Source organism: Eumetopias jubatus, unplaced genomic scaffold (genome assembly GCF_037043125.1).
Source record: "Eumetopias jubatus isolate StellerSeaLion01/CBP00866 unplaced genomic scaffold, mEumJub1_p1.0 scaffold_17, whole genome shotgun sequence".
Lineage (NCBI taxonomy): Eukaryota > Metazoa > Chordata > Mammalia > Carnivora > Otariidae > Eumetopias > Eumetopias jubatus.
Genome location: NW_028274823.1, coordinates 28840609 through 28980175, shown reverse-complemented (window position 1 = coordinate 28980175; position 139567 = coordinate 28840609). Strand labels below are relative to the sequence as shown.

At 48.0% G+C, this 139567-nt stretch overlaps 7 protein-coding genes across 16 annotated transcripts; 5 read left to right on the top strand and 2 right to left on the bottom strand.

The window, feature by feature from the left end:
- Window positions 1-21248: 21248 nt before the first annotated feature.
- On the top strand, window positions 21249-69024 carry SLF2 (SMC5/6 complex localization factor 2). Of its 4 annotated transcripts, XM_028098551.2 has the most exons (21): window positions 21249-21521; window positions 24094-24137; window positions 24632-25365; window positions 26915-26972; window positions 32564-33552; window positions 34533-34603; window positions 37766-37888; window positions 38277-38444; window positions 39443-39545; window positions 43779-43854; window positions 44656-44797; window positions 49917-50019; window positions 50632-50808; window positions 52273-52370; window positions 52927-53014; window positions 54237-54368; window positions 54832-54909; window positions 57891-57977; window positions 60461-60529; window positions 62673-62749; window positions 67459-69024. In XM_028098551.2, exons 1-20 carry the CDS (start codon window positions 21382-21384, stop codon window positions 62706-62708), a joined length of 3516 nt encoding a protein of 1171 aa, XP_027954352.2. In that variant the 5' UTR covers window positions 21249-21381; the 3' UTR covers window positions 62709-62749; window positions 67459-69024. The 4 variants fall into 4 exon arrangements, with proteins under 4 accessions (XP_027954352.2, XP_027954353.2, XP_027954351.2 ...); XM_028098552.2 differs by lacking the exon at window positions 67459-69024 and having other exon boundaries at window positions 32567-33552; window positions 62673-65999; XM_028098550.2 differs by lacking the exon at window positions 67459-69024 and having other exon boundaries at window positions 62673-65999.
- On the top strand, window positions 67768-84090 carry SEMA4G (semaphorin 4G). Its single transcript, XM_088020029.1, has 16 exons — window positions 67768-67838; window positions 73586-74065; window positions 74163-74311; window positions 74544-74606; window positions 77334-77432; window positions 77580-77673; window positions 77825-77938; window positions 78134-78303; window positions 78380-78549; window positions 78849-78993; window positions 79129-79351; window positions 79733-79848; window positions 79984-80147; window positions 80318-80379; window positions 81791-82850; window positions 82985-84090. Exons 2-15 carry the CDS (start codon window positions 73942-73944, stop codon window positions 82618-82620), a joined length of 2523 nt encoding a protein of 840 aa, XP_087876155.1. The 5' UTR covers window positions 67768-67838; window positions 73586-73941; the 3' UTR covers window positions 82621-82850; window positions 82985-84090.
- Window positions 84091-84709: 619 nt separating this feature from the next.
- Window positions 84710-86151, bottom strand: MRPL43 (mitochondrial ribosomal protein L43). Its single transcript, XM_028098556.2, has 3 exons — window positions 85982-86151; window positions 85786-85892; window positions 84710-85650 (listed from the first exon to the last, which is right to left on the bottom strand). The coding sequence occupies exons 1-3, from the start codon at window positions 86110-86112 to the stop codon at window positions 85409-85411; spliced, it is 480 nt and encodes a 159-aa protein (XP_027954357.1). The 5' UTR covers window positions 86113-86151; the 3' UTR covers window positions 84710-85408.
- A 105-nt stretch (window positions 86152-86256) lies between these two features.
- Window positions 86257-91298, top strand: TWNK (twinkle mtDNA helicase). Its single transcript, XM_028098905.2, has 5 exons — window positions 86257-88115; window positions 88303-88543; window positions 88695-88802; window positions 89112-89253; window positions 90119-91298. The coding sequence occupies exons 1-5, from the start codon at window positions 86873-86875 to the stop codon at window positions 90437-90439; spliced, it is 2055 nt and encodes a 684-aa protein (XP_027954706.1). The 5' UTR covers window positions 86257-86872; the 3' UTR covers window positions 90440-91298.
- Window positions 91299-93374: 2076 nt separating this feature from the next.
- On the top strand, window positions 93375-103774 carry LZTS2 (leucine zipper tumor suppressor 2). 6 transcript variants are annotated; one of them, XM_028098854.2, is made up of 6 exons: window positions 93375-93811; window positions 94259-94565; window positions 99214-99663; window positions 100285-100947; window positions 101463-101720; window positions 102433-103774. In XM_028098854.2, exons 3-6 carry the CDS (start codon window positions 99256-99258, stop codon window positions 103114-103116), a joined length of 2013 nt encoding a protein of 670 aa, XP_027954655.1. In that variant the 5' UTR covers window positions 93375-93811; window positions 94259-94565; window positions 99214-99255; the 3' UTR covers window positions 103117-103774. The 6 variants fall into 6 exon arrangements, with proteins under 6 accessions (XP_027954655.1, XP_027954657.1, XP_027954658.1 ...); XM_028098856.2 differs by lacking the exon at window positions 94259-94565 and having other exon boundaries at window positions 100285-100932; XM_028098857.2 differs by lacking the exon at window positions 94259-94565 and having other exon boundaries at window positions 101574-101720.
- Window positions 103775-104553: 779 nt separating this feature from the next.
- PDZD7 (PDZ domain containing 7) lies at window positions 104554-122483 on the bottom strand. Its single transcript, XM_088019882.1, has 17 exons — window positions 122261-122483; window positions 117313-117453; window positions 116806-116980; window positions 116078-116254; window positions 115698-115845; window positions 114454-114514; window positions 113640-114041; window positions 112938-113135; window positions 111456-111515; window positions 111087-111137; window positions 110329-110504; window positions 107108-107199; window positions 106897-106988; window positions 106669-106740; window positions 105589-106200; window positions 105175-105275; window positions 104554-104769 (listed from the first exon to the last, which is right to left on the bottom strand). The coding sequence occupies exons 1-17, from the start codon at window positions 122481-122483 to the stop codon at window positions 104554-104556; spliced, it is 2997 nt and encodes a 998-aa protein (XP_087876008.1).
- Window positions 122484-123498: 1015 nt separating this feature from the next.
- SFXN3 (sideroflexin 3) lies at window positions 123499-131797 on the top strand. Of its 2 annotated transcripts, none has more exons than XM_088019799.1 (11): window positions 123499-123793; window positions 126041-126204; window positions 126872-127046; window positions 127398-127492; window positions 127804-127879; window positions 128026-128111; window positions 128328-128455; window positions 128647-128696; window positions 129540-129589; window positions 130048-130095; window positions 130369-131797. In XM_088019799.1, the coding sequence occupies exons 2-11, from the start codon at window positions 126044-126046 to the stop codon at window positions 130463-130465; spliced, it is 966 nt and encodes a 321-aa protein (XP_087875925.1). In that variant the 5' UTR covers window positions 123499-123793; window positions 126041-126043; the 3' UTR covers window positions 130466-131797. The 2 variants fall into 2 exon arrangements, with proteins under 2 accessions (XP_087875925.1, XP_087875924.1); XM_088019798.1 differs by lacking the exon at window positions 123499-123793 and adding an exon at window positions 124709-124816.
- Window positions 131798-139567: the final 7770 nt, after the last annotated feature.

Sequence of the window (139567 nt, the reverse complement as noted above, 5' to 3'; positions counted from 1 at the left end):
GCTGCTGGCCCACCATGCTAAATTTCCAGGGGCCCTGGAACCCCTTGACTCTCTTGGCCCAAATGTGGGCAAATCTCAGGCGTTCAGACAAGGCTGAGATTGTTCAAAAAGCACTTTGCTAGGAAACTGGGGGGAACGCCAACAAAGTAAATTTCAAAAGCAGAGAAACCGACAGCTTCGAGAGCGCAGATTCCTTCTCCCAGAATGACTCAAGTCTAGTCCCAGGAAAGTCTGTGGCGAGACTAGGTGAATAAAAGGGAGGGAGGAACGGAGGGAGGGAGGGAGGCAAGGAAAGCTCCAGCTTGCTGGACACCCCCACCGCCTTGCTCCTCACTCCTCAATTCTGTAAGGCTCGGATACAAAACAAAGATGCTCACGCTCTAGCCGGAGACAGAGGTTAACCCCATCACCATGCCTGACAGAGCTCTAAGTTGTTTGACATTCTGCCGTCCAGGCCCCTGGCTTGATCCAGCCCCCGGATCAGGGCTAGGCCGTCTACCTGTGTTGCCCTTTGGTGGGGGCTCCTTACCAGGCCTCCCAAGCCCCGGACAAGGAAGGCACTCCTCTGTCACCTTCTTCTTACACAGGCTCTAGGCTGTCCCTTACAGAGAGCTCAGTGAATGCATTCTAGCTTTCCTTAAAGTTAAGATCTCGGTCTCTGGGTCTGGTTAGGTGTTGGGCCTCTTGGGTTGCTCATGGACGGGCACAATGGCGTTGGAGTCAGTACACCAGGAGACTTTGTCCTCTGAGCTTCTAACTGGGCAACTGCCTCAGGTACCCGGTCCTACCCCATTCAGACGCCTGCCCAGCCCAAAGGAACTTCCTGCATTCTGATACTACAGTGGAGTTAAAAAGCACAAATATTTACCCACTGTCAATAAGAATGTTGAAGCCTTTCTCTCAGAAAACCTCCAGAAGAGGTGAGGCGTCTGCCGGATGATGCCTCGAGTTTCTGTCTCCAAATCTTGGCTCAGCAGAGTCCTACCTCCATACGACCCGTCGCTTGGAGGATTATTCCCATCTGGCTGATTCATCAGCACCTCAGTATCCATTCTCCAATTCACCCTCCACCAAATGTGTCACCCCACCACTGCCAGCTAGGCTGGATCTATTGGTCCCACCATGGGCTTCAGGTTCCAACCCTGGTTCTGTCACCTATTAGCTAGATAACCTCAGTTAAGTCATTTAACCTGAACTGCTTTCTTTCTATGAAACGGGGATGAGTGTTTGTAGCGCCCTCTCATGGCTGATGTGAGGATTGATAAAATTACGTCTGAAAAACATCTAGCATTGTGCCTGACATGTAGGAAGAATGTTAAAATAGATCTAAGCGTAGAAACAGATGTATAGATATGCTCCCTTTCATGCGCAAACTGGTGCCCCATATCTATTCTCCAATATCCTTCAGTGATGCCATCTTTTCCAGAAAAGTCGGCCTCCTCAGAGAGATGGTGATGCCTGCAGAGTCTCCTGGATCCATGAGACAGACTGCTCATTATAAATTAATAAATTCACATTTTGGTTTTCGGCATCCATCTTTCAAGCCTGATTAATGTGCTTTTGCTACCAGACAAGGCTCTGTTTCTGGTTGCAGATAAAATGAGTTTTCTGAGCCCATAAGGCTGGGGGTCAAATCTTGGACCAGAGAAAAGTCTCCAAGTTAATGGCTGTCCCCTGAGAAACCTCCCAGGAGACGACCTGCTCACCATCCCCGGAACAACTGGTCACCTCCATATCTGACACCTCTGGCTCTGCTGCCTCTTCCCCCATTTGGAGTCGTTCTGCACTGGGCACAGGGGTTCACATAGGCTAGGTATTTAGGATCCACTTGTTTTGTCAGTGTGTGGGTGGGTGGACGGTTGAGCGGGTCACCGGGAATTTGTGCCTCTTTTGGAGGCAGGGAAGAGGCTGTGGTGGCCTAGCAACAGGGGAATCTGCCTAGCAACAGGGGCGGGAGGCGGGGCTTGCTGGATCGTGTGGAATGGCTGACGGGAAGGAGACCTTTCTGGATCTTGTCAAGCTGGGGTCTCAGGCCAAAAAGAGAGAAAGCAGACCCACAGAGACCAGGAGAGAAGCGTGGGAGGCAGGGCAGGAATAGAGTCAGCGTATTTGGAAGCATCACAAACCTAAACTGGAAAAAGCCTCCTGCCTTTCCCAAAATGTGCTGAAGCAAGGAGCCCTCCCCAACCCCACCCGGAGTGAGCTGATGCCCCGAAGTGGACAAATTTGAAGAGTGTACCACCTTTTCTGCACTCCAGTTTGCAAGGATGCAACAGGATACACTTTCACATGTGCTGTCAAGTCTGGAATTTGCTCAACTCAGAAAGCCACAACCCCCCCCCCCGCACCCCGGGGCCTGGAAAGGATAAAGACCTATATTCACTTAAAATCAATCCACAGGCAGATTTAGCAACTCTCCAACCCAGTCTGTCTAGGGCAAGGAACCATTAAGAACTCAGGGCTGATCTGGCTTGAATCGCTTCCCTCCTTCCCTCCCTTCCACCCATCAGAGGACAAGGCTTGGACATCCCCTCCTGTGAACTTTCAAGACCCTCCCCTGAAGAGAAGAAAAATTGTCATCAGCCTTTGACCTGATTAATAATTAAAACTGCTGAGTCTGAGCTGCCCCTAACAGCGAGGTGCTCCAAAACCCCAGCAAACTTTAACAAATAACCAGCCCGCTCAGGGGAGAGAGGAAGCTTTTTTCACTAGACAAACTGACAATTAGCCGCTATTCAAATCCCCCTCTAGTCTTAGCATATTGGTTCTCCTTTGAAAGTGGCTCGGCATGGGGTAGAATTTTTGGCCTTGAGTTTAGAACTACTGTGCATAAAATCAAAGCAAGGAAGCCAGCAGTTGAGAGAATAGAGGCTATTTGGGGATTAGCGATTTCAGAGTTAGATTTCTAATAACTTGGTGAGTGGTGGGTTAGGAATGTCCTCCAGGAGCATCAGGCAGTCAACACCGTGGGACATGTCCTCACATTGAACTGGAAAGCAGTGAGTCACTACCCTAGAGGGTAGAAATACAAAATGGCATAAAATAACTGCAACTCAGCAGCACCGCATGGTAATCTGCCTTTTGTAACCGCTGCGGGCTGCATCCAGCGCTCGCTGTCTTGGGGTTACATGTGAAACCCCAACTTGGGCTCAAAGTTTTCTCCCCACAGAGCCACAAATACAGGCACCCCCACATTAGGAACCATTTGCGGAGAACAAAGGGAAGAGAGTGGGGGAGGTGGGAGCAGGGAGAAGGAGGGGGCAGGCATTCAAACTGCTCATTTTCCCCTAGGAAGCATAAGGCCCAGCCACTACGGTGGGTGAGCAAAGCAAATTGGTAATGGGTGATCCAGATTGCATCGCAGAGTCTTGCTTGCTTTCCAGGCACTTACTGAACTTTATAACTCTTTTGGGGGTAAGACGCAAAAGCCCAGGGTTTCTTATTGACCAGTGGGGGAGAGGGAGTTTGAGCTGGCTGGTCCAAGTCTGCTGCTTTTCCACAAGACTGTACTGTATTCTGTCAAGAGATTGTTTTTAAAAATATTTTTTTAAAAGAGGGGAGTGAGCCAGAAAATTGTGATGGGAACAGCAGCTGCAGGCCCTTCAAGATTGCAATAGCCCAGCCTAGAAAACGCTGGAAAGCTCAGTCTTTCAGATATGAAGAAGGCAGAAGACAGAGGTGGGCAGATGGCTGCTCATCCTAGGCACCCGGAAGGGGAGGAGGGCTGTTCTGTGAGGACGAATTCCCTTTTGTCCTTTTTTTTGTTTTAATTGAAATATAACTTACAAACAGCAAAGTGGATTATTCATAAATGTATGGCTTGATGGATGTATATATGTATTCATGCAATCACTAGCCAGACCAAATGTGAGGCATGACCACCACCCTGGGACTTTCCCGTGTGTCCCCTCATGGTCACTATGCATCCACCCCCCAAAAGTGGAGACCACTCTACCCTATGTCTAGATAAGTTGGCCAATTTTCAAACTTCACGCAGATGGGATCATAAAGTATGTACTTTTTGGTGTTGATATCTGTGAGATTCATCTACGGTGTTGTGACTATTGTTGGCCCATTCTTTTTCATTGCAGTGTGGTATTTCATTGTATAAATATGCCACAACCTACTTCTCCATTCTATTGTAGGGACAGCTGGGTTCCTTCCAGTTTTTGTCTATGATGCATAAAGCGGCTATGAGTATTTTTGTATGCATCTTTTGATAGATGTGCACTTATTTCTGTTGGGCATATACAGAAGAGTACAATTGCTGGACCATTTACTTATTAAAAACAATAACCTGGAGGCATGTGGCTGGCTCAGTCATTAGAGCATGTGACTCTTGATCTCGGGGTTGTAACTTGGTGCCCCACGTTGGGTATAAAGATTACTTAAAAATAAAATCCAAAAACAAAACAATTACCTGGACTCAAAGAGGACAGAGATCATGTCTGTCTTCTTCTTCATTGCTACATCCCCAGACCTTGTCACAAAGTACATACTCAGTGAATATCTCTGGAAAAAAATATTGATAACAATGATCGATTTTTTCAAAATTAATGTACACATTTGATGCAATTCTAATTAAATAACAAGAAAGTTTTGTTGGGGTGGATTGAGTAAAACAAGTTTAAATTATATAGAAGAATAAATGCTTTACAATGGCAAATACAATGTAAAAAAGAAAAATAAAGGGTGAGGCTTGCCTTAGCAGATATCAGAATGTACTATAGAGACACTATAATTAAATCAATTTGATATTGGCATAGGAATAGATAAATGTATCATTGGAGTAAAATAGAGAGGCCAGAAATAGACCAAGTGTATATATGAGAATTTACTATATGACATAGTTGGTATTTCAATTCTGTGAAAAAGGACAGATTATTTAATAAATGGTGCCAAGGCAACTTCCATCTGGAAGAAAATAAAACTGGACTCCTAGTTTATACCACATACAAATTTAAACTCCATGTAGATTAAAGACAAATGTAAAAAATGAGACGATACAAATCTTGGAAATTTAGGAGTCTACATGTTCAGTATAGGAGTCAGGGGAGGGGGCTTTGTAAAACAAAACTGGAGTCCAGAATCTATACAAGAGAATATGGACATATTTTACCTGGTAACAATAAAAAAAAAACTTGTATGGCAATAGATAAACAAAGTCAATAGACAAACAATAGATTTGGGGGAAAATATTCATAATGTCCAGGACAGACAGATAATTTAGAACAAAAATAAACAGAAAAGCTCCATAAATGGACGAGAGACAAATAACAGAAAAATGGGCAAAAGCTGTTGGAAGGCACCTCACAAAAGAGCAATTTGTAAATGGTCCACATGCATAGGAAAAGAAGCTCAAAATTATTAGTATTCAAAGAGATGCAAATTAAAGTACAATGAGATATTGTTTTCATACCTTTCAAAAGCAAAAATTAAAATGAGGGCAATTTCCATTGCTGGAAGGGATTCGTGGAAAACAGTTCTTACATTGCTGGTAGAATTATAAATTTCTACAACCCTTTAGAATCTGACAACATCTCTTGAAACTGAACATATGTATTCACTTTGACCCATCAATAGAAATGAAAACACTGGCCATTCTCCTCCACACCCCTCCCCCCAGAAAAAAAGCTAGACACAAACTAAAACCCATTAATAAGGCTCAGTGATGGGCTAGTTAAAATAGGGAAAATGCCCTGGTTTTTAGCTTTTGCAGATTCCTAGTATATAACCAGTCCCAGTGCCTAACTTTGAGGCACCAGCCTGGTGTCACTGAACGCCTGGGCTGGGAAGAGATGTGAACAATCCGCTGGGAGCTCCAGCACAGCCGCATGTTAGACTATTAGGCAGCCATTAAGGAGAAGGAGATGATCCTATAGAAGTTTCCTTGGTTGATTTCCAAGAGCGGTTGTGCGGAAGAAAAACAAAAGGCAGAAAAGTGTGTAAGGTGACATCATTATATTTTTGTAAAGCATATTTCAACCAAAAAAACCTCTGTGTGTGTGCATGTGTGTGCGTGTTTGTGTGCATTCTGTTTGTACATGATTATATAAATATGAGAAGGAGCCGAGAGCCAAGGAAAAAAAATAAAAAGGGCACATTTATACATTAGATGTATGTCTATAAAAGTAAATTTTAATTAAAAAAACATAAAGATGGGGCACCTGGGTAGCTCAGATGGTTGGGCATCTGCCTTCGGCTCAGGTCATGATCTCCAAGTCCTGGGATCGAGCCCCACATCAGGCTCCTGGCTCAGCGGGGAGCCTGCTTCTCCCTCTGCATCTCCCCCTGCTTGTGTGCTCTCTCTGTCTCTTTCTCAAATGAATAAATAAAATCTTTAAATAAATAAAAATAAATAAATAAATAAATAAATAAATAAATAAATAAATAAATAAATAAATAAAGAGCCTCTGATACATGCCCAGTTCTGCAGCAGGCTCTCAGGAACACAGGAACATGTGAGACATGGTTTCATTCCAATATCTAGTTGGAAATATAAAAGCAGATTGTCACAGGGCAATTTATTAACTCTTATTAGGCGTGAAATAAGTGCCACAATAGAGGGATAAGTAAAATGAGGGTAGGGGTGAGAAATCCCACAGGGGAGGGCTTTTTCTTTCTTGTTGTTGTTGACGTTCTGTGTTTTTTGTTGTTTTGTTTTTGACTAAGCCCTCCAGGCTCTCCTGGGCCCAGACTGGGTGCCGGGTCCAGGTCTCCTGCCCCGTGTCACTGTGGGTCCCGGGCCAGCCTCCTTTTTAGTCTCCTTCAGCAGGTGCCTTTGCCAGACCCCCAAATCCCCCTTCCCTGCTACCCCTAAAGACAAACACGTTTTATGTTAAAGCTTTGGCTGCTTTACTGCTACTGATGGCTGTTAATCACCATGGAAACAGACCTGGAAAAATATAAACTGGGGAAGCCACACATAGTAAAAATCATACAGGTGTCAGGAGGTTTGGTTTCTGGGCCTGGCTCTTGCCTCCTTTCTAATGTGCTAACAGAAGCGCTCACTGGGCGGCCACACTCCCCTTTTGTGCTCCCACCTCTCTCTCCTGGGGTGGCCAACCGTTCATCAAGCAAGAGCTACTTTGGGTTGCCATCAGCTTTACCTTGGGGAAGGGTCCTTCTACCGCAGAGAGTTCTGCTCTCCCAGGCCTCCCTTTGACTGGGTTTTGCCTCTGTATAACGTACAACAAATAGGCCGGACAGGTCACCTGCGAGTCTCAGAGCCAAGAATTGGCTAAAGCCCAGTAAATCCCCGTTGGTCCCAACAACCTTTGTATTCAGGAAGCTCCAGACTCTGATGAATTCTCCACCCAGCCAGCCAAAGCCCCCATCACCCCTCGACAGCCCCACCTCCCCCTGCCAACTGGCCGCTTTTTGTCCTCCTCCTCGGATCCAGTGGGTTAGCCTTCATCCCAAGACTGTCAGGACGTCCGTGAGCATCCTCCACCTGCGAGAGGCTGGCTTTGGCTCCTGTCCTCTCATTCAAACACAGCTTTATGAACTTACTGTGTTCGGTATCTTTAATTGGTTGCACCCACATTTTTCACTCATCCAGCTTGCCAGAGCATTTATATAAAGTTTTGAATCGTGCAAGAAAATGGCCAGAAGGCCTGTTTATATAGGAAAAAAGAGGTAGGGTTTAATTAGAAGGTCTGAGGTAATATCCAAGGGGTCCATCCAAGCTAGAAAAGAGAAAAACTGTTGGGAATCTTAATAGTCCGATGGAAATCCACCGAGACCAGCTGGACAAGGGAACAGGTAGAGTATGGCCAGAGGTCGGAGGTGGCAGCAGCAGGACTGACAAAGAAATTCTAGCACATTACAGTGAATCAAGGATGAGCCTTCAGGCCGGGCTTGTGGTATTGCAATAGCACGGCCAGACTTAGAACTTCAGCAGCCCTAAGCTTGGAAATGGTTATGGTGTCCCCCATCCCACTTGTGTTTCACTCAAAAAGAAAAATATTAAACAGTAAAACAAGCACGTGGAAGTCAAAGTTTTTGATTTTTCCTCTCATTATTATTTCAGTACTTTAAAAACTATATGTATTCTTTCAAACTTCGTTGGGTTTTTTTTTTTTTTTCTTTTTGCTTTCTCGGGGCGCCTGGGTGGCTCACATGGTTAAGCGTCTGCCTTCAGCTCAGGTCATGATCCCAGGGTGCTGGGATCGAGCCCCACATCGGGCTCCCTGCTCCGCGGGGAGTCTGCGTCTCCCTCTCCCTCTGCCTCTCCCACTGCTCATGCTCTCTCTCTCTCTCTCTCTCTCTCTCTGAATCTCTGTGTCTCAAATGAATAAATAAAATCTTTTTTTTTAAAGATTTTATTTATTTATTTGACAGAGAGAGAGAGATAGAGAGGGAACACAAGCAGGGGGAGTGGGAGAGGGAGAAGCAAGCTTCCCGCTGAGCAGGGAGCCCGATGCGGGGCTCGATCCCAGGACTCTGGGACCATGACCTGAGCCGAAGGCAGACGCCTAATGACTGAGCCACCCAGGCGCCCCGAATAAATAAAATCTTAAAAAAAAAATAAAATAAAATAAATTTTTTTTTGCTTTCTCGGCACCTCCAAGTGTACGCCCAGTTTGCAATTAGGCCATCTAACACTACGTACAATACACATTGTCTTGCAACTTGTTTTGTTTTTCATATGAGCTATATCTTGGGCATCCATCCATGTCAGTATCTAAACAACATTGTGACTGGCAGCTGTAGGCTGCTTTCTAAAGAAAAAACAGGATCCTTCAAATGCTGGTGCCTGTAGCCAAGGGTTAGGATCTTGGAGGAATTTCATGGCTTTAATACATTAGTGTGACAACGACTGACAAAGAAGTTTCCTCCATGTTTAGCTTGAGTTCACAAGCAACTGAACTGCCTTCAAACCTTAACAGAAAGAGATGAGATATAAATAAATAAATTGACCTGTTCTCTTCTTCACAGCTAGTTCAACTTAGGAGCAGCAAACATCCTTATCATAATTAAGGGGAAAGTAAAAATCAGAGAAAACTCATTAATACAGGGTTTCCTTTATGTTATCACTGTTAGAGAATTTAGGATTAGACTATGTCTTCAACTGATATTTAACTATTACTTAAATGTGGTAATTTTGTTACTGATTTCTGATTTTATTACGTTGTGGACAGAGAATGTTCATATGCTATCAGGTTCTTTGGCATCTTCTTAATCCTGCTGTGGCTTAGCACATGGTCATTGTAAGTATTTGGCATGTGCCTGAAATACTGCAATTTTATCCACCATCCTGGGTGAAGGCAGAAATAAGAAAACTAAAGTCCATATTCCTATTTGAAATTAGCATTCAGGGACAGGCTTCCAAATAGTATAAATCCTGAAATTTGCCCGACTGAAATCCTTTCAAAAGCTCTACAAAAAAATTACTTCTTAAAAATTATACACCGCCTTTAAAATTTTCAAACAGAATAAAGATTATAAAGTTGAAAGTAATAATTCCCTGATATCTCCCCTACGTTGAATCCCAGAAGGTGGATGTGGGGCACTGTGAACAGTTTCAAGAACTTCCCCCAGACACTGTCTTTGTAGGTGCAAGAATATGTAAATACATTGCCTACGCCCACCCTGAAAGGGAAATGCCCTACAGAAGTGGGATCTTATGGGGCGCCTGGGTGGCTCAGTTGGTTAAGCATCTGCCTTGGGCTCAGGTCATGATCCCAGGGTGTTGGGATCGAGCCCCACATCGGGCTCCCTGCTCGGTGGGAAGCCTGCTTCTTCCTCTCCCTCTGCTTCTGCTCTCTCTCTCTGTGTCAAACAGATAAAATCTTAAAAAAAAAAGAAGAAGAAGAAGAAGAAGAAGTGGGATTTTACTACCTGCACACTGTTCCACGCTCTGCTTTTTTCACTTAGTGTATGTCAAGTATCTCTTCATATCAGCACGCTTATATCCTCTCCGTTCTTTCTAATGGCTGTATGGTATCCCCTGGTAAAGCCGGGCCATCCTCTGTTGATGGCCACGTGCATTGTTACCAATATTCTGTTACAGACCGTGCTGCTGTGAGCAGCCTCATTCACACGTGAAATTGTTGCTGCTGGGCTCTGTCCTTTCTCAGGACCAACTGCCCCCTCCCACAGTGTACCTCACCAAAGCTCTCCCGTCCTCCCTTGCTGCAGACCCAGGTATTCAATGTGCTTCCCTCTCCTTCGGAGGCTGCCACACCATCGCCCCTGCGGGCTGAGGGGCAGCATTTAGTTCCCTCGCTCCCTGTTTGGCTAGAACTCCTGATGCCCAGCACACTGGCCTGTTTGGATTTTAAGTGTTTTCTTCCATCACTCCAAGAAGCAAACAGAGAAGAACAGTAAGAACAAATGCAGGGTGGTACGAAGCTTACGAAGTGTTTTAGTTAGTAATCCCTGGCTCTGGTTTCTGTCCAGGAAATGCCAAATTTCCAAAATTCGCCAACTCCATTTCTGATCCCCAAATTAGAGAAAGTCACATTGATTCTTTTTTCCATAGAACTCCTTCCTCCCCCCCGCCCCGGAAACTGTCTTCTTATTTCAAGAGAGCACTTTGTGGCTCTGAGGACCCTACACTGGGTTCCCAAATCAACAGGTTTCTGCTCTGTCACTGTGGCCACCCCTGAGCATTTGCTTCAACCATGATTTTTCATTATTATACAACATCTCTAGGTAGGCTGCAACATTCTATGACTAATAAACAGCCTGAAAATGTCAGAACATTGCGTCCTACAGCCAGCTAATTCTGAGTGAGTCACACATAACCTCCTAGCACCTGTAACATAAGGCCAGCAGAATGCATCCTTTCCCAAGCCCTGCAGAGATTGGGTGAGGGGGGCCGCACAGAGAGGGGGGCAGATTTCATGAGAGAATTCAATCCCGAAGTGAGCTTTGGGTACGAGTGCCTCATGGGTCGGTACATCTGTGGACACCTGTTGTTTTGCCATTTGTTCTGCTGAGCTGTAGACACCCAGAATCCCCCAGGCTGATCCCTTGACTTTCACACCTGTCCACATCTGAATTTTTCATTTGTGATCTAAGCCAGCATCACTCTAAGAGCCTCTAGAAAATCAGGAATGGCTTTTCTAGGCTGTGCTCTACAAAACAAAAACAAAGCATATTTTCCTGCTCCCAACTACCCAGGAAAGGTTTGTTTCTGCTCTCATCATAAGAACACAAAGTGAGAATTTTGTGCTTGAAAGAGTTCAGAAAGAGAAACGTTACAGTAAAGACCATCTGAGTCCCTACCATGGGAAACTGCGGATTCTGGGGAAATCTTGGAACAGATGGTTTGGGTTTATCACACGTGGTGACCTCAGACTGAAGCCTGCTTCAAGGGTGAAGAGAAGAGGGAAAATGCGGATTCGGTGAGTGGCCTGGAGAGGACTGGGGTGGAAGTAGCACAGAGGGGCTAGCTAAGGTTTTTAAAATGCAAATGATGTTCCCAGATTCATTTAACATAATGCATTTTTCTAATGCCTACAGTTATTTCTGGTATGGTAGCTAAGTGCCTAGGATGGAGGAGCTGGGGAAGAAGCGGGGGAAGAACAGGCACCATTGACCAAGACTCACTGACCAAACCAGGACTAAGTGAATAGTGGAGATTACTCTTAAAATTTTAGTTGGGGGTGTCCATGTATCACCTAGGCTACAGCACTGCTCCTACACTAAGTATCTCCTCTGGCCCTAGGAATCTCTTTTTGAGGAATGGGCCTATGTCCAACAATCAGAGGAAGCCAGGACTGGGCAGGAGACAAACTGGGGGAACTGACCGAACTGTAGGAGCTAGCCCCCATGGAAGATGTAATACCCCAAAGACAGGGGAATGTGTTTTAACATTCTCAGTCCTAATTCTGTAAAAGGCATTAAGACATACGGTGCAGGTAGACAAGGTATTTGTGCAAATGTACCAAGTGCCTACCATGAATAAATAATGGTTATTAATAATAGGTAAACAAACACAGATCATCAGAAGTAACCTTTATTGGGCACCTATTATATGCTACATACTATTATAAGCACTTTACGTATATTAAATGATTCAATACAAGCCAATTAGAGATAGGTACTATTATCATTATCCCTGCTTTACAAAGGAGGAATCTGAGTCACAGAGAAGTTAAGCAACTTCCCAAATAATAACAGAGCTGAGGTTCAAACCCAGGCCATCTGGGGCTTCAGAGCTCATACTCCTAGCCACTATACTATTCTACCTCTTGTGACAAACAGACAGAACCCTGGCCAAATGAAGCTTTCAACCCATAGGGAAGACAGATACAATAAATCATTTCAATGCAAGGTCATAAATATTATAGTGGGGTCATGGCGTATGTGGGTTGAGAAAGGAGCAGCCAGGTCTCTTTAGGGATGTCAGGTAAAATTTTGCTAGGACGAAAAGATAGCAGTAGAAATGAGGTACTCAAAAGCCCAGAAGTATGAGTGAGGCCGATGTGTTCAAAGAACGGCCAATACCACTGTTCAGAATGGCTAGAAGTAAGATGCTCAGTGGGGGAGCAATGTGATGGCCTCACACAGGTAGAAAGGGATCAAATCGTGGAGTACCTGGTATGGCCTGCCAAAGAATTCAGTTGTTGATTCAGTGCCTTGAAATTTGTTTGCTGAGGATTTGGTTGTTGTTGATGATGATGATTTTGTTTCTCTGTCAATAATGAATTTGGGAGTGGCATACTCAGATTTGCTTGCTAGAAAGATAGCTCAGGCTGCAGTGGGGAGATGAAGAAGGACAAAGGGACCAGTTTGAAAGCTGTTGCAAAAGACTTTGCAGGGGGTAATTAGGACTCGTATTGGGGTACAGCAGGAGGGATAGAAAAGATTTTTGAGTATACAAAATATGTAGTTTTAAATTCTACAAGCCAATAAGAAAAACACAAACAGCTTAGGAATAAGTGAAATATGGAAATGGACAATTAACACAAGAAGAATCCAAATAGGCACCCCCCAAAATGTATGAAGAGATAGTCGACCTAATAATTAAGGTAATGCAAAAGAAAACAATGAGAAGCCATTTTCACCCTCCAAATAGGCAAAAATAAAAAAGGAGCACAGTATCAAAGATTAGAGCAGACATGAGGAAAACAGAACATTGCTAGTAGGGCCATAAATTAATTTGGCCGTTTATGGAAAGCAATTTGGCAGCATACAATAAACTTGATAATGCAAATACCCTATGACCCAGCAATTTCCCTTCTGATTATATAACCCACAGAAATTCTTGCACATGGGCACAAAGAAGCTTGTACAGAAATATTTGTGACAGCGTTGTTTGTAATGGATAAAATGTGGCATATGAACTGCATACATAAATAAGATGTGTAAGTACGCAAATCTTTTCAAAAACATATACAAAATGATCCTATATATTCCTTATGACTACATATAGGTGTATGTAAAAAATAAGGAACCTGAGGCACAGAGAACTTATGTACTTGAAAACCACAATACTGGGGGGAGGGGAATTAAACTGGGGTGTTGGTTAAAAAGGACAGCTACTTCTGTGATGTTTTGTTATAAAAACAAAAAGACCAGAGGGGTTCCTGGGTGGCTCAGTTAGTTAAGCTTAAGCGTCTCATTTCAGCTTAGGTCATGATCTCAGGGTCCTAGGATTGAGCCCCCCCTCCGTGAACCCCCCATCGGGATCCCTGCTCAGCAGGGAGTCTGCTTGTCCCTCTCCTTCTCTCTCTGCCCCTCCCCCTACTCATGCTCTCTCTGTCTCTCTCTCAAATAAATAAATGAAATCTTAAAAAAAAAAAAAAAGACCAGAAAAGAGGAGAGGAGAGTAACTGGGCAAACTGTTAACAGTCTGTGAGTCTGGAGTGGTGAATATGTGTTTGTAATATTCTTCTTTGTATTTGTATCTTTCACATTTCTAAAAACAACCAAATATGTGTTTGTGTGTGCATGTATTTTTAAGAGAAAGAAAGGATACAAATGATATTTAGGGTGCAAAATCACTAAGACTTGATGACTGATGACAGATGGGGGCTGAGGGTGATAGAGAGCAGGGGTTAGTAGGATTCCCAGGCTTCTGGGTGACAGGGGAGGAGAGATGATGTCCCGATTCACTAAGATAAGAAATACAGGAGGCGAGAACATTACATTGGGAGGTTAGGGAGCGGAGATAATGAGTTACGTTTAAGACACGCAGAGTTTGAGAACTCAGCATCAAATGTTTGTCCTACCAAATCCCTCCTCAGGCAACATAAGCAGACGGCCTCCACATTGGCCACAACAAGCAGATAGGCGCAGGGGTGTCAGTATCAAGGTCCCAGGGAGAGATGAGGGAGAAATGGGCAGAGGCTAACAGAAATAGTGGCAGATGTCTGGCAAGTCTTCACTGAAACCAGTTAATATAACAGCATAACTTTTAATCTGAAACTATTGGTCCTTTTATTTTCTTATGTGTAGGTGAGAGAGAGATCTGTTTCTTTGGAAATGTAATATATATAACTGGTAAAATACAAATTTCACAAGTAGGGGAAAAACTCTCTCTAGAGGCAGCCATTGTTAGGAGCTTCTTTACCTGTGATCAAGGTGGCCACTTAAAAGGACCAGTGGCCTCCCATGCGGGGAGGTCAAGGCAGGCTGCAGGCAGGGAGAGCAGCAGGGCCCGGAGTACACGCCTTTATTCGGATCCATGGTAGCATCCTTTGTGGTTCCCAGGTTGAGGGCCCATTGGTCAATTCAAATTAAAAAGAGCTGGATTTTGGTAAGCTCCCCGGGGGGTCTCATTAAGGGGCACACAAGGGGGAGGCGGGGGAGACTGTTGTTCACAGGGACTGTTGGGGGGGGTCTTATCAGGAACTTACGTTTACTTGTTACTCTGCAGGCTGTTATCTAGGCACGTGCGTGGGAGGGCAGATGTCAGTTCAAGGCCCCTGCAGGCTGCTTGGCCGTGCAAACTAGATGCCAAGGTTGGCAGTATTACAGAGTAGTTTGGCAGAACTCTCTACACTTGTGAACAGTATAAACTGGTATGGAATAGTTTCGAAGATATATTAAGAAAAAATTAAGTTGCAGAACAGTGTAATGCTACCGTGTATACATAGGCTATGTTATTGCTTGTATAAATAAAAGGGATGATTTGCACGTATATGCCAAGACTCTCTGGAAGGATGCTGCGCTTTCCAAGTGACTTCCTAAGTGAGGCACGGCGTTCTACTGTATGGATGTGCCATGATTTGTTTTGTCCCCGACTTCTGGGCTGGTTAGTTCCTTTGCAGTCTTATACTACGTCTAATGCTACAACAAATAACTTTATAGATCCATCTTTGGTAACGGAGAGGTATATTTCTAAGAGACGTTAGAAAGGGAATTGCTGAATCAAAGGACATGTGCATTTTATATCGTTGATAGATATCGGCCATTGGTTCTTTGAAATGCCCACAGGTATTGATTATAAGTAAAGTGTGGCAATTTCTTTAAGTAAGAACCCCTGAGTGAGAACCCTGCTAACTCCCTGTAACACTCCTCTGGGTTCCGAAAGCACTATTTCTTCCTCTCTTGGTTCCAAGAGGAAATGCTTTAAGAGAGCATTCTCTCCTAGAACTTCAGAAACAAATATTAGGGCATATATTAAGACATCCAGGGCAGCTCAAAAAGGAGTTGCTGTGCAATGTCATGCCTCACCTCCCCACTGCCGGGTGCTTCTCTCTTTGCTGCTGAGAGAAGAGGAGGAAACACGGGACTTACGTTCCCACGTGGAAACTGCAGCCTAGAGAGGTTGTCTCCATTTAGCGGGGAATATGCCCCCCAGTTCCCCCAGAGCCTCGCCTCTCTACTCACTGAGGCTGAGTTCCACGTGCCATTTACCACCATGCTTGTGCAAACACTGAGCCAGTGCCACCATGTCCTAACTTGTAGGGACGTGGCAAAGATTAAAAGGGTCAGCAATCATAAAGTGCTTGAACAGTGCCTGACCAATAGTGAGGCCCAATAGGAGTTTGCCGCCATCGCCGTACTGACCTGCGAAGTATTTCTCTGATCCCAGCTCTCTATAAAAGTCAGGAAAATGAACCTGATTCACATATTTATTTACCCAGCCCCTGTAGGCGTAAGTATGAGACCCTTCCTTTGTACCTGTTAAAGCCAGAAATCTAGAGTTTTGTGTGAAATCTCTTGATTTTTAAATGTTGTCCTACGTCTTTAAGAATCACTTTGAGAGGGCGCCTGGGTGGCTCAGTCGGTTAAGCGACTGCCTTCAGCTCAGGTCATGATCCTGGAGTCTCGGGATCGAGTCCCGCATCCGGCTCCCCGCTCAGCGAGGAGCCTGCTTCTCCCTCTAACCCTCCCCCCTCTCATGTACTATCTCTCTCTCTCTCATTCTCACTCTCTCAAAATAAATAAATAAATCTTAAGAAAAAAAAAGAATCACTTTGAGAGCTCAGGGAAGCACATTTTCAGGAAGGCTGGCACAGAAGGTTCAGTATTTTGGTGGTGTGGAAGCTTCCAGCTTCAGGATAGTGTTGGTAGGGAATGACTGTAGAGGCAAGTCAGAGCCTGATAAAGTAAGGGTCATGATGTGAGGAATTCTGGGAAGAGCACTGCAGAGGTGAGAGATCAAATGTATTCTCCCTCCCAGACCCTCTCCAGTTCCAGGTGGTGGGTTTTTATGTCAGGGGCAGGTGGAACAGGGGATCTCTGCCTCGTTTGCAACATTCTCCCTTCCCCCATTTCTCACCCACAGTCCCTAGATTACTGAGGACAAGGCTGGACCTAAGAGGGCCATCTCGGCCCTCCTCTCCATCTTGAAGCTATTACAGCGCAGGATGGGGAAAGGCCAGCTCCTCTGGAGAGACGGTCAGCCTCCCTCTACAAGGCTCCCCACTCCTGGAGGGAATGGCTTTAAAGGAACATAAGGGGAGCCTGAGCTGTGTCTCCCGACCCTCCTCACCAGCAGGAGTGACCAAAGGAAGCCCACCTTTTCTCCTCCAAGCAGCTTCTGCTGTTCAGAGCCCCCAGTACACAGAAGGGTGAAGTATGAATACAGATTACAGCAATGACTTTCAAACTTTTCCACCACTGCCCACAGTAGGAGCCACAGACCTACCTTTTATATCACTGCCTCTAAAAGAAAATACATACAACTGAAGTTTTGCAAAATAACACATAACTATAAACTATGTGCAATGCACTGATATTCCCTATTCCATTCCCTCACTCTTTTTTCAGTTATGGTCTGGGACCCCCCTTACATCAATTTTAAAACCCTCTAATGGGTTGCTAACCATGTGTGAAAAACACCTGATTATAGACCGGAGTCCCTAAAACTAGTATTTTCCAAAGACTCTCTTGTATTTCACGTATATGAATAATATCTATGCCTACCACCACTAGTAAACAAGATGACCGTAGGAGAAATGTGGGGAGATATTTTTCTAGTTCTTATTGAGTTCTTTATTAGTTTTTACAGTTTGCTTCCATTTGGAAAGTTATCACTTTCCAAGTGATACTGATTTTTAATTTAGGGAAATGATTTTAAGTTTTCTTCCAAAATAAATGGGTTTAAGAGTGATTTAAGTGAAAATATTGAGTAAATAATAGTACAGGAAATATTCAGGTATGTCAAAAATCACAAATATGTTACTTTTGTAGGAAATATTATCTTGCAACATTCCATAGTGAAATAACCAGAAACGTACTTTCCCTAACATAGGATCTGCTTTCTCAGAGTGTTACTAATTATTCCCAGGGAATTTAGATTATATGACATTACATTATATTACATTTGGCGTGTCCCTAGCAGCCCCTTAAAACCAAGCCAGTGCTTCTTCCAAATGCTTGTTGGGCAGTTTTGAGTTTGGCATCCATTTGCAAAGTGAATCATGTGGCTCTCGAGAAGCAGGAGCTGGCCTGTCCTTCATCAGATCATCACGTGGTCTTTCTTTCTCTGTCAGGCGTTCAAGTTAATTATTTCCTGTTTCTCTGGGTCTGTTCCTTATCCCCCCCACCCCTTCCCAGGTCCCTCTACCTTCCCCTCCACACATACGGGCTTGGCCATTGGCAGGCAGCTCTACAGTAAACCCACCTTGGTCTCTCCACCGGCCCTGGAGGAATCTCCAACAAGAGCCTTGGAATTTACCAGAAGGTAGCAATCTCAGAGCAAAAGTGTGTCATTACTGTGGAACCAGAAGTTACTTTTACTTTAGTTCTCTTCTTTTTAGTATCATTTTTTGTAACTTACTGACCTTTTGTTCTTTTAGTCTCTGCCTGCTAAGGTACTGCGTGAGCCAGTCTGCCCACTGTTGTTTCCTTTGTGCCCGCTTGGAATCTCTGGCACCAGTTATCCTGTCACTCCTCTCAGAATTCCCACATTGGGCTTGACACTCCCAGCAAACTTGATCTGTTGTTCATGTAACACTGTTGCTGCTGCTGCCCCATCCCTTCCCATCAAGGCCAGAGTGTGCCCTCCTCCTAACGGCCTTTAACAGTTCAGGGTGCCAGACTGAGCTGAGCTGCACCCCATAGAAGCTTCATGCATAGAAGCCACTCCACTCCTATGGTCTTTGCTTCCTCATCCCCACCCGCATTCCCAGAAATCTTTTCAAACTAGCCTTTTATGATCATCTGGCCTTAATTTCTCCATATTCTTTATCCAATCCCGGCTGAAGTTTTGTCTTAAGTCTCTGAGTCTTGTCTACTTTATTCATTATCCTCTCCTCCCAGCCCCACCCCAGTTCTACTCTCCTCTTGTCTCCTCACATGCAAACACCTGAGTTCTTTACCATCTCTCACCCGGTGGACAGCTTCTGGCTATCTATTTCTGGCCCACTACATGAACCCTACATGAACCATGTGTACATGTGGCATATGTACACATTCAATGTGGGGAGAAGGGGTATAAACACAAAATAGACTGCCCAACGCTATGGGGGTGGGGGGGGAGAGCCTGAGAGGCTCCCAGCAGTTCCGGTTAGTATGTTGAGCATATTTCACCCTGTGACCAAATCTGTATCATTTTCAAACACAGCTTAAACAAAGAAGAGCCTTGATGCTCATTGAGGATTTAGATAACTACTTCCCTGTTAAGAAGAGATTTTTAAAATTGTGTTTTCATTATGACTCCATCTCCATTTATTGATCAAGGGATTTCTTGCCTCACTTAACTCTATAATCTGTTGCTCAGATTAAGAAAATGTGAAAACTATTGTTTGGTAGCATGAGTACAGACTTTAAAGTGATACCTTGGAGGCCAGATGATTCAAATACTATAATCCAAGAAAAGCAACTGATTGATCATGCAGAATGTTGTTTTTTATGCATCGCTCTTTCTTATGGACCGAGCATGCAGTGAAATGAATCAGATTAAATGTTTTGTAGGTATGCCATTATAGAAGCAAGAATTTACTAGTACAAAAACACCCAAGAGAAAGCACTAATACAAGATAGGAAATAATACATGTAAAAAGCCCCAAATAAACAAATGTGTAAATCATTATTCATTCAACACATTTCAAGCATCTATTGTATTCTTTGTTAGAGAATGATGCTACGTACAACTTCTCACTTATTAGCAGAAAAAATGCCCCTGATTTTAGTGTTTCCTTTCTTGCATCACCGCTACCTAGTATATTAGCAGCATATATATGCTTTTTGGGTTGTATGACAGATCGTACATTCACTGTTTATCTTTTACCCTATGCTTTGGAACCTTGTGGGCCACTTTTATTCCTCATTAATTCTTCCTCCTAAGGGCTAACCAGGAGGGAAAAGAAGTGAACTTCAGGTCAGTCAGCCTTGCTTAGCTACAGAAGCAGTCAAATCTCAGTACAATAAACTTTTTTTTAAAAGATTTTATTTATTTGTTTGACAGAGAGAGCACAATCTGGGGGAGCAGCAGGCAGAGGGAGAGGGAGAAGCAGGCTCCCTGCTGAGCAAGGAGCCCTATGGGGGGCTTGATCCTAGGACGCTGTGATCATGACCTGAGCAGAAGGCAGGCGCTTAACGACTGAGCCACCCAGGCGCCCCTCAGCACAATAGACTTTAAATACCTGTCTAAATTCTTTTGTGTTTTAAGATTTTGTTCCACCCAAATGATTGAACAGGCCTGACAATTAAAGCTTGGACATCCTGAAGATATCACATATAACGTATGTGTTAACTATTAATATATTATATACAATATATGTCTACATATATTAATTACATTAATATATTACATACATATATGTCAGACAGTATCTGAGGTATCTCTGGAAGATTTTGTAGTAAATTAGAGTGTAAGAGTATGTCTAAAGAGCAAAGGAAAGGGAACACTAATTTGCTCAGTACTTATTACACGAGAGACTCCGAACTGTTAAGTTTACACTGCTTATCACTTTTATAGTTTACAGTTTCCAAGAAAAATAGAACAGCATTTTATAGATGTGGAAACTGAGGCTCAGAGATATTCTGACCAGTCTGTGAGGAAAATCCTGGCTAACAGCCTCCAACCCACAAGCCCCTTACAAAGGACTGGAGAGTGCTGGCAGCTTTCACTAATCTATGCTGTCCACACTTAACATGGGTAACTGAAAGCTGACCCTGTGTTCCTTTCAAAAATCTCCAAGGAATCTGGCTGCAGAGACTTCATGGGTAACTCATTTCAACAGCTGAGAAACAAAATGCTTCTGTGGAATAAAAACAGCCTCTATTTCAGTGGGGTTTTTTTTTTCTTTCTTAAAAAAAGAGAAAAGGCATCCACCACATACTTAAGAACTCTCACAGAACGGACAAGTCTTCAGATTGGGTTGTGCAGATTACCAAGGAAATGGTGACAGCATTAGGGCACTTTGGCCTAAGATGTTAAAGAGACGATGTAATGAACAGCTGGGGATTTCTGAGGCACAATTGTATGACACAGGAAGCCCAACCGTTGGCCATCCTCACCGAGGGCAGCTGCCGGGCTCGGGTTTGCTTCTGCAAACCTCGTCCCTCGCCCTCGAGCAGGCGGCTGCCGCCAGCTGCCGCAGCACCCGCAGCGGCCCGCGCCTCTCCGCCCCCGCGTGCCTGCCAAGGCCGACGCGGCCCGGATGCGACGGTGCGCTCCCCCCCAACCGCGCACGTGACGGGGGGGGCAGTTTTCTTGTCCCCTCCCCCTTCTCGAAACCCCGCCTTCTCCTGAGAGGCTGCGGCTTTCTATTGCGCCACTACTGGAATGACCGCCGTGCCAGCCAGTCAGAGGGCGACCCTTCAAGTAAGATCCGCCCCCTGTTGGTCCTCAGGTTCCTTCCCGCTCATACAGGAGTCACTTCCGAAGAGAGAGAACCGCCATGAAGAGGGAAGGGGGTGCCGCCCAACTCTGCTCCGACAGCCTCCCCGAGTCCCAGCAGCAAGACGGCAACCACGCACCCAACTTCTCCAGCCACAGCTCATGCCGCCGTCGCCAGCGGCGCCGACATGACAAGGCGCTGCATGCCCGCTAGGCCAGGTTTCCCCTCATCCCCAGCCCCGGGGTCGTCGCCCCCGCGCTGCCATCTGAGACCCGGTAGTACCGCCCCTGCTGCAGCGGGAAAGAGAACAAAGAGTCCTGGGGACAGGTACCGTGGAGAGGGCTGGAGAAGGGGCCGGGTCGCGGGGGCAAGGGTATGAGGGAGGACTGCGGACGCCCGCTCTTTCAGTTCCCGCCATCCTCCGCGAGCTCAGGCCTCGGCGTTCCGGGGCCTGGCAAACCCCTGCCCCGCCTCCGCGCGGGGGCTTGTGGGACTTCGAGTTTCCTTTTCTGTAGTTGGGACGCAGGTCTCGGTCTAGTGACCACAGCTTGGGTGGCTACGGAGAACCCGCCTTAGGTAGACCGTGATTTTTGTCTTTTACGTTAGCTGGACCCGGGGCCCTACCTGCTTAGTGCATATTTAGGTGGCTTTTTGTACGTTGCAGTTCTACTGATCATAGTAGCTTAACAGTATAAATCTTTTCTAAATTGTGGGTGAAATTATGTACGACGTGACGAGGAAAACCTTTCCACGAATTACTTTATAGTCCAGTATGCACGATAATTGATACTTGGCATGCAGATTTGGAATGTGATATGTTTTTTCCTTCAGTAACTTTCCGCCTCTCCAGGAGGCTAGGTTTTTTGTGAAGATTTTGTGGGAGCTATGTAATAAGATGGGGAGTTTTGACATCCTCTGACAATAAAACATGTTTAAATTCTCTACGCACTTGGTACTGTCTTTTTTATTTTAAGTTTTAAAAAGCTTGTAACAAGTTTAACTGTAAGTTCATCTTCTAGTGTGGTACAGGTCCACAATCCCTTATCTTAATTGTGAAAGCCAGAATGCTACGAAAATCAAAAGTTTTCAGTAAGTTTGGCACCACCTCTGACTTGGCAGCCAAACCTGACTAGAACTAATGGAAGCCTGTTTATGGGCTTTATGGCATTAAGTGTGAGTATTTGTAAGCTTTGCTGGAGAAATATTGGTGTGTTTGCTTCTGGGGTGCAGTGTCAGACCCTACTGGGGGGCTTTATGTAATGCATCCAAATTACCCCCTTTCTAAAGTCCAGTAAATTCAAAATTCAAAAACACATTTGACCCCAAAAGTTTCAGATAAGGGGTTGTGAGCTGTTAATAATTTTTAAAAACTAGTTATAAATAACCAATGAACATTTCTATGCATATGAAATTAGAGAACTGTTCCTACTTGAAAGTTGCATTCATGGTTACTTTACAGATTTCTTGTATGTTTTACCCAAAACCATTTTTCCCTCTGGTGTATTACTCGAAAAGGAGCCTGGAATCTAATATTTTAGGAAAGGTATAATGTTACTTTTAGTAACTAATGTAAAGGCATATTTAGTATTGTTTTGAATTAGCTGCTGCTTAATCCTTTCCCCTCTCTCCTCAACCAGTAACAGAGGGCATCATCCTTTCCCGATTTGCAGAACCTCTGACATTTTTTCGTTTATTCTCCTGTGGAATTAATTTTGTATGTTTTATGAAAACAAATGCATAAATGATTCCTTAGTCTGTCACTCATATTCATTTCATAACCAGTTAGCTTTTCTACCGACATTTTATAAACATTGTAGACTCTCAGTAAACCATTAAAGACGGGTGTTGCTCTTTGAACGTGACCTGTGAAGCGTACGAGGGACTTGGATTGTTCAAGTTTTCTCTGAGCATTCCAACCTCATAATGAATAAATGTTTAGGGAAACTGAGTGTACTGCTTCTCTTTCAGTAAAATGAATATGTCTTAGCAGAATTTTGCCAGGAAGTTAATTTTTTGCTCTACATATGATGACATTTCTCTTTATGCAGCTGACAGATAACTCTAAATACATCAATCCAAATACAAATTCTGGTAATATGGTTCACTTTGTGTTACTGTGCAGAAAGGTGCAGAAATCCTTAAAAATTAAAACAATTTGGTTTTTGTGATTGTTCACTTTCTTCCTTTTCTCTTGTTTCGTGTTTTCCCCAGGCAATGTGTTATTTTTGTAAATATCTTAAAGAGTTTTTAGGTAAAAATTAAGATTTTGAAACACTAGTTGTGAAGACTCATTCTAATTTCTGTTGTTACTTAGATTAACATCTTACTGTAGTATATAAAGAAGGTAGTATAAGCTTGGCACTTGATCCTTTCTGCCTTTTGGCCAGCGTGCCCTTCAACTCAGCTGCCTCCCCAGCTGGGCCCAATCACTGATATTGCCATTCTACCATCTACTCTTGTTATGAGTCTATTAGGTTTTACTGAGTTTTCATAATCTCCATTATTCATTCAGCAAACATCTACTGAGCATTATTTTGTACCAGTCACTGGAGATACCAAGCAATAGGATCAGATCCCTTCATGTAGCAGTCAGCTTTTCCTAGGAAGCACACTGTCAATTCCCTGGATCTGTACTCCTGTCTTATCATTTTAGTACTGTAGATTATATAAACCTCAGTTGTGCTTTTATAAATTTGCTCGTACAGGAAATGGTAAATTATATTTTCAGTTTTTTATAATCAGCTTAGCAAAGCATTATTGCCATTGTCAGAACGTGATTAAACCAGGTAGTGAAATCCAATCTATATCCTATAAATCTAGTATTCTCCCCTTAATCTGAATTATTGAGGTTTTAACGTTTGCTTATGTGATACCATATTAGTTATGCTTTTATTTTCAGGAAGCAGTCAATTATAGATTTCTTCAAACCAGCTTCAAAACAAGGTATGTATACTATTAATGCATTTTTTTGCAGGATCTTTTGAAGAGCGAGATGGATTCAATAAATTTCTCTAAGCTCTTCCTTGATTAAGCATAATGTTCAAACTGAAAATATAATGAAAATGCAGTGTTTTTTACAAAGATAAGTTCTAAACATCATGAAACTTTTTGCTGTTATTCTTTCTTACATTTAAAATACTCAGTCAATAATGTTCATATTGCATACTATTTTGATTCTCTAATACAGTAACATTTTATAAATGGAGCCATATGAGCTTACAAGATGTAGCAAAAGGGAGCTTTATGGAAGTAAGGCTATTAAATAAATCATGTCTTAATTCCCCCCCATGAAATGTGTATCATCATCTAAATACTGATTTGAAAATTCTTGTGATAGCTTAGTATTTTAAGTATTATTAATTTAAGCAAATATACAAAATGTAATAGTTTGTGTTATTTTTAATAACATGCAATTTGTGTTTTAATTGGCTATTTAGACAGACATATGTTGGATTCTCCACGAAAATCAGACATCAAATATGGAGGAGGTGGATTGTCCATCACTGGGACAGAGCAGTTTGAAAGGAAACTATCCTCACCAAAAAAATCTAAACCCAAAAGGATGCCATCAGAAAAGAGCACTATTTTAGAGGCTTTCATGAAAGGTGTAAAGGAGCACCATAAAGATCGTGGTATGCATGAGTCATGTCGGCCTTGTGTGTCAATAGCCACCAAATATCCAAAGGCAGTTACAAAAGTCTATGTTCCTCCATATTGCTTGTCAAAGGAGATGAAGGCACTGAAGAAAAAACATCGATCTCCAGAGAGAAGGAAGTCACTGTTCATTCATGAAAATAGCAGGGAGAAGAATGATAGAGATCGAGACAAGACCAGTGCAGATTCCAAAAAGCAGGCCACAGTGACAGAAACTGACATCTTCAAGAACAGCTCTAGAAGTCTTAGCAGCAGGAGCAGCCTATCCAGGCACCACCCAGGAGAAAGTCCATTGGGGGCTAAATTCCAGTTGTCATTAGCTTCTTACTGCAGAGAAAGAGAACTAAAGAAGTTGAGAAGGGAGCAGATGGAGCAGAGAATCAACTCGGAAAATTCTTTCTCAGAAGCAAGCAATCTTTCCTTAAAATCCTCTAGTATAGAAAGAAAATGTAAACCAAGGCAGGAACAAAGTAAACAGAATGACGTCACACCTGGAAAGAGTAATCTTTCAAACCTGGTATGTGTAATAATTACTGGATTAGCCTGGCTACTGCTTTGTTTAGCATGCTAAATCTAAAAATATTTAATAACCATTAGCATAATATTGGTATCTTTTGTTAAGGAAATACTGATACACAGTTTGTTTAAAACCTAATTTCATTACGTTTCTTCTGACTGTCCGTAGGATTCAGTTAAGTAGTGTTTCTTGCCCTTAATTTTTTCAGACCATGAACAAAGACCTTTCTTAAGAAAGTAAGCATTCTTTTTTTAGGCAAGTATAGTCATTTTTAAATTAGGCTGTGCTGAAGGGAGATACTTAGGGAATGGAAAAATCTAAAACAGGAAGAAATGTTTTAGAACAGCGATTCTTAAAATGTGGTCCCTAGACTAACAACATCAGCATCACCTGGGAACTTAGAAATGCAAATTCTCAGGCCCCGCCCCAGACTCACTGAACCAGAAAGTAGAGGTAAGATCAGCAATCTGCAATTAACAAGCCTTCCAGATGATTCTGATATACTTTAAAGTTTTGAGACTCACTGGTTTAGATAGATTATATGAGTCCTAAATAATTTTGAGAATGGGTCTTACACAACTTAGATAATACTTAGAAAGCTATCCAGATACATATAACTTCACATTCTCCCTTGAGAATAGACCAAACCCAGATTAGCATAAAAACTTGTCTCCCCTAGAAAGACAAGTGCCTCTGTTTCAAAAAACGTCTCTACATCCAGAGCAAATAAAGGAAGATCAGATATCAAGAAAGGGCTATGTTGATAAGATGCTATGAGATTTTAAAACCAGATAGACCAAAAAAGTAAACCAAACTATGACATTTTAGGAGGGAATGGAGAGTGTTGCCTTGTATATTGCTAGAAAATGTATTTGTAAACTCCAGGGTTTGTTTGCAAGGAGTTTGGTGTCTTTACCAATGAGATTTGCTAACAGTCAATAGAAGTTAGTAACATTTGGTCCATTCTTACAAGATTTTAGAGTTTGGTTGTATATCATTACTTGAACTGAAGTATTGAAAAGTCTGTTATGTCCTTTTTTTTTTTTAGAGATTTTATTTATTTGAGAAAGAGCACAAGTGGTGGGGGGGCAGTGATAGGCAGACTCCCCACTGAGTGGGGAGCCCGACACAGGGCTCAATCCCAGGACCCTGAGATCATGACCTGAACCAAAGTCAGGCATTTAGAACTGACTGAGCCACCTGGGCACCCCTGAGTTACGTCCATTCAATTGGCAAATATTAGGCTTACTGTTTCTTTTTCAAAATAATGATACAGTGCTTAATCTTGAGTTAATATAAAGCTCTAAATTTGCATTATGAAAACTGGCTTTTATTTTTATGACATTTTTACATTTTATGATACAAATGCCCTTCATTTTTATAAAACTTCAAGAGTTTAAAATGTTTTATTATAGAAGTTTGAATTTATTTCCAAATATAAGTGCTTGCTTTAATTGGTCTAGAAATCTGTGTTTAAATGTTATAAAGAAAAGTTTACATTCTTTACTGGCCCCAATTCCTAATTAACTTTTTCTCATTTTGCTAATAGGAAAATGGACATTTCTCAAGGAAAAGATCCTCTTCTGATTCATGGGAACCTGCTTCAGGTAGAATCAAAATTAATTTATTAATTTTTAAATAAAATTGTACCTCAGTGGCACTTTTTTTTTTTAAGATTTTATTTATTTGACAGAGAGAGACACAGTGAGAGAGGGAACACACGCAGGGGGAGTGGGAGAGGGAGAAACAGGCTTCCCACTAAGCAGGGAGCCCAATGCAGGGCTCAATCCCAGGACCCTGGAATCATGACCTAAGCCAAAGGCAGATGCTTAACGACTGAGCCACCCAGGTGCCCCATCAGGTGGCACTTTTTTAAAACAAATTGGTTTAAATACTCAATTTCCTTCCTAGAGGGAAATTGAATGTCTCAGATCAGTTAAGAGTTTGGTTAAATTATATTTTAAAAGAATAGTACTTGAATTAGTATGCATAACCTGTCGTTTGTCTTGACTTTTTTGTCTCTTTCAAGAGTTCCTAGCAACACGTTTCTCATTTTGGTATTCAGTGTTCTACTGCTGAATCTTGGCTACAATAAGAAGCATAATCTTATATTATTGGAATTGTGGACTATCTGAGATCTTGGTATTATAGATGCTTTGTATAAGGTTGAAACTGTTATCATGATCCAAAACAGTGTTTCCTAATATTTCAAGTACAAAGATAACCTTTTTAATATCAAATTTCCAAGGACACCTACATGATATTAATTTGTATTTTTAGTATCTGTTGGTTGAGGAAATACATAATAACAAATAGCTACTGTTAATTCAGTAATTCTTAAAGTATCTTTATCTTTTCTTAACTAGAAAATAGAACAGTGTAAAAGTCAAACATTGCAGAAATTCATAACACAGAAAATGAAAGGCTCCCAGAAATAACAACTGTTAATAGTCTGGTGTATCAGATTTTTTTCTGCCATGATTGCAAACTTTGAAAAATGGATTTTACAGATTTCCACACTCAGTAAGATACAGTGGACACAACAGTAATAGCCAACATTTATTGAACAGTGACTGTGTGCCATGCCCTGTTCTTTGCGCTTTTAATTCATTTGATCTTCACATCCTCATAAGATGATTTTAAAGATGAAAAAACAGTGGTACAGAGAGACAGATGTGACTCCTTGTTCTTCAGGTTTCATGTAAGACTTTATTTTTTATATATTCTAGAGGTACAGTACATTTTGACCAGGTGATCTCAAAAATCAATGTTTGGCCAAGGCTGAAACCATAATCACCATCATAGAGGGAGCTTCTAGATACAGGAATAAATTTGAAGTTTTATGTGGTTTTTAAAATTTTTATTTAATTTCTGCAATGTTGTTGATTTTAATGATCTAATTTCATTGAATTTTGACATTACGAAATACAACGACAATAATTTCTCAGCCACCAAGTTGTTCCTGTACTCAACTGTATTACATATTTGTAGTAATAAGTGATTTGCAGTGAGGTGAATGGAGGAACAAAGTATTTTTAGTATAAAATATTTTGCTCTGCCAGTATAAAGGGCTGCTAGTGGTGGTGTTGCCACCAAGCTCTTCAGCTTTTTTTTTTTCTCTAGTAATGACTAAGATAAAAATTCTCTTCAGCTCATAGATTGGCAGATTTCATCAGTGGTGACTTGTAATGTAGTTTCATTTATATAGTTCCACATATTGCAGTTTTTGAACAGTGTTTGAAAAAGATGCTTTCTGGGTGCCTGGGTGGCTCAGTCAGTTAAGCATCTACCTTTGGCTCAGGTCATGATCTGGAGTCCCAGGATTGAATCCGAATCGGGCTCCCTGCTTAGCGGGGAGTCTGCTTCTCCCCCTGACCCTCCCCTCTCTCGTGCTTTTTCTCTCTCTCAAATAAATAAATAAAATCTTTAAAAGAAAAACGCTTCCTGTCCCGGGAGCTCTTAGGTATCAAAGTGTTGTCCTTTCCCCCTGCCTTTCTGGTTGAGATCATGTCATTGATGAACTCCCAAAATCAAGGGAAGAGGGCAGACACCTCGTGTTTACATCAGAGTTTCTACACGTTTTAGACCAGAGACTCTTTAAGGCCTGCGCTCTTATTTCACTAAAGACAAACTAATGGCAGCACACGTTGCTAATGACAGTGGATTTTTTTTTAATAAAAAGTTTACAGATCAAATGTGAAATAAATATGAAAAAAATAAAAAAGATGCTTTCTGCATATTTTCATAAGCAGATTTAAGATTCACTTATATTTTTATTTCTAATATTTTAGCATGTTTCATAATCATTTTTAGTTATGGTATTGTACTTTTTAATAAATGCACATTTGTGCTGCATTTCACTGTCAACAGAATATAAAGGACATAAGGGACTTTTTCACTAGATAACCTGAAGAATGCTTATCTTTATCAGATAGTGAATAGATCTTAATAATCCAAATATACTGTCTTGTTCATATTATTGCTATTATACTTCTCAGTTGTGATCATGATGTACATAATCACACACAAGTTAGAGGATTTCAGAAATGTTGATAAAGTCATTTAGCTCTTTAGTCTTCCAGAATCCTGTCCTTGGGCTGCATTCTGAGGTCCAAATTAATCCATCCCTTGTTTATTCTATAATTAGTAAACAATCTCCTATTTTTTTTCTTTTTTTTTAAGATTTTATTTATTTATTTGATATGGGGGAGAGGGAGAGGGCAAGCACAAGCACAAGCACAAGCAGGGGGAGCAGCAGGCAGGGGAGAAGCAGGCTCCCCGAAGAGCAGGGAGCCCGATGCGGAACTCGATCCCAGGACTCTGGGATCATTAACTTAGCCGAAGGCAGCCACTTAACCAGCTGAGCCACCCAGGCGCCCCTAACCAGTCTCCTATTAATGGACAGTTGGATTTTTACTTTTTTTCTATTTACAAATTCAGTCTCTTGTCTTACCTTTATATATATTAACAGCTGTTTGAAATGTTCTTAAACAGTCTACAGCTTGTACAAGCAGTGCAAAAAAGAATTCTGCAGTTAACCCACTGCTTTAGAGAGCTTGCAAAAGGGGAACTTCCCCACAGTACCATTTCAACCTCCTCTAATTCTAGATGTCAAAAGCTCTTAATAAGCTGATTTTTCCTAAACTTTGCCCATAAACAGGTTTTCTCTCCTGTTCCGAAATTGAAGACCTGAACAAATCAGAAATTTCTCCTCATGTCTAGCTGTATATAAATTAACTTCTCTAGGAAATGGAACAGAACTCAAACTGGCAGCTCTCTAGCTGTCTTTTTTGAAATCCTAAACTTAAAATAATCAGTGTAAGTCCACCCCAAGTCTTTTTCTTAGTTACTTGATTTCTCATCTTATACTGTAAAGGACCCCTGTCCTTTTTTACAAGACATTTAACCCCAGCAAAGTGAGTGGGCATGGAATGATTTCTTCAGGTAATAGGAGCTGTCTGTAGAAAAATGGCGATAGAGGCATTTGTTTATTGATTTTACATGTTTATAAATGGAATTTTTCAGATTATGTTCTGATCAAGCTATCCAAAAAGTTGCTTACCTCTTGAGTTATTTTGTTGTTGTTTTAATCAAATTGTTGAGGATTTGAGGACATCTGCCCATGTGCAGAGAAAAACTTGATTTTGGGGAATACTGATTATATAAATAGTAATATTTAATGATTAGTGGGTTTTAATTAATGATACGTCACATTTTTAAACACAATAGGAAATTTTTTAAACCTGGTTAACTCAAGTATATGTGGTTTATTAAAGTTCTCCTGGATGGAGCTCCTAAACTTAGGTGGCTTAAAACAATAGTAATTTATTTTCTCATGGTTCTAGAAGCTAGAAATCCAAAATTAAGGTTATCAGCAGAGGCATGCTCTCTCTCAACAATTCTTAAGATTTTATTTATTTATTTGAGAGAGAGCACACGCACACAAGCGGGGGGAGGGGCAAAGAGAGAGAGAGGGAGAAGCAGACTCCCCACTGAGCAGGGAGCCCAACTCGGGGCTCAGTTCCAGGACCCTGAGATCATGACCTGGGCCAAAGGCAGATGCTTAACCAACTGAGCCACCCAGGCACCCCTTCCTTGTGTGTTTTCACGTCATCTTCCCTCTTCAAATCTGTCTCCATGTCCAAATTTCCCCTTTTGAAGGAAGCCAAAGAGAAGGGTATTTAGGTTCAACTAAAATGCCAGCCTGCTCCGCCCAGAAAAGTACATTTTGTGAGAACCAATGGAAAGGAGCCAGAGTTGCTGTAGTACATTCTCTGTGAATTCATGACATGATAGTGTAAGTGGCTCAGTCAGTTAAGCGGCTGCCTTCGGCTCGGGTCATGATCCCAGGGTCCTGGGATCGAGTCCCGCATGGGGCTCCCTGCTCAGCCGGGAGCCTGCTTCTCCCTCTGCCTGCCTCTCTGCCTACTAGTGTTTCTCTCTGTCAAATAAATAAATAATCTTAAAAATATATATATAAAAGAGCTCAAGACTGCAGATTGCCCCTTTTTCTGAGGACACCAGTCATAACTGGATTAGGACCCACCTTAATGACTTTATTTTAACTTGACTACCCCTGTAAAGACCCTATTTCTTATTAAAATCGCATTCTGAGATTCTGGGAGTTAGGACTTAAGTGTATCATTTTGGGAGCCACAATTCAACCACAACTCAACACAGCTAAAGACTAGAAGGATACACAGGAAGGAATAAACAATTAAACACTGGGGAGAAAGACTTGGGTGGATTTTCTTAATTGGGAAATTAAAATAATGTCTGCCTTCAACTAGTTATCGTATATGTATTTTAAGGTGCTATAAATTTAAATGTAGAAGTATTACATTTCCAGGGGCTCCTGGGTGGCTCAGTCGGTTAAGCATCTGCCTTTGGCTCGGGTCATGATCTCAGGGTCCTGGGATCGAGCCCCACATCGGGCTCCTTGCTCAGCGAGGAGTCTGCTTCTCCCTCTCATACTCCCTCTGTTTGTGTTCCCTCTCTCGCTGTGTCTCTCTCTGTCAAATAAATAAATAAAAATCTTTAAAAAAAATATTACATTTCTGGAATCAGATAGTCCTTGGTCTAAGAAAAAATATATGAACTTTGAGGGAATTGCCTTCCATGATAACAGATATGCAGCTTTTGTGTTTTGGGGAGCAATACCTTGAATTTTGTTTAGGTAGTAAACTTTTAACAGCTTTAGAATGAAAATGAGCATTGTCATTAGCTTTAAATTTGGACACCAGTATTTTATTAGTTAATAAATAAATGGTAGTATTACCTCTTTTTCCTTATCCCACATATATTGAATGATCTCAGCCTAAACTTTTACAATTTTTTTCTTTTTTTAAATTTTATTATGTTAATCACCATACATTACATCATTAGTTTTTGATGTAGTGTTCCATGACTCATTGTTTGCATATAACACCCAGTGCTCCATTCAATACACGTCCTCTTTAATACCCATCACCAGGCTAACCCATTACCCCACCTCCCTCCCCTCTAGAACCCTCAGTTTGTTTCTCAGAGTCCATCGTCTCTCATGGTTCGTCTCCCCCTCCGATTCCCCCCCTTCATTTTTCCCTTTAAACTTTTACAATTTAAACATTTTGTCATAGTGTTCTAGACACTCACTGAATAAACTTTATTAAGATAGGAAAATATATTTTTCACTAATCTGGCAAAAATTAAATTTTAGCAGGGTCTAAGCAGAATAAGTTCCCTGACAAAAGAAAAAGGAACTCTATGGACTCAGATCTGAAAAGCACAAGAGAATCTATAATGCCAAAAGTAAAAGAGTCCTTCCTTGAGAAGCGTCCTGACGGACCACATCAGAGAGAGAAATTTATAAAACATATTGCACTGAAGACACCTGGGGATGTATTGCGCTTGGAAGATATATCCAAGGAACCCAGTGAAGAAATTGATCGCTCCTCTGGAGGCTTGGCACCTTCAAATTCTGGCCACCATTCTTCCAGGAATAGTGACCAAATCCGTGTGGCAAGTACCAAAGAGACTAAGATGCAGAAACCCCACTTATCTTTACCTCAGGAAAAGTCTGCAGTTAAAAAAGCTAGCAACTTTCAGAAAAATAAAACTGCTAGCTCTGTGGCATCAAAGGAGACAAAACTTCTACCTTTACTTTCCCATGTTCCAAGTGCTGGTTCCTCCCGGGTACCATTAAATGCTAAAAATTGCACTCTTCCAGTTCCTAAAAAAGAAAAAGAGCGTTCCTCATCTAAAGAATGTTCTGGGCATTCTACAGAGTCCTCCAAACACAAGGAACACAAAGCAAAGACTGATAAAGCTGATTCTAATGTATCTTCAGGGAAAATTTCTGGGGGATCTTTGCATTCGGAATATGGCACTCCTACAAAGTCTCCCCCAGCAGCTTTGGAAGTTGTGCCATGTATCCCAAGCCCTACAGCACCTTCAGATAAAGCCCCTTCAGATAAAGAGAGTTCAGGAAATTCCAATGCAGGTAGCAATGCACTGAAAAGAAAACTAAGGGGTGATTTTGATAGTGATGAAGAAAGTTTAGGTTACAACCTAGACAGTGATGAGGAAGAGGAAACATTAAAATCACTGGAAGAAATAATGGCTTTGAACTTCAATCAGACTCCTGCAACTACAGGAAAGCCTCCTGCTCTTTCCAAGGGGCTTAGATCTCAGTCATCAGACTATACAGTAAGTAGTGCTGTGACATTTATTTTTACTTGAAGAGGGAAAGATGGATGGATTAGTGAAAGAGGGATAAATTGCTAGAACTTATTTGAAAACTTAGTATTTGTTATGATTCATAATTGGACTGAAACTGGTATAGTTCTTGTTTGGTTAATGGATTTCCCATATCTTTAGCTTTATTACTGTAAATCAGTGGTCTCCAAACTTTTTTGATCACACACACTTCTATTAGTAAAAAATTTTTAAGCATGTACTCCAATATATATGTATACTTATAGATTATATACATGTACCACTATACTACTGTGTACTTTCTAAAGCATATGCAAAAACAGAATTTAAAAGGAAGAAGAAAAAAGTATTTTCCTATAGAAGTTATATAGAAGTTACTATAGACTAAGTTCTACTGGAGTTTCTATAGAAGTTCCATATAAATAGAAGTTCTATTATTTTCTTCCTGCACCCCAATGGATCACCTTGCACACCCCCTGCTTTGGAGACCACTGCTGTAAATGAAGGTAGAGTGTAGAAATGTTGTTAATTGTGGTGTGCAATTTTATTTATAAAGTGCTTCATTCTATCTTGGGAATAAGCTGCATTAAATTCTAATATGTCTGTAAAATTTGGTGGGGAAGGTATTAATGTTCCATGGTAACACCGAAAAATTAGTTTGATTCCATTAAAATAGAATTTAAAAATAAAGACAGGGTAGCCATGGAGCCCTTGGGTGTTCGCAGTCAGTTCCTAAGGCTGGCAGGGTTTTATAAGTAGTGCCTTTCCTAATAAATGGTAAAATCAAATTGCCTGCAGTACAAAATACTAGATTTAAAGCATGATGGTAAAAATTCTCTAAGAAAGGTATCCTCCTGGCCGAGGTTATTGACATAGACAATATTCTTTAGTACTCTGAATAACTTATATAAGAAATCCCAATTCTTCTAAGATATGTTATAAAGTATTCCTAAATTTTCTTCTTGTTTTAGGAACATGTTCATAGTGGAACATACACAAATACTTTAGAACGTCTAGTGAAGGAGATGGAAGACACTCAAAGGTTAGTTAGCATCATGACTACCTTGCTAACTTTAACATACTGCTTGTTTGTGTGGCTGGCTTTTAATTTTCCTTTAAAAGTTATGAGAAATTAGCATGCATTTTGTGCTAGTTTTATTGTCAACTTTGTTAGAAATAAAATATTCTCGTTCACAGGTGGGGTCAGAACATCAGGTTTTTATGGTTTACTGCATTACCGTAATAATACAAATTCCTTTCTGCTTACCACAACCAGAATCTAACTGGTAGCTGAGATTCTTGATCAGAAAGTGTGGGCAGAGTTTTTTGTGTGTATTTTTTAATTGTGATAAAATATATAGAATTTAATTTACCATTCTAATCATTTTTAAGTTTGCAGTTCAGTGGCATTAAGTACGTTCACCTTGTTGTGCAACCACCACCACCATCCATCTTCAGAACTTCTTTTCAGCTTCCCTAACTGAAATTCCATACTCAATAAACAATAACTTCCCATCCTCCTCTTCCCCCAGCCCTTGGCAACTACCTTTCTACTTTCTGTCTCTATGAAATTAACTATTCTAGGTACCTCATATAAATGAAATAGTACAGTATTTTTCCATTTGTACTGGCTTATTTTAGTTAGCATAGTGTCTTCAAGGTTTGTCCGTGTTGTAGCATGTGTCAGAATTTCCTTCCCTTTTAAGGCTGAATAATACTCCATTGTATGTATATATAGCACATTTTATTTATCCATTCATCCTTTGATGGACACTTGTGTTGCTTCTGTTTTTGGCTATTGGAAGTATTGCTGCTGTGAACAAGGGTGTACAAATATCTCTTCAAGTCCCCACTCAATTCTTTTGGGTTGGTATATTCCCAGAAGTGGAATCCTGGACCATACAGTGATTCTATACATAATATTTTGAGGAACTGCTGTACTGTTTTCCATAGTGGCTGCACCATTTTACATGCCCATCAGCAGTGCACAAGGATTCTAGTTTTTCCACATCCTCACCAACACTTGATATTTTCTGGTTTTTTTGATCATAGTCATCCTAATGAATATGAAGTGGAGTGGTACCTCATTATGGTTTTGATTTTCACTTTCTTAATAACAAATGATGTTGATCATCTTTTCATGTCCTTATTGGCCATTTGTATAGCTTCTTTGGAGAAATGTCTATTCAGATCTTTGCCCATGTTTTTTTTAAGATTTTATTGATTTATTTGAGAGAGAGCACAAGAGGGGGAAGGGGCAGAGGGAGAAGGAGAAGCAGATTCCCTGCTGAGCATGGAGCCCCATGTGAGGCTCAGTCCCAGGACCCCAGGATCATGACCTGAGCCAAAGACGGACACTTAAATCAACTGAGCCATCCAGGTGCCCCTTGCCCGTTTTTTAATTGAGTTGTGTGGGGGTTTTTTGTTTGCATAGAATTTTTTTTTTAACATTCTTATGTTCATGTAGTCCAAATTTTGAAACCAGCATAGCCACACACGGTATTTCTACATCAAGTTACTCTTGAAGAAGTTTAGAATTAATGTTTCTCTCTCTTTCTGTCTCTGGCTCTCTCTCTCTCTCTCTCTCTCTCTCTCTCTCTCTCACACACACACACACACACACACACACACACACACACAGAAATCAAAAAGTTTGAGGATCATAATGGACCTGATAAAATTTGTCACTAGTTGTAAACTACTTTTGCTAATGAGGGGGAAAATACCTTCCTTATTTAAGAAATATCCTCAAAACTAGTCCACAGAACTTCACTAAAAGCTCAACTGACTTGGGGCGCCTGGGTGGCTTAGTTGGTTAAGCTTCTGACTTTGGCTTAGGTCATGATCTCGGGGTCTTGGGATTGGATCAGGCCCCACTTGGGGCTCCCCGCTCAGCAGGGAGTCTCCTTGTCCCTCTCCCTCTGCCAGTCCCCCTGCTTGTGCTCTCTCTCTACCTCAAATAAATAATAAAATCTTAAAAAAAAAAAAAAAGCTCCGGCACCTGGGTGGCTCAGTTGGTTAAGCGACTGCCTTCAGCTCAGGTCATGATCCTGGAGTCCCGGGATCAAGTCCCGCATCGGGCTCCCTGCTCAGCGGGGAGTCTGCTTCTCCCTCTGACCCTCCCCCCTCTCATGTGCTCTTTCTCTCTCTCTCTCATTCTCGCTCTCTCAAATAAATAAATAATAAAATCTTTAAAAAAAAAGCTCAACTGACTTGAAGTTGGTATATATGTGTCTCAAACTTGATAGATCAGTTAGCTAACCATAGGAAATACAATTAGAAGTGTTCCCCTTTCTGAATTTAGAGAAATTGTCTCTACTGTAAAATTCTTTAAACATTTCATGAATTCATGTGATTTGTAATGTCAGATCTGAAGTTGTTTATTTAAAATGAACACTGCACAGACCAGAGGCAGAGATGCTAGTTTGATCTGATGATTGACTCTTTTCTGTATTGGTAGAGCAGTACATTTACCAGTCACGTAGTGGGGCTGGAGTTAGGAATAAAGACCTTGATTAAAATAACTTAATCTTGGCAAGCAGTATAAGCAAAGACTCCAGAGCTAGACTCTCTGGCTTTGAATCCCAGCTCCTTGCATTGTGAGCTTGAGCAAGTTAGCATTCCTAATGTTTGTTTCCTCATGTATGAAATCGGTAATAATAAACTACATGGGGTCCTTGTGAGGGTTGAAAGATTTAATACATAAAGTTCTCAGTACAGTGCCTGTCCCATGGTAAGGGCTCAGTGTTAGGTATTGTGATGATAATGATGATAACAATGATAATGACTACTGGTGCTAGAAAGACTAATTAACATCAGTTTGTTGTTCTACTAGAAGTCAAATGAGCATTAAAGATTCAAGGGGATAATCAAATTATTCTTTGCCATTTTTCCTTCCCCTTTCTCTAAATGATTTGGATATCATTCTTGAAGTCCTAGCTGTAAAGAAATATTCAAGTCTTCTATGTGAAGGAACACTATTCTAATACCATACCAGTAGCTGGGTAAAAGTCTGTTATACATCATGATGTTTGGGAAGACATAATTTGTCTGTAGTGCATCAAAGTTTGTCATATAACAAGGTACTTATTAATAAGAGGTTGGGTTTGGGGGGTTGTTTTGTTTTTTGGTGCTGCTTTTAGACATAAACTAAAGATTATTTTTAGAGTAAACCATTTTCTGTAACATTTCTTTCAATTCTCAGGCTAGATGAACTGCAGAAGCAGCTACAGGAAGACATAAGGCAGGGCCGAGGTATTAAATCCCCCATCAGAATTGGAGATCAAGACAGTACAGATGATGAGGATGGCCTCTTAGAAGAGCACAGGTCTAGCATTTTTCATAATGTATACCCTATTAAGTTTATATTTTTTTAATTTTGTTCTTGTGAAATAAATGAACCATTGATGGTTATATACTTTATGAGTAATCTGTGATGGTTTTCTAATCCATCTCTGATGGATTTGAAGGACAAATGTTAAGGCCAAGTTACATCTTTTTCCTCCTGGTTATTGTTTCTTTTCACACAGACCCATTTAATGGCTTTGGGCTAACTACTAGCAAAAAGTGGGAGGAACAACACACATGTTCTCATGCTGGTCTTCTTATCTGGGGTTAACATTGGTCCTAAGAAAAGTTTTCTTTGCACCCAACCTTTAAACACAAAACCATATGCAATATAACTATTTGATATTCAATAACTTTTTTTATTCCAGGGAATTTCTAAAGAAATTTTCAGTTACAATTGATGCTATTCCTGATCATCACCCAGGTGAAGAAATATTTAATTTCCTCAATTCCGGAAAAATTTTCAATCAGTATACCTTGGATTTAAGAGACTCTGGTTTTATAGGACAGAGCGCTGTAGAAAAGCTTATTCTTAAGTAAGTAGAAAAATAGAAAAACATTTTGCTTTTTCTTATATAAAAATTACCCTAAAAGATTTCTAACTGACATAATCTTCTAAAAGGTTAATTTCTATTATGACCTATCCAGTTTTCTAATCCTTCTTATTAACTATTGCTTTTTGTGTTTATTATTTAATTATAGGAAACAGTGTAAGATAGTTCCTTGGCGTATTACATGCCTTTATTAGGATTAAGATCAGCATATAATAACAGCAACTGTCAAAATAATAGGGGCTTAAAGTAAGAAGTATATTTCTTTCTTATGTGAAAGAAGTTCACAGGTAGGAAGTCCAGGGCTGGTGTTTCACCATATAATCTTTCTTCTCCACCATCTTAAGCACCTGGTTGCTTCAGGTGCTGCTGGTACTCCAGCCCTTTACCTTAAAATTCCCAGAAATCCCACACATTTCTACTTAATGGTTAGTTGGATAGAGCTTAGTCAACATGATCACGCCTAGTTACAAGGAAGGCTGGGAAATAGTTTTTATTTCAGGCAGAGCCAGCGTACCCAGCTAAAAGTCAGGGTTCAGTTGCCAAGAGGAAAGGCAAGAATAGATGTTGGGATGGGCAACTAGCAGTCTATACCACAGTGCCCAAATTGGTCTAATTTCTCTCAGGGCATGATTATCTCAGATGCAGAGAAATCCCATTAATTCTGGTGCTGAGTTTTATGGAAGTACAAACCCAAGCTGACAAAAGCAGACAATGCCCTGAGACTTAATAGGGGCTTTCTCAACACTGCCAGCTAATGTAAATTTATCCACCAGATATATCCGGAAACAGGCCAACAGACTGGATCAGCTTTAGGCCATCACTTGAATTTCCTTTATGAGTAACCGATCCATATTGGAGTAGAGTCCACCTCTAAGGACTGAGGATGGTGTGCTTGCTCATTTCCCTGATTATGTCACATGTGGTGGTAGCAGTTTCTTACTATGAAAGTAACAGTCATTGATTTCATTTTATTTTTTCAGATCAGGAAAAACAGATCAGATTTTTTTGACAACACAAGGCTTTCTTACCTCTGCTTATCACTATGTCCAGTGTCCTGTACCTGTGTTAAAGTGGCTGTTTCGGGTAAGAGAAATGTTTGGGGAATATAGTTGTCTCCTACTGCATTTCCTAGTCAAAAACAAAGTTAAAATATCATATTTGCACATTACTAGAGGAAAAAAAACAGCACATCAAACCTATGATTTCAGTGGGTTAAAATGAGGCAAAAAGAGTCCATGTGAAGAGATTATAAAGGAAATGCTAATGCAGATCGTGTGCGCGATAGTAATGTTAATTGTGCCTAAGACATTTCATCCCACTGGTAAATCATTATCATGGTTAGTTTTATTTTTTTTATTTTTATTTTTTAAAGATTTTATTTATTTATTTGAGAGAGAGAGAATGAGAGATAGAGAGCACAAGAGGGAAGAGGGTCAGAGGGAGAAGCAGACTTCCTGCTGAGCAGGGAGCCCGATGTGGGACTCGATCCCAGGACTCCAGGATCATGACCTGAGCCAAAGGCAGTCGCTTAACCAACTGAGCCACCCAGGCGCCCTATCATGGTTAGTTTTAGAAGAGTTCTTCTCATTCTTACGTTACCTGTTTTTTTTGGGAGGGGAGGGGAGCGGGTTTAGTGGGGGGTTTTCTAAAATATTTTTTTGTCCCATTTTTATGGAGATTCTTGCATATGTATTTTTAGGATTTGACTTGTATACCAAAATTTTCCCATTTGTGTGTGCGTGTGTGTGTGCAGATATATATATATCTGCAACCAAATGTTTCTTTTCCCCAATAATGTTTAATTCTTAAATCCACTTAATTATCTAAGTTTTTATATTATCTGCATGGTAGCTTTAGAAATATCAGTGGCATCAAAAAATATGACTATTAAAAAATATGAGTATTGTATGAAGTGAGAAGTGGGAAAAACATGAGTTTCTATTCTGGGCTTTAAGATAGCATTTCAAACAATCTCATATTTGGCAAGAACTAGATATTCCAGTTTAGCCATTTATTCATTTTTTTCATAAGAGTGCCACCTGTGGCCAGGTACTGAAGAGAACAGCAATGAAAAAATCTACATTTCTGATCTCATGAAAGCCACAGTCTAGTACTATAGAGATAGTAAATGGGTATGTGTGTAAATGCATATTTAGAGATCTATTATGTCAGATGGTAAGTGCTAGGAGGAAATAGTAGGCTATGGTAGACACAGAGAAGTATCAGGGTGGGGAAAAAAGCTTGCTTTTTTGAATATGTATATAAGATAATTAATGATGAGGGCCTTATTGGTAAGGTGAGGTCTGAGTAAAGAGAAGAGAAGAAAGTAATGGAGTGAGCCGTGCCACTGTGTGGTAAAAGACCATTCTAGGCAGAGAAAATAGCAGACTATTTTTTCTTTTTTAAGAAAGCATGTCAGGGGCGCCTGGGTGGCTCAGTTGGTTGAGTGACTGCCTTCGGCTCAGGTCATGATCCTGGAGTCCCGGGATCGAGTCCCACATCGGGCTCCCTGCTCAGCAGGGAGTCTGCGTCTCCCTCTGACCCTCCTCCCTCTCATGCTCTCTCTCTCTCATTCTCTCTCTCAAATAAATAAATAAAATCTTTAAAAAAAAAAATAAAGTATGTCAGAATTTATTTTAATGCTGTGGTTCTAATTTTTTTTTAACCCTTCTTACCCAAAGAATATAAAAACACTAATTCAGAAGGATATATACACACCCCAGTGTTAATTGCAGCATTATTTACAATAACCAGATTATGGAAGCAAGCAGCCCAAGTGTCCATCAATAGATGAGTGGATAGAAGAGATGTACATGTACACATGCGCACTTGTACAATGGAATATTATTCAACCATAAAAATGGAATGAAATCTATGGTCCTAAATTTTTGTAGGTTAATTGTTAAAATGTAATTAAAATGTTTGCATTTTTCTGATTTTTATGAGTGTAAAACTAGAAAGACACTTTACTACTTTTTAAAAACTTTTGCAAAGGCAATTTGCATTTGATTGTGAAAAGTTCAAGTAAAATGGAAAGATTTTTTAAAAAGGCTTAATGCCATCCCAGTTTCCAGGGGCTATCAAATTTTAGTGTTTTCTAGATTGTTCTCTGCATGTACATAGATTGCTGTATGACAATATAAACAGAATATGTGCTGTTTTATGTTTTGTTTATTTCAGATAACAAATTATTGAGTGTTTTCATGTCAGTATAGATACGTTGTCATCCTTTTTAATGGCTTTATATAATTCTTTTGTAGTGTTAGACTATGATTTATTTAACCCAGTCTCAGTTGATAGACATCAGATTGTTATATGCACCTCTTTACACATTTATTTAATTATCTCCCAAGTACTGGGTTACCCACCTTAGAATTATTATTACCCAAAAAAGATTGTTACCAAAACTTGTCCTGTTTCCAGCATGCCTTTGGATGGTGCTTCCCCCTAGTGGCAAAATATAATAACAGACTTTTTTGACACAGGTTGATTTTGAAAATGGCACAAACATACAAATGATGCAAATACAAACATACAATGACACAGATATGCCTGATTGAAACCAGAGTTTGGGTTAATCTCCCTTACATTTTAGATTTAAATTTACTGTAATCATAATCTACAGCTCCAAAGCAAAAAGGAAAGAGAAATGTTTTCCCCTACTAAACCACTTTAAAATTACCTTCGATACATCATATGATTCTTTTTTTTTAAAGATTTATTTATTAGAGTGTGCATGCAAATGCAAGCAGGGGGAGAGAGAATCTCCAGGAGACTCCCTGCTGAGCGGGAACCTGACACAGGGCTTGATCTCAGAGCCCTGAGATCATGACCTGAGCCAAAATCAAGAGTTGGATGCTTAACCAGCTGAGCCACCACCCAGGTGCCCATCATATGATTCTTTAAAATGTTTTTTTTAACTTGAGAATTTTTTCCCAAAAAATGGTTTTGTAAAATTATATTAATTGTATGCCTCTGCATATAAATTTCTGTATGTAAAAAGGCTAACTAGATGAAAATATAAGGACAATAACTTTGCATAAATATTACCAAATTACTTTTTAAATTTTACCAAATTATACTTAACACTGGGCATGCTGCCTCTTTCCTAGTACTCTTATGAACACTGGCGTTATGTTCTTGATCATTAACAATCTTAAAGTCAAGCTTCTCTTTTTTTTTTCTTTTTTTAAGATTTATTTCAGAGAACAAGCACAAGTGGGGTGGTGGGGAGGAGAGGGAGAAGCAGGCTCCCAGCTGAGCAGGGAGCTCCATGCAGGGCTCCATCCCAGGACGGATCAGGGCCTGAGCCGAAGGCAGATGCTTAACCAACTGAGCCACCCAGCTGCCCAAAGTCAAGCTTCTTTTGAAAAGCTAATGACAGTTTATCACTTCTCTTTGCATTTCTTTGATTACTAGTGATATTAAACATCTTTTAAAAAGTATATTGATAGGGACACCTGGGTGCCTCAGTCCATTGGACCTTCTGCCTTTGGCTTAGGTCATGATCCCACAGTCCTGGGATCGAGTTCTGCATTGGGCTCCCTGCTCAGCTGGGAGCCTGCTTCTGTCTCTGCCTGCCACTCCCTGTGCTTGTGCTTGCTCTCTCTGGTGCCTGGGTGGCTCAGTTGTTAAGCGTCTGCCTTCAGCTCGGGTCATGATCCCAGGGTCCTGGGATCGAGTCCCGCATCGGGCTCCCTGCTCAGCGGGAAGCCTGCTTCTCCCTCTCCCACTCCCCCTGCTTGTGTTCCTGCTTTCACTGTCTCTCTCTGTCAAATAAATAAATAAAATCTTTAAAAAATTAAAATAAAATAAAATCTTAAAAAATAAATAAAAAGTAAATAAATAGTATATTGATATATTATTTTGCTTATTTGTATCTTTTCAAATATTTTTATTAGTTTGTGGTTTGATTTTTGCCTGTCATCAACTAGTAGCCTTTTCCTTTATGGTTTTTGGATTTCATCGCACAAATGAACTAGAAAGGCATTTTTTGATAGTTTTCATGTTACATTTGTCTAATATAAACAAAAGTTGTAAAAACAGCATGTTAGAATGGAAAGGGCCCTGATTTTAGAATTAGACCTGAATTATAAGTTCCAACTCCTCATGTATTACATTAGGTATTTTAATCTCTCTGAGCCTGTCTGCTCATGTGTAATGTATGACCACTTCATAAGGTTATTGTAAGTATTAAAATGAAATGCATATAAAATACATTTTAAAGAAAATACACATAAAATACCTTTATATATGCCTGGCAAGTAGTAAATGCTCATTTTCTTTCTTTTTTAATACTCTTACCTACTTTGGCAGATGATGTCGGTTCATACAGACTGTATTGTGTCCGTGCAGATTTTAAGTACATTGATGGAAATAACAATTAGGAATGGTGAGTATATGAATTTACTCTGATTAGCTGTGTGAATTATTGGTTGCTATGTACACAGTCTCTTTCGTATTGCTAAACATTTAGGATATTCAGAAATACAGAATAAAAGATTATTTTTTGTGATCTAAAAATCTTTAATGACATGAAACTCCAATCAAAAATGAGTATCTGTATTTTTCTAGTTGCATAGAGAAAAAGGGTATAAGACCTTACAAGTGACAGCCCTAAACTAGTATTTACCAACTCATGGGTTACTGTTCTGGGTAAATGGAAATAATTGCAAGTTTGGTATTTATTTAGCCAATTAACTTTAACTGACTTATTGGTGAACAAGTATTGTACTGATTGTGCACTGAGGAGACTGAAAGTACTCCAAAAATGTAACAGTTGTTTTCTCACCTTTGAGATCCCTTATAATGAAACAAGCATTGTGATTTACACCTTTCACTTGTTTTGGGGATTGAGACTATATGGGCCCTGAAGATGGTAAAGTCTTTCTGTGTTAGGAGTAGTTGGTATATTACCGTTGTTATTTTCAGTCTTTTCAAAGTGTGTTACTTCTTGAGTTATACTTTTATTCATCATCACTCTCAGATACTTTAATAAATGTCATTTCCTTCATTTACTTGAAAATCTAAAATTCCTATATGATCATTCTAAATAACTATATCGTTAACATATCATTACCAGATGTCGTTTCTCTAAAATCATCATAATCCATATTTCACATGCAGACTGTCACCCTGCAACTGTGTTTGTGAACCTGGGATTTGGGATAAAATATTTTCTTCTATTAACTAGATACCTTCAGTGATTCGCCAGTTTGGCCCTGGATCCCATCATTATCTGATATAGCAGCTGTGTTTTTCAATATGGGAATTGATTTCAGATCTTTGTTTCCTCTGGAGAATCTTCAGCCAGACTTTAATGAAGATAATCTAGTGTAAGTTTTATTTTCATAATTAACTCCCAAAAACATTCTTTTAAATATTTTGTAATATGATAAGAGTTAATACTCGTTTGATAATTTCAGTACCCATTCTTGGTTTTTTTAAATCTCTCAAAGTTGAAATGGATCTTGAATTAGATACATTCCTAACATCTCTTTTAATCTGAAAGTCGTCATCAAGTTTAACAGGGAGGATATAGGGGCACCTGGGTGGTCAGTCATTGGGCATCTGCCTTTGGCTCAGGTCATGATCCCAGAGTCCTGGGATCGAGCCCTGCATCGGGCTCCCTGCTCCAAGAGGGGCCTGCTTCTCCCTCTCCCACTCCCCCTGCTTGTGTTCCCTCTCTCGCTGTGTCTCAGTCTCTGTCAAATAAATAAATAAAGTCTTTAAAAAAGGGGGGGAATATAGAAACATTTAAAATTTTTAAATGTTTTTTAAATGAAACTGACATTATTTGACATTATTTGTTATTTGACATTATTTGCTTATTTGACATTATTTGTTGGTGATACTGGCCAAAGCAATTAGATAAGTATTTGACATTATTTGACATTATTCTGTTGGCAATACTGGCCAAAGCAATTAGATAAGAGAAAAAAATAAGAGATATAAAAACTGGAAATGAGTTGGTAAAAGTTTCATTATTTGCAGAAGTGTGTTAATGTATGCAAAGAAGCCTAAGAGTCCACTGAAAAGCTGTAACAAATAAAAGAAACAAGTAAGAGAAACTGGTATGGGGCACCTGGCTGTCTCATTGAGTAGAGCATGTGACTCTTGATCTCAGGGTTGTGAGTTCAAGCCCCACATTAGGCATGGAGCCTACTTAAAAGGGGGGGTGGGGCACCTGGGTGACTCAGTTGGTTGGGTGGCCAACTCTTGGTTTTGCCTCAGGCCATGATCTCAGGGTGCTGAGATCAAGTTCCACATCATGCTCTGCACTCAGCAGGGAGTCTGCTTAAGATTCTCTCTCTCTCTCTCCTCCCTCTGACCCTCCTCCCACTCACCTGCTTGCTCGCTGTCTCTCTCTCTCTCTCTCTCAAATAAATCAAATAAATTTTTAAAAAAAGAGAGAAGTTGGTATGGATTCCAGGGTACAAAGTTTAAAAAGAGAAATTAGTAACCTTTGGGTATATGAGCTGTAGCTAGTTTAAAAGATAAGCTGGCGGGTGCCTGGCTGGCTCAGTTGATAGAGCATGTGCTTCTTGATCTCAGAGTCTTGAATTCGAGCCCCACCTTGGGGGTAGAGATTACATTAAAAATTTTTTAAAAAGGGGCTCCTGGGTGGCTCAGTCATTAGGTGTCTGCCTTCGGCTCAGGTTGTGATCCCAGGGTCCTGGGTTCGAGCCCCGCGTCGGGCTCCCTGCTCAGCGGGAAGCCTGCTTCTCCCTCTCCCTCTCACCCTGCTTGTGTTCCCTCTCCACCTGTCTCTCTCTATCAATAAAATCTTTAAAAAAAATTTTTTAAATAAAATCTTAAAAAAAAGATAAACTAGAAGAAAAGACTTCATTTACAGCAGCAAGAAAATTATAGGAAATACCTAGGAATAAACTTGAAGAGAGAGAGAGAGAGAGAGAGAGAGAGAGAGAGAGAGTGTGTGTGTGTGTGTGTGTGTGTGTGTGTGTGTGTGTGTGTGTATGTGTATAGAGACAAAATAGAAGACCCAAATAAATGGAAGAGCATACCATGCTTTCAGATGGGAAAATTCAACATTATAATATAAATAGATTAGAGCTCCTGAAATTAAACCATAAACATAATGACATTTGAATAAGAAATGCCAATGGGATATTTTGTGGGGAAAGGGAGAGTTGATACTATACAAGTGATTCTACAAAGTCATGTGGAAAAAAATAGTATCTAGAAAAGTTTTGAGAAAGAAGAGTTAGGAGGCAGGACTGGCCTTAGCAGATAATTGTATGGGACAAGTGCAACATGCAAAGTTCTGTCAGTGGAACAAAAGAAGTCCAAAATCGAACCAAATACATATAGATACTTAGTAAACGCTAAAGAAGCTATTTCCATAAATGAAAGAGTAGGCTATTAAGTATCTGGTATTACCCACTATCTGGAAAACTGGATAGCCATATGAAAAAAAATTTTGTATCCATACCTCAAACTGATAGAGCAAAGATTTAAATGTATACAATAAAACCATAAAATAGAAGAAACCAGCAGGTTTTTATAATCCTAGAAAAGGGGAAAATGGTTTTGTGTATGAACTAACACTCAAAAGCCATATAAAGGAAAATTAATTTATTTGACCACATTAAAAACACTTTGCCGTGGGACAGTAATCACTATACACAAAGTCAAAAAAGCTTCAAAAGGGAATGGGAGGGAGATATATATTTATATGAATTTTTCATATTCATGCATGTATGTATGAATGAAACAACTGTGGTTACAGGTAAAGATTTAGTTTCAAATTAATAAAAAGATAATAACCTATTAGAAAAATGGACAAAGGAATAAACTGATCACAGAAATAAAACTGGTTCTTAAATATGAGAATATACTCATCTTCACTTCTGAGAAAAAAGGTAAATTCTTGTTATTGCTATATCCAAAGCCAAACTCTTACCTCTCTAGTTCTCTTTCCACTCCATACAGGATCCCTTGTTGCTCAGATATAATCTGTATCTAAAAAATATGTTGGATAGCAAATTTTCAGATAAAGACTATGTTCTATCACTTTAAATAGGGAAAATAATGCTTTCCCAGCCCATCCAAAAAACCCAACCATTTCCCCCAAACATTGTTAAAATACTCAAACCACCTATATTTAAAACGTTAAAACACCAGTTATTTTATTATTTAACATTTCATGAATTCAGTAACATGTGGTCACGTATGTTGTATGCAACAGATTTGAATTTTTCTTCACTGTTGCAAGCCGGTACTGGTGGAAATAGTGAAATAAAGATATATAATGAATGCATTAAGGCATAATACATGCAGATAATATTCAGCAAAGTAGTTTTTTTTATTGGTTACTTACCAGTTGAAGAGTTGGCATCAGTTAGGCTTGGTGACTACAGCAGGGAGGTGGTGGCTGTAGTCACTGTTGCTGTGTAGTGGTAGGCATCGACGAGCACAGAGCAGGAAGGAGCTGGTGAAGGAATGAGTGAGCCATGATGAGATGCCTGTTTAAGCAACATGAGTACAAGACTGAATCCTATTGAGATATGACCACAACTCACTCTTCTCACTGAGACTCATGTGCAACTTAACCATTTTTGTTGGTGTGTATGAAATGTTTGAAGGCTCTTAAATATTCAGATAGGGAGAGTAGGATACTAAAGGGTAGTCGAACAGTTCTTTTCTTGACCATTGTTCTGTTAGATATACAGACTTAAAATCTGAATCACAACTAACCTCTTTTCTGCATTCCATCAATTCTCACATCCCTGTGTTCTAGTTCCTCTGCTCATGTCATAGCTGTTCTTTCCTTTTTTGTTACCAGTGTTCGTCTAATTCAGTTCCTCTTTTCATACCTACCCTGGCAAAAAAAAAAAAATCTCCTTTTCCCCAGGGGCTTTCTACCTCCAAGGTATTTATTCCTTTCACTGTTGGAGGATTCCTTTTATGAAACAGAGCCTTGAACTTCTTTCTCCTCTGTTCTCAAGCCTATTTACACCTTGTATTGAAGACTCTACAATTTGACCTATTTTCTGTTTTGCTGTCTCTTTTGTTTTAACCAAATTGATCTACTTGCTGTTCCTCCATATTAGTCATCATTGCACTGGCTCTTCCTCATACTGATCCCTCACCTCCATCCTCAGTGTCAGCTCACTAAAATATTACCTGTCTCTCTCGTTGAAGCGCTGTTTCTAAGAGCAAGACGGGGCTTGGGTGGCTCAGTCTGTTAAGCATCCACCTTCAGCTCAGGTCATGATCTTGGGGTCCTGGGATCGAACCCCACATGGGGCTCCCTGCTCAGCAGGGAATCTGCTTTTCCCTCTACCCCCCACCCCCACTTATGCTCTCTCTCACTCTTGCTCTCTCTAATGAATAAAATCTTTAAAAAAAAATATAAGATCAAGACAGTCTTATCTGTATGGAACAGATTACTAAATCATGGTACGTTAATAATCATCATCACAACTACTAATAATTACATGCTGCTTACTATATGCTAGGCACAGTTCTAAGGGCTTAACATACAGCACTTCATTTAATGGTCACTACAACTATTAGATAGTATTCTCATTCCATTTTACAGGTGAGTCAGGCACAGAAAGGTTAAGTAGTTTGCCTGAGGTTTATAGCTAGGAAGGCACATAGGGCTACTAAGCAGAGACTTTAAAAGCTAAGAAAGCTTTTCATATATAGGTATGGAAGTATAAGATATATTAAGTGAAAAAGAGGTACATAACAGTATATAGTGTGCTGCCATTTACATTAAGGGGGGCAAATAAATAAATACATATGTATTTGTATATATATAAAATGCCTGTGGAAGGAAGGACTAAAACGAGTAGTGATTGGAGGGGAAATGGATGGCAAAAGGCCTAGACTGAGGACAGTTCTTCACAGCAGTACTGTGCCTTGATACCTTTTGGGTTTTTTAACCATATGAAGGTATTACTATTCAAAAAATTAAATAAGAAAGTACGTTTTGAAGGCCAAATTCATGTGTCTCCTCCTCTACAAACCTTCACTGATTACCTCAACCAAAACTGCGGTGCTTAGAATTGTTTATTTATATTGCTGTCTATTCATGAGACCTTTATTATGAGTTCTCTTGTAGTCAGAGCCACCTTCTACATAGTTCTCTGACACCAAGAACAATGAGGATAGTGCGTTATAAAAAGTAGCTATTCAGTGGAAAACTAATGCATAGAGGTAGGTATCAGATTAGTGTTCACCTGGAGTGGGAGATAGCAAAGTGACTTGGATCTGGCATGAAGGGACTTTTGTGGGTAATGGAAATGTTCTACTACTTCTTTATTCTGTTCGTGGCTACACTACTATATATATTTATCAAAACATAAAATGGGTATATTCCTTTTATTATATGTAAATTATGCCTCAACAAAACTTTTTTGTTGTTCAATCTTAAAATAATTATTTTGTGCCTAATTTCACATTGCTTTATTCACTTTTCAATAGTTCTGAAACACAGATGACATTGGGGGGGGAAAGAAGTGAAGATTCATCTTGTAAGCCAATTTTTTCAACTCTTCCTGAAACCAACATTTTAAATGTGGTTAAGGTAGGGAAAAACTCTTTTATGTCTTTAGCACAGTACTGGAACCATTTAGTTTTGTGGTTAGTGGTTTTAAAATAAAATCACTAGTGTTTTACCAGGTGATTTCCAGTCTTTGAAATTTGTTGGCAGTGTTCTTTGTATTAAACAGCGCTGTTTTTATTTTTTGTTTTAATATTAGGAGTAAAAGGGAACTTTAGATTTATAGAATTAATATAGTTCTAGGATACCTTTACCAAGAAGCTTTTAGAAACCAGTATTTTTAGAACCAATAATTTTTTTAGAATTAGGACGTATGAAGAGAAAAAAGTTATTACTTAGTGATTAAGAATTCATAACAGTGTTAAAACCTTTTAGTGGCTGAATCAAGTCAGTGATACTGAACCATTAAAAAAATCTCAAAAATGGAAATTGGAGAAGAAAATACTTACCGTGTCACCTAATTCAGCTATTACATTGCTATTAACATGAGTATTTCTTGCCTTTTTTCTAGACATCTGATGTTTTGTTTTCTATAAGTTCTCTTTTGCATTTTTTTGTCAGAAAGTTTTTATAATTTAAACTCTCCAAGTAAACTATATCTCCTTAAGTTGTTTTGTCTCTGTACTTCTGTCACAGTTTCTAGGCTTGTGTACATCTATACATCCAGAAGGTTACCAGGATCGTGAAATAATGTTGCTGATTTTAATGTTGTTTAAAATGAGTTTGGAGAAACAGCTGAAACAGATTCCTCTAGTGGACTTTCAAAGCCTCCTGATAAATCTGATGAAAAACATTAGAGATTGGAACACAAAGGTAACCATACTTAAAGCTTTTGTATTGGTTTTAGTATTGTTTTTTTGTATACCATCACAAATTGACTTTCATAGTGCATATGGAATTAATAGTTTCTAAGCTCAGTTAAGATCTCTGGCAGATGAAAAATAAACAGGAAGCGACTGTCTTTGTTGGAACTGTATTAAATTTATGATAACTGAATCTTCTCTAAAACTGCAGCTATTCATTCCAAAAAAAAAAAAATGTTTATTGGGGATTTATTGGGGGTCAAGCATTAATGGAAGTGCTGGAGATACAGCACTGGAAAAGATAAATCCATTGCCTTTATGGCAGTTTTATGCTAGTTAGAGGGTTAAATAATAAATGTATATTATATTATGTCAAGTTGTAATAAGGGCTACAAATTAAAATAAAGCAGGACATGGGTATAAAGAATAGCAAGACAGGAATCTTCTGCTGTTTCAGATAAAGCAGTCAGGCAATGCCCTTCTGAAGTGACCTTTGAGGAGAGACCTACATGAAATGATGAAGCAAAGTCACACATACAACAAAAATTAAGAGTTGAACGTTTATAGCCATATGAAGAGTAAACATGGATAATTTTTGTTAGGTTTTTAAGAATTACATTTTTTAACCTTTTTTGATGTAAAATTTCAAACACGTGCAAAAGTAGAAAGACAGGTATGATGAACCCATAAGTACTTAATCACCCAGCTTCAACAATTAACAAGACATAATCAACCTTGTCTCATATGTTACCTCATCCCACTTTCTTCCCCTACTCAGAGATTATTTTGAAGCAATTGTGTTAGACCTTAAATACTGAAATAGTTGAGGATCCCTAAAATGCAAGAAATCCCAGGTCAGGAACATCTATGATCTTCTGCAGCTCTCATTATACACCTTTAGAAGCTGGTATTTGTATTTAGCTCATTTAGGGGTACCTGGGTGGCTCAGTCAGTTAAGCGTCCAACTCTTGATTTCGGCTCAGGTTATAATCTCAGGGTCCTGGGTTGGAGCCTCCAGTCGGGCTCCACACTCATCAGGGAGTCTGCTTGAGGATTCTCTCTCCCTCTGCCCCTCCCCCCTGCTTGCACACACACACACACACACACACACACACTCAAATTAAATTAGATCTCTTTAGATTTAGATTTGTATTCTTCTAGGGAGTACTGTTTAGAATATAGGTATAGGTATGACATAGAAAAAAACACTAAAGCCAAGTGAAATTCTGATAAATATATTTGTTCAATACGTTCCAAAGTTTAAGATAAAACTGAATCTATGTACTTTGTATGTTTTAGCAGGTTCTAGGCTCCATGCTGTTTCTAAAAATGAGTGCTCTTTTTTTTTTTTTTTTTAAATGAGTGCTCTTTTTGTCATAATGCTCACATAGGGCAAGAAGGTGTGGATGAAGAAGATGTGGATGATTTGGTTTCACTGACCTATTGAAAAATCTTGCTCATTCTTTGTTTTCAGGTGCCTGAACTCTGTCTGGCCATAAATGAACTGTCTAATCATCCACACAACCTTCTGTGGTTGGTACAGCTGGTTCCTAACTGGACATCACGTGGAAGGTATTGAAAATTGAGAATTAAACATTAAGAAAAATTTATATTTACATTAATGAAATACTTTTGGGTCCTTTATTTCCTTTCATCATTCCTTGAATGTTAGATCAGTCTTTTATTTCATAGTCAGCTGTGGGAAAAAGCATTGAGAGCTTGATTCTAATACTTAACTCAGATCATTTTGTGATATTCTTGATTTTTTAATTTTAGCTTATCTTACAACTTAATACAGATGACACATATCATGAAAATGAATGAATTAGCTTTTTTTTACTTTAGTAAATATAAATATGAGCAATAAAATAAATTTTCTATCAGTATACCAGCAGGGCCAAAGATAAAGACTCTTAATGATTTGCAGGCAATTCTAACTTTATACACAAATACTTTACATGAAAATTTTACTGTTCTATTAAAGTTTATATGTTCTTATACTGTCTTCTCTTGAAATACTAGCTATGTTTCCACTGTTTCCAATTAGAAGAACTTTGGGCTTATTCATTTGCTTCTCAAACAATATTGATTAAAATGCATTCTAAATACTTTTAAATTCTAATTCCAGGCAACTAAGACAGTGCCTCAGCCTAGTGATTATTTCAAAGCTTTTGGATGAGAAACGTGAAGATATCCCTAATGCCAGTAATCTACAGGTATAAATAATATTTTTGTTTTCTTTTCATAAATGGGAAAGGTAGTGAAGTGTAAGGAAAATTGATGGTTCTTAAGTCAGAAGTTCTGGGGTTAGATCTCAACTCTCAAGCATAATACTATTCATATAATCTTTAGAATGGTACTTAACTAATGAGATCCATTACACTGACATGATATCATATTCAGTAACATATAGGTTGGTTGTGGATAATTAGATGAATTAATGTATAAATACTGGGAAAATCAAAATGTGCTATATAAATATGACTATATGATTATCAAGGTTAGCAATTTTATCACAAGATTAGAACTTGCAGAACTATTGTACATTAATTGCATCTTGTACCTGTTTTAATATTATATTGTCCTTAAATTGTAGAGCTCAAACATGGGTTGTCCTCTAGTAATTGTTTAGTAGTAAATATATCATGTATAGATGAGTGGGTTTAAATATGTCCAGCGGAAGCTCCACTGAAAGGTACTGAAAGCTTTCTACAAACATTAATAACACTAAGGGAGCTACATGGGCTACACATAGTTGGAATTTTAAAACTCAACATCTAACCTGGTCTAGATATGTTCTTCTGTGAACTGCAATTCAATACAAGATGATTTATTCTCTACTAGGTCCTAGGGATAAAAAAATGAATTAGAGACTCTGCTCTTGAAAACATAATCTAGGTTGAAACAAAATAAACCCTTGTAGTACAGTGTAGTAAGAACAATGATAGAGGTATGCACATGGTGCTGTGAGACAGAGATTGAAAGGGACAGCTGATTTCTTCATTAGAAAGAGCTCAGGTAGATTTGATTCCGGATATGGGGACTGTCAGTCCTTTCAGTGATAACTTACTTTCATCAAAAGAGAATTCTTTTTAGAATTCAGTGACTTCTACTCATAGGGAGATTCAGCTTTGCTGACTTTCAAATAATTTCACAGAGAAAGCGTTCTGTTTGGCCTCAAATGGCTATTGTAATGCCATTTGGTCTCCTCCTCAAGCTTTTATCCTCAATTATAAGTATTGAACCTTTTAATTTAAAGTCTGTTTTAAGCAAATGAGGACTTTTAAATAAAGGAGAATTGGATATCACTGGACTATAAAGAAAGCTAAAGGGGCAAAATTAGAGAAGGCAAAATGAACAGAGGACCACTGAAAAAAAGTAGACTAAGAACAACTGTATTGCTTAATATTGTTCAGTTTCTCCTCTTTCTGTTGATAGATATCAGTCCTACATCGCTATCTTGTGCAAATGAAGCCTTCTGATTTGTTGAAGAAAATGGTCTTGAAGAAAAGGGCTGAACAGCCAAATGGCACTATTGATGATAGTCTTCATTTGGAACTCGAAAAGCAGGTATCCGGGGTAGATCATCTCAGAAGAGTACATATGAGTATAACTGATGCCAGTTTCCTAACAGCAGGCTGATAGCATAGGCATTTCTGGATTTAGAGACTTAGATACATTCTAGCAAACACAATTACAAAGTGAATGATATTTTTTACTTACTGCTGTCGTGAAATTTTTAAGTAACCTTGAGAGTTGAGAACCGAGGTAAAAGGATGGTTGTTGGTAATTTAATACTGGGAGTATTTTTTATACTCCTTTACTAGGGCACTTGTGAGATAGTAAAAGGAATGCACTTGAGTTAGAAGTCAGGAAGCCTAGATTAAATGCTTGGATTTTCCTACTTACCAGCTCAGTTAACTTTATTAGCAAATTCTTTAGTCCTTCCTGGGCAACTCTCCTAATAATGTAAGCTGGAATGATACTATGCTAGCTAATTCATGGGTGTTTGTTTTATTTATTTCTCTAACAGGCATATTACCTGACCTACATTCTTCTTCATTTAGTTGGTGAAGTTAGTTGTTCTCATTCTTTTTCTTCTGGACAACGGGTAGGTAGATTTAGTGTTTTTTGTTTTTAATAAGTGTCACTATTGATGGAATGAATGAATGTTCTTTATTTAGAAGAAAACTTCATAAAAGTTAACTTTGGGTTTGCTGTAGAAATCCCAGTGTACACTGGAAAGAGGAAAGTAATAGTAACTTTGCAACCATATCATTGGCAAGAATTACTTGTTTGCACATGTTAGTTCTGTTTATTGGAGTGTAATTTAACCATCATAACTTGACAACAATATAATACATTAATAAGATACCAAGGTCACCACATGGGCCAGCTATTAGCTGGTTTTTTCCTGTCTTTTCTCCCACTCACTTTTTTTCCCTTTAGAACTAATATTTGCCTTCAAAATTAAATTGATGGTAAGTCAGGCTACTTTACATATGCATTTCTTAACTATCTCCCCATGTTAAGATACTCATTTTGAATTATTCTGTCCTTTCCATACTATCATAATCCATACTTCTGGGGAAAGTTCTTGTTTAAAGTCATCATGTTTCACACTGTAGGTATTCCAACCTGTTTTAAAACTTAGTATTATTTCCTTAGTCATTGTGAAAAGGACACAACACTGGGGGTTCATGTGGGGTTTTCTTGGTTCTGTTGTTTGTTTTGGGTTTGTTTTTTGGTTTTTGTTTTTTAGACACATAATGTTACATTAATGTCAGGTGTACAACATAGTAATTCAACAGGTTTATATGTTATGCTGTGCTCACCACAAATGTAGCTACCGTCTGTCACCATACAATGCTATTACAACACCGTTGACTATATTCCCTATGCTGTACCCTTTATACCCATGACTTACTCATTCCATATCTGGAAATTTGTATCTCCTACTCCCCTTCAGCCATTTTGCCCATCCCCTACCACCCCCTACCTTCTGGCAACCATCAGTTTGTTCTCTGTATTTATAGGTCTGTTTCTGCTTTTTGTTTGTTTATTCATTTGTTTTTTAGGTTTCACATATCAGTGAAATCATGTAGTATTTATCTTCTGTCTGACTTATTTCACTTAGCATCATACTCTGTAGGTTCATCCATTTTCTCACATGGCAAGATCTCATTCTTTTTATGCCTGGGTAGTATTCTAGTGTGTGTGTGTGTAGCACATTACACACACACACACACACACACACACACACACACACACACACACACACACACACACCACATCCTCTTAATCCATTCATCTGTCACTGGACACTTGGGTTGCTTCCATTCTTGGCTTGTAAATACTGCTGCAGTAAACATAGGGATGCATATATTTTCTCAAATTAATGTTTTTGTTTTCTTTGGGTAAATACCCAGTAATGGAATGACTTAAGTCATTTGGTATTTCTATTTAATTTTTTGAAGAACCTCCGTATCGCTTTCCACAGTGACCACACCAATTCACATTCCCACCAACAGTACATGAGGGTTCCTTTTTCTCCACATCCTCGCCAACACTTGTTATTTCTTGTCTTTTGATTCTAGCCATTCTGATACGTGTAAGGTGATACCTCATTGTGATTTTGATTTGTATTTCCTTGATGATTAATGATATTGAGCATCTTTTCATATATCTATTTGCCATCTGTAGGTCTTCTGTAGAAAACTGTCTAAGTCTTCTGCCCATTTTTTAATTGGATGTGTGTGTGTGTGTGGTGTTGAGTTCTTTATATATTTTGGATATTAACCAAATCGGATATCAACGTTAATTGGATATATCATTTGCAAATATCTTCTCCCATTCAGTAGGTTGCCTTTTCATTTTGTTGATGCTTTCCTTCTCTGTGTGGTGGTTCATGTATTTTTATAAACACTCTTGTACATAGCACTATGTTTGCTCTCTTTTTTTTTTTAAGTTTATTTATTTAACTAATCTCTATACCCCCAAAATGGGGCTCGAGATCAAGAGTCACATGCTCCCCTGACTGAGCCGGCCACCTGCCTGCCCCTAAAACTGTTTGCTCTCCTGATTGGAATCTAATGTAGTCATCTATCTGTATTGTTCTTATATGGTCCTCACATTTTTTTAAATAATTTTTTCTGATTAAAAGCAATGAGTATTGTTTAACAATTCAATTATTATAAAACTATATAAGGTAGAAAGTGAAAGACTCCTATTATCCAGTGCCCTCCTATAAATTTCTCCATAATCTGTGCATATACTAACTTAATTACTTTAACAAAAATGGAGTCATACTATTCATATTATTTGCAACTCATCTTTTTTTTGCCTTAAGATATTAGCACTTATATCTAATAACTATAGTATTTCAAAATCTTTGTTGATGAGCATTGTATTCTCCTTGTGATTACACACAGTACTAACATGAACATGCTTATTTGTGTATGTCTACCAACCTATACAAGCATTTCTTTAGGATAAATTACTAGAATTAGAATTGCTAAATCAAAGCTTGTAAATTTTTCAAATTTTAATTATTGTAAAATAATGGTTATCACATTTCCCTTCCAAAGAGTGTCCATTTACATTCTCACCTTATATATTCAACCTTACCTGTATGTATACCAGTGACTGTTTTGGACTATACACTTCTAAAACTTAAGACACTTAATTTGTCAAGACACTACTTTTAAACCTTCTTTTGTTCATAGAGAAAAAGTAAGTTGGCTGTTATTTGAATATTCCATTAGAGAATATGTTAAAAAAGAGGGACTCTTTAAATTTCTGAGCATTACATCACAGAACTCTAGCATTAATTTTCATTAATGTAGCTTAATATACAGCAAAACAACTTTCATTTTTGTGTATATTTTTATGTTAGCAGTAAACCTTAACAGTCTTACTGTCGTGGCAGTTACTGTTTTCAGTGGTATGACTGCTATTATGTTATGGTTAACATCAGAAATCGGTAATTGGAGAATGAGATTTTTTTAAATGATTGTTAGTTCTAAGCATCATCTCTTTGTTAATTTGCAATGCTTCAGAGTTGTTTTCATCCCTCATGTTTGTTTTGCACAGAAACACTTCGTGCACCTCTGTGGGGCTTTGGAAAAGCATGTTAAGTGTGATATTAGGGAAGATGCAAGACTGTTTTATAGAACTAAGGTAAGTGTTTGTTTTTCATAAGAATTGTTAGGGTTTTCTGTTGTTGTCTAGCTTTGATTACATTAATATTAGAGGAAGAGAAGTGAATAAGCCTCTCTTTAAAAAGGGGGGGTTACCTGGGTGTCTCAGTCAGTTAAGTGTCTGCCTTCAGCTCAGGTCATGATGCTGGAGTCCTGGGATTGAGCCCCACATGGTGGGGGTGGGGAGAAGGGGGGGCTCCTTTCCCTCTGCCCTTCACCCTGCTCATGCTCTCTCAACCTTCTTGTGCTCTCTGGCTCTCACTCTCTCAAATAAATAAAATCTTAAAAAAAAAAACATATAAGGTGAGAAATATGACTTTCTCCTTTAATAACAGAAATCAGTTTCTACTAAATACTTCTAGCTAAATTAAAAGTGAAAGGAGAGGCACCTAGCTGGCTCAGTCAGTAGAACATGTAACTCTTCATCTGGGGTTGTGAGTTTGAGCCCCACATTGGGCAAAGAGATTACTTTTTTTAAAAAAGTGAAAGGGAAAAATCTCAAGACAAATATATTTTTCATTTTACTGTGCTCTCTATTCTAAGACTTCTGACACCTGAAGAGAAAGTTCTTCCAGTACTAATAAAACTTATTGGAACGCCTGGGTAGCTTAGTTGGTTAAGCATCTGCCTTTGGTTCAGGTCATGATCTCAGGGTCCCATGATCGAATCCCGCATTGGGCTCCTTGCTCAGCGGGGAGCATGCCACTCCCCCTGCTTATGCTCTCTCTCTGACAAATAAAATCTTAAAAAAGAGAGAGAGAGAATTAGTTTCTTTTCTGATTACAAATTAAGACTTTTATGCCTAAGTTAGTTTCAGGGATTAAAAGCAATTTTGTGATAGTTGAAAACTTGTTTTGTTCAGAGAGAAGAAATAGGTTAGCTGTTATTCTTTGAATGTCCCATTAGAGAATGTGTTTAAGAAGGATTCTTCAGGTTTCTGAGTTCTACATCATCCAGTCTGAGCTCTAGGATGGAAATGATTCAGCAGTAAGCTTGCTAAGCTTTTTTCTTAAAAGTTTAGTATATTCCAAGACAGTAGACAGTAGAAAAGCTGACAATGAGTATGGAGTTAGGAAAACAACTTGAGTTATTAATAAAATAATTTAAGTTTTTCCTAAAACATTAAACGCTTTTTTAAAAAACTTTTTTCTTTTAAGGATTTTTTAATTCCAAACCATCTTTTAGCATTTGTAATGTAAAGCTGATTCTTTTTTGCCATTGTGTTTGGATAAATCAGTAAATGTGAAGTTTCAGCTTCGTAACTTTATATCTTACATTAATTAGCTGTAAAGGTTAGTCATTTCAACAATGCCCATTTGGATTCAGTATGTGTATTTATTTTAGTAGATTTAAGTTAAATACAGAGGTGAGCAACTAATGAAGTTGTATCGGATTGCAGATTTTCAGAAATATGTAGGGGATAGCTCTTTGACTTAGAGGGGAAACCATAGTTTCAAAGAAGCACATTCTTTTGAACATTGACTAGAGTTACTGGCCCATAGAACTTAGTGGTAGTGGCTACTGCTGACAGATGTGCTAAAAGGGGACCACCCAAGGTTTTTGTTTCTTAAAGCCAAGGGCCTGCATAGATTGCTGCCAGGGCTTGCTTCTCTTACTTAGAGTGGAGAGAGACACAGGGGTCTATGGAAATTGTGTCGGGGGATGGTCTGCTGAGGAGTTACCTCTTCACAACCTGTAATAGAAAAGGTGGTGATTATTTAGGAGAAACCAAATCTGCTGAACTCTGGAGAAAAAAGTAGACCTTTTAATTTACTTTATAAACTTAAAGCAGCTATAAAATTCTTGACTTGTTTAAAACATTTTTCTGAAGCAGTTATGTTTAAGAACTAATTGAGAATCTCTTAGAGTTGTAGGGAAGCTTGAGTTTCAGGCAGAGACTCACTAAACCTACAAACGTGGAATATACTTTGTATTTAAAGAGGATTCATAGTACTTGCAGAAACCTAGAGAGACAGTACAGTGAATCTTGGATCTTCTGATAATGTGGAAAGGAACAAATGACAGCCATTTTTGTGGCCTTGAGTCTTTCAAATAGAAGTTGGAAAGACAAAGACAGCCAAAGCCTTGGGCCCTATAACAAAGCCCACAATTCAGCTACTCTCTGTGGGTGTTCAAAAGCCAGCAAATTGAAAATATAAGTGTCTTGCAGGCAGGGAAGGAATATGTTTTTTCTGGATGATCTTTAGTAACTGATGGGAAAATAGAGTCCTAAGCGTTCAGGAATTTAGATTATGGTGACTGAGAAAAGTCTTACATTAATCACTATGATTTGAAAGCCCCTTCAGAAGATGAGTAGTTTATTTTCTCTTTCTTGACAAAATTAAATTGAATTGTTGGGTATGGGCCTGTCACAACTATCATATCTTTCATATCAAGCATTAAATTGATTTTAGTTAAGGATGTTTTGATCTGATCCCTTTTCCCCTTTTTGATATTTTTAAGGTAAAAGACCTGGTTGCCAGGATACATGGAAAATGGCAGGAAATAATCCAGAACTGTCGGCCTACTCAGGTGTCATTTTATTAAACAGTTTTATTTATTCTTAGTAGTTTTGCTAAATGGTATTTCTTTATACTGTTTAAAAAAAAAAAAATGACAGAGCACTTGCTTCTAGGTATCTTAAGATAAACTGAAAACTCCAGTATAATAATCTGTGTATGTTTTTTAGTATTTGTTTGCTTTATATTTATTAATTTATTTCCAGAGATGGTTGAGCCCATTTTAAAATGTCACATTGCATCAAATGGAGGTTGATATTTTCATGGGGAGCATTTTTCTTAACAGCTTTATTGAAATAAAATTCACGTATCATATTTCACTCATTTAAAGTGGTTTTTAGTGTATGCACTGAGTTGTGTAACCATCACCACCAAATATTTTAATGTACTTTAAAACATTTTTGTTACTCCAGAAAGAAATCTCAGAACCCATTAGCAGCCACCGCCCATTCCCCAACCATGTGCATTTCTATTCCCAACTCCCCCCAAGCCTTTAGGTAACCACTCTTCTTTTGTCTATATAGATTTGCCTATTCTTCACATTTCATATAAGTGAAATGATATACTATGTGGTCTTTTATGACTGGCTTCTTTCACATAATGTTAGGTGAATCCATGTTATAGCATGTATGTCATTTCTATTGCCAAATAATATTCCGTTGTATGAATATATCTTATTTATCCACTTATTAGATGGGACATTTAGGTATGCTTCTACTTCCTGGCTGTTGTAAATAACACTTCCATGAACAACACTACACAGGTTTTAGTGTGAACATATGTTTTCAAATTAAAATATTTTGGGTGTATACCTGGGAATGGAATTGCTGAGTCGTGTGGTAATTCTATGTTAAATGTTTTGAGGAATTGCCAGACTGTTTTCCATAGTGTGTGCACTGTTTTACATTCCCACCAGAATGTATAAGGTTTCTAAATTCTCCACATTCTTGCTAACACTTGTTATTATCTGTGTTTTTGATTATAGCCATAGTAGGGTGTTGGTAGTAGAATCTCATTGTGGTTTTAATTCATATTTCCCTAATGACTAATGATGTGCATCTTTTCATATGCTTACTGTCCATTCATGTAACTTCTTTGGAGAAATGTCTATTGAAATCCTTTGCCCATTTTTTAATTGGGTTTTTTATCTTTTTATTACTGAATTGTAGAAATTCTCCATTTGTTCCAAATACAAGTCCCTTGTTAGGTATATAATTTGCAAATAACTCTCTAATTCTGTCTGTTGTCTTTTCATTGCCTTGATGGTATCATTTGTAGAACAAAAGGTTTTAACTGTGATGAAGTCCAGTTTTATTTATTATTTTTCCTTTTGTTAGGCTTTTGGTATCATATCTAAGGGGACTTTGCTTAAGAGGGGCATTGTTTAAGCACCTGGTATTACATTTGCCATACTATAAATTTGCCTTTTACAAACTAACTGATATGTTATTGTCTAAAATTATGCTTCTCAAATTTTAATGTGCATATAGGCATCAATTTATTGAAATGCAGATTTTGATTCAGTAGGTCTGGAGTGAGACCTGAGAGATGCTGCATTTCTAACAGGTTCTCAGATTGATGGCAGTGCTGCTGGTCCAGGAACCATAATTTCAGTAGAAGGGACTTAGAAGTGGCTTATAGTTTATGTCAAAGCAACAGGAACACTGAAGATTAATTAGGAAAAGTAATCTCAACTCTTCTGCATTTTGACTCTCTTGCTGTTATTGCCGCTCATAAGATATGCCTGCTCTTTGAGACATCTTAATGTTTTGTTGTTATTTCAGTTTCTAATCTCAGTAGATCTTGTTTTAGCCTGGCCATCTTTGCTGATGTGGTATTAAAATAAATGAATGTAATACCAAAACTTTTCTACTAGTCAGCTTAACATTTTACATAATCTTCTTAAATATGATCCTCTACTTGTGTGTATTGGTGAGGAAAACATCTTGGACTTATTTTGTGCTTTTTTTAATAACTGTTAGACCACAAAATGTGAAAACTGATTCTGATTACCATAAATTTTCAGAGAAATGTACAATATAAAGATTTTATTACTTCCTTTATCAAAACCCTGTTTGATGATTAGTAGTTTTATAAGGATTAATGCATAATCTGACTTTCCTTTATCCTGTTTTTTTCCCCATTCCCTTTTCTAGGGGCAGCTTCATGACTTCTGGGTACCAGATTCTTAACAGGAGTTGAAGCAGCAAAAATATGAACCAAGAGAAATTCAGTAAGACCTTTTTCTAGAGGAGTAGAAAGAATGCTACAAACCAGTGGAATCCATGCTAAGAAAATGTGCTGCAAATGTGCCACTTGAATATCTAGTATGAAGCTGGTAATGAAGAAATTGCCATTTCTGAAGCAGATATGAAACACGATCTGCTTAATTTTAAGGCAACTGACATTTTAAAAAGAGCAGAGTCCTATAACAAGAGGGGAGGGGTAGAAGCAGCTGATAGTTGCATGTCTAACCTGCCCCTATTAACTCCTCTTGTTAATTTGTAAGCCAGTTATCCTTTTGTTTTGTTTTGTTTTGTTTTGGATTGTATTTATGGCACTTGGATAATCACAGGAAGTATGTAGGAAAGGGTTTGGACCAAGTTGAGTAGTTTGACATGGAAATCAAGACCAAGTTCCAGTTGGGTTTAATCTTCCCCTTGGTTATTTTAGGACTCAAAAAGAAAACTTAGAACTGAGATTAATAACAAAAAGAATAAATCTCTTCTGTAACTCCTATAAACCACAGGGAGGTTTCAATCCATACATTTTCCTTCACTATTCAAGATTAGAAATCTGTTAGGTTTTTAAAATACATTTATAAACAGTTAAGAAACAGAAATTTGGTATATTGTCAGATCCCCCTTAAGGGGAAGAGGTTAAGCTATAAAATAGTGTCTCTGTTTTTATGCCAAAACATTTATTGCAGTTTGTTTTGGGTTCCTTTTAAGTGTATATATAATTTTTAAATACTGGTTAAAATCTTAGAATTTGGCTAAATCTTAGAATCCTGGCCCTTGGTTAGCCATATTATAGAAGTCTATAGTATAAAAGCTTAAAGATCTGGACAAGTTTCCAAAACCCTTACTTTCATGAGTATATAAGCTTGGCAGAGACCTGGATGGTGTTTATTCTTTGGGACATTGCACACGCGTGTGTGTGTGTGTGTGTGCTTGTATTTTAAATTTGTTGCACTTGAAAACCACAGCTGCTCTAAGTATTCTTAAACACTGGAAAGCCATCCTTGGGTTTAAATGGTGAAGGGTTAGTAGAAGTGCACATGCTGGTCTTATTAGCCCAAGGGCCCTTTGAAGCCTTTGGTAGTAATAGACTCTTACTAGCTAACTGAAAAATTCTTTTGTTGACTGAGTGTCCCTTTGTGGAGAGGGTTGTTTCTTGAATGAGAATGTCAGCTTTTTTTTCCTTTCAATATTGACTTGGATGACACTGCTTTCCTGAGCATTCTGATGTCTCCAATTGTGGGGGGAAAGATGATGGAGAGGAAGGGAATTGGACTTGGGGTTTATGGTTTGAGAGGGGAGAAAATAATTTTTGAAAAATAGTTTTCTACCTCTAAATTGAGGCTTAGGAGTAAAAAGCATTTTATCTTAAACTTATCATTTACAATAGTATAAGTAACTTTTGAGCCCATGTCAAGCATTGAGCAGTTAGAGATTTTATAGGGAAGACTAAGTAAATCCAATTCCTTAGAACCCCGACTGAATGAGGCTCCAGGAGTCAGACCAACAAAAGTTTTATTCTGTGTTGAGTTTACTGGTAAGAATATTATTATCTCGATACTACCTCTCAAGGGTATTATTAGAAAATGCCACTTATGGTTAATGAGATAGATACAAAGAGTTCTATTTGACAGAAGCTTGAAACTCTGGCATCTATCTGCCCAACAATGGGGGCTTTCACTCTTTGTAATTTAATACTTTGTAGATACATTATTTGTGTGTAATTTTATAAGTGTTCATATTTTTCTCATTTTGCATTGTGTAAAGTGTACAAAATCTCAAAGTATAAAATACTGCTTATTTTGCTTGTAATTACAGTGTGTAAATATTTTCTAATCGTGTACATTGATGGGGGGACAAGTGGGTTATTCAGGTTTTTTTTTTAAGTGACCCTTTTGTATTGCAGTTTCAACTGATAACTGCTCATCAAATTTAAAACCACTTTGATACATTTTTATTTAGCAGTTCCAATAAGAAAAGTCTCTATTTTTAATTGTCTTTCTTCATTAGAGAAAAATACTTCATCTGTCCCTTTAAAAATGGCCAGACATCAGTTTGAGCCCTTGTATTTTTGACTCTGGTAGATGTCTCCGTCTCCAGGTCATACTCCAGTCAGTATTTGCATTGGGTTCTCATACAAATTCTGTGATGATTCTCTTTTAGCACAAGTAGCCCATGACTTTTCTCCCAAATCAAGTATTACCCTTCTCCCTCTTGAGTCCCCAAGTTCTGTCTCCCTCCTGCTGTTGTTGCCCAGTGAATGGGATGGTAGTGGGGGGAGAAAATGTTCATTGCACAGAAAATGTCAGGCCACTTTTGGGACTTGGCAAACAAAGCTTGCACTGAGTGGTGGTGTGTTTGGCAATATTACTGTGCCAAAAATAACCTTGTCTAATTTTCTGGATATGTATGTCAAACTTATTACCCTTGTTGCAAGCTGAAAATTAAGGTACTTGTAAGTGTTTATGCTTTTGTGTGTAACTGTTTGCCTTTTCTAAACTGCTTTTCTTGTTATCGGAAAATATAATTCTATTAGTTATATCATGTTAAGTGAAGAGGCTCTCCATGCACAAAATGCATCTATCTAGCAGTAAAGTTAACAGCATTTGTACATTTCCTGTCTGTCTTTTGATGGCAATGGTGCCTTTGTCACCTTTTGGAAGGTTGGCATTTTGGTTTTGTTTTGAAGTACAAATAATAGCTTGCTTTTGACTTCACAGAACCTCCCCAGATGTAAAAGAGAGAAAATGGCGCATTGTCATCCAGGCTCAGTCAGGAGCATTTGCATTTTTATTTCTGTCCAAACAAGTATAGTTGGTGGGGACTAGCCAGTAATAATGCGTGGAGTCTTTAAACCAAGGGTAATTTTTAAATTTAAAAATAAAAAATTTAAGAGGTGACCCAATAACAAGTGACTGAGTTGGAAAATTAGGGAAGAGACTGTCCTGGTTTGTCTCCAAGGAGGCAATATTAGGGTACCGGTGGCTGGGCATGTAGAGCACGATCTGTGGTGGTTATTTCTTACTCGTTTACAGTGTTGGTGCACCTCGTTATCTGTGCATCTGTTTTCCCTGGGCAGTCCTGTCAGCCAGTTGCTCCACCAGCTCTTAGGCAGTTTACAAGTAAATGCAGATTTCTTTTCTCTTCCCTTCTTTTTTTTTTTTTAAGATTTTTTACTACATCTTGTTTAAAGTCCCATGAATGTATGTGTGTGTTATTAAAAATGCTTTTTCTCAGTTTGAACGTGTTTGGTAATATTTGTTTGGGAGTGGGGGATAGTTAAATATCTGGGAATCCTGTTTCTTCCCTGCCCCATCCCCCTAGTTTTTAAACTGATTCTTTTTTCCTCTTGCTTTGGATTCTTCCATCTGTTTTTTTGGTTTGATGTCTCCTGTTTCTGGAATACATAAAGCTATAGTTGTGCACAGTTCACTTTTACAGAACCCACTTAATAATTTGCTGCATAATTTGTGGTCAGCAATTCAGTACCCCCTTCACTCGGTTGATTCAACAACTATTGCATACCTACTACATGCTAGGCACTCTTTTGAGGATTCAGTGGTGAACAACACAAACAGCTCTCATGAATTGTACCTTCTGGTATCCAGGTGAAAATACTTTGTTATTGGCCAAAGAGGACTGGAAAGGAATCCTTTGGCCTGGCTCCCTTGTTCTAGAGCCCAGGTCAAGGAAAGGGGAAGCCATATGATGCAGAAGCAGGGCTCAGGACTACCTCCAACCTGCCAGGCAGATAAAGCTGTGCATATGCCAGCTGAGGGGAGACATAGGTTGACAACTCCTCACAGAAGAAACTATTATGAGCTCATAGAAGGGCTAGGCATGGTTGCCAGAGGCCTCAGGTTCCAGAACCATGCCAGTATTTCTTTCTTCCTTCTGACAGGCTGGTTTGGAGAAGAACACTTGTGAGCATTTTTCTGACTGGGGTAGAAGGGTGAGGGAGTAACAGCCAGACGAAAACAAAGACATTGCCTTAAGTACTGGGATCCTGGCAACATAGCCTTTTGCAAGTTAAGGGTCTTGACCTTGACCTTAGTCCTGACCTCAGATCCCAGATTGACCATACCAACCATTTGATCTTTGGCAAGTTACTTAACCTGTCCGAACCTTAGTTTCTTCCTCTGTTGAAAGCAATAATAATGGTGTCTATCTCAGAGCTTATAAGGATCAAGTGAGCTAATGCATGAAAAGTACTTAGCAAGGTGCCTGGCATATATGCTAGGTATTATTATTTAGCTCTAATTTGAAGCTCTTCTCAGATGACAGTTAAAATTGAACTTAAGGAGGGGCACCTGGCTGGCTTGGTCAGTGGAGCATGCTACTCGTGTTGTGAGTTTGAGCCCCATGTTGGATGTAGAGATTACTTAAAAAAAAAAGTTGAATGTAAGGCACTTGGGGGTTCACTGACATCTAAGCAAACCATACCTTAAAATGGTAGTGTGGGTGTGCTCTATTCCTTCTGACAGGCAGCTCCAGAGGCTTCTCTGTCAGCTCTGTCTCTCGTGGTAAAAAAATATATATATATGTATATATATGTATACACATATATATGTATCTGTATATATAAGTTTGTGGCTTTTTTAGGACTCAGCATGCTAAAGCTGAGAAGGGGTGGTGGGTGGTGATTTTCCATCATTTGTCGACATGTCCTGACACTCCCTTTTCCTTGCTAACCGTTCACCAGGCTGGAGTCAAGAGAGGGCAAACCAGAAGGCCCAGCTTTGGGTCTGACTCCAAGACGACTGGCTGGGAGGAAAACTTAACAGGCAAAACAGGCTTCTGAGGCACAGTGGAACAGTGAGACTACAGCATTGGTGCCCTGGTGACACTCCCTACTGAAGAAGCACCTCAGCTATATATTTGGCCCAAATAAAGATCACGCCACCTAAAGGGAGAGTGCTGGGCAAACCAGAGGTGGAGATGGCAAAGCAGGAACAGAAATGCTGCCACAGTGAACAGGAAGCAGGACAACTTGACTAGGCCAGAGTTCTTTGCCTCAGGGAACCTCTGCTCAAGTTTCAGGAGTTCATACCTACCCCCTTCACCTAGGATCCCTGCTATACAGTGAGTAACTGCTCTGTGCGAAGCCTGGAACCAAACACTGGTGTGTAGGTGGCTGAGAACAACAGCCATTTTCTTACAGCGGAGTTGGGGAGAATAGCCTAGCAAAAACAAAACTACGTTTTATGTTCTGTGCTTGTGAAGTACACCAGAAGGTTTTCAAATGGGATCGTCTCCCAGCCGCCCTGTGAAGCAGCCAGGATAGTGACGTTAAGGATTAGTAACAACCTGCTCAAAGAATGCCCTGCCTGTATCCCAGGACACAAACTCATGGCTAGGTTAGGATTCATTTCTTCCTTTGATTTGGAGTCTCTTCCACTGTCAGTATTCCCCTCATTCATATTTTATGAGCTTGATTTGCAGAGAAGAGCATTGTCAGAGGGTCCTCCTAGAGAAAGTTCCATTAATTGCTGTCCCATCTGATCATTAGGTTCTCAAGTGGAAGGACAGCAGAAAGAAATGGATTGTGATGTAAATCTATATTATCGGAGATACTTAGGTAACTGCTCAGCTACAGTTATACAAGTGCCATACTGGAACTCTGCATTGTAATTTACACATTTTGTTCATGTGAAACGTGTGAGGTTATAAGTTGGCTGTCAGGGCACCTTTGAGGAGGAAGGCTTGCCTCACAGAGTGTAGGCGCGAGTGTGATGCTAAACCTGCCTCCAGATCACTACAGCTGCACAGGTACCTGAAGTCGGCACTGTGAGTTCTGTGAGAACCTGAGGAGCTGTATCCCTTAGCCCACTGGGGCCCTGCAGGCTAATCTCTCTCCTGTCTGGTACTGTGGAGCTAGCAGTCTTCCTGCCCTCCCTCCACTGTCACCGCCACCCCCAACCCACTTTCCCACAGGACTGCAGATTTATTTTTCTTAGCCATGTCTTTCCTGGGCTTCCCAGCTTGGACTTCCTTCATCTATTGGGATTTTCTTCTGTGGTGTCTCCCAACTATTTGCTGACTTCTCCCTTCTGTTTCCCACTAGCAACCCTCCCATCTCATCACATTAAACTCACTTTTCTCTTTCACACCCCTTCCTTTCTGCCTACTCCCCCAATACACATCTGTGCACAAAACTGCACATTTATGCCTTTGATAATTCCCCTTCAGGTTTACCCTGTTTCCCTCTTCTCAGGCTTTTCCAGTACTGATTATCTGTAAACACAAGAATGAATTTCAAGGCCAGTTACTTAACCTCTTAAAGCCTGTTTTCTCATCTATAAAATGGCACTGTTAATCCCTCAGGGTAGAATGAGGGTACAGTTTTTAAAATGAAGCTGGGTAGTCTTTGTAAGAGTGTGTGTACACTTCAACACAAGCATTTCTCCCCAGCTACCTCCCCCTTCACATACACACATCCTATTTACAGAGTGCTGGGGGAGGTGGGAGTGTAGCGTGGGCCCTGCTGTCTAGCAATCTGCAGTCACACACAGCAGCCCAAGCTATGAGATTGTATATGATGAAGTGCCAAACGGAGCTTTGGGTAATTCAGGAAAGAGAGGTGACATGTCTTTCCCAGGGTCCTTTTAGTTAAATAATGACAGAGCCATTTGAATCTTGTGCACCCTCCTTCAGGCCAATGTGCATCTGCCTCTTCTCCTACCCCCTGCCTCTCCAGAGCTCAGACTCTCAGGCACATGCAAGAGTCTGTTACCTATGTCCCTGTAGCCTTCAGCATTTTAGTCCTGCTCTTTGGCCCATTACAATAATGTCATGGATGAGGGAGGGGGAGGATCAGGCCAGGTCACGGCTAGAGCCCCGGTTTGATTAAAACCCTAGAGGGGTCTTTAACAGGCCATGAGGCAAAGGTATAGCCCGAGTTGCCAGGAAACTGCAGCACCAAAGGTTGCATGGGAGGACCATCCTGGACCCCTGGTTGGGAAGTTGATTCTGAGGGGGGCTTCCTAGATTGCTTCTAGGTGAGGTGACTGAGCCTAGGAGGGACAGGATATCTGATTGCCTATGAGGAGAGTTAACTGGAAGACCTGGAGTAAGAATGATGTTCATGAGCTGGAAGGGAAGGCAGTTATCTGAGTGACCCAGTCCCTGAGGAGGTAAATCCCAGTTACCATAAGGTTTGGTTGAGTGGACAAGGGCAAACCCTTGTGGCTTATTTATCCAGAAAAACCGCATTGTCTTTGTGAACTTCTGCTCAGGCCGTTACTTCATCCCACCAAGCCTGACCCACTCAGACTTCAAGCTGAAGGACCAAGCAGCTGGAGGCTCTTGAGCTGGGAATCCAGGCCCTGTTCTGTGTTCAGAGCTGCCCCAACGCTCGGCCTCCACCTACTGTGGCCCACTGCACCCTAGGCAGAGAGCAGAAGAGAGTGGCAGGCGCGCAAGAAGTGAGGTCCAGATTAGAAGACAGGTTAGAGGGCCCTCGGAAAGTTAAGCCCCCAGAGAACAGTTTTGTCAGTCCCCAACAGTAAAGTCGGAGGGGTCCTAGGGCTAGAGGGGAGAGAAGGTGGGTTTTAAGCCTGTCGAGGGCGCACGGCGTGATGAGGCCACCACCAGGGGGCGATACGGAGGCCACGGCCCTTGGGGGCGGAGGACGCCAGAAGCCCGGAGGCCGTGGGAGTCTGGCCTCAAACCTTCTCTATTGTGTAGGGTGGGGGGCATAAAAGAAGAGAGCGGCGCCCTTCCCTGCACGCCACCCAGTCGGCCCCGCCTCCCTGGCCCCGCCTTCCAGCCCCCGCCCCACCCCCGGCTCCGCCTCCACCCCCGCCCCGCCTCCGGCCGCGGCCCCTTCCTCCCGCAGCTGGTGCTGTGGGGCCGCGGAGCAGCGCGTCGCCGTCTCTATGGCCAGGGATCGGAGCGCGAAGGTGAGAGAGGCAGGGAGTGCGGGCGGCGGCGGGGCCTGGGCCGGGGGGCGGAGGCCAGGCCAGGCCTTCCCCACGTCCATTCCACCCTCCACGCTGGGCCAGGCCTTTCTCAGAGCCAAGTCTCCGGGTCCTGCATAAAGGCTCTGGGGGCGGGGAGGGGGGGCGCGGGCCAGGCCTCGGGCCGTACTGGGCGCAGACCCGCCACCGCGGAGTCGGGGACCGGCGCGGGGCGGGGACCCGCGTGGTGAACAGTGTTCCCTGGGATCTGGGTCACGTCTCCTGGCGTCCGGCGGGATCGAAGGAGAGCTTGTCCTCGAGCTGCAGCAGTAGAGACTGAGATTAGATCTGAGGAGAGGGAAGACGCGCGGACCGTCCAGGATGGTGGAAGAGAGGGTAGCGGGGGAGGGGCTCTCAGGCCAGAAAGACGGCCATCCTACTGGGCAGAGGGGGATGCCGCCTACACTAAGCAGGTGGACATCTGGGATGAAGGTCGAGAGCCTGCTGGTCCAACATCGATCCTGTTTTGGGGGGAGGGGGTGTCTCCCCTCCTCAGTTTCTTCAGCCCTAGGATCTAATAGTCGGAAGGTGACCAGAGTTCAGGGGGCTGGCCCTGGGTAGGAACCCAAACTGTGGAACTGGGGGTGGAGTGTGGGGTGTGGACTGGAGACCTTGAAGCCTTGTGGCCACTGGGGGAGGGAGGGCAGCAGCTCCGCCCCCCCGTTTAGCCCCGCCCTCCCTCCCAACAGGTTAAATGGGGGTTGAGAGCCCCTGTCCAACTCCCACATCTAGAACAGCAGTATATACATCGGAGTAGACCAGCGCTAAGTTAAACGTCCCATTCCATCCTTCCTTTGCTAAAGCTAGGGGCCTCCTTTCACCTGGGTTCGGTACCCCCTCCGTCCTTTGCAGAGAGGCCCATCCCATCCGAGCATCTGAGGTCAGATGCCTCCCCACATCACTACACACACACTTAGAATCTGGCCTTAAAATTGGGACTTTCGGGAAGGGAGGGAGGGTCTGCTCTGCACCTCAGTGGATACTGGCAGCCTCCAAGCCTGCAGTGAGAACTGGACCCCTGTTTGTACATACGCTTGTCTCTGCATACATGTAATTGTGTGTTTGAGTACTGTGTGAACACACATTTACTTGACCCTTCTATGAACATGAACATGCCTGACCTACTGTATTGGGTTTGTGTGCATGTCCCTACACATATGTGTGTATGTGCTGGACCTTTCTGTGAATAGGTGTACAATCCTTCATATGCACATGTGTAGGTTTATAACCTTCCTTGTCAATCTCTGAGGCTGTGTAACCTGCTGAATGAATGGATATGAATATGTGAATACAACCTGATTTGTCAATGTGTATGAACACATCTGGCAGGCCCTTTATATGAACATATACATGCACAAACCTCCCTGTGAATGTATGTTTGCATGACTCTCCTGTGAGTACATGTGCTCACAGTCCTTCTGTGAACATGTGTGTATGTGAACCTATTGCATGCACATCACCCCTCTCTGGATTATGTGTGACTTTTGCCATGAACCACACTCTGAGTGGTTCCTCTGACCTGGGGTGTGTTCCTCTTGCCCAATCCTAGGGACTGATACCTCATAGCCATAGGGCTCCCCCCGCTTCTGCACTAAGCAAATAGGAGGCCCCAAAGGTAAACAGGTGTGCCTCCACAATGAGAGGCGGGGCATGGGCAGTTTGCCTGGGACTTCCTGCTGCCCAGCCCCCACACGAGGGGTGGATGCCCTTTCTGTGGTCCAAGGACCCTCTTCTCTCCACTCATACTACATTCTCCCCTTCTGGGCTCTGACCACTACAGTGCTGACCTTTACCTCATAAATAAATGCTCCAAATTTCTGTTCTCCCTCTGGCCAGTTCCTGGTCCTTCCCTTCTCTTCAAGGCCACATAGTTAATATTTGACCTGGAAAAGAGGGGAGAGGCCAGTGGCCCCTGTGGCCCTGTCTGTGGGTGTCTGATGAGATTGGGTGGGTCAGGCTTCCTTCATACCCAGCCCAGTCAAGGAAGCTTTCAAGAGCCACCTCAGAGATCAGGCCTATTACAGGGGTCACAGAAGGCCTGCCACCTACTTCCACCCCATCCACAACTGGTTGGGCTTGAGTGTCCCGGTGTGGGAATAGTCTCCAAGATGTGCCAGGGGAGGTGGCCAAGAACTCAGGGATCTTATCATTCACCTTTTCCACGTTGCTTATGTCTCAACTGGTCTTGCACACTAGAGCCTCTGGCACAGACTTTACACCTGTGCAACCAGGGGGGCCCAGATGCCAACCCCCCAATGTCTATGAGTGACTGTTTGCAGGTAGGGGCATGTGTGGATGCCTAGGCCAGAGGGTGCAGTACAGACTCGCATGGGCAGAGTAGAGATGTGCACCCCCTCGGAGAGGAATGCTGAGGAGGAGAAGTGTCTAATTAAAGAGAAATTCCAGAGGGAGCTCTCAGGCCAGGGAGAAGAAGAAACAAAGGGAAAACAGGATAAAATAAACAAAGGCCCATTAAATGTCTCTGCCCAGCCTTCTTGCATAAGGCACCCCCGCAGGCAGCAGGGGCAGCTGCGGTCCCAAGTTTGGTCTCTTTGTTGGTAGGAGAAGGCATTCTCCCTGAAACGGAGCTCTAGTCGAGATGGAGACCTAGCTTAGCTTCTGACTTGGTCAGAGGAGGGCCATTACTTTGGGTTTGGGCTGGGAGGAGTCTAGGGTCTTGTAAGGAGGGCAAATTCTGCCCAGCTTGCATCAGAGCAGAGAGGTAGACAGAATGACAGTGAGCTGATCCTGATGTGGGATTCTGTGGGCCTTCTCCCACCAGTGCCCCCTGAAGTCTGCGGGTAATGCCATCTACCTTCTACCCACACACAGATAAAAGAGCTTTTTTTTTTTTCCTGTTTCTTTCTTCAGAAAACAGACCTCAGAGAACCAGGACTAGTCCTTCTGTCGGGGCAGGGTGACCCCATCAGTGACCTACAACCCCTGTATGACCCTACAACTCCCTTCCACCATGGAGTTTGTATCTGATGCAGAAAGGCAGTGTGTGATCCATCCCTCCCTCTGACCTCTAACCTGGGATTCCATGGCCACACAACCCTGTGATTCCATGTCCCCTCGATTCCAGGACCCTCCCTGGCCCCATGACCCCTGACCTTCCAAGTGACCTCTCTGGACCTTGACCCCCGTGACTGTTCTTCCCATCATCCCCTGTGACTCTGGCCCTGGCTCCCCTTGGGGGTCTTACTGGTCTGGGCCTCCCAAGGAAAATGTGGGGGAGGCTCTGGCCCCTCCTCCTGAGCTTCCTCACAGCAACTGCAGTCCCTGGACCCTCACTGCGGAGGCCATCCAGAGAACTAGATGCCACCCCGCGGATGACCATCCCCTATGAAGGTTAGACACCCCTCCCCCAACTTTGAAAGGCAGCGGGAGCCAGGTCTGGGAGTAGAGAGGCAGCCCCAGGGCCGGGCTCACTGCTCCCACTCTCCAGAGCTCTCCAGGACCCGGCACTTCAAGGGTCAAGCCCAGAACTACTCAACACTGCTACTGGAGGAATCCTCCGCAAGACTGCTGGTTGGAGCCCGAGGTGCCCTGTTCTCTCTCAATGCCCGTGACATAGGAGATGGGGCTCACAAAGAGGTTAGCCCCCAGAGCCTGGAGTACCTGGAAGGTCTCCAGCTTTATAGCCCTCTGGTCAGATAGCACTGCCCTTCCCAAGCCAGGTCTCCTTTACCATCCAATGGCACTCCTGACACTTCTGTACCCCAGTTTCCCCTGTTTCCTGCAGTCCTGTCACCTGGTCCCACAGACAATGGTGAAAGACAAGGGAACTGGGGTTAGCAAATCAGCCCATTCCTTTCCCCGTCTCCAGATCCGCTGGGAGGCCTCCCCAGAGATGCAAAGCAGATGTCATCAGAAGGGGAAAAACAACCAGGTATGTGGTCTGCCCTGTCCCCAGCTCCTTTCCTTCTCTTCATTTGGTAATGTCAGGGTTGGTGGGGACACAGATGGAGAGGTATGGATCAGCCAGTCAGTTGCAGCAACCACAACAAACACGTGAGTGTAGATGGAGTGGCAGGCCCTAGGTGCAGCACTTCTAAGCCAAGCATCTGGCGACCTACCGGCTTGGCCCATAGTGGCCTCTTAACCTCTTCTGGGCTCCTGAATAATAATCATGAGAGCAATAAGTAATCTCTAGTAAATGCTGACTTAGCTGTTATCTCTCCTAATTCTAAAATAACCCTATGAAGTAGTTTTGTCCTCCATTTTACAGATGTAAAAAATGAGGTTTGGTCAAGGAATCGCTCAGGTACCCGGTATACCATGGAGGGGTGGTAGTGAATTACTACTCTTTCTGGCTAAAGAACAGGGTGTCTGCAGGGGTCCCAGGTCGGGCTATGGAATAGATGCCTCTGGAGAGCTTTTTAAGAATACACATCCCCAGGGGCGCCCGAGTGGCTCAGTCAGGTTGAGTGTCTGACTCTTGGTTTCAGCTCAGGTCATGATCTCAGGGCCGTGGGATGAAGCCCTGCTTCGGACTCCCCACTCACCCCACTCGGCTCCTCTGGTTCCTGGGGCTCCCGCTCAGCAGGGAGTCTGCTTCCCCTCTCCCTCTCCCTCTGCCCCTCCACCTGCTCATGCTCTCTCCCTCGAAAATAAAACAAATAAAACTTTAAAGAGGCACCTCTAAGAGACTCCATCAAAGATGCCTGCTGGTACAGCCTGCGGCATGGGCAGAAGGGGGGGCTGGTGAGGCAAGTGGAACCCAGGTCACAGAGCACTGTAAGTGCCCAGCTCGGGGGATGGCTTTTACCCTGTGACAACGGACACCCTCACCACTTGGTACTTTATAGACTCTCCAACTTTAGTGTGCACATGAAGCCCCAGGGTATGTTATAAATGCAGATGCTAACTCAGTAAGCCTGGGGAAGGTCCCAAGATTTGGCAGTTCTAACAAGCTTCCAGAGGAAACTGATGCTGCCGGTTCCCAAGCCACACTTGAGGTAGCAAAGCCTTAGGAGAACACTTCCCAAAGCATGTTCTGAGGAACGCTGATTTTCAAAAGAAGGGCTTAATGCTCACATGAGTCTGGGAAGTGCTGTATGCTCAATCCCACAATGCACAGCAACATCTTTAAGGCTCTGAAAAATCCCCTGGAAAGGCAAGTTTTAGCCATGGCTTCCAACTTATTTGACCACAGAGTTCCTCCCTCACCCCCCTTTTCTTATGTAAACATCTTGGGGAAACACTACTACAGGAATATTAATCCTGCCCCAGGCACCAGAAGGATTAAAATAGAGTGAGTCTGGAGGCAGGAAAGACAATGGGGGTTGGGAGCATCATGGGGGTCGGAGGAGGGAGACCTGAGCAGGCTAGTGGAGAGAAGGGACAGATACACCGAGGGAGGGAATGGGATGAGACAAAGAGGTCTGCGTGGATTCAAACCCTGGGTAACAGGCAGGAGGAAGAATCATTAACAAGGCAAAGAAGTCAAGGTCTCAGCTTACGGCATTTAATGGGCAGAGAAGAGCAGTGTGGCTGGAGGGGGTGAGGAAGGGGCAGAGCCCTATCATGCAGGGGCAGAAGTGGTGCAACCCCATGTTCAGGACTCTGGTGAGCCACCAAAGTTTTTTTTAAATACAGCAGTGACATGATTTGGTTTACATTTTTAAAATACACCTTGGAAAGTGGGTTGCCAGAGGGTGCTGATGGGTAGAATATCTCTGGAAGGAGACTGCAGACAACAGTAACAGCAGTCCCCTTTGAAGGCAACAGGGATAAAAGGAGATGCTCTGTTTACAACATATCCCTTTGTACCTTTTGAATTTTACACTGCATACATGTATTCCTCATTCACTGGATAAATAGGTAGCTTTTATAGAGTGGCGGAGGCTTGGGAGAACAGTCAGGCAGTCCCTACATTTGTTCAGGGAAGAGGTGACAGTGGTAACGTGGACTAGGGTGGTGGAGGGGAAGGGGAAGTGGACCACATCAGGAGACACTTAACGACAAAGACTCCTGGAGAAGGACTGAATGTGGGGTGAGGGAGTGGGAGGCAGCAAGGCTGACTCCTGGTATCTCGACTGAGTAATAGGATGGATGGATGGAGTGAAGTGGGAAAGACTGGATGAACAGGTTTAGGAGGGAAGATGTGGGTTAGGGAGGACGGAATGAGCTTGGTTTGTGACGAGGTGAGTTTGATGTGAGTTTGATGTGTCCGTGGGCTATCAGATAGAGAGAGGGCCAGAGCCTGGGGATAGATTTGGTAGTGTCACCCCAGAGGGCATGTGGGGGCTCCAGGACGGGGGCACTGCTGAGAAGGAGATGTGAGAGAAGCATCTCAGGGCGGCGGGAGCCCTTGGGGGCCCCAGAACTGGGGATGCAGGGGCCTGCGGGAAATGCAGGAGAAGCTGGCTAAGTGTTTCAGGTAATCCTGACAGTGAGAGAGAAGCAAGAAGAGGGCTCATGCCACTGGGAAGCCAAAGGACAGTGAGTGCCAGGGAGTAGTCTGTGTTCCGGACAGTGAGCAGGCCCACTGGGATTTCAGAAAGAACCATGACCTGTGGTGGGGGCAAGAGCTGGACGACAAAGCTGGATTGATTAATGGAAAAGGCCTCTAAGCAGGCTGGGGGCTCACAGCCCTCCCCCACCCACCCCACAGACGGAGTGCTTCAACCACGTGCGATTCTTTCAGCGGCTCAACGCCACCCACTTCTACGCATGTGGGACTCATGCCTTCCAGCCCCTCTGTGCAGCCATTGTGAGTATGCCTGCCCCAGCCCTGATTGCTGGTCCCAGGCCCCTGGCCCCTGGTCTGTGGCCCTCCGTGGCCCCATACTGGTCTGACCTTGGGCCACACCCCTGCCTGTCCTGGAGACCACTGACTTCTGGCCCCATATTCCCCCAGGATGCTGAGGCCTTCACCTTGCCAACAAGCTTTGAAGAGGGGAAGGAGAAGTGTCCTTACGACCCAGCCCGTGGCTTCACAGGCCTCATCATTGGTGAACATGCTGTCTCCTCCCCACCCCGGCCCCTCACCCACCAGCATGCTATTTGTGGGACATGGATCCCGTTGCTAGGACTTGCCACCCGTGTATGTTATGTGCCTTGTTGTATGTGACTTGTCTCACGCTTGGCATGTCTCTGCTCCAGATGGAGGCCTCTACACAGCCACACGGTATGAATTCCGGAGCATCCCTGACATCCGCCGGAGCCGCCACCCGCACGCCCTGAGGACTGAGGAGGCACCGATGCACTGGCTCAATGGTCAGGAGATTGAGGCACAGGATGCTGGGGGAGGGGGGCAGGGGACTATTTATTTTTACTCCCTTGGGCAGTTGACCGTCCCCTCCCTAAATTCCCAGGTGAACCTGTCTATTCCTTTGTGGTGCTGACTGAGGGGTAGTGGTGGAGGGGATCCCCAGCCTGTCTCAGAGGCCACTTGAACTGTCCAACCCACAGATGCTGAGTTTGTCTTCTCTGTCCTGGTGCGAGAGAGCGAGGCCAGCACAGTGGGTGATGACGACAAGGTTTACTACTTCTTCACAGAGCGTGCCACTGACGAGGTCCCCAACAGCTTTGCTCAGAGCCGCAACAGCCACCGTGTGGCCCGTGTGGCCCGTGTGTGCAAGGTGAGTAGGACCAAGTCCAGGGCAAGAGTGTAGAAGCTGAACCTTTGACCCTGACCCCGTGCCCCTGCCTCCCCAGGGAGACCTGGGAGGAAAGAAGATCTTGCAGAAGAAGTGGACCTCCTTCCTAAAGGCGCGTCTCATTTGCCACATACCCCAGTATGAGACGCTACGTGCTGTCTGCAGCCTGGACGCTGACACCTCAGCCCGCACGCACTTTTATGCGGCCTTCACGCTGACCACACAGTGGTCAGTGCAGGGACAGTGGGGAGAGGGAGAGGAGGAACTGGGGACAGCATGGGGGCTGAGCAGAGGTCAGTGAGGATACGATAGGATCCCTCGTGGGGAGGCTGGCTGCAGAGAGAGACTTTCAGGTACACCCAGTTAGCCTGGGGCCAGAGGCCACAGTGGCCTACTGACCTTTGGAGAGGTCCTGAGGCCTAGAGCTGGGGTCGGCCAGGGTAACAGCAGGCTCCAGGCTGGGCAGGTGGCAGGGGGGCAGGTTCCACTCAGTGTGGCTCAGCCCCTTCCCCTGTGTCCCTTCCTAGGAAGACCCTAGAGGCCTCAGCCATCTGCCGCTATGACCTGGCCGAGGTGCAGGCTGTCTTCGCAGGTCCCTACATGGAATACCAGGATGGTGCCCGGCGCTGGGGCCGCTATGAGGGTGGGGTGCCGGAGCCCCGGCCTGGCTCAGTGAGTGCCCAAGCCTAGGGTCGGCGCTGGGTGGACAGAACCCCTGGGAGGGGCAGAAGGATCTAGCCTTGGGAGTGGCGGGGGACAGGCAGGCAGTAGATTCCTGAGGTTCACCACCTCCGTCCCCCACCCCAGTGCATCACAGATTCATTGCGCACCCGAGGCTACAACTCATCCCAGGATTTGCCATCCCTGGTCCTGGACTTTGTGAAGTTGCACCCACTGATGGCCCGGCCCGTGCTGCCCACACGCGGACGGCCCCTGCTGCTTAAGCGCAATGTGCGCTATACACACCTCACAGGGACGCCTGTCACCACGCCTGCCGGGCCCACCTATGACCTGCTCTTTCTAGGCACAGGTACTTCTGACCCCTGGTCTGAGCCCTTTGGTAACTGAGTCCTTGATCCCCGTTGACCGCTAATCCCCTGGATGACTTTTGATCACAAAACCCTGGTGGCCATTGATGTTGATTCTTCATTGAACACTCACTACTGGTCCCCGATGACCACTGGCTCTGGGTAACTGCTGACTCCTGTCACCAAACACAGTGATATTTGACCCTGATCACTAATCATTTCTGCCATGACTAGCCCAGAGTTCCCAGTGTCCTGAGGAACTGCTACCGGCTGAATCCTTGTCCCTGATCTCATGACTCCCGAGCTGCTCCCCTTAGGCTATTGCAGGGGACCAAAACCAGATTCCACTGTTGGGTTCTGACCCTCTGCCCACTCCGTACCAGTCGATGGCTGGATCCACAAGGCCGTGGTGCTGGGCTCTGGGATGCACATTATCGAAGAGACGCAAGTGTTCAAGGAGCCCCAGTCTGTGGAAAATCTGGTCATCTCTCCAATGCAGGTAGCCTCTGACTCATGACCCTCAATATGGCTTTGCCAGAATAGGGGGAGGGAGTGGGTGGCTGGGCAGTGGCCATGTGTGTCTGTAGGTGGGAGTTGGCGGTGTTGCCAACCAGCTTTGCTCTCTGGCTCCCAGCATAGCCTCTATGTGGGGGCCCCTAGTGGAGTCATCCAGCTACCACTGTCTAGCTGCTCCCGCTACCGCTCCTGCTATGACTGCATCCTGGCCCGGGACCCCTACTGTGGCTGGGACCCCAGCACCCATGCCTGCACCATATTCAGCAGGTCCCAGGGGAGCAGGTGAGAGGTGGTGGGGGGCGTGGTGAGGGTCCCATGTGAGCAGGGAATCAGGGCCTGAGGGGAGGAGGAAGGCCTGCCAGCTGTGGGGGACGTGGGGGCAGTTGGCGACAGCCTCATGGATGCTGCTGCTGGGGAAAACTAAAGCTCAGTTCCCCTGTTCCTGAATCCAGGACAGCCCTGATACAGGACATGGAGAGAGGCAACCGAGGCTGTGAAGGCAACAGGGACACAGGTAAGTGACCTTCACAGGCTGCACAGCCTGTCCTCTCTACATCGATTGTCATTTACCTGTGCATGTGTGTCTCCGAACGGCTGCGTCTGTGGGCTTTCATCCAGGACGTCCCAGCAGAGTTTGGCAGAGTAAGCGCTTCACAGACGGTTGTTGCCCAAAAGAACCATAAATGAGGAGACAGGCTCAAGATGGGAAGTCTTTGTCACTTCTGGAGCTTAGAGCCAAGTTGGGTGGCGGGGGGGGCAGACAATTAAATGATCACCCAAATAATTATTTCATTGGTTTTTGTTACAAAAGGAATACTAACAACTATGACAAGGGTTTGAAAGATAATGGGTACTTCCCTGAGGAAAATCAGATGACTGAGCTGATGCCTGAAGAGCAGAAGTTAATCGCCACAGTGAACATGTACTGAGTACTTGTGACATGTGTTGACTGAACACTTACACACACGGTCTCACTTACTCTCCCAGCATCCCTGGGGGACAGGTGCCACGATCCCCATCCCCATGAGGGGCAATCTCTCTGAGGTCCAGGGAGAATAAGTAAACCACCCAAAATTAATAAGCTATTAAGTGGCAGGGTCAGAATTCAAACCTGACCCCGGGCGGCCTGACTCGAGTTTGTGCTTTTCATCACTGCTGTGCTCTTTCCTCCAAGTGAACCAGTGGAGGGCGTGGGGGGGGGCGGGGGGCAGCACCCGAGCAGAAGGAACAGCAGGCAGATGAGCTTGGTGTGTTTGAGGAGGGGCTGGAGAAGTGGGCAAGGACCACGTTGAGGAAGGGGAGCGACATAATCAATATGGTGTTTTTTAAAAGGATACCCCCACTGCTGCATGGAGAATGGATTAGATGGGGGCCAGAGTGGGCCGGCTTCCCCAGTTGGGGAAGGAGAGAAGTGAACAGGTCTGAGATGGATTCTGGAAGCAGAATCTTGGTGAGGGTTAGATACAATGGTGAGGGGGAGAGAGAGGCAAGGGAGACTCCCAGGTTTCTTTCTAACTTAAACAGCTGAGTAGCTAGTGGTGCCATTCACTGTGATGACAATTCAAGGAAAAGACCTGATATAGTTTGGGAGGGAGGCTTTGGCCTTAGTTCCTGTGCCGTTATGTCCAAGAGGCCTCACACGGAGATGCCCTGCAGGTGGAAGATGTTAGAGTCTGATAGTCAGGAGAGAACCCTGGGCTGGAGGTCAAGATTACAAATCACCAGGAATTGAAACCACTGGGAAGAGCCAGTGCGAACCTTACATGGGAGCATGAGCACAGGAGACCTTGGTCAGTTGTCACCGTGATTCCGGAGTCTGTGCTTGGTGCTAGGGATGCTAACAGTGAACCATCTGGCCTGCCATCTCTAATGCCCTCCCTGAGATAGACAAGCATTGACCACTCCTGTTTCTCACCCCCCTCCAGGGCCACCACCACCACTGAAAACCCGCTCTGTGCTCCGAGGGGATGATGTCCTCCTGCCCTGTGACCAGCCATCCAACCTGGCCCGGGCCTTGTGGTTGCTCAATGGGAGCATGGGCCTAAGTGATGGGCAGCATGGCTACCGCGTGGGCGTGGATGGGCTGCTGGTGACAGACATACAGCCTGAGCACAGTGGCAACTATGGCTGCTATGCTGAGGAGAATGGCCTCCGCACCCTGCTGGCCTCCTACAGCCTCACAGTCCGGCCAGCCACTCCTGCCCCAGCTCCACAAGCCCCTGCCATGCCTGGGGCACAGCTGGCCCCTGACGTGAGGCTGCTCTATGTGCTAGCCATCGCTACACTTGGCGGCCTCTGCCTCATCCTAGCTTCCTCCCTCCTCTATGTGGCCTGTCTTCAGGGAGGCAGACGAGGGCATCGAAGGAAATACTCTCTGGGTCGGGCTGGCCGGGCAGGGGGCTCTGCTGTGCAGTTGCAGACTGTTTCAGGCCAGTGTCCTGGAGAGGAAGATGAGGGTGATGATGGGGAGGGGCCTGGGGGACTGGAAGGTGGCTGCCTCCAGATCATCCCTGGGGAGGCAGCCCCAGCCCCACCGCCTCCACCACCCCCACCCCCACCGGCTGAGCTGACCAATGGGCTGGTGGCTCTGCCCAGCCGGCTGCGCAGGATGAATGGCAACAGCTACGTGCTCCTGAGACAGAGCAACAATGGAGCGCCAGCAGGGCCCTGCTCATTTGCCGAGGAGCTCAGCCGCATCCTGGAGAAGAGGAAACACACGCAGCTCGTAGAGCACCTGGATGAGAGCTCTGTCTGAGCGCAGCCTCCTAGGACAAATGCTCTTCCAAGCCAGCCTGTCTGCCCCAGGCTGGGCTGCTGCTTCCCCAACACAGCCACTCTACCTTCAGTCCCCCCTCAACTCCAGGCCCTTCTCCCAACTTTTTGATGTCCCTGTAGGGCTGGCCGAGTCAGGCCCAGCCAAAGCCCCCTCCTCAGTCTCCACAGACCCATCTGTGAGCAGCCCAGGCCAACCGGTGCTCCTCAGAGGTGGGTACTCCCTCAGGACCTGGTGTTCTGTAGACCCAGTCTCAATTCCTATTCCCTTAACCCAAGCACTTGGGAGGAGAGGATGCCATCCTCCTGCCCCATTTGTCTGCTCAGACCCTTCCTCTTTCTCCCAGGCAGGGCTCTGCAGGTCCAGATGACCTCAATGTCACCACCCTCTGCATGGCCCTATGTGCTGGACGGTCCCGAAACCAGACGAGACCTCTGCCAGCCACCAGAGCCACCTGAGCCCTGCGTACATTCACACATGCACATGGATGAATGTCTGTCAGCTGGGCTGCAGGGCCCCCACCCCCATCTCCCGGTGCATTCTTGTGTTTCATTTCTCCTGGACTTTGGGTACCCTTCCAATTGCCACATCCCATCCTATCTAGTCCTCTCCCCTAGTTCCAGCCCCATGTGGTGACCTCTTTGGCAAGAGCTTGGGAACAGGCCAGCCTGGGGAGGTAAGACTGTGAGACTGTGTCATTCCCCTCTTCTTCCTTAATGTGCAGCCCTCGTGAGTCAGCCCCCCCACCCCCTTGGTCACTCTCAAGAGTGACAGACAGAGCCCCAGGCATGTCCCTTCACGCACATGTGCTTACATTTCCACATGCATTTCTGAGCCTCCCTTTGCTGCCCCGGACCTGTGTCTGTTGGGTTTGGTCCATGGACGTTTCAGAGGGAGAGCCCTCTCCTGTTCAGCTGTCCTCTCAGACATTTCCCTAGGATGGGTGACCAACACTGTAATGAGCCAGCCTCCCTTTTGGGGACCAAGCATTTGCTACCCCTAGACCAGAGCAGGGGGAGGAGATCTGATGTCTCACCTGGCACATGAAGCCCGTTCTTGGAACTATGCAAAGGGCAGAGGCTGGGAGTTTGGATGCTTGGCTCCCATCCCTGTCCTACCTCACCGGGGCACTTTCAGGGTCCAGGGGCCTCTAAAGTCTCCAGGCCCATATGGGACAATCAAATCCTGAATGAGCTCCCCCGTTCCCCTTGGGTGAGGATGACTGTTATTTTTGTAGCTGAGAACGTGGAATCCCCACGGATTTTTACTGCCCTTCACCCAATCTCTCCCACCTCCACCCCACAACGAATGTATTTATTGTGAGAACGGCTATACTTATTTAGAGATGCCCCCACTCACCACCCAGGTGGGCAGAACAGGCATGTGACAGAGTGGGGAGCCTGGGCTCAGCTCCTCCCCCTCCTGTTGGTTAATAAATACCCTCTCTCCCCACAGCTGTGTGTGTTCCGCTTGGTCTAGATTGGCCTTCCCTGATCACCAGGGGGCAGGCTTCTGAGCCTATGGAAACAGTGCTGCAGGGTTGGCTCTGCTCCCCATAAAACCATTTGCAGAGAAAACTGGGATCCTCAGCTTCCATCTGGCTGCCCTGGGCAGGTACACAGGCCTTTATAGGGCTCTCACCACTCACTGAGCACGGTGATAAGGGCATGACAAACAAAATTACAACTGTTCAAGAATTCATACAAAGGTTTCTATGTTTTTACCTCCTGACTCTCTTCCTCACCATTCCTCCCCCTTGTTTTAGCTGAGCCTAGAAGATGCTCCGTTTATCATTTCTCTTGTTCGTCCACAAGCTTTTCAGTACCTCCCCTCCCCCAACAAAGGACAACATGAATTCCTTTCTGCAGAGGAGCCTGTCTTGGGGAATAGTTAGGACAAAAGCAAGCTTGTTACCACAGATCTAACCTGAGAATCACTCTCCAAGGGTCAGGACTAGATTAATCACGTGGCCTTTGGTACTAACCATCCTGAAGGGTTATATGGTCCGCTTCTGGTTTTGGGATAAGGAAAAGTGAGGTTATATTTAAAATCTACACATATTTTGAAGACCTCAAGTGTAACCGCGAACAAGTTTATTATTTTTTTTTAAAGATTTTATTTATTTATTTGACAGAGAGAGACACAGCGAGAGAGGGAACATAAGCAGGGGGAGAGGCAGGGGGAGAAGCAGGCTCCCCGCTGAGCAGGGAGCCCGATGTGGGACTCGATCCAAGGACCCTGGGATCATGACCTGAGCCGAAGGCAGACACTTAACGACTGAGCCACCCAGGTGCCCTCGAACAAGTTTATTAACCTCAGTTTTCTAATCTAAACATTCACACGGATATAAAGTGGTTATCCTAATGCCAGGTTCACAGCAGGGTATAAGATGCTAGCTCTCTAGCTCAATGGTTACAGAAACAGGACACGGGGGGTTCTTCAGATCCCAATCTTGAAAGCACTCGCTGGGATTTAAGATCACTGTTATCAATCTGGATTTCAGAAATAAATGCCTGTAATATCCTTGAAGAGTCAGGTTTCAGAGATATCAAATGGGGAAGAATTAGGAGACTAACAGTCACTGCCCTGCCTCATGAGCAACAAAAAGACAGCTCTTCTTTATCCCAAGCAAAAGCTTTGGCGTCAGTTTCCCTTTTGGTGGGCTCTATCTGCCTGTGTGGACTTGGAATCCCCTGAACCCAAAGAGGAAGAACCACCTCCACTGGGGTAAGAGTCCAAAGCCTGGGTATTGGAGTTGGTGGGCAACTCTTCATGGCACTTGCGCCTGGGCTAGGGCAGCATCTTGGACCTCTCGCGGGCGCAGCCCACCCAACGTTGTCGGTTTGTTGGTGAAGGGGTGCCACTGGCCCTGGATGCTAGGGCTGTCCGTGTGGAAGGGCTTGCGGATGCGGATCACGTCCAAGCCCGACTGGTCCGCCAGCTTCTGCACCAGCGTCGCAATCTCCTCGACTGACTTGCAGTGGATGCTCTCCTCACGCACTGCCCCGTTAACTGGCGGAAGGAAGGGGGTCGGGGGAGAGGAAGCGGATGAATCAGGGGTCAGACCAGAGGAAGGCGAGCGGGCCCAGTCTCCACCCCCCCAACCCGCCCCCAGCCGCCCTCCAGCCCTCGCCCCGCCCCACTCACGGTATTCGGCCACTACTCTGGGCACACAGCACGGCCGCGAGTTTACGTATATTACGACCCCCGGGTTCCGTCGGGCGAAGTCGGCCACCTCTCGTTCCACGAACTCCCTGAGGAAGCCGAGAAGAGTAAGCACAGCGACCCCTGACCCGGGGCGACCTCAGCCCGGAGAGCACCCCGCGCCCTTTGCCCAGTTCACCTGGCGCCACGAGACGACGGCGCATCGCGGCTGAGGCTAAAGCTGAGACGCTGCAGCTGCTGCACGTAGCGCCCCAGCCCGTTGTGGAGGACACTGGCCAGGAAGCGGCTCGGGGTCCCGCGCGCCGTCATGGGTGCAGCGCCCAGGTAGCCCAGACCGGCCTGGAGGGGCTGGGGGGGGGGGGGGGCGAGACGAACGCCGAGGCTTCCGGTTCCGGGAACACCCGCGGCCGGGAGTTTTGCTTCCGCGGTCACGGCGCGAGGCGTGCCAGTGACCCGGGTTGCGGGCGAGAGGGGCGAGGGGAGGGTAGTGACGCGTGGTCAGGGTCGCGAGCAGCGCAGCTTCTGTCAGTAGAGCCGAGGGAGGACGCGGTCGCGGGGGCGAGGTGAGCGCGGGGACTGGCGGGAGCCGCCCGGTGGCGCTCTGGTCGTGGCGAGTCCCCTTTGAGGGAAGGAGCGGCGAAGAGGGCCTCCCCTTGGGGGCTGCGCGTTGGGGTCAGGAACAACGCAGGCGGCGGTAGAGATGGGAACGACGGGGAGATCCCCTGACCCGGCGGGAGTGGTGAAGAGATGATCTAGGGAAAGTAGAGCGGTGAGGGGCAGTGTGGAGGATCGAAGAGGTGAGGCGGTGGCGGTACGGGACCACAGAGGTAGAGAGCCGGATAGAGGCACACGGACGTGAAAGATGGGCATAGATGTGAAGTAGCAATGCAGAGGGGCTGAAGAGGATTCAGAGAGATGTTTATGAGGGACAAGTTGTTAGAAAGAAGCCACCTCGAGTGGGCTCTGTAGAGTGTGCTGTGCAGAGGATCCCTAGGGTCTGACCTAGTGAAGGCACCGAAACCAGGGACGGAAAGCATTTCAATTAGTGACTTCCTCGATTTGACTAGGAATGTGGGTACTCCTTCGAGGTGGGTACCCCCTCCGTATCCTGCTACTCCTGCGTGGGGAGTGGATGGGTCGGAGGGGCCTGCCCAGAAGCTTGGTCCCAGGCTCTCCTCGAAGACGGTACAGGAAGGACGCTCTCCCAGCCTTGGAGGTACCAGTGTTGCCTGTAACTGCAACTGAAATCCGCCAGTATTTGCGGGCACATGCGATCCCCTTCCAGGATGGCCACAGCTGCCTGCGGGCACCGAGCCCGTTTGTGAAGGCCTTGCAGCTCAAGGACCAAACTGGTGCTACTGCTTCCTTCAGCCTTTTCATTGACAAGACCACAGGCCGCTTTCTCTGCATGACCAGCCTAGCAGAGGGGAGCTGGGAAGACTTCCAGGCCAGCGTGGAGGGGCGAGGGGATGGGGCCAGAGAGGGGGTCCTGCTTGGTGAGGCCCCAGAAGCTGAGGACAGTGAGGAGGTCCGGAGGATCTGGGACCGAGCCATACCTCTCTGGGAGCTGCCCGAACCAGAGGAGGCCCAGCTGGCTCGTGTGATGTTTGGCCTTACCAAAGTGACAGATGACGCACTCAGGCGTTTCAGTGTGCGGTATTTGCGGCCTGCTCGAAGCCTTGTCTTCCCTTGGCTCTCCCCTGGAGGTTTGGGATTAAGAGGCCTGAAGCTACTAAGTGCTGAAGGCCAGGGAGATGAAGTGCACTATAAGGAAACCACCATTCCCCGGCCTGGTGTCTACCACAATCTGTTTGGATTACCACTGATCAGTCGGCGAGATGTTGAGGTGGTACTGACAGGTCGAGAGCTGGACAGCCTGGCCTTGAACCAATCCACAGGACTGCCCACCCTGGCCCTACCCCGAGGAACTGCCTGCTTACCCCCTGCCTTGCTCCCTTACCTTGAACAGTTTCGACGTATTGTGCTCTGGCTGGGAGATGACCTTCGGTCCTGGGAAGCTGCCAAGTTGTTTGCCCGAAAACTGAATCCCAAGCGATGCTCCTTGGTGCGGCCTGGGGACCAGCAGCCCCGCGCCCTGGAGGCCCTGAACCGAGGCTTAAATCTTTCTCGTATTCTGCGTACTGCCCTGCCTGCCTGGCACAAGTCTATCGTGTCTTTCCGGCAGCTTCGGGAGGAGGTGCTAGGAGAACTGTCAAATGTGGAGCAGGCAGCTGGCATCCGCTGGAACCGCTTCCCAGACCTCAATCGTCTCTTGAAGGGACATCGGAAGGGTGAGCTGACAGTCTTCACAGGTGAGCCCTTGGGAAATCACTACTTGGGGTAAGAGGCAAAGGATCAGGTGACAAAAGCATGTGGGTTTGGGCCATGGCAAATGTTAAAGAGGAGGCTTCTCCCAACTTTGAAGCCCTTGCTCCAGGTCTTGGTTTTAAGGGTAGAACTTTCCTCCCTCACCCAGGTCTGTGTTCAACCCCCCTGCAGGGCCAACTGGCAGTGGAAAGACGACATTCATCAGTGAGTATGCCCTGGATTTGTGTACCCAGGGGGTAAACACACTCTGGGGTAGCTTTGAGATCAGCAACGTGAGACTAGCCCGGGTCATGCTGACACAGTTCGCTGTGGGGCGGCTAGAAGAGCAACTGGACAAATACGACGAGTGGGCAGACCGCTTTGAGGACTTGCCTCTCTATTTCATGACTTTTCATGGGCAGCAGAGCATCAGGTAAGATTCCAAGGCCTAGGGTTTTCAAAGAATGGAAGGGCAGGAGAAGAGATCCCAACAGAATTTTCAGGAATGTTGGCTTTTTGCTGGGATGGTTTAAAGAGACTACTTATAATTGACTTTTGAATTCATTGCCTTTTCCTCTTCCCAGGACTGTAATAGACACAATGCAACATGCAGTATACGTCTATGACATTTGTCATGTGGTCATCGACAATCTGCAGTTCATGATGGGGCATGAGCAGCTGTCCACAGACAGGTGACATCCTCTTGTCTCTCTGGAACCCACTTGAACACGCAGTTCTTCTCACGCAGTTGGCCCCTAGGCACGCACACTGTACTCTTTTGTTTTCTGACGTGTGTTTGCACACACCACCCCATATGTATTTCTGTCTCATAGAGGTGTGGGTTGTGGTAGTAGGAAGTATGGATAGGGACCTAAGTGTGAGTCCTTGGGTAGAGTGGGTTGGGGCGGTCTGTGGGGAGATGTGAATGAATCAAGAGTATGGGTATGTTCTTGTTCTTCTCTCTGTCTGATGATGTCTTTACTTTGATGGGGTTGAGGTAGGATTGCCGCTCAAGACTACATCGTTGGGGCCTTTCGAAAGTTTGCAACAGACAATAGCTGCCATGTGACACTGGTCATTCATCCCCGGAAGGAGGATGATGATAAGGAACTGCAGACAGCATCAATTTTTGGTTCAGCCAAAGTAAGTGGCCTTTAGAGGAGCCCAAGCTTTGGTCACAGGTGTGACCAGGGATGGCCTTCATTCAGCCTTAAATCATCTTGACTGTCCACCTGCAAGAGGCAGGAGACAGCTGCCTCTGGGGCCATGACATGAGGAACACATGTGCTAGGAATATAAAGGCTGATAATAGTTGGTCCTTTGCCTTCACATCGGAGCTCACATCGTCCAGTGGGGAAAATAGTGAGACAGTGATTATAACTCAGTATAAGAGCTACAATAGGCAACACAGGTATTTGGGGAACAACGAAACATCTGAGTCAGCCTGGCACATCTGGAGAGACTTCCTTGCCCATGAGGGGAGAGGAGGTATCAAAAGAGGTCGGGTTGAGTTCTGGCAGCCAGTAAGTGTTAAATAATCGAATAAATGGGAGGGCTTTCTGGGCAGCAGGACCAACCCGATCCTGGAGCTTCCAGGGTTATGCTGAGTGCCTGTTACATGCTAGGCCTGGGCTGGGCACAGGGAATCCAGGGTGAGGAGCACAAACTATGCCACAAGGGAACAAACATGGAGCTAGGGAAGAGAGTGACACACAAGTGCAAAGATGGTGGTTCTTTCTTTATGGGGATCAAGAATGGTCTCTGATGAAGTGTGACATTTAGACCGAGACCTGAACGATAAGAAGCTGGGGTTGAGTGGGGTGGTGAGCTGTGGAGGAGAAGTGTCACAACAGAGGAATCCGGGGCAGTGAGGTAGTCAAGGAACTGAAAGACAAGTGGCCCCAGGATCATGGTCAGTAGTTCAGGGAGCTTTGCCATTCTTCCCTGGACCTTCAGCCTTCCTTTCTGCTTCTCAATGCTCCTTCCTCCTTCTGCCCCCATCCCCCAGGCAAGCCAGGAAGCGGACAACGTTCTGATTCTACAGGACAGGAAGCTGGTAACTGGTCCAGGGAAACGGTATCTGCAGGTGTCCAAGAACCGCTTTGATGGAGACGTAGGTGTCTTCCCACTGGAATTCAACAAGAGCTCTCTTACCTTCTCCATACCACCAAAGAGCAAGGCTCGGCTCAAGAAGGTCAAGGATGACAATGGGCTAGTGACCAAAAAGCCTTCTTCTGGCAAAAAGGGGGCTGTGCCCCAGAACTCCGAGACTTGCTTGGGTCAGGCCCACCACCCCTACCAGCCAGACCCCTCCAAGCCCTCAAGGTGAAGGCACTGCAGAGCTGGACACTGAAATGAGCCTGACAGAACAGGCTGGGACACAGACTTTCTTAGCCCTCTGCTAAGGCTACCTCTGTCCTGTGGTCCTAAGCTAGGGACCCTCCTCAGTCAGAGGGGCCTAACCTGGGGCAGAATTCCATACTGAGAGAATTCAATTTAACAGATATTTGAGAACCTCCAGTGTGCCATATACAGCACTGACAAGACAGGTGAGGTCCCTGCTTCTCTAGAACCCGCAGTCTGGTAAGAGAGACAAGAAAAATAATGCAAAACATAGTTTCAAACAGCAAGATATACTATGAAGAAAAAACAGTAATGCAATAATGGTTACAGGCTAGTTTAAGGTATCTGAATAGGTATCTCTAAGCAGAGGACCCTGGAGATGGGGCCTAAAGACCTAGGATTGAGCCATGTGAACATCTGGAGAAAGAGGGACCCAAGCAGAGGGAAAATTAGACACAGAGGCCTGTGGTGGGAATGAGCAGATTGAGTACAAAGCCCTGGGTTCAGGCCCCCTGAACCTGGAAGGGAATAGAGGACTTCTTGCCAAAACTCCAGCTTAGGTTTCTGGAGCCCCAGGGTGATACGGTGGGTATCAGACTCTGCTGCCCACTCTGGACCCTGCCATGTGGTGGCACTCGCTACCACTGGATCCTAGGTGCTTGGCCATGTAATATCAGGGCCCCAAAGACGGAAGCTGGCTGGAGAAGAAAGCTGTGAACCCAGAGTGCCTGCCACCTGGACACTGATTCCATGTTATGCTGCCTCAGACCACTGGAGTGGACACAGTCATGACTTTTTGTAGAGCCTTTTCTAGTTTTACTGAAAAAAATTTTCCATTGCCTTTGTTTCTGTGTTTTTTCTTACTTGTCCACCAGATGTCTCCCCAGTCTATAACTGGATTTTCCTCTTGATTTGAATAGGGAGTCTTTGAGCTTTGCGCTCCCAAGGAAGCAGGGGCATTAAAGGGCCTTGACCCACACATCCCTTTACGCCTCTTCTTGGCTTAGGGATGACAGGATGGTGCCTCTTTATCCCTGTCTCCCCTGAGGGTCTCCATGTGATCCCTGGCAGAGGTGTAGGTCACTGGGCCACATGCCTAGGCCCTGCCTGACCAGCTGTCCCTAGGTGATACGAGCCACTCACTGACCTCTCAGTGTGGACTCATGCTCAGTGTCTTCTTATCTGGCTCCCCATCCATTTCCCTCGTCCTTGTACACTCAGTATTTCTCTTACGTTCATATGTGCCAGAACTCCTGGGACTCTTTAAAAATGCAGAACCTAGGGCCTACTCTCTCCCCAGTAAACACGCACACAGATGTTTTTAATTCTGAAGGTCTGAGGAAAGGTACAGGATTCCTCATTTTTAACAAGTACTGAAGGAGATTGTAAAGTTAGAGGCCTTGTCAGAAATAGTCCTAAATGAGGGCACTTTCCCATCTCACTTCCTCTGATAGCCTAAAGTCCCATTTTCCCTTTAGATTTGCATGCAAGGATAGAATGCAAGATGTTCTGAGGGGGCTGGGGAGAAGGCTTTTGTAAGGGTGAGCAGAGGTTTCCTGCTCCCTTGAAGCAGGTCTGCCTTACCAAGTTCTCCCAGTCCACCTAAGGGGGCTGCTTCTGGGGCCCTGTGGAAGGCTCTGGGGTCTCTGGTCTGTTGTGTGTGAGAACTGCGGCTACAACTGTCTCCTGAAACAAACCCTGGAACAAAGCTGTTCTCTGGGGAAGAACCTGCGGGGGAGGGAAGGGTAGCTCCTCCAGGGCCTCCCCTCTTGGGGGTCTCTCCCAGACTGGCTGGAGCCAGGCCTCCTAATCCTGCAGTAATCATTCCCAGCCGCTGGCTGGTCTATGCCTCATCCAGGATCTGTAACACTGAACGTCAGCCATACCTTCCAGATGCACACCACCAGGTCATTCCTACCTCTAAGGATTCTGGTCTACTGGGAATGCCTGGTGTGTTCTCAGGAAATCCTTGAGGGATTTCCATTGGGGGGCCTTTGTGAGGTCTCTGCCAATTGGGGACAGAGGAATAGATACACACTTCCCTGTCTTCCCCTACACTCCTAGCAGACTCCCCACACAGCACAAACCGCAATGATGGGAGGCGAAGTTAATGCTCCCCCAGCCCCACCCCCTACACACATTCCTTTGCACACCTGTCTTAAACTCTTCACATCAAGATTAGTTAAAGTATGTTCAGGAGTCTCGAGCCTAGAAAGCAGTGGGGGATCCCTGGGTCCTATGTAGGGTCCCTGGGAGCCACTGTCCCTATACCCAACCAGAGTGGATTATGTAGGGTCCCTGGGAGCCACTGTCCCTATACCCAACCAGAGTGGATTGAGGCAAATTACCTAGGCTCTGCCTATATCCAATTGGATATTAAGAATCTCCCTGAGAGTTCAGGAAGGGCCTGCCAAGCAGGGTCCAGCTGGGTCTGCAGCCCTATCCTCAGATTTAGTGTCATTTTTATCTGTGAGGGGGCATCTTGGTTCCTCTAGTAGCTTCTTTACTACAGGTGGGTTTGAGAAGAGACCTAAATTCACTGTACTCCTGCTGCCCAAGTACTCAGGCTGCAAGTATGGACCAGATACCTGTAGATACCACAATCTGTGCCTTCCCACAGGCTCCCTTGGGTGCCACCGGGGGAGCCCTAGGTGCCCCCCTGCAATGCAGGGCAACTTCCTGTTTGTGCCTGTGGGTGGAACTTTATGAGTCGAAGGGGAAGCCTGGCCATGCTCTGGGGGGGGGGGGGGGCCCAGAGCTGGCAAGCATGTTCACCTGGGCAGACACCTACTCCGGGGGAGGGGGAGGTGCTGGTTCTGCTAGGGCAGTTCCGACCGACCGCAGAGTGGGGCGGGGTCTGTTTTGGTGAAACCCGAGCCGTCTTTGTCTGCTTCCTAGGGGTTTTCCTTGTTCCTGGGGAATGAGCTGAGAGTGGACCCGGTTTGGCTCCCTACAGGGCAGGGCAGGGGTAGTAAAGCCCTATCGTCAACTTGGTTAGGGCGGCCAGGTAGTTTAGTTCTCGGTCACGTGCTGCTCGTCCCTTTCCCTAGTCGAAAACCAAATCCAGAAAGCTGTGAAGTCGGAGGCCAGAGGGGCAGCCTCAGGCCACCGTCGAGCTACCGCTGGGCTGGGTACCGGGTCAGCTGTTGTGGGGGTGCTAGGCAGACCACTCCCCTCCCTGGGTCGGGGGCGCGGCCTCAACCGCCCCGCCCCGCCCCGCTCCACCAGGCCGGGCCAGGCGGGCGCCCGAAGTCCGGAGCCCGGAGCTGGCTGGGAGCCGGCAGATCCGCGGCGAGGAGGTGCCCGTGCTGGAGCAGGAGCCGGGCGGGAGCTGGAGCCGCGGCGCAGGTGGCGCTGGGTGAGTGGTGGGGCCGTGGAGGTGTCGGAACTCCAGCCTCCGGCACATCCCGGCTCCGGAGCGAACTTTCCCGGTCTGGGGAAGCCGGGGGTTGGAGTGAGGAAGGGGTCCCATTCTGGGGTGGGGGCGGGGGGGTGCACGCGGGGAGCCTGAACAGGGAACCGACACGGAAACTCACACCGAGGGGTCCACACACGCGCGCACACAGACCCACGCACTTGGGACACACGAACCCACGTGCACTCAGGAAAGGACGCGCCCAGTGGGTTACCCTTGCAGTCCCTGGAGCAGCGCCACCGGCCCACACGGACCACCAGCGAACAGGGTGCTCTGCTGTCGCGTACTTGACGGGGGTGGGAGAAAAGGGCTGCCCGGCGACCGCCGACGGGGGCGGGCCGGGGGGAGGGGGGACACCTCCGGAGGTTCCTGCTTCCTGGCCGCCCACAGGTGAAGACTAAGACGTAAACAGGCGCCGACCACGTGATCGCTTCGGAGACAAGTGGGCTGTGCTTCCCCACCCCCGCATCAGGGCGAGGACCTGCCTCCCCAGTCCTGGGCGAGTCTGCGAGGTCTCCTGTCGGGCCGTATTCCATTCTCCGCCTCAAGAAATGTTAAGCCTTCCCCCAGAAATGGGAGCACAACGCCCCCTGGAGTCCGGGTAGCGCAGGACTGAAGACTGTAGGGCTCGGTGGGGTTACCTGGGCTCCGCTCCTTCCTTCACCCGAACACGTTCATGGTGCCCTCATCCCTGAAGGTATCGGAGGAGGGCACTATTTTTGATGGCAGTGTACGGCAACCCCCGCCCCATACCTCCAGTCTGGGGAGCAGCTGCCTGAGCGCCGGTGGGTCCCCTTCCTGCCACCACCCCTCCTTGCCGAACTGGGACCTCCTCCCCTCACTGTAGGAACAGAAAGCCCACTCATGCAAGAGTGGGAGTCCTCCTTTCCCAGAGAATGCATGAGGGTAAATGTGCCCTAAGTACGGGAGTGGGCCCATCTCCCTGCCCTACGAGGGAGGATGAGCCCCCTCCCCCAGGGAATGAGGGAGTGGGCAGCGGCCCTCTGCCTCCCTCTCTGCCCCACCCTCCACCCCTCCACACATGCTGAGCCCAGCTGCTGCCTGAGCTTCTGGGCTGGCTGCCAGAAAGGGGAGGAGGCTCCTGGTGCCCCAAGAGGCTGGGATCAGGGCAAGGCCAGAGGAGGGGGTCTCTACTGGGGGGCGGGGGGGGCTCAGTCTGTTCTTGTGAGGATCAGGGTCTGGGGTGAGCCTGAGGGTGGTTGGGCTATGTCTCCCTTTCCAGGGAAAAAGAAAGAAAAACAACCCCTTTCCATAGAGCTAAAAATAGAGCTGAGAGCCGGCCAGGGCTGTGGCCTGGAAGGGGGGGATGCTCCTTCCTGGGGCGGAGGAGCTCTGGCAGGCCTTGGCGTTGGGGGTGGGGTTGCAAGTAGGGGGTGGGAGGCGGTCCTTGCCCAGGGCCGTGGGCATTCGCTGACCTGACTGGGGCACAGAGACCCCTCGGGGAAAGTCTGTGTGGTAGAATGTTTGTGAAACACCACGTGTATGTGTAAGTTGTCTGAATGAGACCACCAGTGTGTGAAAGATGCTTAGGAGAGGAAGCCCATTTGAGATTGTGTCTCGGTAGGAAGCACTTTGAGTCGATGTGAAAGACTGTGCACAACAAGTGTATGACAGTTTGTCTGTGTGAGTTGGCCTGAAAGATTATGGAAAGAAGGAACATGGAACCACGTGATGGATGAGACTGTGTGATTGTGGCTGCAGGGGACTGAATGTGGGAAAGGTCGTGTGGGTGTTATGAAGACTGTGTTGTTTGCGAGAGGGTGAGAATATCTGTGACCCTGAGAAGACAGGGAGTGTTGTCAGCTGTGAGGCTGGTGTAGGTTCGGACTGTAGGTTTGGACCGCCTCAACCCAGTGACTGCTGGGGAGGGGGGGGCAGGGGCTGCCTCTCTCCCAGCAATGACCTCTCTCTTAACACATGATTCCGAAGGAAGGTTGGGGAGCAGACAGCCGCGCCCGGGACAGGCCTGGGCTCGCGGGGTCGAGAGGGTACAGTGCTGGGGAGCCGGGTAGGGGCCCCCAGGGTTGGGGGATGACGGTGTATTCTCCGAAGTGTCGCCAGGTGGCGCCACCTCCGCAAATCCGAATATGCCTCTATCAACCGCTGGGGGTGGGGCAGGCACGGCCCGAGCCTGGGTCCCCGACCGGTCCTGGGGAGCAAGGGCCCGGCAGCCGGGGAGGGTTGGGGGGGCAGCTGACCCTCGGCGCCCCGCTCCGGACTCCGAAACCGGAGAGTGTGTCTTGCGGGGCAGGCTTCGACCGGAGGAGCGGAGGGGGAAGGGCGGCCGCTGTGGCGCCCGGCCCTTTGTGCTCGAACAATGACCAGCTGCCGCTGGCCCCGGGGCCCGAGTAGGGGTAGAGGGTGACCCGCCGCCGCCACCGAGTCCTGAGCCGACCGGGCTTCGGGGGGGGGGAGCGGAATCCTGAGACCCGTGGCGCGGTCCCCGCGTGCGCCCGGCCAGCCTCGCGTGACGCGGGGTGCCTGCGCGTGTCCGCGCCCGGGGCGGGGACGCCCCTCGGACCCCTCCCCCGCGCTGCGCCGCCCACTCGGGCCGGACGGGGGCCGGCCGGGCCGGGGGCGCCGCGGAGGCGGGGCCGGGCCGGGCCGGGCGGCTCCGAGTGGCCGCGCGCGCGGGCTGGAGCCGGGCGGCGCGCCTGTGGAGCGCTGGGGGCGGCCCGGGGCTGAGCATGGAGCGGCGCGGCGGAGGTGAGGGGGGGCCGGGGCTGGGAGGCGACCTGGGGGCGCCCCCAACTTCTGCGCGGCGGAGGGCCGGTGGGGAGGCGGCATCCCCCAGCCGCCCCCACTTAATGGAAGCGGAGAAAGGGGGGGTTGCTCTGGAGGGTGGGTTAGGGGCTCCGGCTTCCTGTCGCCGAATGGGAAGTCGTGATCCCAGACTTGATCCCGTTTGGCTGGTCTTTGGAGTTTGGTTGGGGGGGGACTTTCCCCAACTCTTCAGCCCCCAAAACAGGTCTGTGGGAGTTCAGCTTAGCCAGACCTGCCTGGGGCCCTGGCTGAACCCAGCGCTCGGATGCCCCCAGCCCACTAAAGGGATGTGTGTGTGTGTGTGTGTGTGTGTGTGTGCGTGTGCGCGCGCGCGCGCGTGCTGGGCCAGAGTGATTACTCAGGGAGTGCTGGGGAGAGCCAGGGGTTCCCTTTCCCACAGCCACAACGCATTTCTCAAAATGGAGCCTCCACTTGCCCCTCCTTCTCTCTCCGGCTCCCGCTCTTGGAGCCCGGCTGGCTGGGCCTGGCTTTCCAGACGCCTGGCTCTGGCTCCCCGAGTGTCTGGCTCTCAGGGCCCAGTTTTTATGTCTCTTTTGGGTTTAGGGGCCCCTGGCTCCGTGGGATTCAGGGGCCCAGACTCACTGGGTCAGCCTGTCTCCTTGTCTGCCTGACCCTAGGGCCTCTCTGAGTCTTTGTCTCTTGTCTTTTGGGTCCCTGTCTTTCTCTGAGTCTGTCTCTCTCCTCCCCTTACTTCTCACTTTCTCAGTGCTCACTGAAGTGGGCAAATGCAGACAGAGGTGCCAGCCTCCATTGCCCCCTAAGAAGCCCCTTCCCCACAGCTTTCTCCGTGCCCTGGAGTGGTGTGGGAGAGGGCAGGAGATGGGGTGTGCCATCTGCTTAGCCCAGGGCTGGCACTTGGTGGGTGGGCTCTGCTCTCCCCCAGGTCCCAGTCCCTAGCTCCTCCACCCTCAGTCTGGATACCTTCCTGGTTCTCAGGGCCCTCTGACTTGAGCGGGGAAGTGCAGTGTGGGCCTAGTGGAATACAAGCAAGAAAGAAGGGGGACAGACCAAAGGAGTCAGATAATGTGTCTCTCCTTTCCCCACACTCCAGTGAGTGACAAGAACCAGGCTCCTGCTCACCCAGTTGGCCCTGCTTGCCACCCAGGCTCCCACCCACTCTTACACATGCTCTATCCACATACACACACTCCTCTGTACACACTTGTGCACACTCACTTTCCTGTTCATATGCTCATGTAAGATACAGGGGGGTTAACATATAAACTCACGTGTATCTGAAGGGACATCTATCCAAAGACACTCAGGTAGTTGCACTCATACACCACGAATTCACTTATCCTATATGCAGTTATTACTTTTGCGTATTTTCTGAGGGATTCTGAAGCACACGCATACCCTTTTATGACATATTAATCCACACATATGAATAATAGGAATGTACTGTTAAAACTATTCAAACATACATATACTCACACACACTCATCCATGATGTTTCCACACATTTTCACAGACGCACATAGTAAGTACTCATTTCCATGCGCCTGTGCACAGTCTCACACACACAAATAAGTACAAACACAAACTCCTGTTCCTACGTGATTCTCTGTCCACTTCTTGGCCCCCACTCTGCATGATGACTTCAGCAGATGCCTGAGTCCTGCTCTTCGGCCTCAGGCCTGGGGAGGGAGTTCCGGGTGGAGACTTGCTGTCCCCTTCCAGGAAGGAGCAGAGCCTGGGGAGGTGGAGCCCTCTTCCCTGGGTTCCAGGGAAGTGAGATTTGAGAGCAGCTGCCAGAGGTGATGGTGGGGCTTCCACCTTCATCCCCTCGGGGCTACTCTGGGGACTTGTCTAAAGCCAGATGGTTTCACAGAACCAGAGGTTGGCCGCAGGCCTGTGTAGGCTCCTTTAGGCCAGACTGATTGGGTGTGGTAAGGCTCGGAGTTGTCATGGAAGCAAGCAGGAGCCTGCATCCACCTCTAGAAGGCAGGAGACCCCAGAGGGCACCTGTGGGCTCCCTAAAAGCTCTGGGTTTCTTGTTTGGCCGGCTCCACCCTTGCCGCCTCTCCGTCTGGGAGAAACTGAGGCCCAGCTGGGGGAGGCTGGGCGCTGCCTGGCCTTGGCTCTTTACTCACTAATTACCATCTGAGTTGCTGACTGTGTCCCTGAGGTTGCCTCTGCCCCAAGTGCCCTCTAATGAGGCCACCTGTCCCAGGGGACCAGGAACCTGTGCGGGGAGCTGGTAGAGAACTCCCTCCTAAACTTGAGTCCCGAACTCTGTGAGGGATGCAGGTTTGGGCTGGGGCCCTGCGTCACCACCAGGCCTCCCTAACCCCTCATCATCCTTGCTTGGTAGGGTCAGCCCTTAGCCCTGCTCAGACCAGAGTTGGGCGGTGATCTGGATCTCAGGAAGATCCAAGTTTCATGCCAGTGCTTGGAGGAGGAGCCTTGGGGGATCAGGGCTTGTACTGATGCCAGGAGGCTGTTTGACTTGGGATAAGGGGTCAGGAGAGGGACTCGGGGACTTGTACAGGGAGGGGCCTCAAGGTGAAGGGACTCTGATGCCACTGCCCTGCTCACAGGTTCCCCTGGAGGCCCTTGGCCAGGCCTGAGCCTCTGTCGCCATGGCCATTGTGCAGACTCTGCCAGTGCCACTGGAGCCCGCTCCTGAGGCCACCACTGCCCCACAAGCTCCAGCCATGGGCAGCGTGAGCAGCCTCATCTCAGGCCGGCCCTGCCCTGGGGGGCCAGCTCCTCCCCGCCACCATGGCCCCCCTGGGCCCACCTTCTTCCGCCAGCAGGATGGCCTGCTCCGGGGTGGCTATGAGGCACAGGAGCCGCTGTGCCCAGCTGTGCCCCCTAGGAAGACCGTCCCTGGCACCAGCTTCACCTACATCAACGAGGACTTCCGGACAGAGTCACCCTCCAGCCCGAGCAGTGACATTGAGGATGCCCGAGAACAGCGGGCACGCAATGCCCATCTCCGCGGCCCCCCACCCAAGCTCATCCCTGTCTCTGGAAAGCTGGAGAAGGTAAGGACCCAGCCCTTCCTTTGGGGCCTGGGTGGAATCAGGAGTCCCCTGAAGAAGCTGGAATTTGGGGGCCGATTTAGAGGAGAGAATGTGGGCTGCAGATTCACCAGACCTGGGTTCTAATCCCAGCTCTGCCTCGTTCTAGCTGCATGATCTCAGGGAAGTCACTTAACCTTTCTGAGCCAGAGGTTCTGTTGTCTGTAATGTGGAGGCACCAGGTCAGCTCTCCTGTGATGGTCGGGAGCATCCCATCACATAGCGTATGTCACTGCTTAGCTTAGTGCCTGTCACACAACATGTGCTCAGTAAAGGTGAGCTGCTCAGACTCCTGTAACTGTGCAACAGCTACGCATCTGACTCTGAACGAGGCCTTCAACTTTGCTGAGCCTCCATTTGCTCATCTGTAAAACGGGCATAGTGATAATATTTTGCTCGTGTGGCTCTTGTAATGTCTAGCGATGAACCTTTTAAGTGGCTTGCCATAAAGGATATCAGGAGGCCCTCAGCGGTGGTAGCAATTAGTATTAATGTGTGGGGATTGGGGGCCCCAGATGGGAGTATGCTAAGGGCTTTGAGAGATTGGGCAGCTCATCCCCAGTGTTACGTGGCACCTCATTTCAGAACATGGAGAAAATCCTGATCCGCCCAACAGCCTTCAAGCCGGTGCTGCCCAAACCTCGAGGGGCACCATCCCTACCTAGCTTCCTGGGTCCTCGGGCCGCCGGACTGTCTGGGAGCCAGGGCAGCCTAACACAGCTGTTCGGGGGCCCCGCCTCGTCTTCCTCCTCCTCCTCCTCCTCGGCTGCTGACAGACCCCTGGCACTGAGTGGCTGGGCCAGCGGCTGCCCATCGGGGACACTGTCTGACTCCGGCCGAAACTCGCTGTCCAGCCTGCCCACCTACAGCACCGGGGGTGCAGAGCCAGCCAGCCACTCCCCAGGCGGGCACCTGCCCTCCCACGGCCCTGCGCGGGGGGCACTGCCCGGGCCAGCCCGAGGGGCCCCTACTGGGCCCTCCCACTCGGACAGTGGCCGATCGTCCTCTAGCAAGAGCACGGGCTCCCTGGGAGGCCGTGTGGCTGGGGGGCTCTTGGGCGGTGGTGGCCGGGCCTCACCTGACAGCAGCTCCTGTGGGGAGCGCTCCCCACCCCCGCCCCCACCCCCTCCACCCCCTTCGGATGAGGCCCTGCTGCACTGTGTCCTGGAAGGAAAGCTCCACGACCGTGAGGCAGAGCTGCAGCAGCTGCGGGACAGTCTGGACGAGAGTGAGGTGACCATGTGCCAGGTGTGGTCAGCAGTGATGATGGGGGTGGTGCGGCAGGACAGCCGCAGAAGCCGGGAGTCCAGGGAGCACTACCGTGTGTGCCCGGGGGCGGGGGGAGGGGCGGGGTGCGGCGGGTGAGGCCCAGCTGTCAGGCTTCACCTGCGGAATGGTGAGGGGTCCCGGCCAGCACCGCCCTTGACTGTCTCCAGACTTGAGCGAGACACTTCACGGGGCTGAGCCTCGCTCTCCTCAGCTAGAGATGGGCACATTTCTGGCCTCCTAGGGTTCTGATGAGGATTAAGTAAGGCAGAGGCTGTGGAGCGCTTAGAATGACGCCTGGCGCCTAGGAATTCCTGCAGAAGCGTTTGCTATCGTGGACATTGTTCCTAGAACCCTAGAAGTGGTCGTGACTAGAGTTACCGTAATTATCCTTGAGTGGTTGGCTGGAGTCTCCGGTCCCCGAGCGCAGCCATAAAGCAGCCGGTGACCTGGGAGCGGTGGGCGGGGGGGGACCCAGGTCTGCCTTCTGTCCCCAGGCGTATGAGGAGCGGCAGCGGCCCTGGCCGCGGGAGCGCGAGGTGCCGCGGGACGACAGTGCCGCCCAGGCCCAGCGGGCGCAGCGGACCCAACAGCTGCTCCAACTGCAGGTGTTCCAGCTGCAGCACGAGAAGCGGCAGCTGCAGGACGACTTCGCGCAGCTGCTGCAGGAGCGGGAGCAGCTGGAACGGCGCTGTGCCACCTTCGAGCGGGAGCAGCGGGAGCTCGGGCCGCGGCTCGAGGAGACCAAGTGGGAGGTGGGCCAGGCCGGGAGGGGCGGGGAGCGGGGCCCTACTGGGACGAGCCCTGGGCCCAGGGGTCCAGCCATTAACACCCCCCGCCCAGGTCCCCCAACCGTTTTAGGTCTCCTTATTGCTCAGGTCGAGTGCTCACGTAGCCAGTGGCCTTCCCATCCTCTGCCTCCCGACCAATAAGAATGTAGAGCCTGGTATGCGCCCAGAACTTTCTAGCTGTTACATAGAGTGGATCTTCCGATCCTCAGAACAGCCCTGCGAGGCGGCTATTGTTAACATCCCCGTTTTTGAGATGAGAAAGGCTGGAGGCCAGAATTACAGCTAATCAGTGGCAGAGCTGAGATTTGAACCCAGGCCTGTGGCTCCATCTTCTGTGCTTTTCACCAAAACGCTGTGGCGCCTCTCACTGGAAATGCGGGCACTGCCTTCAGTGGCTCCCAGTACTGCAAAACCTGCCACCAGCCAGTCCCAGGCCTTTGTGATGGTTTAAAGTCACCTGCTTTGAAGGAAAAAGATCTGTGTCTGTATTTTACTTCGGCCACTTACTAGCTGTATATATGGCCTTGGACGTGTCACCAGGCTTGCCTCAGTGTCTCCATCCGTGTCGTGCATGTCATGATCAAACAAGCTCTCCCCAAACACCCCGCGTGATCTCAGGGCCTGACCCTCTGGGAGAAGCCTTCTCACTGCCCTCCCCGGCCCCTCCCACCCCTAGGTGTGCCAGAAGTCAGGGGAGATCTCCCTGCTGAAGCAGCAGCTGAAGGAGTCCCAGGCAGAGCTGGTGCAGAAGGGCAGCGAGCTGGTGGCCCTGCGGGTGGCGCTGCGAGAAGCCCGAGCCGCGCTCCGAGTCAGCGAGGGCCGGGCGCGGGGCCTGCAGGAGGCAGCCCGGGCCCGGGAGCTGGAGCTGGAGGCCTGTTCCCAGGAGCTGCAGCGGCACCGCCAGGAGGCCGAGCGGCTGCGAGAGAAAGCTGGCCAGTTGGACAGTGAGGCGGCTGGACTCCGGGAAGCCCCCGGGCCACCTGCCACCGCCGACCCATTCCTCCTGGCAGAGAGCGATGAGGCCAAGGTGCAGCGGGCGGCCGCCGGGGTCGGGGGCAGCCTGCGCGCCCAGGTGGAGCGGCTGCGGGCAGAGCTGCAGCGGGAGCGGCGGCGGGGTGAGGAGCAGCAGGACAGCTTCGAGGGGGAGCGGCTGGCCTGGCAGGCGGAGAAGGAGCAGGTGATCCGCTACCAGAAGCAGCTGCAGCACAACTACATCCAGATGTACCGGCGCAACCGGCAGCTGGAGCAGGAGCTGCGGCAGCTCAGCCTGGAGCTGGAGGCCCGGGAGCTCGCCGAGCTGGGCCTGGCCGAGCCGGCCCCCTGCATCTGCCTGGAGGAGATCACCGCCACTGAAATCTAGGGCCCTTGGCATCCCAGATCTGCAGGGAGCTCTGCTGAAGGGGAGGGGGTGGCGGGAGCCTCAGGGCCACGGAGGTCCCCAAAGTCTGAGGGCCCCAGAACCACTCGTCCCCCGGGATCCAGGCCTCTGGGCCTCTGCCAAGACCTTGGGGCGGCCCTGTGACTCGGATGAGCAAGATCAGACTCCTTGAAGGTCCCCGTTTCACGGTCATGCAGAGGCTCCTGCTCACTTGACCCATTTCACCCCCCTTCTGCTGCCATTGTCACTCTGCCAACCACATTCATCCCAGACGCCAGGGGGCTGGGAGGAGGAGGAGAGGGCTCCGTCGTTTCCACACTCTCCCCTACCCCAAAGCCAGAGAGAGCCAGACAGCACCAGCTGCCCCAGATGTGCCTGCCCCCACCCTGCCCGTGTCGGCCAGGGCTGGGACTGGGGTCTGACCCCCAGGCTCCAGCCCTGGCAGCCTCTCTCCTGGGGCAAGGGGGCTATAGTCAGACCAAAGGAAGAACTCAGCATTGTCTTGTTTATTTGTGTTTGTGACCAAGTGGCCCCTCCCCACACCCAGGTTTATGGCCTCGTTTTCACTTGTATATTTTTCCACACTGTAAATTTCTTGTACAAACCCAAAGAAAAAAATTAAAAAATCTTTTGTTTTTAAAAAAAAGATGAGTGTGCTAGGTAGAGATTATGGGAACTTCTTTGACCCCTACCCCCAGGCCCCCTCAATTTGCTAGCTAATCCTCTACCCCTGGTAGGGATCTTGGGGAGAGAGAGAGTGATGGGGGAAGGACAAATCCAGTAGAAAGTGTGAGGTCCTAGTGGACCACGACATCCTGTCCCTTGCACAGAACACTGCCTGGGGCTGGGGGATGGGTGCAGTGATCCTTCAGGGCCCTATTGAGAGCCCATGTCCCTCAGTGCTTGGGGCATTAAAGGGGACATCATGAGAAAGTGCCCACCAATCCCAAGCTCCAGACCTTGGCTTTCTCCCAACCTCTCCCTGCCCTGGGAGGTTGGGGGCAGTGAGCGGGTGACACAGGCTACCCAGGAGCACCTTGTCCTTGACACCAAGTTTATCTGGAAAGGGCAGAGCCTTAGTGATAGCTGGAGAGGGAAGAAAGTGGTGACCTTTGGGAGGAGGCAAGTCAAGCAAGAGGGGGAGGTTCCTAAGTCCTGAGGAGGTTAGTAGCTGAGGTCTGGGAGATAGCAGGAGAGTCCTGGGAGTCAGTGGGAGGATCTGAAGTCAGTGGGAAGAGTCATAGCATAGGTGAGGAGAGTCTGGGGTTAGTATCAGGGGTCTGGAGGGCTAGAGAAGGGACTGGGCTGTCGGTCTGATGGAGGAGCCTGGCGTGGGTGGGAGGAGTCTGGATATTGGTGGGCAGAACATTAATGGGAGGTTCTGGGAGGCAGTGGGAGGGAAGGAGTACCATCAAGGGGTCAGCGGGCAGAGGAGTGGTCAGCAGGAAGGCGCTGATTGGTGGGGGCTGACAAGTCAGGGGGTAAGGGTAGTGGACTGGTCCCGGGGACCCTGACCACAAGCTCCATGGGCTCCCGAGCCTTGTTTCGATAGGCTCGGCGGATGGTATCTACTGCTCGCTGGTGGGTCACCTGCTCCAGGCTCTCTCCATCCACTGCCACGAGCTCGAAGCCAGCCTGGGATGGGGGTGGGAAAATCACAGCCCTCCCTTCTCAGGTCCTCCCACCACCCAACCTCTCACCTCCACCACCTAGGACGCTCCTCCTCATCTGGGTGGAGGGGATGGACAATGGGACTTTTGTGCCTGGAGCTGTGGGGGGCAGGGTGAGGCACAGACAATGGCCCTTTGTCCCTCGGGGCTAGGGGGTGGAACATGATGGGCCACCCTCAGGCCCAGGCTGCATGAGGGGCAAATTTCTCCCTAACCTTGTTCATCTTGCAGGCCTGACCCCCCAGCACCCAAGCCTCCTCCCAGGACCTGGTCTAAACCTGTCTGGCTGGAAGATGAGCATGTTCCGGCCCCACCCCCACCAGAATTCAGCTCTGGACCTCGGGAGTGGGCTTGGGTACTCTTCACCCACCTGCAGGGCCCCACTGAGGAAGGCAGCCCCCCCAGGAAAGATCTTTTCTATCTTCACCATGGGCTGCACCTTGGACTCAATGCCCCCAGAAATGCTGATGCCTAGTGAGAGAAAAGCACTGGATGAGCATGCAGCCACACCCCTCAACCCAGAGCTCCCAGAAGAAACCCAGCACCCCAACACCAAGTCCAGGCCCCGACTTCTCCCAAAACCCCAGATTCTGTTCCTACTCGGTCCTCGACTCCAAAAATCCTCTAGTTCCCACCCCCTCCAATCTAGAACCTCCCAAACAGACCCCCATATCCAAATCTTTTCCTAAGCCCAAGCCCCCTAGTTGTACCCCAAAACCAAGCCCAGAAACCTCACCCACACCCAAGAGCCCCACCTGCCAGGCCTAGTCCCACCTGCACTCACCCAAGGACTGCTTCATCTTGGACAGCGTGACTGTCCTCAGCTCCCCGCCAGGGGCCTTCTTGGCTGCCTCCCTGGCTGTCCCGCCAGTTCCATTCTCGGAGGGGCCTTCACGGCCCCCCGCCTTGGCTGCCTGCTCATCCACAGGTCGTGGCAGAGGGGGCCTGGCCTTCCGAGGCTTGTGGTAGCGCCCATTGGCCATGCTGGGGGTGGGGACAGGCGCTGGGGATGGGGAGCGCCTGCGTCCGGGGGACTTGCCTCGACCCCGGCTGTAGCTGTGGCTCTGGGCAGGGCCCTGGCTCTGGCTCTGGCTCTGGCTCTGGCTCTGACCCTGCCGAGGGTCCTCTGGGGTCAGGGGTTCTGTCAGCAGCCAGTTAGGCCTTGGGGGCCGGGGAGTGACAGGGGGTGGCTGGGGAGGGGGTGTGCAGGAGCTTCGGTGTGGGGCAAAGGCGTCTACTGGCACGTCTTGGAGAGGGGGGATCCCTTTATGAGGGTGGAGGGGAGCAGAGGCACCCAGGGAGAGCTGGAGGCCCCCCAGCCGCTCCCTCAGCTCCCCATCGTCTTCCTCCTCTGAGAAGCCATTCACAGGCAGCAGGTAGAAACCTCCACGTCTGTCTGGGGAAGGGGGCCAAGGTCAGGCTGCCCCTCCTCACCAGTCGTTGCCTTTGTCGGTGCAGGGCCCATGAGACCCAAGCTTGGGTTTGCTCAGGCCCTCTGGCGGCTGTACCCGCCGTGAGCGACTCTACCTGGGTTCCAAGGTGACACAGAACTTTAAAGATTTCTATGGCAATACGTGTCTTAGTAAAAATATGACTCGCACACCAAACTGGTAATTTCTCAGAGATTATTGCATAGAATGAGAGTAGATTTAAAAAGTGAGTGGGTTTAAAAACCAATTATTGAGTAAATGATACTACGACTGGTGAGTGGATGTGATAAACGTGGCTCCGGTGGACAAGGATTTCCTTCAGGGAACCAGCCGGCCTTCTGAAGCCATGACACCCTGTGTGGGGGGCAGGGACGGAGGGCCCGTTCTCCCTTCCCCAGTGTGGCCCCTCCCCCGGCTCCGGGACTCTGACTGACCAGGCACAGGTGTGACGAGGTGACGCTTGGGTGGTGTGTCCTGCCGGGCTGGTCGCAAGGCAGGAGGCCGTACTACTGGGAGAGGAGATCCCGTCAGAGGCGGGGCCCCTGCCGGGCTCCCTGATGGACCCAGCTGAAGGCCATCTCTGCCCCCTCTCCCCCGGGAGGCCCCATTCCCATCCCCACCTGGGGCTCAGGATCTACACAGTCCTACCCCCAGCTGCTGACCTGCCCGGCTCTTAAGGGCCTCAAAAGCCTCCAGCTCCACGGGCGTCACCATGCTGTCGAAGCGGCCGAGGTCGGTGGGGGCCACCACGCTCCTGGGGGAGGGCGAGAGATAGGGGGTGGGCAGGGGAACAGTTCTGGGGGTGACAGTGGGGAGGAGTTCTCAGAGGTCCCCTTTCTGCCCCCCAAGCCCTCCCCACAGCCCCCACCCCACCTGATGTCCCTCAGTAGCAGCAGCTTCGCGGGCCTGTCCAGAATGGCCAGCAGGGGCCTGACGAGGTCCTCCACGCCGCCCTCGTGCACATACTGCGGAGAGAGGCGCCACGGGTCACACAGCGGCGAGGACATCCAGAGCTGGGGGCGGGGGGCTGCTTGGGCATGTGCGGTTGCCCGCAAACACCACGTTTAGGAAAGCTTCTCCGCATCCCCAGGCTGTCCCCGGGATGGGTGGAAGTTAGTGACTAGGGGAAAGCCTGCAGTTTTCGTAACAGACCTGTAACAGCCCGGTAGCAGCGTCTGTAAGCCTTTTACGGATGGTCTCTCGTTTAGCAACCCTGAGCGATGACGTGCATTATTCTCGTTTTACAAATGAGGAAACTGAGGCTCAGAGAGAAGGACTTTGGCCAAGGCCACACAGATAAGGAAGTGTGAAGAGGGATTGGAACCTGAGAAGTCTGGCTCTTGCGTGCTCTGGTGCCGGAAAAGGGTGTGCAGGGAGCCGACTTTCCTCCCCGCCCCCACCTCCCAGGCAGAAGGAAGGAATTGGAGCCAAACGCTAGGCTGTGGGCCTGGCGGGCCCAGCATATGTCTGCACAGAGACCTACCAATTAGGCTTTGTTCAGCGCTGGAATGGGGGACTTTGGGGAAGGGGTGGCTCGACAGAAACCTCTCCAGTCAGTCCCCAGGGGCATGGAGGCCCTTCTGCCTGGCACTGCCCAGATGCCACCAGCCACACCCCACCCACGCCGACAAACTGGTAAACTGAACACTGGGAGCCACCCTATTTGGATAGCACACCGACCCCTGGTGGTGAAATGGAGATACATACAATCACATGGTGATTCAGGGATACACACACACACACACACACACACACACACACACACACACACACACACAAACACACACACCCCATCCTGGACAGGAATAGACACAGAGACACAGCAAGCTCTGGTGGCCAGAGTGAGACATTCGTAAATATCGGGAAATAAAATATAAACTATGAGGCCCTAAACCACACACAGTTACAGGGACGCACACACACACACACACGTGTCCAAAATACACCCCCTTCTGTCTGGAGCGAGAGATCTATAATTGCACAGAATTAGTCGCATATGTACACATTTCAAGGCTGCAAACCCGCATGTAGCACCTACTAAGTGCCACGCCCTGTACTGGGCAGTGGGGGCACAATGAAGAAGACCCTGTTCCAGATCCTTCAGAAGTCAGTCTAGTGGGAAACGAGGGGCAGAGAGAGCCACGTGCCCCAGGGAATGACAAACCCCCGGCAGCGGGACAGAGGGAGTCTCAGAGGAGCGCGCGAAGACCGGAATCAGCTTCTTGGAGGCGGCGACATTTACACTGACCCCTCTTGGTATGTTTGTTTCGTTTACATTTACTCTTAGGCATAAATGCAGTCAACAGCATGAATATTGGGAGGAAAGTGCTCCAGGGGTGGGGTGGGATAGTGGGTAGACAGAAGTTCAGCTTGACCGTGGGGTACAAGAAGGGCCTCCATGTAGGCTGCATAGGTGGGGACTCCAGTGTGAGTGGTGCCCCAGAGTTGTGCGGCTCATCGCCTGTATAACCCTGGGCAGTGACCAGCAGAAAATGACCATGTGGTGATGTGGCGACTACGGGAGAGCTGAGGTTAGTGGCTGGGGGAGTCAAAGCAGGGAAGGCCTTGAATGTGAGCATAAGAAACTTGTACTCTGTTCCGCCAAAGGTAAGAGATTGCACGAGGGCTTGAGGAGTGTAAAGTGATCCAAGGGGGGCTTTCTAAAGCCTGGTCTCGTGGCGGTGGAGAGATGGCTCAGAGGAGAGGGAAGGGAGGCCTGGGATTTGAGGCCACACATCTGAGTCACTAGGGGAGATTTACCAATCATCCCGGCCAGAGCTCCACCACAGAGGGTGTGATCTCTTGGTGCGGGTGAGGTGGGGGTCAGGATTGGCCGGTATGCAGGTTTTGTGGGGGTGCCGTCCCAGGTGGTCCCGGCTTGGACAGGGTGGGAGGAACAGAGGGCTGATGGAAAAGGAGCCGACCCAAGAAACGGGCACAGCGCGCCACCTAATGGCCAGAGCCTAGAGTTGCAAGCTCACGGGGACCCCACTTAGCACTCAGAGTTGAGCATGATGACACAGAGTTTAGCCCAAAGGCCCTTAGCTGCCCCCCAACATGCACCCCATCTGCAGCTCTGCTGTCAACCAGGCCTTGGTAAAGGGATGCATGAATCACTGTGCCTCAGTCTCCAGGTGATACACACATGCCTTATGTAGACACACACAGGTTGATCACACAGATGACACAAACCTATGCACCCCACAGACACACAAATGTACACATCACACAAACAACACAGCCCCACCCCGACCAGGCTGAGGGCATGGGGGGATCACAAACGACTTCCTGGAGCCCCTCAGCTTGTCCTTGCATGCGAGCTCACATGTGCAGTGACGCCAGCACCCCACGGGGACCCCAGCACAGGAACCCTGGGGGCTCTGAGGCGGGAGGAGAGCAGAGGGCCTTCCCACCCCCCTGGAGGATCAGACCCCAGACCTGTGCCTCCCACAACCTCCCCAACATCCAGGCCACAAGGACTCCCTCACATCTAACTTGTGCCCCACCCTGGAGCCCTACTTCCTGTTTGAAGTAGAAGGAAACAGAACAACAGTGCAGACATTGGGGGAGGCTTGGGGGGTGTGGGGGCTGACAAAGGATTACTTACTCAGGTAACAGGGGAAGGGGCCTGGCATGAGGCCGGGCCTGGGGGCTGACTCAGGGGGTCAGGGGAGAAGGCTGGGGTTTAGAGGAGAGCTCAGGCAGTGACCGCAGAGACTCATGTGGCCCCACTCATCACCTGTCCGGCTCCTTCTCTCCTTAGCTGAAACATCATCTCCTCAAGGAGGCCCTCCTAGACCACACCACCTAATTTGTACCTCTTGGGTTATTTTCTCCTATTCTTTTCTTTCACAGCATTTCACACAATTTGCCGCTATGGGTGTTTAGGTTCTAGTTATTGTATGTCCCTCTCCTGTCTGTGAGCTCAGTGTGTGTGTGTGTGTGTGACAGGAACAGGAGTGACTTCCGCTTTTCCCAACCTCTGGCCTCAGGGCCTCAAGCCCAGATACTGACCAGAGACAGTGGCCTGAATGAATGAGGGGCTGGGTGACTGGGTGACAACGTGCTGGAGTTGGGGCAGGCTGGAAGCTCACCCGGGAGCAGTGACGGGTGACTGCCAGCACCTCGTCGTCAGTCAGCAGCCGTCGGGCCAAGTCCTGAATAAGGGGCCGTTGGCTCTCCCAGGCTTGCACCTGCTCATCCATGTTGGGCAGCTGGCTGGAGGGGCTCCTGGACCTAGCAGAGAGCAGGGTCGGGCCCCTCTCCCGCTCTGCAGGGAAGGAGCAAAGGCATATGATGAAGGAGCCAGGAGCCATCAGGGGAGGAGGCAGGGGCTTCTCTCAATGGGGTCAGACCCCAGAACAGGTCAGCTGAGAGGCCTAGGTGCCACTGACAGAATCCCAGCCTAACCCAGAATCTCCCCACCAACATCTCCCATAGCAATCTGCCCAACAAGGAAACTCCAATCCAGACCCTTTGGCCCCCAACACAGACCCCCTATACTGGGCTGTTCCTTAATGGTGTCCTAGCCCAGGGCCCCCTGGGCCCCCCAAACATTCACTGTCATAGTACTCAATGGGGTCCTGGCACAGGCTCCCTCACCTCCCCAAAATCTGTCTTTGGGAGCCCCATTGAGTACCCAGTCCTCAAAAATGCGCCCCAGTATCTGTCTGCAGCCCTGTCTCTCCTGGTAAGCTTAGTCCAATTCTTTTCCCTGCCCCCAATTTGCACCCAATCCCCCATGCATGACCCCAACTGAGTTTAGCCCAAAGACCCTTAGCTGCCCCTCAACATGCACCCCATCTGCAGCTCTGCTGTCAACCAGGCCTTGCTAAAGAGATGCATGAATTACCGCGTCTCAGTCTCCAGGTGACAAACTTCTGCACAGGCCCCACTGCCCCTGCTATGAAGAAGAAAGGCTCAGCTGCAGGCCCTGGCTCCCAGTCTGAACATGGGGCTTGGGAGGGCTCAGGGATGGCTGGATCACTAGCTGGAATGAAGAGTTTAGGCTGGAGGGAGGTGGAATGGAGAGGCAAGAGGCCAGGCCACGAAGGTCTTGTAAGGCCATGCCCAACTAGGGACTTCATTCATAGGCAGTGGGGAGCCAGTGAAGGTTTTGGATCAAGAGAGGGTGCAGTGTGAGTTCTGCTTGGGGAGATTCATTTAGAAGCAAACATATGGAGGGAGGAACCCCAAGAACGAAGCTTGGGGGAACACCTACCTTCAGGGGACAGAGAAAAAAAGAGGAGCCTTTGGAGGAGAGAGAGGAGTGGCCAGAGGGATAGAATGAGCATCAGGTGAGAGCAGGGCCCTGGGGCCTGTGGAAAAAAGAGGTGGGTTGAGGAAATGGGGCTGACCTGGCCTAAGCTGAAGAGATTGTCTCTCCCATGGGACTCTCACCTTGGCCCCCCAGAAGGGGCAGGGTCAAGCTCCTCATCCTCTGGTCATTTTTGCCTACCCAACATCCCCTCTCCCCCTGCAAACAGCACCCCAATTTCACCTGGGGCTCTCCATTCTCAGTCCATGGGCTCCAGAGTGGGCCCATGACCCAGGCTGGCCCAGGAAGGCACCACTGGCCTTTCCCGGGCACAGCCATCTGTTGGGCATGTGACCCAGCTGGGCCAGTGAGAGCCTGGAACTTCAGCTGGAACTCTTGAAGAAGCTCTCCTGTCCCTGGGTTGCTAAGCGAGAGGGGCCATCTTCCCTCTGGGTGGGCAAAGCCTGCATGATAATGAAGCCAACCCAGGGGAAAGGGAAACTAAAGACGAAGGGGGCAGGTGTCTGATGAGATTGTTCAAACCTTTAGACACACTCAAATCAGTAGCTGAGCCAAGGAGTGTTTTTTAAAGCTAATTTGAATTGGGTTTCTGTTACGTGCAACCCTGAGAGTCTTAACTCATCCACTCTTGGTCCAGTCTTGGAGCCTCACCTGAGAGACGAGAGGCCTCTCTGAGGGTCCATAGGAAGCCCCTGACATAAGTGAAGCCTGCCCAGGCCTTTCTGCTTGGGCCCTGATCTAGAACTGGCCTTACTCAGGGATGGTGCTAGAACTGCGTAGGGCCTGTGGAGCTCTGGCCAGGGGAGGTGAAGCCAAATGTTCCAGGAGAGGAGTGCCCTACCCACCTCAGCACCAGCACAGAGATCTGACCCAAGCCCTTCAACTTCCTTGCTAGGCTGTGGCTCTATCAGTTTTCCTTTCTGTAAAGTGGGGTATGAGACACTTTAACGATGACCACTACATTTTCTGAGTACCTTCTGTATGCCAATGTCCTTAAGTGATTTACATACATCCATTCACTTATTCCTCACCATTCCTTTTTTTTTTTTTAAAGATTTTATTCATTTATTTGAGAGAGAGAATGAGATAGATAGAGAGAGCACAAGAGGGGGGAGTCAGAGGGAGGAGCAGACTCCCCGCTGAGCAGGGAGCCCGATGCGGGACTCGATCCCGGGACTCCAGGATCATGACCTGAGCCGAAGGCAGTCGCTTAACCAACTGAGCCACCCACCCAGGCTCCTTATTCCTCACCATTCCTAAAGAAACAGGTATCATTACTCTCACTTTACTCACGAGGAAACAGGCTTATGGGGGCAAGTGGTTCCTCCCAGCCAGTAAAAGGCAGTGTGGGATTTAAACCCAGAGCCGCTGGATGCCAAAGTGGGCTGTACCTCCTTCCTCCCTGTCTCATTGGCCGGTGCTTACCTTTCTCCACGTCTAGGCGAGGGCAGGGCTTGGCTGGGCTCCCTCCGTCCAGCGTCCAGGCCTCTCTGTGCCCGTGCCCTGCCAGCCACCCCTGCCGCCCGCCCTTGAAGAAGAGGTTCATCAGTGTCTTGGAGCGCTGCAGGGCCCCCTTTTCCCTGGAGGACCCCAACTTCTCCTTCTTCCGCTGCTTCTTCTCCTCTGCAGACATGAGGGAGCACCCGGGGGGTTAGAGCAGTTGGCAAAGGGAAGGCCGAGGGGGAGAGGGGTGTCAGGAGGGCCAGAGAGGAGGGCCAGTAAGGGGCAGATAGGACCTCTAGCCTTGTGGGGAGGTGGGGGTGGAGATAGGTGGGCTTCTTCCTTTGACTTTCCACCTCTCCCCCGCCCACAGCGCCAGCTCGGTGAGGACCCTCCAAGAGGGCCGGGGTGTGTGTGTCTGTGTGTGTGTGTAGGGTGGTGGGGATGGATTAGGGCTGGTGTGGGGCCCAAAGCCGACAGGAGCTGGGACTGGATCTGAGGGTAGGTTTGGGGCCCAGGGCCAGTTTAAAATGGGGCCCAGAGCAGCGTCTGAGTGCATTATGGGGCTGGAACGGAGGCCGAGTCAAGGCCTAGAGCCAAGGGAGGTTTGGGGCCCAGGACTGGGCGTGAGGCAGGTGTTGGACCCGGAGCTTTGGAGAGAACATCGGCCGCCCCTTCCCTACATACCCCACAAGGTCAGGTGGCTCTGGGACCTCGTGATGGGGGGCCGGGGTCGGCTCAGGGCCAGCAGCAGAGCAGTCTTAGGGGACTCGGAGAGCACAGAATCCAGGCGGCGGGCAGGCCGGGGGCCGTCGGAGCGGATGGCTGTGTCCCTGAGGATGACGGTGGGCCTCACGCTGCACCAGGTCTCCACGCGGCCGCCCACGTCCGGCTCCGTCTGCATGGCTGTGTCCGCCCGCCCCCAGCCTGGACCCTGACTGCACGGCTCCTCAGGCCCCAGGCCGACGTCTAGGCGCTGGGAGGGCAGGGAGCCCTCGGCCGAGCTGCAGGGGGCGCTGGAGGCATAGGAGGAGCCGCTCGAGCTGCTCTCCGAGGCGGGGGACAGCTGCCGCAGTGCCCCGTTGCTCACTGCAGGCAGTGGGGAAGGCAGGGGCATCTCAGGGGAAGGCCACTGGCTTCAGGGCCCTGCCAGGGTCGCACACCACCTTGGGTGTGGGGGTGGGTGAGTGTCAGCTAGCAGCCAAGGCTGGAAGCGGGGGGCTCTGGGGAACCAGCTGCTCAGCAGTCCTGCCACTGACTTGTTGAGAGACCTTAGGCAAGTCACTTCTCCTCCACTCACCGCCCTGCCTCCCGACCCCGGGACTCCAGAGCCAAGGGGAGCTGGGAACTGAACCTGCAGCTTCTCAGAGGGGAAATTGCTCTGGGCGGTGGGGAAGTCCCAAGCAGGTGTTGCCTCTCCTGCCCCATTATTCCTCAGAGGCTCCCACGCACCCTCGGGCCTCAGCCCTTTCCCTCCAATGCAGGGGCCTGAGCCACTTACATCGGTCCAGCCAGCAGTACTCAGAAACCATCTCTTTGTAGGCAGGGTACCGGCCAGTCTCCTGGGAAGAGTGTGGCGGGCACAGGAGGGTGGGGGGGGGAGTAGGTGAGAAGGGGGAGGGACGGGACAAGAGTAAACTTTTCAACCCCATCTCTCTCCTCCAAGTTCATCACGCTCGAGACAAATGGGCCGCTTTATGTCGGAACTTGCCAAATTCCTCTACACCTCAGGGCCTTGCACTTGCTGCTCCTTCTGTCTGGATTCTCTTCCTTCCACTCACCTCCTGGCTAGCTCCTTCTCCCTCTTCAGGTGTCACCTCCCCAGGGAGACCTGCCCCGACCCCCGGGGCTAAAAGGGCCTTCCTAAATTACCCCTCCCAACTCTCTGTTAATTTCCTTACGGCGTTTGTCAGTCAGCGTGCACCCTGTTTGTCTGTCTCCCCCCCACCCCCACCCCGGAGCAGACACCTCATCTGTCTTGTAGCCCCAGCACCCGGCATAGGCATTGTCACGTAGGACATACTCAAAAATGTTGAATGAATGAACGAGGGGCAGAGTGGGAGAGAGGAGGGGTGTTCGGGGTCATGCGAGAGGAAGGAAAGGGAGAAACGGGATGGGGGGATTATGGGATGGGAAATCAAGGGGGCAGAAGCAGGGGAATGGTGGAGGAGGCCCTGAAGGACGAGGGGGGTGAAGGGTTGGGAAGGGAGGAGAGCGGAGCCGGGGCCGGGAGTGGGTCCTAGCGGAGAGCGAGCCGTCACCTCCCCTGCAGCCAGAGTGAGAAGGACCTGATCCTCAGGCAAGTGTGAGACCCACATGAATCATGAATGCAGGTGCCTCCCCTGAAATCCGATCTCTGGCCTCAGCCTAGCCGCCCTTGCCCTGTGCCCAGGTCCTGCCCAAAGCCGCAGCTACCGCCCCACCCTCAGGGCGGGACGTTTTCTCCTTTCAACCCTGGGCCTCTGTCACTCATCCGAAGGGGCACTGCCCTGGGTGTCTGGGCAGCAGGACTGGAAGCAGGCCCTACTACTAGCCAGCCGAGGAAGGGACCGTGGTTCCTGAGTGACTCTGCCTCTCTCAGCCTCAGTTTTTTCTTCTGTGAACTAGGGATGAGCACAATGCCTGCCCTCTCAAATGGCTGTGGAAAAGTCATAAGTTGTAGGGCAATGGGCATTAAACTCTAGAGAGGTCTGGGAAGTTTCTCCTATAGTCTGGCCTCTCCCTGACACCCACAGTCCTGCCCACCTTGATAGTCAACATGATGTGCGTTTGGCCCTTCAGCACCTCCACGGCCTGGCTGTGGCTGATGTCGTCGAACCTGACACCGTTGGCCGCCAGGACCTGGTCCCCCACCTTGATGCCATTCTCTTCAGCCAGCCCACCATGATCCACTCTGGGGTCAGACAGGAGGCAGTCTGAGAGGCCACCTGGCCTGCCCTCCCTCACCCTAGACCAGACTCTTCCCTCGGATACAGGGATGCCCCAGCCAAACTCCTTGACCCTCCTCCTGGAGCCCCCACCCCTCTCCAGACCCCACCCCTGACCTAGGCCCTCCTTTGGACATGTAGTTGGCTGAGGCTCACTTGCTGACCCGTCCCCATCGCACGCCCGGCCCCAGCCCTCACTTGGACACATAGATGCCCAGGCCAAACTCCTTGCCCCCGCGGATGTTGAAGCCCAGACAGAAGTCATCTGACGTGGTGTACAGGTGGACGATGCGCCGCACCCCGTCCTCCGAGCCGCTGTCGGATGGCGTCGAGCTACACTTCTCCACTACCAGCCGCCGATTCACCACATCCACCCTGGGACAACAGCAAGGGGCCGTCAGTCTGGGCCCTGCCACCCCGTCCACTACCACCCACCCCCTTTCCTCCCAGCATCTCGGACAACTGCACAGGTAAGGGGAGGTTGCCTTGGGGGACTCCCCAGTCCTGAGACCTTCTGTGGGATGTAGACTTCATCAAATTTGGGAAACCACCCCAATCTCCTCTTTTTATGGAGCGGCTCCATTGGGCCAGGACCCATTTCGAATCCCCACAGGAACCCTGAGGGAGAGGTGCTGTTACTATGCCCAGGCTCCCAGGAGCAGCATCTTTGGGGACAGGGCCGCCGGCGTCTGGGATAGAGTTGGGAGGAGAGCTGGGAGAGAGACATGGCCTTCTTTCATTTCAATGTCAGGTCTTAGGATTGCTGTGCTTCCAGCGCCAAGGGGACAGAGAGAGCAGAAGCCATACATAGCTGAGTCTCATGCAGAGCCCTGTGCCCTCAGCGTCTCCTGCCGTGGGCTAGAAGGGGTAGATGGGGGGGGTAGACGGGGTGGGGCAAGGTCAGGGCCGGGACCAGGCGTTCTCACCACGTGGTCTTCTCCTTGGAGAATTTGATGCCCGGCACGCGGCCCATGCGCCTCACCATCATGTGCAGGCGGCTGCTGCCCGTCAGCACTTTCACGGCACTGCCCATGGTGGTGCTCTCCAGGCTCAGCCCATTCGCCTCCGTGATCTTGTCCCCCACGCACAGGCCAGCCCGCTCTGCGCCAGGGGAGGGGGCCGGCTGCCATGGGCCCCTTGGGACAAGGCCCCCCGGGGCAAAGCTAAGCCTTCCCCACTACACAAGGCCCCCTGGGGTAAAACTTCTTCCACGAGACTGGGGATCCCCAGGTGAGGTCTCGGTATTCCTTATTAGACTAGGGACTTGTCCATGAGCCCACTCTACCCTGGGAGGGGGCCTCATTTCCCCATTGGATCAGGCCCTCCAAAGCTGAGGACCCTTGCCTGCCATCGTTGATAATAGGCCCCCAGAGCCCCAGCAAGGTGGGGGCTCCTCTCCTAAGCCAGCACCCACTCCTGGGGGCCCTGCTCACCTGCACTGCTCCCCTCCTCCACCTTGCTGACGAAGATGCCCAGGCCATGCTCAGAGCCACCCCGCACACTGAAACCCAGTCTCCCGGCTGGGCTCTTCTCCACCCGGACAGCATGGATGATGTCGCTTTCATCACTGTTGGCTGTGTGGGGGTGGGGGTGGGGAGGGACACAGGCATGACTCCCATGTCCATTCTGGGCACAGAAGGCCCCTGGGTTTCCCAGTTTGGGTTAGGTTGCTCGGCACATATACCTGAGGCCCTATGGCCTAAGGGCAGCCGATTTCTGAGTTCCCTGTTGGGGATTTTGAGAGTATGGGTCAGCAAGAGAGTATGGGAACAGGCAGGGCAGCACTCCACATTACAAGATGTTGTTCTCCTTCCCTTATTATATAGGGGTGTGTGTGTGTGTGTGTGTGTGTGTGTGTGTGTGTGTGTGTGTGTGTGTATGTTTCTAATACTTACTAAGCTTCTCATGCCCACAGGCCTGGGATAGGACAAATTCCTAAAAACCCTGCCACTCTGAGGGTCAGATGGATAGAAAATAGTTTCAAGATTCCATTCTATAGGGCATAGTTGAGCAAGTTTGGGCTCTTCAGCTTGAGCAGAAAGGAGTATGCTTGCTCTATCTTCAAACAGTCAAAGAGCTATTCTGTGAAAGGCATTAGATGTTCTTGTCTGTGTAACCCAGAGGGCAGAACCAAGCCCACATAGTGGAGTTAGATGGAGGCCAATTTAGTAAGGAAAAACTTTCTAAAACCTTCAGCCGTCGGACAATGGAATGAGGTTTCCGGGAGACATAGTGAGTTCCCCATCTTTGGTGGCATACAAGCCGGCACTTGATAAATCCCTGTCTGGGATATTGTGGAAGGATCTCTGAGGCCCCTTCTATCTCTTAGACTCTGTGATTCTGGAGGTAAGGGCTCTAGGAGCTACTTGACTATATGAGGAGAGAAAACCCAAAACACCACTCTGCTACAGTATATGCCCAGAGCCCAGAGTGGTCCTCTCCATCAGTGCTGGGGAAAGTCAGAGAAGCAGGGTCCCTAGGAGCTGCAGCTGATAGGGAAGGTGTTTGGGAGGACAAGATGGGTAGAATTTCAATGGGTTGGAGCAGATAGGAAGGGCACTGATGAGGAAGGGGAGAGAGTGAGCAAGGCTCTGAGATGGGTCCTTGAGAAGGCCTTTGGTTAGAAAAGTTAAGAAGACTGGAGAGAGAAGCTGGGTCCCAGGTGAGAAGGTGAGATTTCTTCTTGGACAAGGCTTACTCCAGAGATATTTGAGAGGGAGAAATCTCTCTCTCTCTCTCTCTCTCTCTCTCTCTCTCTCTCTCTCTCTCACACACACACACACACACTTCTGTTTGATCTAAGAGCAATCAGGTTACAGTGCATGACCAGAGCAGCTCAGGAAGAAATCTCCAAGGGCAGCCTGTGAGTAGGGATGGAGCAGGACAGAGTTGTGGGACATCCTGAGGCTTCCTGGCTGATTCTGTCTGTACACATCTCAACCCAGCCAACAAGTCTGTTGCTCTCCTGTCCCCCAAGCCTCTTTCTTCTCAGTCCTTCCCTGGGGCCTTCCTAGGGCCCTGGGCCAGGGAGATGCCGATCTGGGGTTTTGAGCATAGGAGCGTGGGGCCTCTGAGGATGGAAATTTTCTACCTCTACTGCCCTACCCCGGGCCACCAACCTCCCCCTCCAGAAGCTCACAGCCTCCTCACTGTCTCTCCACTTCCATTCTGCCTCCTTTAGGCCATTCTTTACACAGTGGCCAGAGTCAGCTTTTATAGTAGATCATGCCTGCTTATTAAAAACTTCAGTGCCTGCTCCTTCTTCTAGAAGGAACTCCACAGTCCCCTATGCCCAGTAAGACCCTCCGTGGGCTTTCCTCTGCCCATCTCTCTCCCTTCGCCTCTCACCGCCATCCCAGCCTCACTGAGCTTTGGCCACACTGACCTCTCTCCTTTTCCTCTCACGGGCTAATCATTTCAGTGTTCCCTCAATCTGTGATACTCTTGCCCAGACCTTCATAAAGCCAGCTCCCAATCTGCAGTCCCTCCTGGCTCAGACACCACTTTCTCTCAGAAGCCTTCCTGGACTACCCTCCCTGAAGTCCCTTCCCTCTTCCCAGGTGGCCTCTATTAGAGTGGTTCTCAAAGTGTGCCCCCCAGACCACCCGTGCAGCAACACTCAGGAACTTATTAAAAATGTGTATTCTTGGGGCGCCTGGGTGGCTCAGTTGGTTAAGCAACTGACTCTTGATTTCGGCTCAGGTCATGATCTTGGGGTCCTGGGATGGAGTCCTGCAGCGGGCTCTGAGCTCAGCGTGGAGTCTGCTTGTCCCTCTCCCTCTGCCCCTCCCCCTGCTCTCTCTCAAATAAATAAATCTTTTTGGAAAAAAGTGTATTCTTGGGGCACCTGGCTGGCTCAGTCGGTAGAGCATATGACTCTTGATTTCAGGGTTGTGAGTTTGAGCCCCACATTGGGTGTAGAGATTACTCAAAAATAAAATCTTAAAAAAAAAAAGTCTATAAAAAAATGTTATTCTTGGGCGTCACTGCAGATGTCCTGAATCAGAAGCTCTGGGTGTGGGACTCAGCAGCTTGTCTTTTTATAAGCCCCGCTGCCGCCAGGCAATTCTGATGTATTCCCACGTGTGCGAACCACTACTCTATTGTACCATCCAAATTAATACCTCCAGGATTCTTACCATCCTTTCTCATTATTGGCTTACTCACATATTATTTATTGTCTGTCTCCTTTAGCTAGATTGTAAGTTCAGTCATGGTAGGGACTTTGTAATTCTTTTCTGCCAATATATCTCCAGTATGTTGCACAGCACGTGATATCTGGCAAGGATTTTTTGAATAAGTAAAAGAATAAATGGATGAAGGAGAGTGAGGAGGAAGGTCTGGTTTGGATAAGAGAAGACATTTTCTCTGGGACCAGCTGAGTTTCAGGAGCTGGTGGGAAGTCATGGGGGTGATGTGGGTCCCAGTTTCTCCCTCCCCACTGGGTCTCCCTTATCAGTTCCTTTAGGCCTCTGGAATGGTCTAAATAGTAACAAGGGGGAGAGGTTCCAGGATGCGGCAAGTGGGGAGATATTTGTGCTCAGGCAGAGGGGAAGATTCTGGGCTCAGAGGCTCCCAGCCCAGACAGGGTAGAGGCCAGCTGGTGGAAGCCATGCCCTGGGCCTCCCCTTGCTAGGAGATGCTGCTCCCCTGGCTGCACTAGGGCTCTAGGGCGAAGCAGCAGGACAGAGCAATCCTGGAACTTCTTCTGCAAGAGGATCTTCAGAGGGAGCGTGTACAGAGCCATCGCATCATAGCTGGGGCATGGTCTCTGTGGCTGCGTGAGGGGGACGTATAAGTTCTTTTAATACAATGGGACCCAAAAGGGCCATGCCCCAGTGCCTTCCCTATCCTCTACCGTGTCTCCTAGCTCCTCTGAGGACTTCTGCTTCATGACCTGAATGACAGTGGTGACTCTCAGCAGTGCCCTGCTGCTCACCCAGGGGGGAGACCCAGCATGGTAGATGATGGGAGTGAGCATGCTGGGCCACTGGTTCAGGAAAGCCTGCTCCCTGAGCAACCCAGCGGCCTGGGGAGGGGACCTGAGATGCCCAGCTGGGTCAGAGGGGAGGAGCAGGGTCTGAAAAGTCCACTCTGGGATCCAGCCAGGGGAGTTCTGCTGGCTGAGAAACAGAATGGGAACTGGAGATATTTATGGCATCTGGCCCACAGAAAGCCCAGCCCCAGGGGGGGCGCCCACTCCCCCCGCCCCCCACTGGCACTCAAGGTCCTGCCTTGCTCACTGGCTCTTTGTCGCCTCACACCTGTCACTGCAGCCAAGCTGTCTCCTAATTGCACTCCGCCCCCCCCCACCCTGTGTTCTTGGTTTCCACTTCCAGCCTTGTCTGGGATACCTCCACCCCAGCACCAGCTGTTCTCATTGCTCTGTCTCGAAGCGCTACTACACTGTAAGTTTCTGGACGATGAAGATTGACCCTCCTTTTTCTCCAGGCCCCTGCAGGACCTAACCAGGGCTGGTATAGAACAGGTGTGCAATGTAACAGTATTAAACAACAATATAAGATCAGGTAGCCCCCTCCTTCAGGGCCCAGGCCTGGGGCTCCCTTCCTGACCCTCAACCCTCCTTCTTTCCCTCCCTCTTTGGAACATTTGCTACTCTACCTCTTTCCTTTCTTCTGCATCTGAAACCTTTTTTAAAAAAATATTTATTTAGGGGCGCCTGGGTGGCTCAGTTGGTTGGGCAACTGCCTTCGGCTCAGGTCATGATCCTGGGGTCCCGGGATCGAGCCCCACATCGGGCTCCCTGCTCGGCGGGGAGTCTGCTTCTCCCTCTGACCCTCCCCCTCTCATGCTCTCTCTTTCACATAAATAAATAAAATCTTTAAAAAATATATTTATTTACTTATTGTAAGTAATCTCTACACCCAGTGTGGGGTTTGTCTCATGACCTGAGCCAGGCACCCCTGCACCTGAAGGCTTTAATTCTGTCTCCCCAACTGGGCACTGACTCTTCACAGCCCAGCACAGAGCTGGTCACACAACGGGTTGGTTGATGGAGTATATCCTTCTCCATCCTGCTCCCCCCAACCAGCAGGGCAGACACAAAGGGAATGGAGAAAGACAGAGTCCATAGGACGGAGAAGCCAATTGGATACCCTGACTTGCTTGGCTTGGGGGCTAGCATATCACACACACCTGTCCCTGCCTCCATACTCCTATCTCCCACCTCAGAGCTCTCTACAGTCCTGCAACCCTAAAGCATTGGCCTGAACAGGAGGAAAGGGCTGATGAGGGGGAGCTATGGCAAAACAGGGGCCCTCCATGCCCCACAGCCCCAAGACTCCCATCTCTCGAGTTCCTCCTCCCAGCTGGCCCTACCCCCACCCTTAGCGCCAGGCCTAAGCTGGGCCCCGCCCCCACCTTCGATGGGGGAGTTGATGAGGATGACGCGGCCCATGGGTGAGGAGGCTCGGATTCCGCGGGGGGGCCCGTTCAGCAGCCGCTGCTGCTTCTTCAGCAGGTATCGCATTGCGGAGCCCGAGTCGCTGCCCAGGTGGCCGCGGGAGGAGAGGGAGCTCAGAGAGCCCGAGCTGAGTTGTCTGAGGCCCAGTGGGTCGAAGCCCACCGCAAAACCCTGCGCCATCGAGCTAGCCTGGGGCGGCTCCCTACAAGTCCAGAAGGAACCTGCTAGCCCTTGCGAAAAGGGCCCCGCGTGCTCCGGGCTCCATGAGCCTTCTGGGCGGAACTGGGGTCTCAGTGACTGGGAGCCCCCACCTCTGCAGATTCTCAGGAGTGTGCGCTCCGGGCCTGTGGATGGAGAGCAGGGGTTGGGACAAGGGTGTAAATGCTGCCCTGCTGCCCCCCAGGACTTCCACCCCCGCCCTGATTTGAAACCCTGTCCTCCCTTGCCTTAGGCCCCTCACCTCTCCCACCCCTGGCCCAGTCCAGGCACCATCGTGGACTTTCGGAATCATTTATACAAGGCCAGTGGGAGCCTCTCCTTCACCCTTCACTCCGGCTCTCAGCCGAGTCATCTACCCCAGTGTCCAGTCCTGGGTATAGTGGAGATGGATTCTTGCGGGCCATAGGGCTTCAAATGGTGTAAGAGAAATTGGGTCCGGGACAATTCCCTGCACGCCTCTCCTTGCGTATGTGGGTAGGCGGCTCGGATCTCTAGGGCAGGGCTTCAGAACCTGGGACAGCTGCAGCCAAGGGTCCCAGAGATCCCCTGGTCCCAGGCTGCTGTCCCCTCCGTCCCCCCTCCTCTCCCGTCTAAAGAGGTTGCCTGAACCTCTCCCAGGCTTTGGCGGAGGACCTGCTGGCTACAGTCCCACACAGCGCGCACAAAACCCGGAGCCAAGCCCCTCAGAGCAGCTCTTGGACTCCGCACGCAGCATCCCACCCTCGGGTCGGTCCTCTCGGCCCCCACCTCTCGAGCTTGGCTCCCCTCACCTGCTTGCTGGTGCGGCAGCAGCTCCGGCGGGCGCGAGCGCTCGCCGCGGGCGGGGGGAGCCTCGCCCACGCTCCGCCCCGGCTGCTGGAAGAGGGCCGGTCTGCGTAGCCGCGGGCTCCCATTGGCTGCGAGGTCCGCCAGTCACTGCCTCCGTCCCCTCCCTTGAGCGCGCCGGACTGCCGTTTGTCACCTAGGCTGAGGCCGCTAAGTGCTGCCCGCTGCAGTTCGAGTTCTGATGCCCCACCCCGCCCCCCACGAACTTAGGGTTTGGGTCACGCCTCGTCCCCTCCCGCTACCGGTTCAGCGCAGGGGAGCCCAGAACCGCGTCTTCTCCAGGCCGAGCCAGATACTAGGGCACTTGGAATTGCCACCCCTCCGCGTCACCCCCTGAGGCCTCAGTGAGGGAATGCTACCTGGGCAGAGGGGGCGTAAGCATTCGGTGGGCAGGAGCGTGGACCGGCGCCTGGGTGTGAGGCAGGCGTGCTCTCTAAGGTGACCGGGTGAGTTGTGAAGTGTGTGTGTGTGTGTGTGTGTGTGTGTGTGTGTGTGTGTGTGTGTTGCCTTCTTTAACATGCATCCTCCTTCTGTGTCACTAAGTGTCTCTTTGGCCACTCAGTTCTGGAAAGGGCACAGGGTGGAGCCGCTGGTTCCAGGACACTAGGGGGAGGAAGAATGTTTCTGATCCACTTGCTTGATGCAGACAGGCACCTTGAGCCTTCTGCCCCTACACATCGTAGGGCAGGGACTAGGGCTAAGGTCTGTGGTGCAGGTGTAGGGATTGGGGCCAGAAGGAAACTGGGGACCCAATGGAGCTAGGGATTACAAGAGGCGGGTAAGGAGGGGGCTGGAGGAGGAAAGGGTGGGGACACAGAGGGGGCACAGGCAGGAGGGACACTGTAAAGGGCTGCGAACGCCGAAGTGCTGTGACAAGAGCTTGTGGGAACTGGGGTAGGAGCCCAGGGGGCCAAGGAGGCAGAGGCCACTAACAAGGCGGCCATCTAGTAAACAAGCCGGGCGGTAATCCGAGACCCTCCGGGCGCACCATCAGAGGACGGTCCCTCCACGCAGCCAGCCTTCGTCCTGCGCGCTGCGAGCCTTCGCCCTGGGCACCTAGACCCGTTGCTGCCGAGGCCGGGTGCCCCCGCGAGGCCAGCTAGGGGACTGCGAGCAAAGGGGGCCGCAGCACCCGCGGTTCCTCTGCTCTTTCTCTGGCTGGGGACTGGCCGGAACTGCTTCCCCGAGCCCCGATTGGCTCTGGGAGGCGGCGTTGGGCCAGGTCCCTGGAGCCCGGGCTGGGGGCGTCGCCCCAAATGGCACCCACCGCCCCCAGGCTCTGCCAATCCCTGGGCACGCCCGGCGAACGCGCGCGAGGGGGGTGGGGAGGAGCCCCCGCCCCTCCGGCGGGTCAGCGTCACGCGTGACGTTACGCGTGATGAGTGGTAGGGCAGGAGCCCGCGCGCCGCGCCTGGAGGAAGGCGGGTCTGGGAGCTGCAGAGGCCAGAAGCCCCGGAGCTTGGGAAAGCGTGAGTGCCCGCGGTCCAGGGCGGGGTTCAGCGGTCAGGGGAGTAGGGGATTGAGGGCTAAGAGGGAGGAAAGCCTGCCTTGAAGTGTGCTCTCTGTCCTCTCCGGATTCAGTATATTCGGTTCTAGGGAAGTTCTTGGGGCGCAAGGGGAGCTTGGTTGCGGGGAGGGATGTCAGGGTGGGGCCTTATGTGGTTACACATTCAGGTGTCTGCAGTTGATGGGTATGGGTTGTGTGTGTATGTGTGAGTGTGCAAGTAACGGTCTTTGTGGGCTAGTGTATGCAGGGCGTGTCCACTGTTTGTATGTCTGTGTAGGGCGTGTATGTATCCTTGTGTGTGGGTATGTTCCTGTGAGTGTGTGAGAGAGGGGAGGGTGTGTCTTCCAGAGAGGGAGGAAGTAGGGTTGGAGAGGATTAGTCATATTGTAGGATTTTGCCTAACACAGCCAGATGGCTGCTTCGGGCTTTCCTCTCCATACCGGGGTGGAGAGGGCGCTTACTGACTCCTCCTTTCTGGCCGTAGGTGGCCTGGGGAGAGGTGGATGGGTGTCTGTGCCAGCCCTGCCCAGCTGGGGAACAAGGAGGTCCTTGGGCCATTCAGAGTGGGTTGAGGAAAATGCCCCTGAAGAGATTTGTGCATGCCCCTTAGCACGCATGCCTGACAGGCATCAGAGTCCCTTACTTGAGATCTGGCATAGATAAGCCCTGGGGTGGCCAGTGAGCCCTTGCTCTCCTCCAATCAGGGGCTGGGGCATGGGATGGCTTATGCCATCTACCCAAACAGCCTTGGGGGTTTGCAGCTAGGTCTCAAGGCAGCTGGGGCCTACAGCTGACATGTACATACATAATGCATATGATATGCAATTTTGTGCATAGAGAGCACGAGAGTAGCTGCCCAGGATTAGTTGCTGCTCTTGCATCAACCACACACAGGTAAATCCTCACTGCTGAAAATCTGCACCAGGCCAGAGTGCAAAGGAGATCTGTTTTTCTGGTTCTGTTTTCCCCTGCCCCCTCCTCCCATGGCTCTAGGTCTCTGAGCCAGAACATTGTCTGGAAAACGGCTCCTCCCCCCAACCCTTGCTTACCTATCTGGAGTCACCTTGAGCTCTGGAAGGGATTGGTGAGAGGCCCAGAGACAAGGGCAGGGCCACCAGAGGTTCCCACAGGCAGAACTCTTGGACCCCCTCCTCAGAGTCCTCAGACTCTCATCTTTGCCCTGCAGAAAATGGGTGAGTTGCCCTTGGATATCAATATTCAGGAACCTCGCTGGGACCAAAGCACTTTCCTGGGCAGAGCCCGGCACTTCTTCACTGTTACTGACCCCCGAAATCTGCTGCTGTCCGGAGCACAGCTGGAAGCTTCCCGGAACATCGTGCAGAACTACAGGTAGGCCGCTACCCCATCTGACCCTGTACCCCAGGGCCTCATTCCCTGCCTTGAATACAGTACCCTTTGCATCTATCTCCCCAAACTTGAAAGTGACCCTGTCCCTCTCCTCAACCCCCTTATTCCCTGGCCTTACGTGCTGGAATCACAGGTAACTATGGCACAGAGTTTTAATCCAGAGAATTTTAGGGTGTTTGGGTTGAGGAGGTGGCATGGATATATGTGGGCAGGGGACTGCTGTCCACTTCACAAACTCTCTAAAGGGGGGTGTCCCACTGCTAGGCCACGCTCTGCAAGAACAGATGGTCTCAAAGTTGAGCCCAAGGAGAAGGAGAGCATCCCCCTTGTCTCCAGGAGGAAAAGCCCTCGTGATGCCCCTAGCCATTTCAGCCCATTGGGAACCATCATTACCCATGACCAAGCTTTGAGGCAGAAACAGAAGGGCGCCCCTCTTTGTGTGGCTACAAGGAAAATAGAAATAGGAACCCGCCTACTCTTCTGGGAAGATGTGGTTCTCCCCCCCCGCCCCCCCGAGATAAGGAGCTCCTTTATTCTGAGATTGGGGGCCAAAGTTCCTGGTCCTCTGTCCGGACTTCCCCTGGTCAGGGCTTGCAGGGGCAGATCTGCCGCCTAGAATTACCTGTCTCTTCCCTGCCATTCTCTGCAGGGCTGGCGTGGTGACGCCTGGGCTCACCGAGGACCAGCTGTGGAGGGCCAAGTATGCATACGACTCTGCCTTCCATCCGGACACAGGGGAGAAGATGGTCCTGATTGGCCGTATGTCAGCGCAGGTGCCCATGAACATGACCATCACTGGCTGCATGCTCACCTTCTACAGGCAGGTCCTGTCCCATGTGCCCTCTCCCTGAGCACTCTAAGCTAGAGTGTAGCTCGATGACTAGGTGAGGCCCGCTGGGCAGAAAATAGTGGGTGGGTGAGAGCTTGTGTTAGAATCCCCTACACCTCTCAGAACTCAGCCCCGAGGTTCCTCCCAGGCCAGACACAGTGTGTATGGCTGCATAAACGGGGCAAGTGGGGAGGGTCATGCGGGGCTCACCAGGGCATGTTCTAGGGTCATCAGCTGGGTCCCTCCTGAGGGTTTGGGAATAACCTCTGGGGTTTCCTTATCAGGGTTGGAGGATGAGGGACACCGTAGAGGGGGCAGTGGTAAGCGTCTTTGTTCCCTCAGGAAGACCCCGACGGTGGTGTTCTGGCAGTGGGTGAATCAGTCCTTCAACGCTGTTGTTAACTACTCCAACCGCAGTGGCGATGCTCCCATCTCTGTGGGGTGAGAGCTTGTCCCCAGGGACACCCCTGGGGCCTACCATTGCTCCCTCTCGTTTGCTCCTGTTCCCGGAGTGCTGCTCTCAGCCTGCCCTTCTCCCTGCTTTCCTGGCCTGAGGGCACGGTGTCCTCTTGTGTGTGCTGTGGGGGCCCCCACTGCTCCTGAAAGGGAGGGATCGGAGCTTCCAGACAAATCTATGCTGTAGCAGGGAGGGAATTTCTCTGCCTTCCACGCCTCATGTGTTGAGGATTTGGCATGTCCCTGAAAGTGAGAGCCATTCACCTCCCACGTGTGTCCCGACTCTTCCACCACAGGCAGCTGGGAACAGCTTACGTGAGTGCCACCACCGGTGCTGTGGCCACAGCCCTGGGGCTCAAATCCCTCACCAAGGTAAATGGCCTCCATTTACCCTTTATTCAGCTCCCCTTTCCCCATCACTCGTCCACATCGTCCTACAGGCTCCCCACATCCCTCCCCAGAGTTCCTTACCACCCCACGGCCCTTAGGGCCGCTAAGTGACATCTTCCCTCCCCCAGCACCTGCCCGCCCTGGTCGGCAGATTTGTGCCCTTTGCAGCTGTGGCAGCCGCCAACTGCATCAACACCCCCCTGATGAGGCAGAGGTGAGTGGCTCCAGCCCCTGGCACGCGTGCCTGCTGTGCCACTGTGCGCACTAGCCCGGTCCTCTCCTTCCGCAAATGGAAGTTTCTGGGCACAGTCTCAGTCTGACTCGGGGATCCTCTGACACCCGAGGGGACCCCAGGGAACAGCTGCCCAAGAGGGCATTACAGGTGGGATTTAGGGCCTGTGGTCTGACCCCCACCCCCTTTCCTTTTCAGGGAACTGCAGGTGGGCATCCCCGTGACTGATGAGGAAAGTCAGAGACTTGGCCACTCGGTGGCTGCGGCCAAGCGGGGAATCTTCCAGGTGGTGATATCGAGAATCTGCATGGCCATTCCTGCCATGGGTGAGGCAGAGGTGCCTGGGTGGGGCACGGGAGGCTCTCAGAGAATGGGGGGCCATTCTCTGGGGGTTTTGAGCACTCTGGGGGCTGTGACTCTGGGGGGAGTGGAAGAGCTGTGAAGGGGGATCCACCCTCCTTAGGACCCCGTCTTCCACTTCACTGACTCCCTCCTTTTCCGCCCTGCTCTCCCGCAGCCATTCCCCCCGTGATCATGGACACTCTGGAGAAGAAAGACTTCCTAAAGGTAGGTCACTCTCACCTTTCCCATCATGGAAGCGGTGGTGGCCGGAAGCAGAGGTGACTAGCCCCTGAGCCCGTTTCCAGCGTGGCCTGAGTCTGAGATGTGCCCCCTGTTTGCCCCACCCCTGTGCTGCCCCCACTCCCTTTATTCATTCAGCAAGAAGGAATTGGGCTGGGGTGAAGGAACCCTGAGGGAGCAGGAGGAAAAGATAAGGGAAGGAAGGACATGGTTTCTGTTCTGAAGAGAACTGGTGTCACTCCAGAGGCCTCTGACACACGCAGGGGTGGACTACCGCAGTCACACCTAACATCATATTCATGCTGTCGCCTACCGACAACAGTGAGACACACAGGCTCACACATGCACAAACAGAACAGAGAAGCAAGGCACAGGAATACAAGCTCATTCGCTGAGTCATTTATTCACGAGTATTTATTGAGCACCAACTGTGCCAGTTGGAGGAACAGAATGGTGGTCCCTGTGGCTAGAGTGAATCGAGAAGGGACAGGTTCATGCATGCCACTGGGCCGTTTATGCATGCCACCCCAGTGGAGGGTTAGAGGAGGCTTCCTGAAGAAAGCAGCTCCCAGAGGAAGGGTGGAACCAACTCTGAGAGGGGGGAATGGGTCATGGGACTCTAGGGAGGGTGTCAGCCAGCAGGCCTGGCCGACTGGAGGGTGGTGATCTGGAAATTCCATCCCTCTTATGGGCTTGGGAGAAAGAAATGGGGCACATACCAGAGGTTCAGAGGCAGGGTCGGAGGGATGGAGCTGTGGTAGGGGGAATGGGGTGGGGGGGAGAGGACGAGGGGACACAAGCCGTTCCATTGTCTCTGTTTCCCCACAGCGTCGCCCCTGGCTGGGGGCTCCCCTGCAGGTCGGACTGGTGGGCTTCTGGTAAGTGTGCAGAGACTCAGCAAGGGTGTGTGAGAGTGTCCTTTCCATGGTGGATGTGCTGGGTATTTATTGATTTTAAGATGTTTATGTACATCATTCATTCATACATTCGGCTGGTAGGGGTCTTGGACACTTGTAGGGCATGCTGTGTGTTCGGGGGTGATCTCCATCCTTGAAGGCCAAGAGTCCAGTTGAAGAGATTCTAGTCTTCGTCTCTGAGAGGAAAGCATGGAAATATACCTTTTGGTACATCCAGGAGTTTCATGCACATTTGATTGCTGAATGTGGCACGCCCTGTCGCTGCTCTGGAGGCTCTTTCCTCAGCCAGAGCCTAATGTCAGCGTTGGCTTTAATCAATTTCTACCCCTAGGGGCTGTCTCCAGAGATGGGGTGGGGTGCAGGAAGGGAACAACCCTGGGTCAAAATTTTACAAACCTTTCCAACGCTCTTCTCCCCAGCCTGGTATTTGCCACCCCGTTGTGCTGTGCCCTGTTCCCCCAGAGAAGGTAAGTGCTGCCCCCCGGGCTGGCCTGGAGGCTCTGGATGGGTCTCCACATCTCTGGAACCAGCTGACCTTAGGGTCCTTCAGTGTGTTCCAGGAGGAGGCCTGGCCTGCCAGGCACTAAGCTTATTCTGGCGCAGGGAAATGATAGTGAGCTGGGCCTTCTGGCCATCGAAGGAGATTTCTTCAGCCTGGGAGGAGGAAGGGCGGTGATCCCTTAGCCTGATGCAGGTTGGGTTCAGGGGATACTCAGCGCGCCTGTGCTGTTCTGTTGCAGCTCCTTACACGTGAGCAGGCTGGAGCCAGAGCTGAGAGCTCGGATCCATGAGCAAAACCCTGACATCGAAGTGGTTTACTACAATAAGGGGCTTTGAGGGAGGGTCAGCCCCTGGCCCCCTCCCTCACCTCCTTGGGCTGCTGCTTTAGTGGAGCCTTCCCTCCCCTTACCTTGCCCATCTGCCTGATGCTGGGTGGGGGCGCAGCCAGTGAGACCAGCAATCCATTAGGCTGAGAGAGGTGCCCCCATTTAGCCTTTTTCTCTCCTCTCTGGTTTCAAAGAGCAGGGTCACATAATCCCTTTCTGCTGGGCTTCTCTGTCTACATGTATACATAACAATACGTGTGCGTAAGTGTGTGTGCGTACGTGCTGCTGTCCTGGAAACTAGGAACAGACACGCTGTCCCAGGGTGTCCTGATATCTGGCTTCTCTCGGCATCTTGCCACCTGTCAGCCAGCCAGGCTACAGGACTTCCCTGCTCAACAGTTCTACCAGCCAAGTCATTTCTAGCAGCACCTCGCCCCTTCTGGACGCACCGGGATCTCAGCACAGAGACGGAGGGACACTAGCAGGCCAAACTGGGCCGACTCCTTCAGATTTCTGGTTCCTAGCTCCCAAAGCTGACCCGGGAGCTGGGCTGGCAGAGGAAGACATATCAGGATGAGGGAAACAGGGTGGTTTAGGCATCCCCCACATCCTGAAATAGAGAAGTTCGTCTTCTCTCCTTTATGAGAACAAAGGGGCACCAGGATCCTGTAGCACTCCCGCCATCTTCCCGTCTCCCCATACTGCAGGGTGGGCACCCTTATGTACAATCTTCGGAGTTCTTGGTCTGCTCTGACATTATAACCTCACATCTACACCTAGAGCCCCAACTCCCTCCCCACACCACAAAGCCATGAAGGCAGAGCAAGCACACCCCTTTAAGAGCTCCCACTGCCCCCTCTTACAGAGGGACACCGCTGTGGGAATGGTGCTTAAACCTCCACAGGTATCTGAGTGGATGTAACTAGGACACCCTCAAGGGCAACTAGGCCCTGAGTGTACAACCTTAAGACAGGACATTTTGTGTTCTCTTGGCTCTTGTTAGACATTCAGCAGAACCCCGACCTTAGGTCCCTCTTTTGTGAGGCTTAGTCCTGCTCCTACCCCTACTCCTACCCCCACCTCCCAAGAGGAAGAAGGGCCTGGGCATCCATAGGTGGTCCGAAGGGGAGGTAGGCTTGGGAATGGAATATATGGTGGTACACTCATAGGACAGGGCTGGACCTTGACTCCAACTCCCATGAGCTCTGGCCGAAGCAGTGGGTGGTATAGATGAAGGCCCCGGTGGGATCCTCTAGGAGCACGTTCCTGCTTCCCCAGCTATCTGCCATCAGTGACTAAAACTATGATGCCATTGTTACTCAATAAACTGAAAACTTGTCTACTTCTTGATCTTCACTTGCTTCCATGTCCTGAGGGTCCAGGAAGAGCCAGCCTCCTGCCTGCCCTTTGCCTTCCCTCCCCACAAAATGTAGGTCTTAGTCTCTTCCCTCCCCTTCTGTAGGGAACGCCAGCTCCCCAGCAGAGGGCGCTGTGAGATTAGAAAATCAGTCCATCAGCATCCTGAGTACTAACTAACCTAGAGGGGATGTAGATGCCTTCTATTCCCTTTGCAGATAGAGTCTTGGCTTCATTTCCTTCTTTGCTAGGAAGGCTGATCACACACCTGCATACCAACGCAGGCTCTGGGCTCAGGCATTTGGCATGGGTTGGTAGCTTCTGGTTCCCAGGGCAGCCTCTGCAGAGAGGAAGGCTAGGAGGGCTAAGGACTGTCCAGATCCATCAGAGAGAATTTAGGGCACCAGCACACCCTCCATACCCCTCCACGCCCCCATCAGTGCAACACAGGAACAAGCGTGGCACAGACCATTTGCTAGTTAACACCCCTTCCCCCCCATCCCCGGGCCCTCCACCCTCCACTCCCTCTTTACGTAAACCCCCCTTTTTTTCCTGGGAAAAATGAAGCCAAAAGTTCATGTCTATGAACAGATAATGAGAGCTACTATTTAGCAGCTTACAGCTGTGTCTCTTACCCTAAGCCTTGGCTTTGGAAGATTCAAAAAAATAACCATGAATGAATCTACAATAAAATCCATTGCCTACTCCTGGCAGGGCATACCCCTCATCTCCCCTTTTTCAGCTCAAAGCTCTCACACTAGGTGGTGGGGAGAAATCTTTAGGGCCGCATGCTCCCACAACAGCCGAAGTGAACCTGGTACCTTGGCCTGGGCTCGCTCACGCCTCTTGGGCAGTAGAAGTTTACTTGTATGGGCGGTGGGGGTGACACCAGCCACTGCTCATTGAGCCTTATGTGTGGTGCCAGGCTTAATAAAAAGCCAAGTGCTTTAAGCCCATTATCTCTTATGATCTTCACAACCCACTGTGGGGCCAGACATGTTATGTCCACTCTGAGCAAAAACACGGGCCTTGACCGTAGCTACACAACTAGGGAGTGGTGGAACCAGAACTCAAGCAGAGCTGTGTGACTCTGAAGCCACGATATTAAGCTTCTTCCTGACCTGCCAGCCCCCAGCCAAACTTGAAGTAGTTCTCCCGGTCCTGTTGACATTCTAGGGCATCTCCTCCCTGGGCCCAGTTTGTTGACAGGCCAGCAAAACTGAGGCCCACAAGTGTACTCACACCTTTTACTAAAGCCACTGAGGAGTTTCCAAGCTTGAGCGTTTTAAAGCTGAAGGCGCATGAGCAAAGATTCCTATTCTTTAAGATTTTATTTATTTGAGAGAGTGAGAGAGAGAGAGCGAGAGAACGCATAGGCGTGATGGGGGGGAGTGGGCAGAGGGAGAAGCAGACTTCCCACTGAACAGGGGACTTGGAGCCGTATGCGGGGCTGGATCCCAGGACCCTGAGATCATGACCTGAGCTGAAGGCAGCTGATGCTTAACCGACTGAGCCACCCAGGCGCCCCATCCTATTCTTGATTAAATATGCGGCAACATTTAGAGGGGGCCCCTAGCTGGCTCAGTCAATACAGCATGCAGCTCCTGGTCTTGGGGTCATGAATTCAAGACCCACGTTGGGCCTAGAGCTTACTTTAAAAAAATTTTTTTTTAAGTATGGGGTGACATTTAGAAAACATGTTTCAATTCCATCCCGTTCTGCCAGTCTTGAGTGGTGCCTCCCACCAAGCCCACGGGGCCCTGGGTCAGCTCTTCAAGCCTCTTTCTGCGGGTACAGCTTTCGTCTTTGGTAATTCCCTTGAAAAGGGGCCTTGAACTTTTACTGGAAAATCCATATAAAATAAACCTACTTGGGGAGTGAGGTGCAGGAATCTCTGTTAAACAAAATCACTAAGAACATTTTATAACACATTTATTGGTGCTCTGCAGATAACACTAAACCATATCAGAGAGACGACTGGCCCAGGCACCAACGGGGCCAGTTAGGAAGGAATGCTTTCCTGTCATCTTTCCTTCCTAGCTCTACCACAGCTTCTCAAAGCAAAAGTTAGCTTTAGGCTCACTTCACAGGCTCTCTAGGGGCAACTCCTAGCCAGGTACCTCTTCCAGACTGCCTCCACATACTTGGACTTTTTCCTCAGAAGTCAGCACTTGGGCAGAGGTAGCACTTTTCTCGCTGGAAGGTAATCTCCCCCATTCTTGGGCCTCCCTTCCTCCTCTTCCTCCTCAGACTCTGGGAACCTTCTTTGGGAGCCTACATCTGCATCCTTGGTCTTCCTCCCCAGTCTTCTTCCCTTGGCCCGGCCTCATCTGCTCCAGAGCTCCCACCTTGCCCGTTATGAAGACCACAACCCTCCCTCTCCCCCAGCCCATGTTCTAAGGAGAAAAAGGGCTCCTGTCAGGCAGGGCCTGGCCAGAGGAAGGAGGCCAAGTGAGTATATCCTGTTCTTCTCCAGGGTCCCCTGCTCTTTTCTAGGGTCACTGAGGCCGGCATCTTAGGGGCAGTGGTGAGGGCCAGTTTCAGCTCCGGCCCTGTGGGCGCATGCCGAAACTAGGCTAGTCCCCGGTCCCCTACGAGTCACAGACAAGCCCCATTTCCTCCGTCAAGCTCTCGTCTCAACCCAGCCCCGCCCTGGGGGGGGGGTGCCTGTCAGTCATAGGTAGCCACGCCCCGCTGGGGGGCAAAGCCAGTCTGGCGCAGAGTCCCCCCCCCCTGCTCTGGCCCTTGTCAGTTAAAGTCAGGCTAGGCCCCACCTCCTTTCCGTTTCCCAGGCAACGGCTTTAATCGCCGCTGGCCCGGAATGCAATATGTCTTCCCTGTCTGAGCGAGGAGCTCAGATCCGCTTTCCGGGTGACCTCGGTCCCGGACCCTTAAATCCGCCAAATCGCCTCCCTCCTTTCCTGTTTCGAAGCCCACGGGCGCCTGAGCGCCCGCCCTTTGACTTCCTGCCCGGAAATCCGCGAGGTTTTCGAGGAATCGCGCGAGGCCTCTGCTTAGGTCCCAAGCCCGGGTTTTCCCGCGGTCTACGAGGCTATCGGCCCTGCCTCTGGCACTTGCCTCCCACAGTTCGGGAAACGTTTAATGAACTATGCTAAGAGTGGATCTGTGCCCGGCGCTGGGTCGAAATGTCTTGTTGGGTGAACCGAGGCCCTTCCCATCTGCAGGGACATAGCCTGTGTGCAGCAGTCATAAAAGGGCCTCTCCCTCCGTCCCCTCCACGTCGGTCTCCCTGCCTGTTACAGCGATCTCGGCCCGAAGCTGCTGCATTCTTTTGCTCGGAATTGTGGAGGGATCTTGACCCGGTTGCATCATTCCCTCCAAGGGAGCTTCCTGGGCAGCGCCCTCCCCTCTTCCTAAATATACACACCTTTTTCCTCCCGGGCAGTCGTCCCAACTCAGGCTGCCAGAGAGCCAACAGCAGGCCCCAGCTTTGCGTCCCAGCCTCCTCCAGCTTCTCCATCCTTTCTCCAATCTTAGACCAGCAAGGTTTTTGCAACTGAATAACGACCAGGAGAATAGGGGAGGGAGGAACCCCGCATAGCTTGGGCCACAAATACAACCCCTTCCTCCTCCCACCCCATACATCCAATAGGAGAGTAACCAGCTCCTGTTAACAAGCCACAAGCAGTTCCTCCAAGGTAGGGTGTTTGCTTATGGAACAAGAGGTTGCTGTGTAAATCCAAAAACTAACCAGTCAACCATCTATATTATTTCTGACTGAAGACCTCCCTTCTCCTATCACCAGCAAGTCCTCAATCAGTTGGAACTTTTATTTCCCAGAAGAAGCACTTCTGGTTTGGGTTTTAGTTCAACTTATTGTTTTTTTAAAATATTATTTATTTATTTATTTGACAGAGAGAGACACAGCGAGAGAGGGAACACAAGCAGGGGGAGTGGGAGAGGGAGAAGCAGGCCTCCCGCCGAACCGGGAGCCCGATGCAGGGCTCGATCCCAGGACCCCGGGACCACGACCTGAGCCGAAGGCAGACACTTAATGACTGAGCCACCCAGGCGCCCCTCAAGTTATTTTTGTGGAAGGCAACAGAGAATGATTGTGGCTAGCTTCAGTCAACAGAGATGTATTGGAAGGACTCTGCAGTAGCTCTCAGGGGTGGGACTAACCAGCCTGGCTTTGGAACGAGCAGGAAGCTGGGCAGCTCTGGGGCCTCAGCAACTGGAGTTTATAGACACTGCCATTAAGGTAGCAGCTTCAACCAGCTCCAGTTTCTGATCTGCGCATTCAAGTTTCAGAAATTGGTACAGATTAGGTCAGTTGTCTCCCCCTAGGAGGTGGCCGGAGGTCAGGGTCAAGTTACAAGGACATTGGACATCATTACTTCAGGTCTACCTCTATGATTGGGGCTGTTCCCAAAGTAGGGCAATTACTGTGAGCTGGGAATCTCCATGATTGATATTTACTACAACATGTGTTATTATTGGTCCCATGCATCTGTAGTTCTCTCCAGTTTAAATGAAACCTCCCCTGAGGGCCAGCACCGTATCTTCCCTTTTAAAAAAAAATGTGAAAAAAAACCCACAAAATTTACCATCTTGACCATTTAGTAGTGTACAATTCACTAGTGTTAAGTATATTCACATTGTTGTGAAACAGATGTTCATAACTTTTTCATCTTGCACATCTGAAACTCTATACCCATTAAACAACAGCCCATATCTTCCCTTTTGTATGCCTGCAACACCTATAATACTGCCCGAATCACAGTAAGTACTCAATACACGTTTGCTGAATAAATGAATGTGGAATGCAAAGTGCCCTAAGCCCCACTCATACGTTGATCCTAGGTAAGGTCACTAACACAGTGGTTCTCAATCTGTTTTACTCCTCAGCAAACCTAAAGTATGTTACATATTCACAAAAGAAACAATGGCTCGTGACTTTCAGCCTGGAGGATGGGAAAGCATATCCTCCCAGGGAGGTTTATCAGAACCTTGCGGCTTGAAAAGTCCCTCAGGCAAAGTGAAGGTGTCCCTAGATATGTGCCTACATACGATGGCCAGTGAAAGGAGGAGCTCAGCCCCTTCTCTTCTGTGTCTCTCCAGGGGTCCCAAATGAAAGGGGCTGAGGGAGCGAGTGTCTCACGTGTTGTCTCACGTGTAATCAGAGCCACTGTCTGCAACTCTGTTGTCTGTTTCTCTGTGCCATGTCAATGCCTCTTTCCTGTGGCAGTTCGTGCCCCGTGATGCTGACCTACCCTCTACCTCTGCAGCTTCTTGGGGCTGGCACTGAGCTGCCATCATTTAAGGCATGCTGGAAAGGAGACACCTTCACCTCACTCTTGTCCAGTTCCCACTGAGTGGTCCCACAGCAGAATTGCTTGGGCCTCTGGCCATATGGTTTCATTTTCATGGCCTGTTTTCCAGGGCACCAAGGCACAATGGGGTGGGGAGGTGCTGGGTAGTAGTGATGTAAGATTAAGCATCACCCTACAATATGCCTAAAAGAATTCCCTTTTATGATACTCAGGCCTTCTGCTGAGTCTTGCTCTTCCTGGCTGGACTTGCTTGTCACTGCTAGTGATTTTCTTTCAAGGCTGCATTTCTGCAAGCTGGCTTCCAACACCTAAACCCTCAAGCTGTCAGACTCCCAGGCTTATATCTGACCCCTGAGTTGTGGATGAAATTCAGGTTCTTTTCCCTTGGCCAAATCAGATGACTTCCATTCAATTGTCCCAAACTTTCCAAGGCCACTAAAGAGGCTTGTTGTGTAAAGGAAACAGGCAGAAATCTGTGGTTTCCAAACTGTGTACTGAGGCATCCCCAGAGTGCCACAATGAATTCACAGGACCACTGCACATTTTCTGTTTTCAAGAGGACCCCAAAAATACTCCACAATGGACATTGCACAAACTACTAACTCAAGTTCATGTTTTCAAAATTAGACTGTGCTGCATTATTTTCAATGTCTTTGCAAAACTGGATTTTTGATGGTTGCTGTGACAAAAAGAGTCAATGTGGCACAGGCAATGAGGGTGGCAGTAATCAAGCTGATTCTAAGTTTTGAGAAGTTATGCAGATCTCAACAGGTGCAACATCCCATTAGTATGTAACAAAGGTTAAGAATTACATAAAAATGGGGGGCGCCTGGCTGGCTCAGTGGGTCATGCATGCAGCTGTTGATCTTGGGGTGGTGAGTTCAAGCCCCACACTGGGTGTGGAGCTTACTTAAAAGTAATAATAATAATAAAAGAATTACATAAAAATATTCTTGGGACACCTGGGTGGCTCAATCAGTTAAGCATCTGACTCTTGGTTCTGGCTCAGGTCATGATCTTGTGGGATTGAGCCCCACGTTGGGCTCTGCGCTCGGCAGGGAGTCTGCTTCAGAGTCTCTCTCTCTCCCTCTCCCTCCTGCCCTCTCTCTCTCTCTCAAATAAATAAAATCTTTAAAAAAGATCCCCCCCCCCAGTGTATGTGTATTCGTTTTTCAAACAGGTACAAATGTATGTGTATTCGTTTTTCAAACAGGTACAAAGGAGTTAGGCCATAAATATGTACTAAATTGCTTGGACCTAACTACCTACAGGGAACTACTTGATATTTCTTTTGGCCTAGGGTACTGTGAAAAAATTACTAGAAAACTAAAGGTTCTGTAATTCTAGAAATTTGGGGACCCTTGTCCTAAATGCATGAGGGAAGAAACGAAGGCATGAGGAAATATCACTGGGGTGTATTGGGTCTCAGATCTACCCTCTGTAAACTCCAGGTACTGTGCCTTGCCTTTGTAGGAAATTTTCTCTTATTGAATTCTTAATAATTCTTTGTGGGAAGTTCTAACCTTGTTTCAGTGATCCAGGTTGTTCACAATGTGATCAGAGGGTGGTAGAGAGTCCCTAGGGACTGGGGATGGTGGTGGGAACTTAGAAGCCAGAGCCGCGTTGGGCCGGCCAGCTGAGATCAGAAGCAGAGGAGAAAATGGAGGCTGAGGACACTGGGGCCCCTCCACGCCAGGCTCTGCTCTGCATCAGGGGGCTGGGCTGCAATCGAGTAGCCAAGTCTTCTTAGTAAACTCCACCCGGAGACCAGCCCCACGCTGCGCCCCCTGGAGGCCACACTGGGTGTGTTGGATCGGACCGACAAGCTATCACCTGGCCACTGGAAATCTGCGGGCCTTTCAGCCCGAAGCCATCCCGTGGAAGGGAGGGGTGGCTGCCAGTGGGGCCCCACTTAGGTCTGCGCTTCTCCCTCCTTCCCGACCCGCATCCTCAGGTGACTAGCGGACGCCTTCCCGGAGCGAAGACGGCGGAATCGGCGGGTCCCTAGCTCCCCGGCTCATACATTAAAGATGCGGACGCTCCGGGACTGCGGTGCCACAAGCATGAAGACAAATTTTTAATCCTGAGCAAGAAGATGCCGGGAGATGGGGGGCGCGGGAGAAAAATGAATTAGGTTTTTATTATGTGTTTTATTATGCTGTAATTGAACAGGATTAGGTGAGAATACAATATGTTTCTGAGGCGGCTGGAGGGGGAAGGGGGCGGGAGAGAGGCTGCCAGCGAGCGAGAGACAGCGAAGCCCGCAGAGCCGCCGCGGCTCCGGCACGCAGCGGTTCCCAGGGGAGGGCAAGAGCGGCGCCGACCCGGCTGGGTGGGCCCAAGCGCTACCCCCACGGACCCCCCTGGCAGTTTGGGCTACATGGGGGTGGGTGAGGGGAACTGTAGTGGTGGGACTAGGTCCCACCAGGTCCTGCCAGGATATGCTGGTGGGGGGCTGGGGG

Coding starts and splice junctions, on each gene's coding strand:
- SEMA4G (XM_088020029.1), top strand. CDS start 73,942: ATGTGGGGGAGGCTCTGGCCCCTCCTCCTGAGCTTCCTCACAGCAACT. Junction 77,674..77,824: donor CTTCACAGGCCTCATCATTG/GTGAACATGCTG, acceptor TCTCTGCTCCAG/ATGGAGGCCTCTACACAGCC. Junction 79,849..79,983: donor TGGTCATCTCTCCAATGCAG/GTAGCCTCTGAC, acceptor TCTGGCTCCCAG/CATAGCCTCTATGTGGGGGC.
- LZTS2 (XM_028098851.2), top strand. CDS start 99,256: ATGGCCATTGTGCAGACTCTGCCAGTGCCACTGGAGCCCGCTCCTGAG. Junction 100,948..101,462: donor GTGAGGTGACCATGTGCCAG/GTGTGGTCAGCA, acceptor TTCTGTCCCCAG/GCGTATGAGGAGCGGCAGCG. Junction 101,721..102,432: donor TCGAGGAGACCAAGTGGGAG/GTGGGCCAGGCC, acceptor TCCCACCCCTAG/GTGTGCCAGAAGTCAGGGGA.
- TWNK (XM_028098905.2), top strand. CDS start 86,873: ATGTGGGTACTCCTTCGAGGTGGGTACCCCCTCCGTATCCTGCTACTC. Junction 88,116..88,302: donor TGAGCTGACAGTCTTCACAG/GTGAGCCCTTGG, acceptor ACCCCCCTGCAG/GGCCAACTGGCAGTGGAAAG. Junction 88,544..88,694: donor CATGGGCAGCAGAGCATCAG/GTAAGATTCCAA, acceptor TCCTCTTCCCAG/GACTGTAATAGACACAATGC.
- PDZD7 (XM_088019882.1), bottom strand. CDS start 122,483: ATGGCGCAGGGTTTTGCGGTGGGCTTCGACCCACTGGGCCTCAGACAA. Junction 106,989..107,107: donor CTGCTACTGAGGGACATCAG/GTGGGGTGGGGG, acceptor GCCCTCCCCCAG/GAGCGTGGTGGCCCCCACCG. Junction 105,276..105,588: donor CAAGATGAAGCAGTCCTTGG/GTGAGTGCAGGT, acceptor TTCTCTCACTAG/GCATCAGCATTTCTGGGGGC.
- SLF2 (XM_028098551.2), top strand. CDS start 21,382: ATGACAAGGCGCTGCATGCCCGCTAGGCCAGGTTTCCCCTCATCCCCA. Junction 24,138..24,631: donor CAAACCAGCTTCAAAACAAG/GTATGTATACTA, acceptor TTGGCTATTTAG/ACAGACATATGTTGGATTCT. Junction 57,978..60,460: donor GACTGTTTTATAGAACTAAG/GTAAGTGTTTGT, acceptor GATATTTTTAAG/GTAAAAGACCTGGTTGCCAG.
- MRPL43 (XM_028098556.2), bottom strand. CDS start 86,112: ATGACGGCGCGCGGGACCCCGAGCCGCTTCCTGGCCAGTGTCCTCCAC. Junction 85,893..85,981: donor CCGTCGTCTCGTGGCGCCAG/GTGAACTGGGCA, acceptor CGGCTTCCTCAG/GGAGTTCGTGGAACGAGAGG. Junction 85,651..85,785: donor CAGAGTAGTGGCCGAATACC/GTGAGTGGGGCG, acceptor TCCTTCCGCCAG/TTAACGGGGCAGTGCGTGAG.
- SFXN3 (XM_088019799.1), top strand. CDS start 126,044: ATGGGTGAGTTGCCCTTGGATATCAATATTCAGGAACCTCGCTGGGAC. Junction 127,047..127,397: donor TGCTCACCTTCTACAGGCAG/GTCCTGTCCCAT, acceptor TCCCTCAGGAAG/ACCCCGACGGTGGTGTTCTG. Junction 130,096..130,368: donor GCCCTGTTCCCCCAGAGAAG/GTAAGTGCTGCC, acceptor GTTCTGTTGCAG/CTCCTTACACGTGAGCAGGC.